We start from the raw sequence: 144,179 nt of genomic DNA on the forward strand, positions 1-144,179 counted from the left end.
TACTGGTAGGTTTGATCATCACGCGAGTGTTACGGAAATGCTTCAGGAACTTGGGTGGGAGTCTCTAGAGGAAAGGAGGCGTTCTTTTCGTGAATTGCTACTGAGGAAATTCAGACAACCAGCATTTGAGGCTGACTGCAGCACAATTTTACTGCCGCCAACTTACGTTTCGCGGAAAAACCACAAAGATAAGATAAGAGAGATTAGGGCTCGTACAGAGGCATAAGCCGGTCTCGGTGGCCGAGCGGTTCTAGGCGCTTCAGTCCGGAACCGCGCGACTGCTACGGTCGCAGGTTCGATCCCTCCTCGGGCATGGATGTGTGTGATGTCCTTAGGTTAGTTAGGTTTAATTAGTTCTAAGTTCTAGGCGACTGATGACCTCAGAAGTTAAGTCGCATAGTGCTCAGAGCCATTTGAACCATTTTGAACAGAGGCATATAGGCAGTCATTTTTCCCTCGTTCTGTTTGGGAGTGGAACAGGGAGAGAAGATGCTAGTTGTGGTACGAGGTACCCTCCACCACGCACTGTATGGTGGATTGCGGAGTATGTATGTAGATGCAGATGTATTCACATCCATCTTGGAAGATGTGCAGTGGATGTGTGGTAAGTGGCTTCCCTCAGTGCAACCCACTCTACAAGTGCCAGCAATTTCCGAATGGAAGAATCTACACAGCCTACCAGTAGCACAATCAATAGTGAGAGAAGTTCATCCACTTTCAGGTCTATCATTAATTTACTACAGAGAAACAAACACACAATAGCACGGCATTACAATACGGCATCAACATTAGGCAGCAGCAAGGTGCCACATTTGGCAATTTAATCCCATCCCCCAACACTACAAAAGGTCGCTGACAACATCACTCTTACAGATTATGCACTTCTCAGTCATTGTTTATAGGAACATATTTTACACAAAAACTCACTTAACAACTGCAAATAAGTACTCATTTAATAAACTCGAGATAGCTCCATTATATAACTGCGGGCTCAGTGGAATAATTTTGTCGACTAACTTCAAAAAACGGAACAGGGAATGCTGGGTAGGTATGGCCTGCCTGTAAAATCAAAATCGAGGTGCACTAGTGATAGGGAAATTTGTCTTTCCTGGAAAAACGCTTCAGCTGCCGCATAGGATGATTAAGAAACAATTTCGCCTCTAGCAGTGTAGTACTGTGTGCGCAGTTTTACTTATTTTCTGTCCATATGCATAACTTGCATTAGTATTATTAGGAATAACTCATATCTGTATGCCATGAAGCGTTAATACACTTTCTAGAAAGCTGACAGCCCCCAGGCAGGGTCGGTATTACTTTGTGAAACACCCTGTGACGTAGTTTTGTAGATGGAGTAGGAAAGATCCTGCTCGTTCTTCAGTTTGCAGATCTATCAGGGAGGGAAGTGTGTGAAACTTCCTGGCAGATTAAAACTGTGTGCCGGACCGAGACTCGAACTCGGGACCTTTGCCTTTTGCGGGCAAGTGCTCTGCCAACTGAGCTACCCAAGCACGACTCATGCCTCGTCCTCACAGCTTTACTTCTGCCAGTACCTCGTCTCCTACCTTTGGCAGAAATAAAGCTGTTAGGATGTCGCGCGAGTCGTGCTTGGGTAGCTCAGTTGGTAGAGCACTTGCCCGCAAAAGCCAAAGGTCCCGTGTTCGAGTCTCGGTCCGGCACACTGTTTTAATCTGCCAGGAAGTTTCATATCAGCGCACACTCCGCTGCAGAGTGAAAATCTCATTCTGGAGTTAAGTGTGTGATCACAACCCAGCGACCTACCTTCTCTTGCGCTTATGTACTCTAAGCGCTCCCCCACCATCCATTCGCAGTTCCAGAACACAATATATTCCTTAATAAGGCCCAACTGTGGTAAGATGTGTTACACACATTTAATATTTGTTCTTAACCCACTTCATTTAACAGAAAGCAGCGATTTCATACCATTAAAACACTGCTTTTAATGTAAATTGGAGGAGGAGAGGGGATGTCAGCTGCTTTGGGACTTTATGTGGTATCAGCGGCGACGTGTGAAAATATTTGCGGGACTGGGATTCGAACCCGCGATCTTCTGCTTGGTAGGCAGCTGTATTAACCTATGCGCCACCCGAACACAGTGTTTATCGCAATTGGGTGGACTCTCTCGACACGCATTTATCTTCCGTCCCCCTCTGAAACTGAAATTAAATTATTATGACTGAATAATATGTAGTTACTTGAATGGAACTTTTTAGGCGTGAGAAGTTGCTTCCCCAATATTTTTTACACAACCATCTCCCACTCTTTGAGGTAGAAAGTTTGTTTCTATTTTGAATGCTTAAGACTATAAAACAAAATAATTAGAAGTTACAGTTCATAATTATACTCTGTATGACTCTCGTCGTCGAAGTTAGAACTTAGAATAATATGTGTGTGGCTCTGCAGATTTCCTGCGATTGTTGGCTCTGAAAATTCATAAAATAATCAGAGGCACAATCATACTCTATGGGAAAGCTGTCTTGGGTGCTATGACGTACTCAATCTGTAGCACTGGAATCAGTGTCGAAGTTGTGTATCAGTTTCAATAAAGTCCAGAATTTAATCTCTTGAAATAGAGCATAAACGACCATGGTGCAAGCTTCCAGGGATGGCCAGCACGGAAACAACGATTGCTTACATCGCTACAATATGAAGAATCAGTGTTCTTGATCCCTTCGAAATGGAATGCTGAGACATCTGCTACCCCATCACTGTGGAAGATGAGATTAAAATGCTCCACAATGCCACAAACTCTTCCGTTTTCCATATGTTGCGATATCTTCCACATTTTTGTCATTAAGAATCTCCTTTAATGATTCTTAAACCAAGTGTTAGCTATGATTAAATTATGCTCTGTGAAAAATTCTACGAGATGCTTTGCTCTTTCACTCCTTTTCCCCTGTCAACATTCACCTACTATTTTTGCTTCTCTTCCATTCCTACTGTCGAATTCCAGTCACCCATGACTATTAAATTTTCATTTCCCTTAACTATTCGAATAATTTCTTTTACCTCATCATTCATTTCTTCATCATTTGTGGTGCTAGTTGGCATTTAAATTTGTACTACTGCGGTGGGTGTGGGCTTTCTGTCTATCTTGGCTGCAATAATGCATTCACTGTGCTATTCATAGTAGCTTATCTACATTCCTATTTTTTTAAATTCATTATTAAACCTACTCCTGCATAACACCTATTTGAGCTTGTATTTATAACCCTGTATTCACCTGACCAGAAGTCTTGCTCCTCCTGCAATAAACTTCACTAGTTCCCACTATATCCAACTTTAACCTATCCATTTTCCTTTCAAAATTTTCTAACCTACCTGCCTGATTAAGGGATCTGACATGCCACACTCTGATCCTTAGAACGGCAGTTCAGGGTACAGATTGAATAACATTGGGGATAGGCTACAGTCCTGTCTCACTCCCTTCTCAACAACTACTTACCTTTCATGTCCATTGGCTCTTGCAGCTGTCTTCCGGTTTCTGTACAAGCTGCTAATTGTCTTTCGATCCCTGTATTTTTACTGCTGCTACCTTCAGAATTTCAGAGAATTCAAGCCAATATTGACAAAAGCTTTCTCTAAGTCTGCAAATGCTGTAAACATAGGTTTGTCTTCCCTTAACCTATCTTCCAAGAGAAGTCGTAGGCTCAGTATTGCCTCCTGTGCTCCTGCATACATCCACAATCCAAACTGATCTTCCCTGAGGTCCCCTTCTACCAGTTTTTCCATTTTTCTGTAAGGAACTCGTGTTAGTATTTGGCAACCATGACTCATTTATCTGATAGTTTGTAATATTCACACCTGTCAGCGTTTGCTAACTTTGGAATTGGAATTATTACATTCGTTTTGAAGTCTGGTGGTATTTCGCGCGCCTTATACATCTTGTACATCAGATGGAAGAGTCTCGACGCTGTCAGTAGTCGTCTACTCCTGGGTACTTTTTTTAACCGTGAGTCGAATTTAATTGAACCCGGAAGAGTCTATCTGTGATATAATAACTTTGAACGAAGAGGGAGATTGAACATCTTTGCTTTATACGAAGTAATGTTTGGAAAATATCTTTGGTTGTACTTATAACATTGCAGAATGCAGTATCATGTAGATGTGTAATATTCGATCATGGCAACGAGAAGGCGCCCGTTGCACCAAAATGCAGGGTCGAGACTTAACTTCAGGCCTCAGGATAGTTATTCCTTCGAAGCAAGGGGAAGGAAGCCTCTACCAGAGCCGTCGTCGATAGGCAACGTCCTACTGATGATGGTGCTTCATGTTTGCAGGAAGACTTTGTTTGTTGATACAAGCATTAAGGTGGCTGTGTATGGTGGTTGTTTATTTCTCCTTTCACTCATAGCAGATATATTACCTTTTCCACGCTCATACTTTTCGAGTTCTGCGAATGTGTTTAATGTTTATTTCGTGAAACTCGGTTGGGGATGGACGCTCCTCGTAGCTTTTCCATTTCTCATTTTGACAAGTTACACTTATTGCTGTGGTAAGCGAGAGCTTGTCCTGAAACACTTAATGAGACTTGGTATATCCACGTGCTGTTGGTTTTTCTGGGTTAATACTTTCAGTTACATAGAATCAAATTATGGAAGGTGCAATCCAAAGAAACACAGCTCGAAATCAGTATGCCTGGGAGCAGGTGGAAGTTGGTATGGGTTTGATTTATCAGGGCATGCATTTATATTGATTTATAGCAATCTCGTGTTGATTGAAGAAGCGAGAGCTATAATCGGATGGGAAGGAATACGCGACTTGATTCGGAATGAAGAACATGCAAGAAGCAACAGTGATGCGTCTGTCAGCAATAGCCCATTGAGATTGTTGACAGAAGTTGAGTTCCTGCGTTTGAAAGAGTCATACCAAAAATTTACGCCCTATATACGTTCCTTATTTATTGGAATGACTACCTTAAGTGTGTTGTGGGATGTTATGTTGGTGAGCACAATTCTTTATTATCATATAATGATTGAAAAGTTCATCAGTGGTGCTATAGCAATTCTTATGTGGTTTGTGACCTATAGGTATTTATATACTTTAATGCGCAACTTACCTGGTGAAGGACTGTTTAAATACAGAGATTTAAATGTAAACAGAAGTGTTCCATTAAACAAAAGATCATCAACAACAAATGTGAAAAATGATATACCCAGGTTTATGGGGATGCCTTTATATGCAGCAAGAAATGTAGAGGAAGAAAGTCAACAAAATGAAGATCAGTCTTCATCTGTGAAAACTCAGCTCTGACATATGTAGGTGTCCACTTCTGAATGACCTGCTGAACAGTTAGTTACCTGCACAACTTTTCTAACTTACTTGTTAGCATCGGAGGGAGAGCTCTGGAGAAGTAAAAGAATTGATGATCATTGATTATTTCAATGAAGCAGGCATTAAATTTAGGACATTTGTAAAAAATTGAAATGCACACTTGTTTCAGAGTGATTAATTTTCAATGTGATACCTCATTTGCAATGCAATTACTGCTTCACTGTTCTGTTAGAAGTCTTGTATGAAATAGATATTCAGATACGTTTATGAGGCTGCTAATTAAGATTCAAGATGACCTGTGGTAAATATTTGTTTATACAGTATTTATAAGCAATATTCATTAATAACTTTTTTTATTGGTAGAGTGTATAACCCATCAGTGGTAATTCTCAACATAAGATGCCATACATTTCATTTAAGAAGTTGTATTTCCTTGGTAAAGTATCTGTCCTTCAAATTTTTAATATCCTTCTTTTACCTGTATATAATGTTTCTGTTTGGTATACAACAGAAGCAACCAGCGAGTGACATGTTACTCTATATATCTGTGTTTTGGAAGCCTTTTTCTCAGAGCTCTCTGTTTTCACTGAATTTTTTTTTTGGAACTGTAGTCTAATAGTAATGTGTAACTGGATTTTATAATGTGACAGTCACTGAGGAGCAATCAGTTCAGTTTTGATACTGAATGGTACTCATGTACAAAACTTGTATCGTGGTAGTTGATCATGTGTGTTTTGTAAAATCTATGACATTTTTTCCAGAATTTTACTGTAGAAGCTATAATCAGAAGGGAAATAACATAAATACTTCTTTTGAGGTTACTATTCTTATGGTCTGTCTTTAAGGCACCTAATTTTTTCATGCAGGAAACCAATTTTTGGAATGGAATGTTATTTATAATCGTTGAAATGTGAGATGGCTTTTTAAAGATGTTTCCCACTGAAAGTAAGAATTACTTTGTCGTGATTGTTTTGTTTTATTTATTTGGAAGTAAGAGCACAAATATCTCTTTTTCAGTTGATGACTGTTTGACACAAAGAATTTGTGTTGCCATTGGTGTATTCATTCCTTACCTTAGGAGTTCTGTTGCACTGGTGTTCTTTGCTAGGTGATGAAACAGCAAAAAATTGCTCCCATTTCTTTATATATTGAAATTGCACTGCCTCTCAAACAAGCTGACTTTCTGGTTAAATTTTACATATGGTAAGATGAGTTCTGTGATTGTCTGGTGTTGAACACTTCAGTCTAAACAGCCTCTCACAGGCACCAGTTTCCTTCCTTTGTAGAATATTCACTGTATGTCTGTTGCAATTCTACTTGAGTCCAAAAGGTTCATTAGATTTGTCCTGATTTAGAGAAGACTGGCAGCATTGTTGTATTCTAATTAAAATTATTTTGTGTTTGACATTCCAGCGAGTCAAGTGGTAGCGGCCATCCGCCATCCAATAGTAGTTGAGTGCCTAGTGCTTGCTGTGTTGCCTGTAATGCAGTTTTCATATATTGCCTTGTAAAGCATGATTGGCTGCGCACAACCAACACTGCTCCCCACAGCTGCAATCCGTCAGTCCCAAAATCAAGTTTATTTGGAATATAGCCACTGACACAAATTTTGCATTATGACAGCATAATAATCTCCAACTGGAAATGGGGTCAATTCTGTGGGGACCACATATGCCAGTAGCATGAATAGACAGCAGTTTGTATTTGATGGATATGTGCCTCAGAGTTAACATTTTTAATGACAAATCCTTTTTATAAAAATTTTGGTAATGTGTGCTTTTATGATTTGTGTTATCTGATACCTACTCGTGTACAGTCCTTCAGGGAAAACGAGATAATTTTAAGCTGCCTGAACTGTATTTTCAAGTGTTCGATGAGCATAGTCATATTTGCATTGACGTAAATGACCCTCGCATTTGGTATCTTTGAAATGCTGAAGTTGCCTCATATGATCTGTCAGTGTCGATCCATATCATCATCAAAATCCAATGTGTAAAATACTCAATATAAGAAGAATTGTAGTTTATCTCATAAGACCCCATTTGTTGGCTTTTGAACTTCCACTTAAGTTTTACAATTCAACTGAGATGTAAGGGCAGTGTGTGAGAAGTCATGACACCAGAACCTACATTCCAAAAGGTAATATTGAAAGAAAAAAGGTCACTGTAGTGTTTTATTTCTGTCTGCACATATGTCATGCATCACGTCATTATGCTACAGGTCACAGTTTGCATCCAGTACTGATAGGCCTTACTGACCTGGTATGTGGGAACTGTAGCCACACTTCATTTTTCTCATAGCTATCCTTATCGTAATCTGAATTATAGTGTACTTTCCATAAATGTTTTCTCTAATGATTCATAAATTCTGTGTTTGCATATGTATGTTGACAGACCTTACTTTTGAAAATCATTTTGGCTGCTTATAACTTAGAAAGAATATCAGATAGTTGGCCAAATACTTCAGCCTGAGTGTAGTTTCCCTTTGTATGTACACTCTTAAGTTTTCGTAACATTCAAACCTGTCTTCATTGTTTTCTAGATAATGTTTACTTATTGGGAGGGGGATGAATAAATTAACTCAGTTGTATGCAAAGACTTAGGTTTACTGCAAGTTTGGTGTTACTATTATCTTATTGTTATGAAATACCCATTTATTCCTTTAAACAGTGCAATATTGGAGTTTTGCCATTTACATGTAATGTTTTAACAGTAATTCAGATTACAGTATCAGTGGGAATTTGAAAATGTCTGAGAGTGAGAGCCAGAGAAACTTTTTGTGCTCTTATGTGTTTTGTTTTTGAGGGATGTTCAAATCCTTTTCCAGCCAATATGCTGTTGAAAAATTGTATTAAATGTCTTTCAGAATTGCAATTGAACTTTGGCCAATGTCTTCAATTTATTTTTTTTATTTATTTCTATTGAATGTATTTCTGTTTCTTTTACCTGTGAATCTGACTTTGGTTTTCCATTTTTAATGTATGTTTGAAAAATGCTGTGGTGGTAAGATGAAGTTAGAGAATTCAGATGAAATGTGTTTTTTTACCAGGCAGCTGAACTAAAAGTTTTAAATTTTCTCACAGTATATTTATGAAATAAAGCAAAATTTTGTGTACTGTAGGCTCTCTATCTCAATTTGAAATTTATTTTATTCCATTATGTGAAGGCTGTGAACATTTTATTAAGGCAGTACAAATTATTAAACTTCGTACCAGTGGTAATGTTGCCCAGATAGAAGCCAGGAAACAAATAGCAAAATGTGAAATACATAAAATGTATATCTGTGATGTGTTTTTCTTAACAAATATGTATTTTAAGGATTGTTAAAATATATACTTTTCTATATTAACTGTGTCCATTACATCTGTAATTTGTGTCCATTTGTTTATATTTGCCTAAACTGAAATGAACTGCTCTTCTACTACAGAGCACACACACACCTGAACTCACACTACATATTCAAAGCTTTGTATCCGAACAAATAGAATTGGTTTTGAGATAGAGAGAAACTATTATGTTTCCCTTTGAGACTTCAAAAAAGTGTGTGGACTAGTGCTGCAAACATACATCTGTATGTGTGAAGAATGGGTCAATTTTCTGAATCACTGTTAACTGAAGTTTTGGACTCAGACTTAACACAAAGTAGCCAAATCAAATGAGAATAAGAAACGGTTGTGGGAAAAATCTATCCACAAATAAAGAGTGATACCTGCGTTGCTTGTTAACAATGCTGAGGGAGATTCTTCAAAGTAACTCGATAGCATTAAGTTTGTCGTGTAAATTGATGATGCGCAATTGCTTTAAAGTACCAAGATAAGAGCTTGGCAATTTGTTCCAGTTTTCTGGGATAGATTTCCTCCTTACGGAGAACGATCCTTGTGCACGTCCTGTATGACCAGATGTTTTATTTACAAGTTGTTGCCATTGTTTTAATTTTTGATGCCAGTGTCTGTCTTATCATGCTGTAGCTGACTTTATGCAAAAACTTATCCAGCTTCATCAACAAACAGTTGTCCCAGTTCAGTGTGCACATTTTAATATCATTAAACATAATTTCTCTTGATTCTGATGATCATTGACCTAGAGTATAGCTTCATTTGGATTTATGCACGCGTTTCAGTATTTAAACTGGTGATTCATTTGTATTTGAGGGTCAAGTGAATGAAGGTAGGTAGCTCATAATTGACAGTGGTACTTCTGAACATTAGTGTTTTATCATTTACTTTTTAGTACAGAATTTGAATAAACATTCTTATCTTCCACTGAGTTATGCCATGCATTCATCCTGATGTATAACTGCAAGACATTCTTTCACTCAATGCATACACTAGCTTTATATACCTTGTTCGAGGTTACTAAGTGAGGTGAGTTGTTCAGGCACTGCACTTGCATTAAAGGGAGTAGTTAATGTTCCATAGAACATGTGTACAATTCAGTTCAAATACCTAATCAGTCTTCCAGATTTATACTTTCTTTACTTTCATGTCACTTAATGCATGTACCAAGATGGTTTCTATGAAATAGACAGTTTAATTTGCTTGCCACCATCTTCGTCCATTTTCTCTTCATTACCATGTTGTCTTCAGATTCTCAGTGTATTGTTTATGATAATCTTACTGTTTTTCACAATGAGTCAGCTGTACTTGCAGTATTTGTAAAACTTGCTTTGAAAGAGCAGGATACTTTGAATAAAAAAAATAGTTCTTTAACTATAGCCATGTAGAACTAGAGAAATATTTACTTAAACACACAAACTGTAGGTACAAATGAACAGACACCATTTGTCAACACACAGCACTTTCTCACAAATCAACGTCCAGCACAGGTGGTGTTTGTTGTCACACTAGTACCTCAGCATTTTACAGGTTGTAACTTACTGTATGGCATAGCCATTTAAGGTGATTGGCAAATTGCTGTTATAGTTGCAGTACACACAAATTGTAGTTCATTTTTGTTTGAGAATAGCATATCTAAATATGATCTGCAACAACCACTACAGGTGTGACAATAGTATTGGCATGACCTTCAGTTGTAAGTGCAAAAAGTAATTTAAAAAAGTTACTGCTGGAACAGAATGGTGGACTCAGTTCAGTTACAGTGTGAAAGCATATTTATTGCAATTCTGACAAGTTGTATTGAAGCACAAAATGAAAGGAAAATTGTGTGTGCCGTTGAAAACAGAGGCCAGTAAGCCCACTCAGATGTCACTGCAACTTTTTGTGAGTAGCCAGCTTTGATTGTTCTGGGTAGTTTCACTCGTCCCCAAACTTTTTTTACACCTCAGTATCTGGCATCATCCTCTATAATATAGATTTATTTAGCACCCTCCCCTCCCCCTCATTGTTTTATTTGGCTTCGAGTTTGTGCTGTTTGGCCATCAAGGACACAAGTGTACGTAGAATAATTTTTCTGCAACAAATGTTTATCAAATACTTGTAGAATAATAAGTAAATTGGACATATTTATGTAATAAATTCACATCACTTCTTCAATATAGTAAGTAGTACAGATAAATGAAATTGTATGTCCTGCAGATTTTGCCCTCTACTCTTTAAGAAAACTGATAGTCACTTTATACAGGCAACTCGAGTTTTCTAATCTCATAAACTGACATTTTGTTGGTTTCCTCCCCCATTCCATCTTGCTAATATGTCTTCATTGGTGAAGGATCCTGGATGACTTTCCTGTCTGATAGAGAGAGATGTGGGAGGGAACTGGATTTAAACTCTCTTCCCCCTCCCCCCCCCTCTCTGGTTCAGTAGTGATGTTGGTCTACTGAAAGAGGTGTATCTGACAACTTTAGCATACACTGTTCATGGTGAATGAATGTCTTGCCACAAAAGCCATCATAGGCTGTTAGATAACTTTTCCTTATGTAAATGACATTAAACTGTTACAGAAATAAGTTACTGCAGAGATTGTCCTTTTGTTATTATTTGGGCAATACCTTCCTATGGGGCTTAGTTTACCTTCAAATCATTATAAATTTCAAGTACTGTGATCTTTGTTAAGTGTAGTTCTATTGAGTTTATAGTTTTCTTTCTTCTAGTCTTTCTGGGATTTAGTGTGAAATGAATGGGTGGCTGGGTATGAGATCAAAGATGCAGTGACACCAGTATAAACAGTTCAGAGATTTTGAACCAGCAATGTAGTGTATGTGTAACAACTGAAAATTTGCATCAAGTTAGGACTTGAACCTGATTTATTGCTTGTTCTGAGGAGTCCCCTTAACCAGTAGGTCACTGTTTTTTTCCCAACTATATTACTTCGTCAGTGTTTAGCAAGGTTTCTATTGAGCCCACATTTCCTCTTTAATTTACAAGACTGAAAGAGTTTCTCATAAACTGGTGACAGAAGCATATTAATGACTTGCCCCCGTCATACTCGACGATCAGAGCAATAAGCAAGTTTTCCTATTTTTTAAAACATTACACACAATTTATCATATTAAAATAATTTTATTGACGTTGTGCAATGCTGCTGTTGCTCTTCTACACAGTCGCCTGGTTATGGTGGTGTGCCAAGTTTTCCAAACCAGTGTTGTACCAGGTCAGGCTGTGTGCTCTCAACCAGCTGTTCACTGTTGATGTGATTTCACCATCGGTGCTGAAGTGCGTACCTTCAAGATGATCTTCGAGTTGACTTATAAAAACCACTTTGGGCAAGATCTGGTCAATGCAGAGGAAGTAGAAACAGTTCCAAGTTGAATCTTCAGAGCTCCGCCCACGCATTGTCGTGAAGGAAGAGAACTTTGCGAGACTAAAGTCCACGACTTTTCTTTTGATTGCAGCTTGCATATTACTCAAAACATTACAGTACCCTTTGAGTTTACTGTGGTGTTGCGAGACAGGAAGCGAATGAGCAAAACCTGCTGACAGTTCCATAGTTTTCCTTACTAAATGTGTGGTTTTTTTCCGGGGAAAGGGGGGGGCAGTGGCAGGGTCGGCACTTTAACCATGTTTCGTCCCCACAGTGCCCTAAGGTTTTATCTCAGGTGTTAAATGATGGAGTGAGGTTTCATCCCCAGTGACAAGCTGTTTGAAGAGCACATTTCCACCTCTGTATTTCTACAAAAAATTCTGCCCTAAACTATCCACTGCTGCTTGTGGACATCATTCAACAAACATGGCACAGCAAAGATAGTCTGTCAGGATCTTTGCAACAGATAAGCATTCAATTGCAGCCCTAGGAGGTCTGACATCACAGTGCTTTAATGGGCCTCCTTTTGCGCTGTTTGTCGCACACATTTTGTGGGCCTTTCCGTAACTGTACATGCCAACACTGAACCATTTGAATGCTCATATTGCCTTCACCATTAGTGCCCAATGGATATCAACAGTAGATGGTTGTTTTGCTGTGGCAAAATCAATGACAAGCCACAGCTCACAATTGGACACACTATGTAGTGGCAACTTCACACTAGCTGTCAGGATACGGGCAACATACTGCAGTATACATTGTAAGTTGGTTTAAGCGTTGTCAGCACGGGCCAGCCCTCATCTCACTTGCACAGCTTATTCTGCAGGGAACTTACCTATTAGACACTCCTCACATTTATCTAACAATAGTTATAGTACACGATTTTGAACATATTACATATGTAACTAATTTTATATACTTTGTCCATATTTTCCTGAGAATTTATCTTCTGAGATAAATCAGTAATGTATTTATTTTGCAAAAGCAAGCAATAAAAATGTTGACCAAAGTAGAAACTGGGCATACTGTGGAAACCTTTTTCAACACGGAAGTCTCATTTAATTCCCAATAAATATACTGTATTCAGGGCTGGTTTAAAGCACTAACAGTCACCTTGGGCACCAAGCTCAGAGGGGCACCAGAACAGCCCATGTGCAAAATTTCTACACAGGGTGTATCATAAGTAGTGCAAAGTAAACAGGTGAGAGAAAAAGAAAAGGGGGGTGGAGTTATCAAACCAGTGTATGTGATTAATGACAACAAAAATCAGGTGGACTACTTTGTACACAACCACAACATAAGGAAAAAAAAAAAAGTAATTTACTTCTCGACTTCACCTCTTCTTTGAGGATTCCGCAGGGTTCAGCATTCTGGTGCAAAAACAAGTTTTCTGCAGTTACAAGATAAGATGTTGAGGAATTCTACCAAATCGGAAGAAATTTAATATATCTTACTGGCTGCTCTACAAATTACTTCATAAACAACGGTATGAAAAAGAGAGATTGCTACTCGCCACAGAGCAGGCACTGAGCAGCAGACGGGCACAATGAAAAAGACTGCAAGACTGTCGCTTTTGGACAAGGCCCTCCTTCCAAAATAGAAAACGCACACATTCACCCATGGCCATTGTCTCTGGTTGCTGGAGCCCAACTGTTTCCATATTTGCAGGTTGGTGAGGTACAGTAAGGTAGGTGTTGGGAAAGATGTTGTGGTGCCTGTGGGAGAGTGTAAGCATGTGTTGAGCAGCCTGGGTGGCACCACCTGCGAAAGCAGCCATGCCATATATGAACTACTGCAGTGGACCACCCAGAGGCACAACAGGCTCAAGTTCAGTGAGTGCTTCACAACCTGTGCCATCTGGATCATCCTCTCAAACACCAGCTTTTCTGAACTATGTAGAAGGGCGTTATCCTTGTAAACACGTGCTTCACACCCATATAACCATCCTGGCCCAATCTCCACTACCAAGCCCTCTATCCAATGATTTCCCTTCCCCTGTCCTGTCACACCCTCCCAAGCATTTCCAAGTTATTTTCGTTGTGTGCTGCACCTCAATGGCTCAGGTACCCGTGCCTGTCGAGTTGGTGATCTGCTGTCTGGTCAGTGGTCTCTTTACACCCCAAGATGATTTGTGGGTTTATTCTATGAGACTGACTGAACATAAACTTGGACTTCATTAACTTCCGACATATTCTTAGGAAAGCAGTGGTGTGTGTGCCTTCATAGCTGAGAAATCAATGGAGCTGACTTATGTGCAGAGGACCAGGGTTCAGTTCCCGGTACAGCCAGTGATTTTTCCTTGGTAGGAGAACTGGAATATGGTGCACTCAGCCTCATGATACCAATTGAGGAACTACTTGACTAAGTAGTAGCAGCTCCAGATCACAAAAACTGACAAGCGATGTCCCTCCATATCGCATCCAATGACGGCACTGGCACAGGATGATGGGGCAGTCAGTCAATATTGATGGGCCTGCCAGGACCAGTGAATGGAGTTTACATTTATAGCACTGGTGTGAAATGATCCCGTAGTGCTGCAAAGGCAAACTATTGTTGTTTCAAAATTTGACTGTTGAATAGTGAGATACAATTTGTACGCAGAACAATGACTTATGATTAATTCTATTTCAGCAGTTCAAAAATGGTTCAAATGCCTCTGAGCACTAGGGGACTTAACTTCTGAGGTCATCAATCCCCTAGAATTTGGAACTACTTAAACCTAACTAACCTAAGGACATCACATACATCCATGCCCGAGGCAGGATTCAAACCTGCGACCTTAGCGGTCACGCGGTTCCAGACTGTAGCCCCTAGAACCACTCGGCCAGCTTCATCAGCAGTACTCTGATATGCTCACTGCTCTGCCCCCATTCTTGTGCTCGTCAAGGACTTTTGCTCTGCTTACTTCTTTTTCTTTTCGACAAATGAAAATTATTAACACTACTTTGCAATTTGTCTTCATGATGCATACTTCACCTGTCACAAAAAAGACAACTCAGCACACATTTACTGAAACCTTTTATTAACAAACATTAAGGCACTTTTACAAGAAAATCTTTTGAGATTCACATTTGAGCAAAGGCACACTATGAAAATAGCTACACAATCACATTAATGGAATGTGTATTTTCTGTTGAATTGTATTTACATGGTCTGTCACCAGCTGAAGTTTGAGATCTGGCTAAAATTGTGCCACATGTCATTCTAAGCAGCAATCCATTGAAACCAAAATACTTTATCTATATAAATAACAGAAGATGGATTACAATAACATGACAAATTTCAACATGATGCAGAAATGCACAAAAAATCTGTTTTAAACCATTTTTTAAATATTGCCAATGACAGTTATTAAAGCATTTCCATTCTTTATGAGACACTGCTCGACTTAAAATTTTATATTTATCAATCTGGATGCATCCATATGCAACTACTCAGCAGATTTACACTCACTAAATTACGATATGGCATGCTTGTTTGGCACATCAGTTCTGACAATTTGATGACTGCTCTTGGAATATATATCTATCTTATTTCAAAACTGATTATGATTGAACTTCATGTATTATAAATACTGAGAGTGACTTGCAAATTTCTTATGTTTCTGTTTCCAGCAGCAAGTTGGAAGAAATGTTGAAGTCCACAATTTCATCATGGGAAGTTAATCACAATACCTGGGGGGGGGGGGGGGGGGGGGGGGGGGGGGGGGGGGGGCAAAAATTCATTGTAATAATGCAACACATACTATTTTCAAGGAAATAAATTGCAAATTCAAGGTGCAAGCTCGACACAGAATGTTAAATGCAGACTAGCCTTGTTAGAAAATTGCAAATTATTTAGTTTTTGTTACATAATATTAAAATCAATACAAATTTGTGCATTTCTGCCAAAATCACAGAACAGGTACTGTATTTGTTTATGAAGGAGGAATGTGCTGCTTTACATACATAGGATTGCTTGTTTCTTGTGTATTATCTTTCTATGCATTGCAGGAAACAGATCATGTTTGAATAACAAGAAAAGCACAAACTAACTGCCATCATAATATTAATCTCTTAAGTAAGTATTATCACAAGTTGATGTCACTGAATTAACTGGTCACTTGCAAGTGCTCAGTGTGTGTTCACACTTTGACTGAATAACATATTCCACTCTACAACTGCATAACGTGGCAGTATTGAAAAGACCTGTCAACGATGTGCACGAACATTTACCTCTGTATCATTACTCCCCTCAAAACATCCACATTAAATAATGATGAACACAACCTTTTCTGAAAATTGCAATACAATGTTCTTCTTTGTACAAACTTTGAATGTAGGTGACCAAAATATCTTAAGAATGACTGTCTTGAGTTTAAAAAATATTCATACAATCAAAATGGAGAAACGAAGACATCCAACATTAAAGAAGGTAGATAAAAAGTGTAGTTGGGTACTAGGTATCTTACTGCATTACCCATTTTCATTCAGCTTCAATGATGCATTAAAAGCAACTCTGGCAGACATTTCAGAACTTTTCTTTGGGTGAAATTGAATTTTTGCTTTACGTGCAATAAATAACCACAGCCACATCTAATCTCAAAATATGTATATACACAAACATTTCTAGATTATTCATGTGTCACTGCTCTGCATTCTCTGTGGAAGACATTAACACACAACAAGTACTCCGTAACTAGTAAGACCGACACACAAATTTAATTAAGTATCCAACCGACTTCTACAAGATTAACATTCAACTTGTAACATTTCTGAGTCAGGAATGATCTGTAACATACACGTAAAGACATACAAAATATATATCCTGTCTGAAATTACTAGAAAATTTATACACTATACAGTCTTCCTGAAAAATAAGATACCACCAATGACAATTGCCACAGCAGTAACAACACCAATACCAATGAAAGTTGGTGCTTGCATTGTCAACAACATCTTCAAATGAAACAACAATGAAGGCACTGTTTTCCTAAATGATTCTCGCTTTTGGACACGTTCATAATACTTAGAAATGTGCGACTTTTTACCATTTGCCCAGAAATACTCCTCCAGGCCAAGCCTATACAGTCGGTCCAGTAATACTGAGAGTGTGATGTCTGCCACAGTAAACTGAGCACAGCACAACCACCATTCTTCTTTACCTGTGACAAAAAAACTGCACTTATTATCTATGTACTGCAAACCACTTCCTTAGAAGACAACAAATTCCACTAATACATGATGTGTTGTTCTTCATAGACACTGGCAAGTAAAAAAAAATGTAGCTGTAATAACAAAGATGCAGATGATCTTACAATGTTGTCTTTATCAATCAGGACTGAAAAAACAAATTTCCTTCAGACAGAAAAGATTCTATTTGCAAAGAAAGCATGACTCATATGCAATTCAGTTTGCCCTTTTCTTGCATATCTTGCACACTGTGGGTGAAAGGCAACAGGCAGATAACATATTCGTAGATTTGTGGAAAGCATTCAACACAGTGCCCCACTGCAGACTGTTAAAGGTCTGTGCTATGTAATAGGTTCCCAGATGTGTAAGTGGCTCAAAGACTTGTCAAGTAATAGAACCCAATCTGTTGTCTTGGACTGTGAGTGTTTATCGGAGACAAGGATATTGTCAGAAGTATGATAGGGAGCTGTAATGTAACTCTGGTGCAGCCTTTCATGTGGGCATGACTGTCAATCAACCGACCCCCTGCATCCTCATCCAAATGAATGAACGCTGCAAAGCTGCAGCCTAGACGAAGCGTTTACTGTACAGTTGCAGTATATGTTGCCAAGTCCAACACATTCAACTTCTCTGGATGCTTCACAGCCTGTGTCATATGAGTCCTCCCTCCCAAAGCCAGCTTCTCTGAACTATATAGCTGAAAACTGTCCTTACAACATGTCCTCCACCCCCCACAATCCTCCTGGTCTCATTCTCTGCTGGTGGCTATCTCCAACCATGTCCCATGCTTTACTCATTTTACACTAACGCCTTCCTCTTACACTGTCTCCTCCTCCCATTACAACGCCTTACCAGATTGAGCTATAGCGGAGGAGCAGTGTAGTCAGCCAAGACAATGTAGTTAGGATGTAATATGTGTTTTTGTGTGAGGATATTATTTTGTATTAGTTGGCTCTGAAAGACACTTTCTGAAGGCTTAGCAATATTTCCAGTCATATTTATATGCCTGTTGAGTACTCAATGCTTCAACTATACAGTGAGTTGCTACCTTTAGCTCTACCATTATTTATACTCATATCTTTCTTAACTAACAATGTGATCCATGTCAAACAACTTTGAGAAGTCTACAATTATAAAATCTTACCTAGCAGGCTGTGTGTATAATTTGTGAAGATGGTGCGTATTGATTTCATACAGAAACAATGATGTTGCTAACTGATACTATCAAAAATAAGTTTCACTTTCTTGAAGAAAATGGGGTAAGAAAGAGATGAGAACACTGGATCATCCAGCACTGCCAATGAAGTGGAAATTTTGGATCTACAGACGAGACAAATTACGCATACATAAATTGTATTCTGTACACTCATTGTGTTGACTAACTGCTTACAAAGTAATATAAATTGTATTCTGTACACTCATTGTGTTGACTAACTGCTTACAAAGTAATAGATTAACAACAAAATAGCAAATGTATGAAATAATGAGAATAAGAAGTACAACCTAGCGCCATCTTCAGATGACATCAGTAAAACTGAGGATGCATGGGGTATGGAGAGACAAGGGGGAGGGGGAGGGAGTATTCCAACTGATCAATTCGGTATCTTCCAATTGACTGACTGGGTGTTTATAGGAAGTCTGCGTTTTCAGTTGTTCATTCCAAGGTGACAGAGCAGACTTATTACTGTTGTTTTTATCCTTCTGGGAACATTGTTTCCACATGCTATTATCAAATTCAAGACATCATGCAAAAGTTGTTTACTGACTCTCTATTAATGTTCACCACGTCTATGATCATTATATGTTCAAATGTCAACCATGCACAAGGTTTATGAGTGTCTGGATTATTTTATTAATTCCTGTCATCAAAGGTCAAGTAGGACATTTATCATCCCTTTCCTGATCTTCTGTAAACTATTTGTGTTGTTCCAATTCTGGCAGGTGTTACATTGCATAGTTACCAAGCAACTCAGCAAACAAGTAAAAGCATTCCAATCAGAATTTTTTTCCATTTTGAAATGCATTACCAGAACTTACCTCCTGTGCTAACTATGATTTTAATGTGACTATTAACAGTTCAAGAGTTGGTTATCTGAATAAAATGGGAAGTTCAGTTCAAATTTTTTTTTTTAATTTATTTATCACATCAAACTGGCTGGTTTTAATCTTCAGGAGATGCAGATGTCCTTCCATCCACATCCACCATGAGGTGCATGGTGGAGGGTATGTCCCATTATACCATTAGGGTTTCTTCCTGTTCCATTCATGTATGGAGCATGGGAAGAATGATTGATTGAATGCCTCTGTGTGTGCAGTAATTATTCGAATCTTATCGTCATGATCCCTGTGTGAATGATACGTAGAGAGTTGTAGTATATCCCTAGAGGAATCATTTAAAGCTGGTTCCTGAAACTTTGTTAACAGATTTTCTTGGGATTGTTTAAGTTTGTCTTCAAGAGTCTACCACTTCAGTTCCTTCAGTATCTCTCTGACATTCTTCCATGAATTAAATAAACCTGTGACCATTCATGCTCCCCTTCTCGGTATAATTTCAATATCCTTTGATGGTCATATCTGGTACGGATCACACACACTTGGACAGTATGCTAGGATGGATCGCATGAGTGATTTGTAAGCAATTTCTTTAGTGGACTGATTGCACTTCCCCAATATTCTACCAATAAACCAAAGTCTACAACCTGCTTTACCCATGACTGAACCTATGTGATCATTCCATTTCATATCCCTTCAAAGTGATACATTCAGGTATCTGTAGCAGTTGGCTGATTCCAACTGTGATTAACTGATGTTATATTCATAGGCTACTATGTTTTTTAATTTTGTGAAGTGTAAAATTTTACATTTCTGGACATTTAGAGCAAGTTGCCAATCTCTGTACCACGTTGAAACATTATCACGATCTGACTAAATCTGTGGCTTGGTTCTAAATGGGCCAATGTCAATATTTGTCAAAACTGGTTTTATTGGTGTACGCCATATAGTTTCACATGCTCTTCATAATGTTAAAACAGCCAATGTCTAAGCCACAGCGGATGAGATACTGGGGTTTTAAGATGTAAGATACAAAAAAAAGTGTTTTATCAAGTTCCCAATCAGCATAAAAGGGTCAATCTTGACATTGGTCCTCCCTCTTATTTTACATTTGTTGTAAGAAGGGCCAATGTTGACATTGGCCTTTTTTGCTGACAGATGGTTTCAACAATTTATACAATGCTGTGACATTGGACTTAAATCTGGCGGGAATACACAACAATAAGAGTTGTTCCTTTAACAATTCCCCTAACCATTCGACACGTTGTTAGTGAGGAGTCTACACAGTCTAGGTGGGCACAAACATCATGTTCCACAGAGGTGATCCCTAATTTTTCCAACACAAGACCATAAATTGACTGGTCTCTCTACTTAATGCCAATATAAAATATTATCAACCACCTATTCAATTTATTTCACTTTTATTTTCCTGAAGGTTATCCCAGTACCAGCACAGAAGGAAATGCATGTTCGTCATTATTGGCAGATGTGATTTCAAGTTCTGATGAAGATGTATTTGAAGATTCTGATAAATATGTTCCAACTGGTGGTGAAAGTAATGATGAAAGCAATGACGAAGGGAATATAACTGTACGAAAGACAGTTAAAAGATCTTCAAGAATTGAAGAAATTGATCTAATTCAATAGTAGCCTGGCAATGAAACAACAAAGTTCAGTAGAAGGGGGAGGAACAAATGTGATCCACAGGATTCATCCAGGAAAAGAAAGCAAAATGAAAATTTATGCAAAAAAAAAAAAAAAAAAAAAATCGGAGGAAAGAACTGAAAACTGCAGGAAAGGAATATGTGACGTAGAAAGGAAAAGTTATACCTGCTAAAGTTCTAAAATCATTGTGAAAGTGCAGGAAAAACTGCGGAGGAAAAGTAAATGACGGTGAGAGAGAGAAAATGTTAATAGAATATTACAAATTGTCCCCAGAAGCTCAAAATCAGTTCATAGCTAATCATGTGTCTGAGGAAATGAAACATGCGAAGCATTTAAGGCACAAACCTGAAGGAACTGCAAGCAGGCGAAAATATTCCAGGAAATACTTTCTTTAGTCCTTCTTTGGAGACTAATATAGAAGTTACGTCAGAATATATTCCTTAGTACATTTTCTTTAACACAAAAGAAGGTAAGAATAATTGTGGCCAAAAGATGGGGCACTGGAGGAGGAGTGTGTTCTGAAGATGGACGTTGTAAACATTCTAATCATCCGAAAGTTCCATCTGACGACAATGATTTAATAAAGGAACAAATTAATGTGGTTCCTTCTTATGAAAGCCATTATTCTCGATCTCATTCTTCTAAAAGATATTGAAAGAGATCCGAAATGTGAAATAATTTGGGTGAAGGTCAAGGTTAAAGCAGGCTCAAGCATGGTAATTGGATGTCTCTATAGGCCCCCTGCTCAGCAGCTGTCGTGGCAGAGCAGCTGAAGGAAAATTTGGAAAATATTCCGAGTAGATTTCCCGACCATGTTATAGTTCTGGGTGGAGATTTTAATTTGCCGGATATAGACTGGGAGACTCAAACGTTTATAACGGGGGGCAGGGACAAAGAATCCAGTGAAATTTTTTAAAGTGCATTATCTGAAAACTACCTTGAGCAGTTAAACAGAGAACCGACTTGTGGCGATAACATATTAGACCTTCTGGTGACAAACAGACCCGAACTATTTGAAACAGTTAACGCAGAACAGGGAATCAGCGATCATAAAGTGGTTACTGCATCGATGATTTCAGACGTAAATAGAGATATTAAGAAAGGTAGGAAGATTTTTCTGTTTAGCATAAGTGACAAAAAGCAGATTACAGAGTACCTGATGGCTCAATACAAAAGTTTTGTCTCAAGTACAGATAGTGTCGAGGATCAGTGGACAAAGTTCAAAACCATCGTACAATATGCGTTAGATGAGTATGTGCCAAGCAAGATGGTAAGAGATGGAAAAGAGCCACCGTGGTACAACAACCGAGTTAGAAAACTGCTGCGGAAGCAAAGGGAACTTCACACCAAACATAAACATAGCCAAAGGCTTGCAGACAACCAAAAATTATGCGAAGCGAAATGTAGTGTGAGGAGGTCTATGCGAGAGGCGTTCAATGAATTCGAAAGTAAAGTTCTATGTACTAACTTGGCAGAAAATCCTAAGAAATTTTGGTCTTATGTCAAAGTGGTAGGTGGATCAAAACAAAATGTCTAGACACTCTGTGACAAAAATGGTACTGAAACAGTGGATGACGGACTAAAGGCCGAAATACTAACTGTCTTTTTCCAAAGCAGTTTCACAGAGGAAGACTGCACTGTAGTTCCCTCTCTAGATTGCCGCACAGATGACAAAATGGTAGATATCGAAATAGACGACGGAGGGATAGAGAAACAATTAAAATCGCTCAAAAGAGGAAAGGCCGCTGGACCCGATGGGATACCAGTTCGATTTTACACAGAGTACGCGAAGGAGCTTTCCCCCTTCTTGCAGCGGTGTACTGTGGGTCTCTAGAAGAGCGTGGCGTTCCAAAGGATTGGAGAAGGGCACAGGTCATCCCCATTTTCAAGAAGGGACGTCGAACAGATGTACAGAACTATAGACCTATATCTCTAATGTAGATCAGTTGTAGAATTTTGGAACATGTATTATGTTCGAGTATAATGACTTTTCTGGACACTAGAAATCTACTCTGTAAGAATCAGCATGGGTTTCGAAAAAGACGATCGTGTGAAACCCAGCTCGCGCTATTCGTCCACGAGACTCAGAAGGCCATAGACATGGGTTCCCAAGTAGATGCCGTGTTTCTTGACTTCTGCAAGACATTCGATACAGTTCCCCACAGTCGTTTAATGAACAAAGTAAGAGCATATGGACTATCAGACCAATTGTGTGATTGGATTGAAGAGTTCCTAGATAACAGAACACAGCATGTCATTCTCAATGGAGAGAAGTCTTCCGAAGTAAGAGTGATTTCAGGTGTGCCACAGGGGAGTGTCATAGGACCATTGCTACTCACAATATACATAAACGACCTTGTGGATAACATCGGAAGTTCACCGAGGCTTTTTGCGGATGATGCTATAGTATATTGAGAGGTTGTAACAATAGAAAATTGTACTGAAATGCACGAGGACCTGCAACGAATTTATGCATGGTGCAGGGAATGGCAAGTGTAATTTGCTGCGAATAAATAGAAAGAAAGATCCTTTATCATTTAGCTACAATTTAGCAGGTTAGCAACTGGAAGCAGTTAATTCCATAAATTATCTGGGAGTAGGCATTAGGAGTGATTTAAAATGGAATGATCATATAAAGTTGATCGTCGGTAAAGCAGATACCAGACTGAGATTCATTCGAAGAATCCTAAGGAAATGCAATCCGGAAACATAGGAAGTAGGTTACAGTACACTTGTTCGCCCACTGCTCGAATATTGCTCACCAGTGTGGGATCCGTACCAGACAGGGTTGATAGAAGAGATAGAGAAGATCCAGCGGAGAGCAGCGCGCTTCATTACAGGATCATTTAGTAATCGCGAAAGCCTTACGGAGATGATCGATAAACTCCAGTGGAAGACTTTGCAGGAGAGACGCTCAGTAGCTTGGTACAGGCTTTTGTTGAAGTTTCAAGAACATACGTTCACCGAGGAGTCAAGCAGTATATTGTTCCCTCCTACGATTAGAGCCCACACAGAATGCAAAATGTGACAAATACATCATTGTCTATATGGTTATTTGAATATACTGGCCAGTGAAATTGTTGAGATACACCTGTACAGCGATTCGTGTACCGGACAAGACAGAAATATTTTTATTGCCTTCATGTTTCTGAGAGTAGTGGAAGAATTCATGATTCAGTGAAGACATTTGAAATCAACCACAAGTTTCTTGAAGTTGGACATCCTCACTTGGAAGCTGACTCAGTTCACACAACCATTGAGAAGACAAAGAAAACAACAACTGTTGAAGTACAACTGCCAAGAGACTGGGCCTAATTAATATGTGTGGTTCCCCGAAAGCCACCCATAACTGCAATAGAGCTAGAACAAAAAGACTTCTACAACTTTAAAGACTTATATGAGAGGTCATTATCTGCACAAAAAAATTAACCCAAAGTTAGGTCTACATCTGATGATGACTCTCCAGCAAAGATAACATGCTGTGTCCTTCCCACTAAAAAGTTCTCATTCCAGTCACAAATTTCACTCGATACCCTACATGATTATACTTTTGACAATAAGTGTAGGTGTGGTACTGGGTCAAATGATTTTTGGAAATCAAGAAACACTACATCTACCTGGTTGCCTTGACCCAAAGCTTTCAATATGTCATGTGAGAAACGTGAGAGTCGGGTATCACATGGTCAGTGTTTTTTAAATCCATGCTGGTTGGCATTGAAGAGGTCATTCTGCTCACGATAACTCATTATGTTTAAGCTCTGAATATGTTCTAAGATTCTACAACAAATTGATGTCAACGATATTGGACAGCAGTTTTGTGGATCACTTCTATTAACCTTCTTGTAGACAGGTGTGACCTACATCTTTTTCGAATAACTTGGCACAGTTTTCTGTTTGAGGGATCTACAATAGATTATAGTTAGAAGAGGGGCTAACTGAGCTACAAATTCAGTATAAATTCTGACAGGGATCCTATCAGGGCCTGGAGCTTTGTTCAGTTCTAACAACTTCAGATGTTTCTCAACACCACTGACACTTATTTCATTCATCTTTTCACAATTGTGTCATAGTCACTGACACCAGTTTCGATGTAGACATCCTCAAAGAGGATTTATTGGCATTAGGTACAATACATTTCCCTCATGAGCAGGGTTCCGAGTAATATGTTCTAGGTAGGTTTCAGACAAAGCCTTTAGTAAAGTTTCATACGTTGTCTTGTAGTGCCCACCACTAACAAATCTGTAATTTTCCCAATTAACTGTTGGATGATTAAAGTCTCCACTGATGAACTGAGGTTTTCTCTCAAGTTTTCAGCTACATCAGGATAGGAGTCTGATGGGTGATAGAAGGACTCAATTATCATTTTATGCCCAGCCCATACACATTTAAATTTCCCCCGAAGATCTCACTGCTACCAATTTCATGTTTAGCTCTGAGTACTATGGGACTTAACACCAGAGCTCATCAGTCCCCTAGTCTTAGAACTACTTAAACCTAACTAACCTAAGGACATCACACACATCCATGCCCGAGCAGGATTCGAACCTGCAACCATAGCGGTAGCATCCAGACTGAAGCGCCTAGAACCGCTCGGCCACACCAGCCGGCAATTTCAGGTTTCAACCAGCTTTCTGTACCTAGTATTATGTACTCTGGCACTTCGTTGCGAATGCTTCAGCAGCTTACCATTAGGATTTTAATACTCTCATTTGTGAGAGGCATTTCTTTCGATCTTACACTGATACTTCTGGGTTCCCTACAGCTAACGTTATCTGGATTGGATGGAGAGGGCGACCCCTGATGTGTAGTGCACACCTGACCTATATAGGGGGACCCTACAGTTCTCAACCCTATGGCGCAAGTCCAGGAAGTTGCAGCCTAGCTTTTCACAGAACCTTCGAAGTCTCTGGTTCAGTCCTTCCACTTGACTCAGAACCAAAGGGCCACAATCAGTTCTAGGGATAATGCTGTAAATTGAAAGGTTCATGGAAACACCAAATGCAAGGCTTGTCTTCTCAACCTTCTCTGCCAGTCACTGGAATGACCCAAAAATGACCTCGTAGTTTAGGCGACAGGCATCATTTGCTCCAACGTGCGCTGCAATCTGCAGCTGGTTGCACCATGTTCCCTCAATGGCTGCTGGAATAGCCTCTTCAACAAGCTGAATGAGGCCCCTAGTGCAACTGGTGCCCTTTTCTATCCCTTGCTGCCATTTCCCTAAGAGCTACCATCATTCACCAAATGTCTGATAGACCCCCACCCTTTTGTGTTTGCTTCCTCCTGACACCAAAGAAAGCAGGTTTCCCCAAAACAGGTGAAGTGAGCCCCACTAGCTCAGTTTCAGTGACAGACAGCTCCTCAAACTTGTTGGTTAGGGGGATCGGTATAACACCCTGTGTCCTGCCTGGTCACTGTCCGCCTTGTACAGAACACCTATATCTGCTATTGACATGCCACCTACAGTCAAGTGGATAGGTAATGACAGATCCTCTACTTTCTGCGGAGGAGACAGGATCCATGGGAGAGAATAGTACTTGAGGTACCTCTGCTATAGGTACTACAGGTACACAATTCTCAGGAGCTATTCCAACATATCTATCACAGCACTCACAGCTTACAGAACAATAGATTGCTTCATTAGGGGGGAAAGAAATTTTATGGGAATGCAAATGGGGGAGCGGCAGTAAGGAGGGGACTGTACGACACACTACATCTACATCCATACTCCGCAAGCCACCTCACAGTGTGTGGCGGAGGGTACCTCGAGTACCTCTATTGGTTCTCGCTTCTATTCCAGTCTCGTATTGTTCATGGAAAGAAGGATTGTCAGTATGCCTCTGTGTGGGCTCTAATCTCTCTGATTTTACCCTCATGGTCTCTTTGCGAGATATTCGTAGGAGGGAGCAATATACTGCTCGACTCCTTGGTGAAGGTATGTTCTCGAAACTTCAACAAAAGTCCGTACCGAGTGTGGTTTGAAGCTCTGACCTCAGGTTATGAGGGACCAACCATTTATGATGACAAAGGGAAACAAAGGTGCAGGAAAAAACGTGCAGAGAGCAGGACATCAAAGATATGTCCACAAGTAAGCAGGTGACTTGAGTTTGATGACTACAGAAGTGAAAGGGTAAAAAATAAAGATTGATTAAATTACAACGAAAAATGGAAAGGTGAAATGCATAATGAAGTTAAAGAGAAAAATTAAAAAGTAGGGGTTGCACAAGGGGGAAGGATTAAATTAGTAAATAACAAAAATAAGACAGAGTTCGAACAAACACTAATATAGGTAAGGACTAATGGACATTGGGCCAAGGAGGCTGAGGGGTGAGGCAATATGTTGGGAAGACTTTGAGGAACTGTTAAGAATATGAGAAGTCTCCTGGTGGTGGGTGGATAACACGGCCCACATGGTATAGTAGGCATTCAGGCTCTTGAATTATACTGCAGTGCACACTAGATACTGGATATCCTCAAGCAGAAAAGTTATTTTGAGAATTATTCCTGCGTTCTGCAAGTTTGAAGCTGGTCATCTCTGTATAAAAAGTACTGCAGAAAACAACATCAGCTCACAAAACATGAACAGTTTCATTTGTTAGTCTGCCTTTATTGACAAGGATACTATGAATTTTGGATAAAGACTTCAACTTCTAGGAATGTGGCTTGGGATCTGGAGTAGATAAAGTGAATTTCAGTTGAAACACAGATTGAATGTGGCTTGGGATCTGGAGTAGATAAAGTGAATTTCAGTTGAAACACAGATTTAAATTGATGCAGAAGTGGAGCTGGTTACATTTTGTAGGATTTTCAATAATTGGCTGGATAAATGGTCATAATGTAAAACTTCCTGGCAGATTAAAACTGTGTGCAGGACCGAGACTCTAACTCGGGATCTTTGCCTTTTGCGGGCATGTGCTCTACCAACTGAGCTACAAGCACGACTCACGCCCCGTCCTTGAAACATCCCCAGGGCTGTGGCTAAGCCATGTCTCCGCAATATCCTTTCTTTCAGGAGTGCTAGTTCTGCAAGGTTCGCAGGAGAACTTCTGTAAAGTTTGGAAGGTAGGAGACGAGGTACTGGCAGAACTAAAGCTGTGAGGACGGGGCGTGGGTCGTGCTTGGGTAGCTCAGTTGGTAGAGCACATGCCCGCGAAAGGCAAAGGTCCCGAGTTCGAGTCTCGGTCCGGCACACAGTTTTAATCTGCCAGGAAGTTTCATATCAGCGCACACTCCGCTGCAGAGTGGATATCTCTTTCTGGTCATAATGTATTTCAACAACGAATTATGACAAGCTGTATAAGTAGTCAATGATAATTCTGCAATACCTAATCAACTACTTTGCGGATTTCAGTAACATAAGTATCCTTTATTGATGGCCTATACAAGTCAAAATGTGTTTAGAAAAGAAATCTAGTAATGGGAGACTCTGTGTTTTCAAAAACAAACAAAAAACCAGGCCTATAACTTACTCTGCATACATCTATGCCATTTCAGACCATCAGAAGCCAATGTACGATTATTTTGACTAAATCTTTTCTCAGAATTAGGGCTAGAAGGTGAAGTAAATAACTTATTGCTACCTCACTTATAAGTTCCGTATTCAAATGTAATATACAACCAAACAGCATGATGATATTATTAAGAACCACCGTAGCTATACTAACGTAGATTTAATACATGATAACCAATTTCATTTAATGTCAACAGTCTTCTTAACAAATTCTCACACAATTGCACCCATTATCATGACTGAATAAAGTCTAATTGTCTTACGTAACACTGAAAGCACACAAATGCTCTGTCGATTGCAAACAGAAGCACAGCAAACAGTTAACTTCTACCAGGTGGTCGTCAAGAGTGTTTTGTGTTTGTCATACTCAAAATGTACCTCCAGTGTTACATAAGACTTTTTGAGTCATGTATGAGAACTCAGTAAGAAGAGTGTTGGCAGCTTCATCTGATGGTATTCACTGAACAAAACTAATTGTGACAAAATAAACATGCCTTAATACGGCTGTGGTGGTTCTTATTAATATTAACATGAAATGGCTGTTGAGCACAAGGTGATCAAAATTATTTGCAAACCACATGACACTGGCAGTGTTTGTTCTGTGGTGCACCATTTTCAGAGGACAAAATAATGGATGATATGAAAGACAACATGGGGTCCACAAAAGACCCTCAGTATGGTGGTTCAAGTTAGTTCCGTGTATCATTTGCACAATAAATCGTAACAATTTGGAGCGAGTCATCTCACATTCTCATTGCAAATTAATTTGTAAATATGGCTACATGTCGAACATTTGTATGTTTTTGTATTTATTATTATTACTATTATTTTTATTAAATATACAGATGTGAGTTGGTAGCTTATACCCACCAATTTTTACACATTACAATAATAGAAATTCTATGAAACAGAAGAAGCTGCCACCACGAAACATTTTCAGTTTGTTGTAGAATTTTACTTTGCTCTCTGTCAGACATTTTATATCACTGGGTAAGTTGTAAAAAATTTTCCTCTGTCAAAGACAACCTAAATGTGGAGAAATGTATGAGATTTTTCCTTTTGGTATTGTAATTATGTACACTATTGTTCCTTTCGGGCTGCAATGGATTATTTAAAACAAACTTCAAGAGGGAATAAATATACTGTGAAACTGTAGTCAGAATGCCCAGCTCCTTAAATACATGACAATCATGAGCGAGCACCATGTATTATTCTTACAGTACATTTATGAGCAATGAAGACGTTCATTCTTAAAGATGAGTTATGCCAGAACATTATCCCACATGACATTATTAAATGAAAATATGTCAACTTACTGATTTGTCTCTCCCCAAGATTTGCAATGATTCGAAGTGCAAACATTGCTGAACTAAGTTGTTTTAGGAGTTCAAAAATGTGTGTTTTCCACTTTAAATTATCGTAAATATGACCACCTAAGAAATTTGAAGTTTCCACTCTATTTATTATTTCATCGCCATGTATAGTAGGTCCACATGTGCAAAACCTAATAAGCTGTGTCTTTTTAAAATTGAGGGTGAGTGTATTCTTAGAAGACCAGTCAATTACACTTTCAAGAAAACTGTTTACCATTTCTTCTGCTGCTGCTGCTGTACATAAGCTTGGATTGATTACAATACTAGTGTCATCTGCAAAAAGAAGTACTTCCGCTTTTTGTATATTAGATGGATGATCTTTTACATATACGATGAAAAATAATGGACCTAACACAGAGCCTTGGTGAACTCCATATGTGCTTTCTCCCCAATCAGAATTACATCCTGGGACTACATTGACTGAACTGCTAAGTACAACTTTCTGCATTCCTTTGGCTACACCATCAAGCTTGTAAAACTTCAACTTCTCTACGAGAATACTGTGATTCACACAGTCAGATGCCTTCAATAGGTCGCAGAAAATACCAACTGGTTCTATTTTATTATTTATTACTTGTAAAATTTGTTGCGTGGACATATCAATAATATTCTCAGTTGGACAACTTTTCTGAAATCCAAACTTTGATTTGCTGAGGGTATTATTGTTGCTAAGGTGAGATACTAGGCTAGAATACATCATCATTTCAAAAATTTTGGAAATTATTTCAGCAGTGAAATGGATCGATAGTTATTGACATCTGTCTTATTACCTTTCTCAAAGAGGGGTTTAACAATTATATATATCAGCCTCTCCAGAAAAATGCCACAAGTTAGTGGTGCATTACATACTTCAAATAAGATCAGATCAGATCAGATAAGCTTTCTCTAAGTCTACAAATGCTAGAAATGTAGGTTTGCCTTTCCTTAACCTATCTTCTAAGATAAGTCATAGAGTCAGTTTTGTCTCACGTGTTCCAGCATGTCTATGGAAACCAAACTGATCTTCCCCGAGGTCAGCTTCTACCAGTTTTTCCATTCGTCTGTAAAGAATTCATGTTAGTATTTTGCAGGTGTGACTTACCAAACTGATAGTTCCATAAGTTTCACACCTGTCAATATCTGCTTTCTTTGGGATTGGAATTATTATATTCTTCTTGAAGTCTGAGGATATTTCACCTGTCTCATACAGCTTGCTCACCGGATGATAAGAGTTTTGTCATGACCCTTTTTCAACTTACGTCTTTCTGTGCTCTGTCAAACTCTTCACACAGTATCGTATCTCCGGTTTCATCTACATCCTCTTCCATCTCCATAATAGTGCTCGCATGAACATCGCCCTTGTACAAACCCTCTATATACTCCTTCCACCTTTCTGCCTTCCCTATTTGGCTTAGAACTGGTTTTCCATCTGAGCTCTTGCCATACAAGTGGCTCTCTTTTCTCCAAAGGTCTCTCTAAGTTTCCTATAGGCAGTGTCTATCTTACCCCTACTGAAATATGCCTCTATATCTTTACATTTGTTGTCTAGCCATCCCTGCTTAGCCATTTTTCACTTCCTGATGATCTCATTTTTGAGACATTTGTATTCCTTTTTGCCTGCATTTTTATATTTTCTCCTTTCATCAATTAAATTCAATATTTCTTCCGTTATCCAAGGATTTCTATTAGCCCTTGTGTTTTTACCTACTTGATTCTCTGCTGCCTTCACTGATTCATCTCTCAAAGCTACCCATTCTTCTTCTACTGTATTTCTTTCCCATGTTCTTGTCAATCATTGCCTATTGCTCTCTCTGAAACTCTCCACAACCTCTGGTTCTTTCAGTTTATCCAGGTCCCATCTCTTTAAATTCCCACCTTTTTGCAGTTTCTTCAGTTTTAATCTACAGTTGACAACCAATAGATTGTGGTCAGAGTCCACATCTGCCCCTGGAAATGTCTTACATTTTAAAACCTGGTTCCCAAATCTGCCTACCCATTATATAATCTATCTGAAACCTTCCACTGTCTCCAGTCCTCTTCCACGTTTACGACCTTCTTTCATGGTTCTTACACCAATATATCCCCCCCCCCATTTCATGGTTCTTACACCAATATATCCCCCCCCCCCATGAACCACGGACCTTGCCGTTGGTGGGGAGGCTTGTGTGCCTCAGCGATACAGATAGCCGTACCGTAGGTACAACCACAACGGAGGGGTATCTGTTGAGAGGCCAGACAAACGTGTGGTTCCTGAAGAGGGGCAGCAGCCTTTTCAGTAGTTGCAAGGGCAACAGTCTGGATGATTGACTGATATGGCCTTGTAACAATAACCAAAACGGCCTTGCTGTGCTGGTACTGCGAACGGCTGAAAGCAAGGGGAAACTAGGGCCGTAATTTTTCCCGAGAGCATGCAGCTTTACTGTATGATTAAATGATGGTGGCGTCCTCTTGGGTAAAATATTCCGGAGGTAAAATAGTCCCCCATTCGGATCTCCGGGCGGGGACTACTCAAGAGGACGTCGTTATCAGGAGAAAGAAAACTGGCGTTCTCCGGATCGGAGCGTGGAATGTCAGATCACTTAATCGGGCAGGCAGGTTAGAAAATTTAAAAAGGGAAATGGATAGGTTAAAGTTAGATATAGTGGGAATTAGTGAAGTTCGGTGGCAGGAGGAACAAGACTTCTGGTCAGGTGACTACAGGGTTATAAACACAAAGTCAAACAGGGGTAATGCAGGAGTAGGTTTAATAATGAATAGGAAAATAGGAATGCAGGTAAGCTACTACAAACAGCATAGTGAACGCATTATTGTGGCCAAGATAGATACGAAGCCCACACCTACTACAGTAGTACAAGTTTATATGCCAACTAGCTCTGCAGATGACGAAGAAATTGAAGAAATGTATGATGAAATAAAAGAAATTATTCAGATAGTGAAGGGAGACGAAAATTTAATAGTCATGGGTGACTGGAATTCAAGTGTAGGAAAAGGGAGAGAAGGAAACGTAGTAGGTGAATATGGATTGGGGCTAAGAAATGAAAGAGGAAGCCGCCTGGTAGAATTTTGCACAGAGCACAACCTAATCATAGCTAACACGTGGTTTAAGAATCATGATAGAAGGTTGTATACATGGAAGAACCCTGGAGATACTAAAAGGTATCAGACAGATTATATAATGGTAAGACAGAGATTTAGGAACCAGGTTTTAAATTGTAAGACATTTCCAGGGGCAGATGTGGACTCTGACCACAATCTATTGGTTATGACCTGTAGATTAAAACTGAAGAAACTGCAAAAAGGTGGGAATTTGAGGAGATGGGACCTGGATAAACTGAAAGAACCAGAGGTTGTACAGAGTTTCAGGAAGAGCATAAGGGAACAATTGACAGGAACGGGGGAAAGAAATACAGTAGAAGAAGAATGGGTAGCTTTGAGGGATGAAGTAGTGAAGGCAGCAGAGGATCAAGTAGGTAAAAAGACGAGGGCTAATAGAAATCCTTGGGTAACAGAAGAAATATTGAATTTAATTGATGAAAGGAGAAAATATTAAAAATGCAGTAAATGAAGCAGGCAAAAAGGAATACAAACGTCTCAAAAATGAGATCGACAGGAAGTGCAAAATGGCTAAGCAGGGATGGCTAGAGGACAACTGTAAGGATGTAGAGGCTTATCTCAATAGGGGTAAGATAGATACTGCCAACAGGAAAATTAAAGAGACCTTTGGAGATAAGAGAACCACTTGTATGAACATCAAGAGCTCAGATGGAAACCCAGTTCTAAGCAAAGAAGGGAAGGCAGAAAGGTGGAAGGAGTATAGAGAGGGTCTATACAAGAGCGATGTACTTGAGGACAATATTATGGAAATGGAAGAGGATGTAGATGAAGATGAAATGGGAGATACGATACTGCGTGAAGAGTTTGACAGAGCACTGAAAGACCTGAGTCGAAACAAGGCCCCCGGAGTAGACAACATTCCATTAGAGCTACAGACGGGCTTGGGAGAGCCAGTCCTGACAAAACTCTACCATCTGGTGAGCAAGATGTATGAGACAGGTGAAATACCCTCAGACTTCAAGAAGAATATAATAATTCCAATCCCAAAGAAAGCAGCTGTTGACAGATGTGAAAATTACCGAACAATCAGTTTAATAAGCCACAGCTGCAAAATACTAACACGAATTCTTTACAGACGAATGGAAAAAACTAGTAGAAGCCGACCTCGGGGAAGATCAGTTTGGATTCCGTAGAAATACTGGAACACGTGAGGCAATACTGACCTTACGACTTATTTTAGAAGAAAGATTAAAGAAAGGCAAACCTACGTTTCTAGCATTTGTAGACTTAGAGAAAGCTTTTGACAATGTTGACTGGAATATTCTCTTTCAAATTCTAAAGGTGGCAGGGGTAAAATACAGGGAGCGAAAGGCTATTTACAATTTGCACAGAAACCAGATGGCAGTTATAAGAGTCGAGGGACATGAAAGGGAAGCAGTGGTTGGGAAGGGAGTAAGGCAGGGTTGTAGCCTCTCCCTGATTTTATTCAATCTGTATATTGAGCAAGCAGTAAAGGAAACAAAAGAAAAATTCAGAGTAGGTATTAAAATCCATGGAGAAGAAATAAAAACTTTGAGGTTCGCCGATGACATTGTAATTCTGTCAGAGACAGCAAAGGACTTGGAAGAGCAGTTGAACGGAATGGACAGTGTCTTGAAAGGAGGATATAAGATGAACATCAACAAAAGCAAAACGAGGATAATGGAATGTAGTCGAATTAAGTCGGGTGATGTTGAGGGTATTAGGTTAGGAAATGAGACACTTAAAGTAGTAAAGGAGTTTTGCTATTTGGGGAGCAAAATAACTGATGATGGTCGAAGTAGAGAGGATATAAAATGTAGACTGGAAATGGCAAGGAAAGCGTTTCTGAAGAAGAGAAATTTGTTAACATCGAGTATAAATTTAAGTGCCAGGAAGTCATTTCTGAAAGTATTTGTATGGAGTGTAGCCATGTATGGAAGCGAAACATGGACGGTAAATAGTTTGGACAAGAAGAGAATAGAAGCTTTCGAAATGTGGTGCTACAGAAGAATGCTGAAGATTAGATGGGTAGATCACGTAACTAATGGTTGGTTGGTTGGTTTGGGGAAGGAGACCAGACAGCGTGGTCATTGGTCTCATCGGATTAGGGAAGGATTGGGAAGGAAGTCGGCCGTGCCCTTTCAGAGGAACCATCCCGGCATTTGCCTCGAGTGATTTAGGGAAATCACGGAAAACTAAAATCAGGATGGCCAGACGCGGGATTGAACCGTCGTCCTCCCGAATGCGAGTCCAGTGTCTAACCACTGCGCCACCCCGCTCGGTACGTAACTAATGAGGAAGTATTGAATAGGATTGGGGAGAAGAGAAGTTTGTGGCACAACTTGACTAAAAGAAGGGATCGGTTGGTAGGACATGTTCTGAGGCATCAAGGGATCACCAGTTTAGTATTGGAGGGCAGCGTGGAGGGTAAAAATCGTAGGGGGGGACAAAGAGATGAATACACTAAGCAGATTCAGAAGGATGTAGGTTGCAGTAGGTACTGGGAGATGAAGAAGCTTGCACAGGATAGAGTAGCATGGAGAGCTGCATCAAACCAGTCTGAGGACTGAAGACCACAACGACAACAACAACACCAATATACTGTATTTATCTACCATATTTAAGAAATGAATATTAAGTACATTTGCTACCTGTGACTCATCATTTATAGCCCTTCCTTTCAGTTCAATGGCAATGTCATCGTGTTCTGTGACTTGTTGTCCTGTCTCTCATTTAACTACATACCATACAGCCTTAAACTGCTTTTGGAATTACTGATTTCTGGCATTATTTCCAAGTTCCCTGATTTTTTAAAAATAATTTTTCCTAACAAGTCTGAGTAGTTTTTGTAGTGTGCTACTACTGCAGGATCTCTACTAGTTCTTGCAAACAGGTAAATTTTCCTTTTCATTTCACAAGATACTTTAATCTCCCTAGTCACCCATATTTTCTTTTTTTCTTTAACACATGACCATTTGTTGTCGTTTCTGGTTAGTGTACGCAGAAAGCTGTCTTCAAATAATGCTGTGAATTTACCATGGAACAGAGTAAATTTGATGTTAGTATTTGGTTCATTATCTATTAGGATCTACTGCCTTTATCCACCCGTGATTTAAAGTTAATTAGTGAGATCAAATTGTAGGATCCAAATAAGGTTTCCAGATTACTTTTCCCTATCAGAATCCTTTAGAAAATCTACACTGAAGTCACTGCAGTCTATTAACTGCTTGCTGCCAACTGACAGATAGCACAGTAATGCATCCAGATTCCTCGTGAAGAGTTCACAATTTCCTAGTGAGGATCTAAATACAGTCACAATTGAATTTTAAGAACTAATTTTCATTATTAATTCACAAGTATGCACTTCTACATGCTGATCACTACAAAATCTACTTGTCTCTACACTTCTGAACTTGTATTTTGTCTTAATATATGTAACAACTCCTCCTTTTCCCATATCAGTTTTGCATGAGTAAGATGCTTTTTATCCCTGTGGTGATTATGTGGTGCTCAGATGGGCACAGGATGTCTCTTTTCAGAGCTCTCTAAATTTTCCAAACAGACAAGGAGCTCTTCTACCTTATTACTCAGTCCTCTAATATTTTGATGAAATAAGCTAACCTTACTTTTCCGTGCATTCTTAAACATTCTGTGGGGCTCTTCTGTTACTCTGACTTCTTTCACAACAGAGTGCTTGAATCATGATTCTGACCTAAAAAAGCTTCCTCTCTGAGACTGTAGTCCCATCCACGAATGACAGCAGTTCAGGTAAGTCAAAGCACGGTCGAGGATTGCATTGTTGACAATTCCAAGTAACAGTTGCGGTACACGTATGCACTTGCTTTCCACTTGAAGAAAGTGTATATCCTGCAAATTGTGTCTCTCGCTTGGTTATGCAGAATTTATCACTTACCACCACAGTCAGTGATGACAATTCACAACAAGTGGAGTCGAAATTCACTACACAACTCACTATGATCATGTTTAATGCTTTCATTAGCTATGGCATGCACAGCAGAGCACTCAGAACACTACTGAATGTTCATTGGCTGTTGGAGAATACGTGACATAGGTGCGCAGAACAAGCCTAAACTCAACCACTGTCATTCTTGACTCTAACTATATGTGGAGCTTGCTTTGCGTGATGGTGTGCCCCTCCTCCCCATATGTTATCTGCAGAAAGGTCAGCCAGTCTATCTTTCCCTTTCCTATTCGTGTGTAGACCATATATCCACATCTCTCAATTGTAGCAACAGGCACTGCACTCATGTGATATTTCATTTCAGTCAGCATCAGACTGTTTAATTCTGTGTTCACACAGTTCACAACAATGTTAACCCATGGTTGGTCATGACACTATTACGTCCGCATAATCATAATGTCCTAAAATAATCTGATACTCTTTGCCAAAATATCTGTACAAATTCCTCATTTCCTCTGTCACCTGGCTAAGACTAGCACTTGACCTCACAATACTTGTGAACTGGTACCCTTTTCCTAATTTGTCCTGTACCATCTTGGTTACACCCCTCCCATGGCTGCTACCTATCAGCAAGACTCTTTTCTTCCTACTCTCTTTTGGTACTGACATACACTTAGTTTCTTTGCTACAAGTGTGCTGCACCCTAATGTGTCCTACAGATGGATGATGCTCTTCCCCTGCCTGTTTCAGATAACACATTAATTTTTTTTTGATACTGTAAGCTAAGATGTAAATGAAGAAGTTGAACAGCTGTTCCCCTTTTGCTCTTTGTTTGTTACCTTTACCCAGTTCCCACAATCATTTTCCCTCTCAAACTATCTAGTTCAAATTTTAATGTTCTAATTCAGTGTGAAGGGCACAAATCTTTGCCTTCTGTTCAGTGACTCTCTTGTTTGCAGAACCTACATTTCCATGGGAGAGCTCCATTAAGTTCCCCATTACAGTCACCCAAGTGAAATCCCAACCCACAATCAACACATACTGTTCCCTCTCTGACTGTCCTATGGCAACAGCCATGCATTGGAACACCAATTACACATTTAAACATAGAATTAAATCACTTAACACATATCACACTACATGAACTTTCGTTATTTACCAGCCGCAAAAATTAGGCCTACTGATTAGCACTTCAGGTTATGATATAATGTAAAAAGTTAATAATTTCCACTTACAACAAGAACTAAGCACTCTCTTAACTGCAGTGTCTGTTAATTAACTTATTCACAATTGGATGTAACTTTAATGTTCACAAACTGTATGAAAACAAACTACTAGTGCAGAAGTTTCTAAATCAAACAACTTGGGATTTACATAACAGTTGTGGCTACTGCGCAAAAGATTGTAAAACAGAAATTTATATTCTCTACCACAAGTATTCAGCACTTATTAATAACAAGACACAGGTGAGATTATTTTCTTATTATTTCAAGGGGTTCCATAAACTTTGATCTGAAGAGAATGATTACCATGTGGTATTTTCTTTACAAATGAAGTGTGATTATATGCAGACAATCTCAACTGAATACGAAGTCTACAAAGTACTGTTGCTGCAACACACACAGCTGTGCTTGATAAAAATTACCTATTGGACCCACCTCGCAATTTTCAATGTGGTGCGGATGTAAACATTAAGCTTAGCTACCAGTCAAATTTTTACCACAACCAGATTTTCTGCTTTCACATTCATTGGCTTCGTCAACTCTTAACCAAATTGTCAACTTCCAACCTAACCTACACCTTGAGCTGTTATATAGATCAGTCTATAATCGTAACCATGATTTCAGGAGGTGAGGGGAGAGGGTAACCAACATTGCCATTGTAAGCACTGCACAAAAAGCAAACAGTTTTCTTGCAAGCATATGCAAATATTAACTTCTTTAACATTAAAAGTAATGTAACTTTTGTGCAATGTGATTTCCATTACCATGTAGAACAATGCACAAAAGTATGTATATTTCAGAGTGATGACATGCTGTGACAGCCACAAAGACTGCTACTTTGCCTAAGTGGGTACAAAGAACTCATAATGCTAAAATATTCTACAAACCTACTGTGTTCTTATATCCCATAAAGAAGTAGCCTGTCAGAGAGCAGAACAAGGTGAAGTATACATTAACAATGTGAAACACTTACTATCAGCATGCGATGCGAGTTCGTTTTCCACTTCAGACAACACTGAGTCTACTTGTTCGAGGAGCTTCTGGTACTCATCCTTGACAAGTAATTTCTCGTGTTTAATTTCTTGAGCCTTTGCTTTCTGCAAGAGGACATCACGAGACTCAGGATTCTTCTCTGCGTGATATCTAAGAGTCATGCAGCTGTTCTTCTCTGCAGCTGAAATGTCAGTAATACAATGACAATTACTGTGGTTCTTCTCATTTGTCTTGTTTCAATTTAACTTAATGACTATCTTACATTGTAACATTCTTCTTACTGGCTGTATGAATGGTAGTTTTGGTTTCTGAGAATACTGAGGATGAAAAAATGATCCCAAGGTAATTGCCCCTGATGGTAATTGGTCTATAACTGACCTAAAATGAATAACCTTCTGACGAACTTCTGCTCCTTGATCCAATGGTATAAGTCGTCGTGTATCACCTAGAAATGAAAATGAAAGTTACGAAAACTGGTGATTTTGTGTTCGTTGTAGTTTTCTTGTCGTACAAACTTGCCGTTACTAAAGTTATCCTCCAAATAGTCTAATATTCTTCCTGAATCAGGAATTATTTTCACGCCGTCCTGCAATACTGGTATTTCCCCTCTTGGATTTATGTGCAAAAACCATGGCTCGAACTGTTCTCCTTTGGTAATGTTGACGATGCTGGATTTGAACGGTAATTTCTTCTCATACAATGCCATTAGAACCTATATTCATAGTAACATTAAAAAACCGAGACACACAAATCAGATATCTTTTACGTATGATACATGGCAGGCAAACAAAGTTACAGAAACCTATCTCATTTAAACATCAACATCAGACTATTGTTATTAACGGAAAATAAGAACATACCTTTTGGGAATAAAATGAGTAATGGTGATAGTACAACAAAAGTCCATTTCCTTTTCCATTTGTTTTAGAACCACTACTTTGTTCTTCATCGATGGTCATTGCTTTCATGTTCGCGGAATTAACACCTCTCTTCAGAGTTCAGACACCTTATTGTGACGTAATAAGCACATGAACTACTGTTTCTCGGTATATGTAAACAAATTTTAGCTCCCGGCTTCAAAACACATCATGGGTAACAAAGTTCTCTGCTTTATCTGTCTACTCTGCAGCAGTACCAACAAATTGGTGATAGACGTGAAGTTGATCCATGGACCCTACACGGAATTATCGCGTAGGTAACCTAATCTGAATGAAAGTGTGAAGTAATGTGGAGGTCGGCAATTCGTAGCTGTAATTCCCTCCGAAAGGTATACAGTCCGACTATACATTTCAACCGTACCGCAGCAATGGGCCATTATGATGGTAAATTAAAGGGAAAAGTTGCAGTTGTTACGGCCTCGACAGACGGGTAAGAAATTTCATACCATTACGAGGAACTATCTGTTTCTTTCGGTTCACATACAGTGAGAGACGCTTGTCACGAAAAATTTCTTATAAAATTTTGTTTGTTACGAAATCATTTAATTACACGATGTCATATCACTATAGCGTTAGTAACCCAACTTCTTCCTTCATTCAGCCTTTGACAATTTCTTTATCGATTTTAGCATTGGATTTGCCATCGCCAAGCGTCTGGCAAGAGAGGGAGCCAAAGTGGTTGTAAGCAGTAGAAAGCAAGACAATGTTGACAATGCAGTTGCGAAACTCAAAGCTGAGGGACATACAGTTACAGGTGTTACTTGCCATGTCGCGAAAGCAAGTGACAGGCAAAACTTGCTGAAAGTGGCAGATTCAAATTTTGGTGGAATTGATATAATCGTCTCAAATGCAGCTGTAAATCCAACTGTGAGCCAAGTTCTAGAGGTAAAGAAATTTCAGACATTGTGTAATATACAAGTATAGTTTACTACACATATATGCTAAAAATTAAATAAATGAACAATGTTCTTTTTCAGTTTTTGTGTTTGCAGTAAGAGAATACCTCTAGAGCTGACACTGAAAACACTGTTGCTATAATGATTCACGCATGATGTGCCAAATCTAACTGTGTGTAGTAGACCCTACCACTTTATTGCCACATTACTTTTATTTCAGATTTAATTATGTATGACTGATACTTGTTATATCTGTGAGTGCTATCTGAGATTGTCATAAAAAAAGGAATGCTATGATACTCACTTGTTTCTATATGCTCATGTTCCATTCTGATTACAGTTATCATTAAAATGTAAAGCTAGTAGTAATTATAATGACAAAAGTTAAAAGCCTCTGTAATAAAATTGGGATGGATATAATGTGTATACCTGAAAAGAGTGAGCTATTTTCATATTTGGTTCTTCATCCAAAATGGTACTGGGCAGATGTTACGAAGGGGGGTGGGATGGTCGAAGTCAAGGCACTCACAACAGGTTTTGATCTGTTAACAACTAAGGCCAATTACTCAGATGAACATGTTCACAAGAAGAAAGCAAACTCAAAAAAATTGCAGTGATTGAATTCAGGAATCAAAGGCTAACAATCTTGATGCTTTGAGAATAATCAAACCATGTGCAGCAACAGTATCAGTGCCATAAATTCACAAAATACCATTAGATGACATTGGCCACTCACACCAACAAATATTTGTTTATTAACATGGAGAGACAGTCACATACAAATTATTTTTTGAGACATACATTTGTGAATTACCTTTCTTCGTTTCTGTCTTACATATTGGCAGAAAGCACAAGAACATCAGCAGCTCTAGCCACAGAGGTTGTAGCTCATTTGTATAGGTCAGTACAAGTTTGCATATCTCACTTGATTTGTGAGTCATAAGAAGGCACATGAAGATAAAACTGTCTAGCTTTGAAATGATAGCATTGAAAAATAACACCAATTCAAACAGCTAATGCTTAGTATAATATCTCTGCTCATTCATATATGATCATTTGTAATGATACCTAAACTACCAGTATGTCAATTAAAATTTGTGACTATTACTGCCATATAATAATATTACTTTCATCATTTATGAGTTGCATTCTTTGATGATAATGACAATGACAAAAACATTTATATATCATCTTTGAAGGTTTAAGTACAGAATCTCTAGTTTTTAAGACATTTATGTTTTAGCTAGATCTCAATACCACAATGCAAAATTATACATACAGTAACTGTACTTCAGTGATTGTTGTTGTTGTCTTCAGTCCTGAGACTGGTTTGATGCAGCTATCCTGTGCAAGCTTCTTCATCTCCCAGTACTTACTGCAACCTACATCCTTCTGAATCTGCTTAGGGTATTCATCTCTTGGTCTCCCTCTATGATTTTTACCCTCCACGCTGCCCTCAGTGATTAAAGGAATATTATTCTGCCCTACATGAAAAAAGCAGTTGGAGGATGGTAAGATATTTCTGTTTCCATTTGAAATTTGTACAGTAGTTTTGTTCCAAATATCCCTGTTGTGACTCTACAACTACACCCATACTTTGCAAACAATTAAGAAGTGTATGTCAGAAGGTATTACCCATTGTATCAGTCTTCTTCTTAGCATATCGATGACATACCTTACTGGTTGTCATTGTGGTGAGAAGCTCAGCCAGACCAATGACACGATTACCAGGGGATGATGGCTATTGTATGGGTTATTAGAGCAGCTTCTCATTCCATTCTCATATGGAGCACAAAAGGGATGACTGAAACTTCCTGATATATTAAATCTGTGTGACAGACTGGGGCTTGAACTTGGTAACTTTGCTTTTCGTTGGTAAGTGCTTCCTGATACAGAGTGAAAAAGTCATTCTAGGAGAATGAATGCTCTGTGCAAACTGTAATTAGTCCTAAATTGGATTTTTTATATTCCAACCACCAGGCAATGGAAGATATGCCGACAGATCTGCCCTCTATTTTAGATAACGTTCAAACGAATGTAGTTAGCATTTTAAAGTTTTGTGAATTGTCCAACATTTTCCCAAGATTTTAAGGAGATGGTTTTAATGCGTTAACTGGGTGAGTGGCTCACCCATGCATTTTGTAAGTGGTCAATCAGTGATATTTCCCTGCCTTTCTTTCTGCTCCTTTGTCGTCGTACTTGTGTTTTAATCTCATGTATAGCACCTTTTACTTTTTCACTGTCGTCTTAGCACATCTGAGATAGAGTGATTGTGTGGTCAATTTGAGTGAGGTGGGAGTGAGTGCACAAGTGCCATTTTATAGATTTCCTCCTTACTGTGTGCAACAATTTTAGAGATTTTCCTCCACATTTGTTTTAACGAGTGTAAGGACACTGATAACCTCGCAATTAAGCACCTGTAAACTCGAACACACACACACACACACACACACACACACACACACACACACACACACACACACACCAATAATCTAAACTTTTCTTTCGTATCCCTATGAGAGCAGTACGTAGGGGGTTGTAGTATATTCCTGGATTAATCTCACTTAAAGTTGGTTCTTGAAGCTTTGTATGCAGGTTTTACAGGATGGTTTGCATCTGTCTTAAAACACCTGCCAGTTCAGGTTTTTCAGGATCTCCATGAGACCCTTTGATGGGTCAAACTGTGACATCCTTTCCCTCCTTAAGAGAAGTGACTCGTAACGAGTTTCTTCCCCATCGGTGTGACTTGGAATAGCACCTGTAACTCTCATAAGAACACAACTCCTCATGTGGTTTAAAAATATTGTGTTATCTGTCCGCAACAATCTTCTCAGTTTGTGCGAACTGGTGAACTGCAATTTTTTATTTTTATTTTTATACCCGCTTAGTTCCGTGATGAATTAAAATCTTGATTCTTGATTTCATCATTACGGTCATTTTTCACATCATACTTAGCGAGAATGTAAATTTGTGGCCAGCTATTCCATTGCTATGTCCAGTTATTAACAACGGTCCAACGTAACTCCAGAGATAACTTATGTTGGAGTAAATGTTTTTTTAAATATGCCGTAATACTGGTTTAAACTAATCACTCTTCACTGTTCATTATTGATGTACTCACTTAGTGACTTAAAATGTTTAAAGAGTTAGGCGACACTTAAGATTTACCTTTTAACTCAGTTTTTATTGTTCTTCCTGTAATTAATTGTTTGTCCCTACAACACATGCACGGCGATATGTCATTCAAGATTAACTTCTGTTCAGTTCAGTAATCGTGATGCTGACGACAACTTTTGACTAATCGGCACACTTGTCTTTCTTCGTGTTTTCGTTTTATTGTGTCCTACTCGAGACTACAAATTGTATTTCTGTTGTTGATCCATTGCTCTCAAGGTCTGTAACTGTTCATCAGTACAAAGGCTAAGTCCAATACACCAATATCACTCAATTGAAGTCTTAACACTCGTCTTACTAAACCATTGTGTTGAGAACGGTAAAGATTAACTTTCATCAGTTGAATAATCTGTCTCTACCACACAAATTATGATACTTCCAAAACTGAAACAATCTAATAGCGTTTGCGTCCAGACAACTATCGCAAAAGTACTGTAGAGCGACTCAAGAGCAACTAACTAACCGAACATTTCCATATCTGAGTTGCATTGTAGTCGCATTGAATTTCATTTTCGATGCGGCTACAACTCTCTTTCATGAAAAATGTTATCTTTGACTGAATTTCTTTCTTGGATTTAACCTTCATTCCTATGATTTTGAATTTATTCTATAGATGTTTGATAAAGAATCTACGATAGTCCTTTCCTTTTATCTCCCCGTTTTGTATGCTATTCTCAGTATTTGAATAATATAGGTGTTAATCAAAATATTACCAGTGTAGATTTTATTGTCAATAGTTGCCCTCACTGTCAAGATGACTCACTTCCCTACTTTAAGTTTCCACAGAGTTTGTTAATTGGGGTTTCTGCCCTTGGGGAATTACAAAACAAACTCATGACCATTTGTACTGGTCTTCTTTGTATATGTCCAATCCCCTGTTAGTCCCGTGTGGTATATGTTACACACACTTTACCAGCACTCTAGGGTGGGTTGTGAGAGTATTTTGTTAGCAATCTCTTTTGTAAACTGATTACACAGCAGTAGTATTCTACCAATGAATCAACTTTTGCCACCTGCTGGGCCTATGTGATTGTTCATTTCATATACCTACAAATTGCTACACCCAAATATTTGTATGAATTGATCAGTTCCAGTGTGACTCATTTATGTTGTAGTCATAGGATGATATTTTATTTTTCATTTTGTGAAGTGCACAATTTTACATTTTTGAACACTGAAAGCAAAATTCCACTCTTTGCATCACTTTGAATTTGTATCGAAATCCAATAGAATGTTTGTGGAACTTTTTTCAGATGTTAGTCCATTGTATGTAATCACATATTCTGCAAAAATGCTAAGGCTGCTGTAAATATTGTCTGCCGGGTCATTCATATACAACTTGTACAGCGAGGGTCCCAATAGCCTTCCCTGGGTTACATTTGAAGTTACTTCAAAATCTTTCAATGACTCTTCATTCAAGATAATGTACTGCTCCCTGCCCCCCCCCCCCCCCCCCCAAAAAAAAAAAAAAAACAAATCTTCAGTCCAGTTACAAGTTTCACTTGACACCCCATATGATCCTAATTCTCATAATAAGTGTAGATTTGGAACTCATCAAATGGTAATTGGACTCAAGAAATACTGCATCTGTCTAATGCCTTAGTCTGTGGCTTTCAGAATGTCACTGAGAAAACTGAGAGTTGACTTTCATGTAATCGATGTTTCTGAATCCATACTGGTTGGCATGGAGGTCATTCTATTTGAGATACCTCGTTCCAATAGAGCTCAGAGTATGTTACAAGATTCTGCAACAAATAGGTTTCAAGGGTACTGAATGGTAATTTTATGGATCACTCATACCACCCTCTTTATAGACTAGTGTGAACTGTGCTTTCTTCCAACAACTGGACGTGGCTTTTTGTTTGAAGGATCATTGGAACGGGAGCACAGAGCAAAGTCTCACAGTTCATGATTTTCAATTTTTGAAGAGGCAGTGTTTATAGTTTATCTTGGTATCATTAGTGTATCCTTGGCTGTAATTTCGTACTCGAGGCTATAGCAACATTTAATATTTCACAAAAAAACAGTTCTCTCGAAGTAAATTTTTGTGACAGCCTGCCCAGACTCCAAGTTGGTTGCCACAGATGTTGAATTTGGTTACCATGTGTTATTTGGATGGGCAAAACCAAATTATTTATTTAAGAAAAATTATATGAAGAATAGAAAAGTCAAACAGTGTTAGTCATAAAGCACTAAAACGTAATTGAGACCATTGTAGACACCAAAATAATAATTTAAATAAATACTTAAGAAAATGACTTACATGGTAAGTCTAGTCACTTTCAAGTGCATTCCCATTATTTTCACTTGCATTAAGGATGTGTGGTCATGGGGTACATAATTCATAAACCCACATTTTGCATTCTATACAATGGAATCATTTATCCTTAGCTTTGCTGTTAGCAGCTGCTCTAAGTGGCCTCTACATTGATGTGAAACCCATTTTGTCCATATTGTAAATTTTGTGAGATTGAAACTATGTTGCCTAAGAACTGTTGTCAAATTACTGAAAAAAGGATTTGAAATTTGTTTAGCTGAAACTAGAAGCTCGTGTTGAGCTAGTAATCTTTATTGGAGTGCCATGTTCAAAAGTCAGTGAACTATTCGTCTCCAGCAAACCCATTAACCTACCAAGATTTAGGAAATTTAATAGAATTTACCGTGGACAGATCGTAATACAGAGTTTTGATTTATTTTGGAGTTAATCTTTAGTAAACTTTGGCTGATTGAAAAACATGTTGGTTCTTTCTTGTTAGCATTGGAAAAAACTTTCTCTGTTTGGAAATAAGCAAATGGTGATTCAAGGCTGACCCATCTTTTCATTGACAATCTCATTTTGAGGAATCTTGTTAAATTTTGATAATTAATTTGATTAGCTGCTGCTTTTTAAGTTGATAATCCCTCCCCTTTTACCTTTGTCACTGTTGCAAGCATGGTGAATGGAAGAAACTCTCCTTAGTCTGTCCATTTTTATTGATTTATCAACATCTTCACCTAAAACAGCTGAAAAAAGTAATAAAAAGGCCTGCCTGGATTGTCACACTTGGCAGCCAACCACAAATTTTTCTAACAACCAAACCCGAACAGACAGTTCAGACAAAAAATGAGCTGAGAAAACAGGCCTCAATGTTAATACAGAATAATGTTGTGCAAACTTTATACAGTAATGGAATGTAATCGGTATATATACTTCATTGAATACATAGTGAATAATGAGAGTTAATTATATAAAAAATGAATATCTACAGTTTCAAAAACAGAAAAAAATCCAGGAAACTGTCAGCAGAAACTAGAAACTGTGTCCTCTTTGCTCAAAATATTGTGATCATACTGTGATTTGAGTTTAGACTGCTAGGAAGCAGCAGCTACTGAGACTGATGAAACCAACCTGTGTAACAGCCTGCTCCAATCTTCCTTATTTATGGTTAAAAGAGGGGCTAACTCTGCCATAAATTCAGTATAGAATCAGATAGGGATTCCATCATGCCCTGGAGCTTTGTTTAATTTTAGCAGTTTCAGCTGTTTCTCAATGCCTATAACACTGATATCTAGTTGGCCCAGCTTCATGGTGCTGGGAGAATTAAACAAGGACAATATTCCTGACTTTTCCTGTGCAAAGGAACATTTAAAAATGGAGCTCAGAGTTTGCGATTTTGCTGTGGTACCTACAATTTCAGTTCCCATCTTGTCAACGAGTCATTGGACACTAATTTTGATGCCACTTACACTATTTGTATATGAGCAGAATTCCTTCAAGCTTTATGAGAGTTCTTTTGATTTTTTGCCGTGGTAGTCATTGAAGGCGTCACCCATTGCCCACTTGATACCAAACTAGTATAATTTAGCATCTCTTATCTCTAGATCTATGCTTTGTTCTACACCTATTATATGGTGGTCCCTATTTCTTCATGGTGATTGTATGACATGAAGGTTCCCCCATATCATGAACTTCTTGTACATGTCTTTGATGTGCCTGGTAAACCACTCATTTAAAGCTGAACCACAGTTCTTCTACTTGCTCTTCTATAGAGCTCTTATAAGTAGGTGTTAATAACTTTTCACTGACTCTCTAACAATTTTTGTCCTGGGCGATGGAGGAATGATTGATTTGGAGTTTTTTCTTTGTCACTTTATTGACACACTGCAGTGGGTTACAAATTTATCCTGTGTAGATGTTTCTTAAAACATGTGTGCATGAACTTAAGCATTACGACTGAGGTAGGGAATTTTTTTGGAGCCCTTTGTGTTTTGTATTAGGTTGATGCTTAAGTTCATATCATTTTTCCCTAAATTTAATAAACACAACAGATACCCATAACAGAAAGTACATATTCTCCTTCACAATTTACAACAGGCTGCCAACAGTGGGTTAACTATCCGAAATCGCATTGTTTTTAGGTGAAGAACTTGTCAAGCCATGTTTGGAGTGCATTTTCATCTGTGAAGAAAGTTCTTTGAAGGTTGTTCAGTGGAAGGTGGAAAAGGTGAAAATCTGAGGCAGGGATGAGGCGAATAAGGTGGATGTAGAATGACGTCCCAACCCCAACTCCGGTCATTGTTCTTGGATTGCTTGTGCAAGACATCTGCGTTGTTAACGGTAAACGTCAGCAGTGATGGTTACAAGCAATTTATGGTACTGTTCCAACGGATGCACAACATTATCTTTTGTGGATGTGAGGTCTTTGTACAGGGAGTTAACTGCTTTATTATGGCTCAACCATTTCTTTCTTTTCCTTATTTTAGGTTAAAGACACCATTTCTCATCACCATTAAGAATCCAGTCGATGACAAGCAAACAGAGGTGCACATATGGCCACATGCCGATTTCCATGATTTTTGACTTAGAGCATGCGGTACCCATACACTCAATTTTTGAACCTTCCCCATTGCGCACAAATGCTGCATGATGGTGGAATGATCACAGTTCATCACATTTGCCAGTTTTTGAGTACACTGTTGTGGATTAATGCGTTTAAATAATCTTCATCAAACCCTGAAAGTCTTCCTGAATGTGGAGAGTTACTAATGTGAAAACAATCCTCCTTCAAATGAGAATATCATTTTCTTGACTTGCTCTGTCCAATGGCATTATCCCCGTATGCAGGGAAAATGTTAATAAAAGAGAAGAATGTGTCAGAAATGCTCCAATTGCTTCACTTGGCACTTCATTTTTTAGCAACCATAGCTCCATTCACTATCCACAAATGACAGTATGTGAACTCACATGACAGAAGTGAACTACAAATAAAAAATGACAATCGATAAATAAACCCATAGTAACTGGAATAGCGACATGCGAAGCAAAAGTGCTATGAACATATGCACCAACATAATATGAGATATTTTGATTAACTGTTAGTTATATCTGGGCATAATGTCCATCTCTTGTTTGTGGTCACTGAATTAGACTTTGGGGATTAAAACATACAGATGGTGGGTGATTTTAATGCCAGGATTGGAAATCGAACAGAAGTGTATGAAAAGGTTATGGGTAAATTTGGAGAGGATATGGAGGCCAACAGGAACGGAAAACAACTCTTGGATTTCTGTGCCAGTATGGGCTTAGTAATCACAAACTCATTTTTTAAACATAAGAACATTCACCGGTATACTTGGGAAGGCAGGAGAACCAGATCTGTCATTGACTATATAATAACACGTCAGGAATTCAGGAAGGCTGCGAGGGACACACGTGTATTCAGGGGATTCTTTGATGACACTGATCACTATTTAATCTGCAGTGAAATTGGTAATGTGAGGCCGAAAGTGCAGCAGATCAGATCCATATGTAGGAGGATAAGAGTGGAGAAACTTCAGGATAAGGAAATCAGGCACAAGTACATAACAGTGATCTCAGAAAGGTACCAGTTAGTTGAATGTAGGCAATTACAGTCATTGGAAAAGGAATGGACAAGGTACAGGGACACAGTACTAGAAGTGGCTAAAGAATGTCTTGGAACAGTAGTGTGTAAAGGTAGGATGAAGCAAACAGCTTGGTGGAATGACAGTCAAGGCAGCCTGTAAAAGGAAAAAGATGGCATATCAAAAATGGCTACATACTAGAACTCAGGTAGACAGAGAAAGGTATATTGAAGAAAGAAACATAGCCAAACAGATAATTGCAGCATCCAAGAAGAAATCTTGGGAAGACTTTGGAAACAGGTTGGAGACTTTGGTTCCAGCTGCTGGAAAAACATTCTGGAGTGTAATTAGCAGTCTTCGAAAGGGAGGTAAGAAGGAAATGACAAGTATTATGGACAGGTCAGGAAAACTGCTGATGAATCCTGTTGATGCCTTGGACAGATGGAGGGAATATTTTGAAGAGTTGCTCAATGTAGGTGAAAATACAATGAGTAATGTTTCAGATTTCGATGTACAATGGGATAGGAATGATGATGGAAATAGGATCACATTTGAGGAAGGGGAGAAAATGGTCAATATATTGCAGTGCAATAAAGCGGCTGGGGTGGATGAAATTAAGTCGGAATTCATCAAATACAGTGGAATGTCAGGTCTTAAATGGCTACACAGGATAATTGAAATGGCGTGGAAGTCGGGACAGGTTCCATCAGACTGGACAAAAGCAGTAACCACACCAATCTTTAAACATGGAAACAGAAAAGATTGTAACAACTACAGAGGTATCTCTTTAATCAGCGTTGTGGGTAAAATCTTCTCAGGTATTGTTGAAAGGAAAGTGCGAGTATTAGTTGAGGACAAATTGGATGAAAATCAGTGTGGGTTTAGGCCTCTTAGAGGTTGTCAGGACCAGATCTTTAGCTTACGGCAGATAATGGAGAAGTGTTACGAGTGGAACAGGGAATTGTATCTATGCTTTATAGATCTAGAAAAGGCATATGACCGGGTTCCTAGAAGGAAGTTATTGTCTGTTCTACGAGATTATGGAATAGGAGGCAAACTTTTGCAAGCAATTAAAGATATTTACATAGATAGTCAGACAGCAGTTAGAGTTGACAGTAAATTGAGTTCATGGTTCAGAGTAGTTTCAGGGGTAAGACAAGGCTGCAACCTGTCTCCATTGTTGTTCATATTATTTATGGATCATATGTTGAAAACAATAAACTGCCTGGGCGAGATTAAGATATGTGAACACAAAATAAGCAGTCTCACATATGCAGATGACTTAGTTGTGATGGCAGATTCGATTGAAAGTTTGCAAAGTAATATTTCAGAGCTAGATCTGAAATGTAAGGACTATGGTATGAAGATTAACATCTCCAAAACGAAAGTAATGGCAGTGGGAAAGAGATATAAACGAACTGAGTGCCAAATAGGAGGAACAAAGTTAGAACAGGTGGACGGTTTCAGGTACTTAGGATGCATATTCTCACAGGATGGCAACATAGTGAAAGAACTGGAAGCGAGGCGTAGCAAAGCTAATGCAGTGAGCGCTCAGCTACGATCTACTCTCTTCTGCAAGAAGGAAGTCAGTACCAAGACTAAGTTATCTGTGCACCGTTCAATCTTTCGACCAACTTTGTTGTGTGGGAGCGAAGGCTGGGTGGATTCAGGTTACCTTATCAATAAGGTTGAGGTTACGGATATGAAAGTAGCTAGGATGATTGCAGGTACTAGTAGATGGGAACAATGGCAGGAGGGTGTCCACAATGAGGAAATCAAAGAAAAACTGGGAATGAACTCTATAGATGTAGCAGTCAGGGCGAACAGGCTTAGATGGTGGGGTCATGTTACACGCATGGGAGAAGCAAGGTTACCCAAGAGACTCATGGGTTCAGCAGTAGAGGGTAGGAGGAGGTGGGGTAGACCAAGGAGAAGATACCTGGATTCGGTTGAGAATGATTTTGAAGTAATAGGCTTAACATCAGAAGAGGCATCAATGTTAGCACTGAATAGGGGATCATGGAGGAATTTTATAAGAGGGGACTATGCTCCAGACTGAACACTGAAAGGCATAATCAGTCTTAAATGATGATGGTGGTGGTGGTGGTGGTGGTGGTGGTGGTGGTGGTGGTGGAAATACCAACAAAATGTAAAGAAAAGAGTTGACACTACTAAATAAGTATCACCTCATGGAGAAGTAATGATTGTAGTAGAGAAAGCTGTCATTTTTATAGTCATCTTTACAATCTGCAGTTATAGAAAGGGAGACAGAGTAGTTAAAGTTATCAAAATGTTATTGGAAAAACAAACAATGATTATATATGATGGTGGTTTTCCACCAAATGTACAAAGAATATCAAAAACACTGTCAGTAATAGACGTAATCATGGCTAACCAACTAATTGTATTGAAGCAAGACAGAAAGAAATTGTACGTACCCCAGGCTTAGACTACATGCCTGCATTAAATACTGTAGGAACACTGTCACCTTAGATACAAATGATAATTCCAAGGCAAAGATGAAATACAGAGAAGACAGACAGGTGAAAGTCTATGTGAGAAATTACACAGAAAGTGAACAACTTAACAGACAAATAATGACACTGTAAAAGGCTATGACAACTTGATGAATTGTATAAATGAAGCTGCAGAAAATAATATTCACTGACATAAGACATTCCACCAGTCTATGAGAATGTCACAGAAGTAGCGTGACAATGAATGTGCAGAAGTTGTACAGCAATGTAAAGGAGCATTATGGATACATAAAACATGATCACAGATTATGTCTTCCTCATGAAGGCACAAACAAGGATGAAAAGAGTGCTGAAGGGAAGAAAAGAGAGAAATGGAGAGAATTCTGCGTCTCCATCAACAAGGATAACCCACAAAATAATATTTGGGATAAGATAAGGTGGTTCGAGGAAAGTTTGAGTATTAACTATTAATGCCCAAATAAAGATGCAGAATTCATTGACATCTGCCTGGTACAAATTGCTCTTACTGAAGCACCGCAGAAAGTGAAGAGAAACCAAGATAATGATCATCTTAATCAACTGTTCTTTCTGAAGGAATTAGAAAAAAAACAGTTTTTTTAGAAAGCACAGCCCATGGCCGAGATAGTAGTCTGAGGGAAAAAATGAGTTTGACTTTATGTAAGAATTTTCAGTTTTTTTGTATTCATCACTTGCTGATGCTATAGCATAAGAATTATGATGATTAATGAAATTATTATTTGTATGTAATGTTTTTTTTTCCTTCGCAGCTTCTATGCATAGTAATGTGTATATGACTTTGTACTATTATGGTTTTATGTAACTGTTATTTAAAAATTCTCTACCATTATTTCAGTGCCCTGAGGAAGTATGGGACAAAATATTTGAAGTTAATGTGAAAGCTGCATTTCTGCTATCAAAAGAAGCATTACCTTACTTAAGAAAGAGAGGTGGAGGATCAATAATTTATATATCATCCATTGCTGGATATCAACCTCTAGGTGTAAGTAAAAGAAGTTCAGTAACTGAATAGTGATTGTTAAGGTCTGTATATTCAGAAGTTCACATTCTCACTTCATCATGCTTTGTATTTGCTGTATAATACTGTATAATACTCATATTAAAGTTATGTTCAGTCTTTTGCACGCAAGCCAAAACAGTTAACACCAAATAATTATAAGAATGCAAAAATTCAACCTGTTTTTTAAGCACTGTGTATACAGTCGAACGATAAAATTGACTTCAGGTTTGAGGTTGACTTTAGTACACAAACAATAACGACCTGTGTAAAATGTAGGAAAATTTAAATTTTACTTACTTACTGAGAATGTAACTTTAACTGGTGATGTAACTAAAAAATTTTGATCTGTTTTAATTTTGTCTGAAATTATAAAACGATAAATGTGGCTTGTGCTGGGTTACGAATTGCATTTCATTTCAGTTGCTGGGAGCATACTCTGTTAGCAAAACTGCTCTTCTGGGTCTGACAAAGGCTGCTTCAGTAGATCTGGCAAAAGATAATATCAGAGTGAATTGTGTTGCACCAGGAATTGTTAAAACAAGATTTTCAAGTGCTGTAAGTATTTATGAAAGGTCTATGTGCAAATATGACAGTTGTCATTATCTGAAAATGTATCTTTTTTTAAGTTATGTATCTTAATAATAAAAAGATTCCTTATAAATGCATTTCTTAATAATATAAAACTTCCATGTAAGTGCAATATTATGAAAAGGATGTCTGCTACGCACCATATAGAACAGAAGTTGATTTACAGACAGGCACAAGAAGAAGACCACTATACATTTGAACATTCAGCTGAAAGGTGTTCCTCTAAAAGTGGCGCGCGCGCGCGCGCGCACACACACACACACACACACACACACACACACACACACACACACACACACACACACAACACAACCATAGTCTTTGGCCATATACAGTTTTACCTGGTGGAAAACAATCTATGGGTGGTAGGGTTAAGGAGGAGAGCCTGACAGAGAGGGGGAGGGATAGCAGAGTAAGCATGGGAGAATGTGTACTGCTGCTTGTGGGAACATGTAGGGACATGGTAGAGAAACGATACCGCTGCTCGGTGCAGTCGGGAGTTTTAAGATGGGTGGGGATGAGAGGGGGGGGCACAGAGGAGCAGATAGAGAGAGGAGAGGAGGGGAAAAAGACTGGTGGGTGCATTGTTGGAATAGAAGGCTGTGTGGGGCTGGAGTGGGAGCAGGGAAGGGGATAGGTGGGTGAAAGACAGAGTCTAATGAAGGTTGGAGCCAGAGAGGGTTACAGGAAAATAGGATATATTGCAGCACTACGACTTCCCCCACCCCATTTCTGCTATCCTTTCCTCATTGTGCCCCAGCATCCTCCTTACCCCCACAACCCTCTAATTGCTTTTCCACGAGGCAGAGTTGGTATATGCAGTCCAGCCCCAGTGTCCAGGAACAGTGGTTTGTGTGTGTGTGTGTGTGTGTGTTTTCTGCATTAGAAGAAGGCTTTTTTAGCCAGAACCTTAAATGTATAGCAGTATTTTTGTTGTGCCTGCCTGCAGCTCAGTGTCTCCAGTGGTGAACAGCAATGTATGCTTTTCATAACATTGTCGTTATTCCATCCTGGTTTTTCCAGGATGTGTAACATTCATGTTATTCTTACTCCATTCATATCATGTGCACTCTCTACTTTAAATAACATTGATATGATTGGTCCGTTTCTTGTTTATAATATTGTAGGTCTTACGCAAAGTAGTATCAATAGCTGAACAAATAAATGTCATGTTTATGTATCCAGGATGTTGGAAGTTTTAAATTATTTTATGACTCTAATGCTGTAAATATAGCCAAATAAAATCAGTTTAGGATAAACTAACAGAGAGGGGAAGTTTCAGGTAAATATAATAAGAACCTGGGAAGTGAAAGGCATTCCTTTATCATAGCTGTTTTCAACTACAGCCATTTATGATGCATTTCTGTACGTTCCCAATACCACAATAGCCTGCAAACCGGAAATCATGCATTCGCTAGGTGTTGTGCTAGCTGTGTGGTGGGAGAAAGTTAAGTACTAAGGATTTTTGTTATGTGCTGTACCTCTATGAAAATAATTGTATGTCAGTGAAGCAAAGTTATATCAGTTTCCAAAAGTAGTTTTTTTAAATGAGACATCATTAATGTATTTAATTTGTGATATGAGGTAACAATGAAGAGGCAAAAAATAAATTCCACGAAGAAAGCAAAGGTTGCACAATATGAGAAAAAACATATGTTGTCAATTCATAAAGTGCATAACAGCAGGTGACCATGTAAAATCCAAACTTTTCAGATATACAATTGAGACCCACCAAAGACAACACATAGTGGATAAAACGTGTATAAGCAGACAATAAGAAAAAGGAAAAGTTATGTTTTGCAGTATGAGATTTTTTAAGATCCATAATATGTGATTTTAACTTTTTTTCCCCCCTATCTTACAGTCTGACACCCCACCTTGATAATGATATGTTGTTTTCTCAACATTGGGCATATTTTTCTGTGATGCTTCAATATTAAGTAACCTTTCTAGAAGTATGTGGTGAAAATTGTAATTATTGTGTACTTATATTGTTGAATTTAAGGTTATTCTTCACTGCATACTAAATGCATCTAACAAAGCAAAATTCTTTTTGTAGCTGGATGGAGAGAGTGTGAAATTACACTCTTTATCGAGGGATTCATTTTTATCTTTTTTTTTTTTTATTTCGTCTACAGTGTATACATTTGTTCTGAGTAGACATTTTACTTACGTTGCTTGTTGATGGTGTGAGTGAGTGAGTTCTTGAAGTCCAAAAATCTGATATGTTTGAAACAAAGGCTAAGCATAATGATAATACAGTATTTTGATCATGAGAAACACATATGTTACCAGCTTAATATGAAAATATAAGTATTAAAAGCTTGGAAACAAAGTAAGTCTTAAAATGCGTTATGCTTAGCACGACAAAACAGCGGTTAAAATTGACTGGTAGTGAAAAATGTGGAGCCATCGTGAAACATAAACATATTCATACAGTCATGGGCTTTCCAATAATTGTGAGGCTCGCAACTGTTTAAGAGTATGTGTGTGACGATTATGGACCGCAAGCCATTGCAGTACATCGTCCTTTACTCTCTCACTATTTATTTTCTCAGACTTACTGTCTAGGATACATATTCTGATGACAACCTAGCTTGCTCATAGGACATTGATTGTGGCTTCTCCTGCTGTGTTCTCTTATTTTACCCCACATATTTTGATTACCGTGTGGGCTGTGCAGAAAACATCACCTAATACCCACAAGCAGCCTGTCCGGCGGGGGGGGGGGGGGGGGGGGGGTTCAGTGTCATACAGTTGTTAACAACTTGATGACACACCTGTTCCCATAATGCCCCAAAATAACCTCAACATGATACAGGGATTAACTTTCCTCCGAGATCTAATGCTGCAGATCGACAAACAACTATGAAACACTTGGAGAAGTGAGGGACCCGCTTCAAGGTCCGACAGATAACAGGGTAAATACCGACACATTGACCTTCACTTTTGAGTGGAATTTGCTTCAAGGAAATGTCAAAATCATGTGTGACTGCTGCAATGTGAAGCAGTATTTCTTACCCCCAATCCGTATTTTAAATGACAGCATTTCAGGCATTTGTCTTTAAAGTGTACATACGACCCACTTTGTAACTTTATGATCTTATCCCCCAAATCTCATTGCTTCGCTACAGTGGTGATCCTTGTGACTGTGATCGCTTTCTGGTGATTATATCACTTCCTTGTCAGTGCACACTGGACCATTTGCCATGTTGGGCTCTTTGAGAAACAATTGGCAGTTGTAAATCCCTGCTGTCACCTGCACTCCCTCTGTCAGATTGCATCAGTAAGGTAGTGGGATACACCTCTGATGCGATCATCTGTGGTGCTGGAACAGCTGTTCCTCTTCCTACAGGTCTGCTCAATCACTGGCTGGTGCCATGGTGGACTAAAAACATTACAGCAGGCATTCAGGATTGTCAAATGGCCTCTATGCACAACCTCCTCCTCACTTTTAAGTGGCTTCGTGTAAGGCTTGCTGTCTAATTATACATGGTAAGAAGCAATTCTGGGAGTCCTATGTTTCCTCCAAGGAAACATATGCCTCTTCATCCCAGGTACGGGCCAAACTCCATAGTATTTTGGGCCACCAAAAATCAACACCTGTTCTGGATCTCTTTCTTCATGGTAGTATTTGAACCAATGCATCGGTTCTTGCTGAACACTCAGCAACCCACTTTGTGACAATGTCAGTGTCCTTTTGTTACCTGTCTACCTTTCAAACACAGTTGAAGAAATCTCTCTATCCTTCACCCCCGTTATGCAAAATTATATAATGAACTTCTCACTGAAATTGGACCTGCTTCAGGCTCTTGACCTGTCATACTATAGGGCCTCAGGCTCTGGTACAATTCATAATCAGATGATTCAACAACTGTGTATTATTCAAAGTCATCTACTCATGGTCTTCTACTGTATTAGGATAAAAAGTGCTTTCCATTCACAATAGTGAAATAGTACTCGTCCCAGTCCATAAACCAGTAAAAAACCCTACGTTCATTGACAGCTTCCAACCGCATCCGTTTAACCTCACCATTGTATTCTGCAAAGTGCTTGAAAGGATGGTTAGGCTGTTTTTCAAATCACAGGGGCATTTTGGTTTCAGGAAGGGATGATGTACAGTTGGCCGTTTGATTAGGTTGGAGACATCGCTCTGAGATGCTCTTTCTAAGCGCCAAGTTGCTGTCGTCTTTAATGTACTTGAGGCATACTATGTTGCCTGGCACTATCAAATTTTACTTACCCTTCATGACGAGCTTTCAAGGGTCCATACTGATTTTTATTCATCAGCCTTTATCCCACCAGTTGTTTCAGGTTAGTGTTGGTACATCACTCAGCTCCCCATGGGACCGAGACAACAGCATCATGTACGGTGCCATGGTATGTGTCACACTCTTCCTCATTGTCATTAATGGGCTAGTGACATCCATAGGACTGCTGGTCACACCCGCTCTATGTGTCAATGACTTTTGTATTTAGTATAGCTTTCACTCTGTAGCCTTGGCTTAACACCAGCTCTAAGGTACCACCTAAGGGCTTTCCCTTGGAACCATTACCATGGCTTTCAGTTCTTCCTCACAAAAACATAATTCTTGCATTACTTTTGTCACACCACAGTCCATCCTGACCCAGAACTTACTTGGGTACCCAGTGGTTAGACATTGTTGAACTGTCTTGATTTTTGCAGCACCTCTCTGATGAAAAGCTGCTGTGGATGCTGCCTGTTCATCATCTAAGGACTAACTGTATGTGAAGGCTTACCACTCTCTGTTTCATGCAACTCTTGTTCATATTTACAAGGCACTGGTCTCATCCTGATTGTACCTAGTTAGCCAAGTTTATTGCTCAGTGAAATCTTCAACTTTGAAATTGTTGGACTCAATCAGTCATCATAGAGTAAGGCTGCCCACTAGCACTTTCTGGACTAGGCCCATAGATGGTCTCCTTGTCAAAGTAGGGATCTTCCTTCTTCATTTCCAATAGTACCAACTTTTGTTCACTTACGCACTCACCAAGCAATTTCCTAATCATCCAACTTCTCAAATTATTTTTGCATACAAGGTGCATCGAAACCCTGACCCACACTATTGGGTGTCACTACCTGCTGTAGTGTGCCTCAATGCCCTCCGCCACAACCTCTGCCTAATGTCCTTAGAATGTGCATACCATTTTCCAACGTGAGATTATTACTGCGTCTTGCGCTACTCTTTCAGTTACAGTATATGAAGTCAGTTACATTCACAGTTTAAGTTTGCATCACATTAATAGTTGTATTTATTTTATTTAGGAGTCTGTCATCGACAGTCTAATTTCGTTACTGTTAAAATTGTGTTAAGTCCTATATAGAAAAGCTAATTTAATAAATTTTAATATGAGGTCTGATCAAAAAATTCTGGAGTATTTGTAATGTAGAGCCAATGGTGTTTTGGAGCGAAACGCAGTTGGCACCACTACACAAGCCTGTGTTTAATGTGTAACTGCCGGAAGTCTCATTGTTGTATGTCTGTTAGTTATTGTCCAGTGTAGTATTGAGTAGAATGTTGTGTCGTACAGTTTGCGAATTTCGAGATGGCAGATATCTAATGCGTCTGCATTAAATTTGGCATGAAACTCAAGAAAACCTTTACAGAGGCACACCAAATGATGCAGGAAGCCTGCGGTGATGAGTGCTTAAGGTGTACTTGGCATTACGAATGGTTCACAAGGTTTAGAAATGGCTGGACGGAAGTTAAAGATGACTGTAGTTCAGGACGCCCTTCGACACTTGCATCAGGAACGTCAGTGAAATTGTGCGTGCCAATCAAAGACTGACTGACTGGAAGATTGCACAATAATGTGACATTTCAGTTGGATCATGTCATGAAATCCTGACACAATGTCTTGAAATGTATCTTGTTGCTGCCAGTTTTGCCCCATGGCTCATGAGTCAAGACCAGAAAGGCCTTCACCTTGCAATCTGTGAAGAGCTTTTGGATCATACAAATGAATATGAGATGTTCCTTAAGAGAATTCTAACTGGTGACAAGAGTTGGGTCTATGGTTAGGATGTTGAGACCAAGGTTCAATCGTCACATGGCCTGGGAAAGGTTCTACAAGACCAAAAAGAAGCTCATCAGGTCAGGTCAAATGTCAAAGCCATGCTGATAGTTTTCTTTGACTTTGAAGGATTAGTTCTTCATGAATTTGTGCCACAGTGACAAACTATTAATTGGTGGTACTAACGGGACATGTTTGTGATGCCTATGAGAAAATGTGAGAAGGAAATGACCTGAAATGTGGCGATACAATTCATGGCTCTTGCATCAGAATAATGCACCTGCACATTCATCCTAATTGGTGTGAGACTATTGCACAAGCCATGAAATCACTGTGCAGCCTCATCCCCCATACTCTTCTGATTGGTCCCTGTGGACATTGTAAATAAAAAAAAGTTGAAAACCCCGTTAAAAAAAGGACTAAGATTTGCAACGTTAGACGAGATAAAACAAAATTCGCAGATGGCACTTCCCGCGATCCAGGAGGAGACGTACCAAGACTGCTTCCTTAAGTGGAAACAGTGTTGGGAGCAGTGTATCAATTGTGGAGGAAAGTATTGCAAAGGGAACCATGCACAAGTAAGCGTAGAAAATTTTTGTGGACAATGTACCGGAATTTTTTGAACAGCCATCATACACCTATTGCTAAAGCTTAAATAAAGGCGTGAACAAGCTGAATTTTCTTTCTTTTTTGATACTGAAAAACAGAAGCCATTTGTAACTTCTTGTATTGACATCATTTACTTTAAAGTAGTTTAGTTTATAGTTTAATTACAGAATAGGAAATAATACAAAACTAAGCAACAAATACATACTTGTCACTGGCAGAGATTTTTCAAACAATATAGGGTACCACTATAGCTTTATTTTTTCAGTGTATGAAAACTGTAGTATCAGGAAGAAATTACATACTTATTTTTATACCAACAAGAACTATTTTCACAAGTTTTAATCTGTTTTGTCATGATTTGTTTGTTTAACAGTACACTGGGTTACAAATTCCATTGGAACGACAATAGAATTATTATGTTTTCAAGATAAAAGTTGGATAAATTATTTTGCTGTATTGTGGGAAAAGCACAAACATGTGATATACTACAGTGCAGCCAAGGAAGGAAAATCAGCAAAATATTCATGTAATTGCAAGTTTTTGTACAGTGGTAGCGGGGAGGGTGTTATGAACAAAATACTAAAAATCCCCTCCTGTGGGGTGTGGGTGTTGGGGTGGGGGAGGTGGCATTTAAAGGCACTTTTATATATTCGTCCGAAATAACTCAAAGACCAAAGTTTCTAGCAAAAATGTTTCCCAGTACAGAATTAAACTACATGAAGTTTCCTACAAAAAAAGGCCCTGTTTGTTTTTTGTCTAAGACTAATAGTTTCTGTGTTGCATGAGATAGAAAAATCACAGATTATTAAAAATAGTGTCTTAATTATATAAAATTAATGTTTATTATTAAATGAAGTGGTTTAAGAACAAATATCAAATGATTTACCACATCTAAGTGCTGTGAGCCAAATCCCTTAAATTGTCATCTTCGTGTGAAAAAGGTGGAGGGTAGGAGTGCAGGGGAAGGCAGTCCACCTGAATGTGGTCATGCAGTTCCCGCCTTCATAGGTCTGCTGACTGGAGAGAGAACAGATGATTCCCCCCTCATTACATTGTACCACATCACAAGAAGCAACTGCAGGGTTTTCATAAACTTCCACCAACTCTCCGCATTGTGCCTTATGAATCACTGGCGACACAGTGCACAGACATTCCAGGGGGGTGTTTACTTTCCACAAAAAGGATTAACACTGCATTTAATACAATTATGAATTAATATTGCAAGAAATGCACATGCATAGAAGCTAAGTAAATCTCTACACATTGCTATAGGGCAGGGCTTCCCAACCTTTTCAGCTGGTGGACCCCTTCTTCAGTTGAAAATCCATGGCGGACCACTAGTCTGTTCCCAATGACCCCCCACCCCCTACCCCCCGAAGTATCAATAGTCTTTGGTTTAGAGACGAATGAAAACAACTTGAAGGTCAAAAATCAACTTATGAAATAGGTAGTGCACTGACAAAGCAAGTTTAACATTTAATGGTGCCTGGGGCCGCATAAGTGCCAGCGAGTGCTGTGATTGGTCAACAAAGCTTGCTCCGTGCATGCGTGAAAGGTTTCAGCGCATCTACCGCCATGAGCCGGCGCACAAACGACCCCCGTATTGTTGCGAAACAGTCGATCAGAGAAGCCGCATTCACCAGCACTAAACTGTGTATGCATTCTCACTTAGGAACCGCAAAGGCTGCTTGGGAATACGACCTGAAGTAAAAGTACACATTTTTTTCACATGAAAAAAAGTGATGAATGTCATTTTCACATTTTTATTCAATAATTTTACTCATTATTTTACACGATTTGGTGAAGGGTGGCCACGGACCCCCTAGAAAGAGCCGGCGGACCCCTAAGGGGTCCGCAGACCACACGTTGGGAAGCCGTGCTATAGGGGAAACTGATTCCTAGTCATCCTGTCGGCATCTGTAGTGTTCTTCAGGGAAAGGCTACCTTCTCCAGCATGAGTGCTGCTTGCTTTTCAGGTTACAGACAGACTATACCTACCCAGCATTTCCTGCCCTGTTCTCTTATGTGAGCAGACCAAATTACTTCACTGAGCTCATGTTTATACATTGGAGTTATTTTCAGTTTATTAAGTGAGTACTTATTTGAAGCTGTTGTGTGAGCTTTATGTAAAAATGTTCAGCATCTGGAGCTGTCAACTGCTTACCACACTGTGGAGGCTGTCCCAAATGTAACACTGACTGGAATACGTTTCACAGCATGAGATGGCTCAAATGCCTTAGCTCACCCGACCTCTGAAGAGGTCCAGAGGATTGAATTGTCTTCCATTGCAATATAAGAAGATCAAGTAGGAGTTATGGGCCTTCAAATATTTCAACATCAGTCAAGAAAATCATTACAGCAAATTACTGTTCATCAGACATATTTACTCAACCACAGTAAGAGATACATTTATGATGTGTGGTATGTGTGCAAACAAGGAACACAATGAAACACAGCATCAACAAGAATCCAGTGAAAGTATTTTGCACATCTCAAACCCATTTAACAACTGAGGGTCTGGAGGCCTGAGGATGCTCTTATAGAACGCACTATCCACATCAGGTGTCACTGGTGTGCTGCTGCTTGTGCATTGAAAAGCTGACAACAGCAGTTGGTGAGCAGACACCTTTGCAGTTTTAATCTTGTCATGCACTGCGCTTGACATAGTCACCCGATTTATGTCTGCTGCAGGCAGTAATCAGTGGGTTACTATACTCCTTTCTTGCAGGGGGAAAGACTATGCATTGCTGTACACAATACTGTGACTGAAGAGATGTCTGTAACATCCTTGACTGTGCCAGGAAATGCAACCAAAAGTATGAGAAGTTCCTGATCCACCTGGACTGCTGCATACAGGCAAAATTGAGTGGATCAAGGCCACGCATGCAGACCCCAGGGCATCTGGTGGACAGGGCCACTGGCAGGTGAGAGTTATCCGGACAACAGAGTCCATGACAAGGAGCATCGTTACGGGCAGTGATGACACCAGACTGGAGAGGAGCTCTGGCGATGAAGATCTGATTCTGTCCCCACTGACAGCAGCACCTGCTGAGCACAGTAGGAGGTGCCAGCACCGGCTGCAGGAAGCAAACTTACCATTGGTGTTGACAGAACCCTAACCACTGGGTAGGTGGGCACAATCCGGCCTGCTTGACCCCTCAGAGTGGTCAGGGCCAATGAAAAATGAGACATTGGGCCGAGAGCGTAATGGAGGAGCTCTGCACTCATTCTGGGATGCAACTGGTTTTGGTGAAGTGCCACTAGTTGAGCTTTGGTGTGAACCATGAAGACGTGGCCACCAGGGGATCACACTGCCTGCAGACTATATTTGGAATCCAGTGACAGTGCCATCCAAGTGCCCTGGCTCAGCCTGCCATGCTGGGCCTGAATGTCGACAAAACCGGCACTGTTGGTGGCACCTGCCTGGCAGCAAGAAGTTGAGCAGCATCCACAGCTAATGGTGTGCAGGAGCTCAGTGGGACTCTTGGCCCCAGTTGGCAGCATTCTGTAACAGCTTAAAAAAAAATGTGAGAGCCTTCTCGGCTAGGAAATCTACATACTTGCACATTTGTGTCTCAAACATTTGAACAAGCCAGTCCACCTTGCCGTTCAATTGTGGATGTAAGTAGGCATCGTGGTATGGTGAATGCCATTGTCTGCAGAGAAGTCCTTAAAAAATTGTGCTACGCACTGAGGACCATTTGTCCAAAACCAGAGCGCAAGGCAAGCCTTCTATGGAGAATTTCTTTGACAGGGCCTAGACAGTCATGTCAGCTGTCGCAGATGGACAACAAATGACATAACGAAAATTAGAAAGATCATCAGTTGCCAACAAGTAGAAAGTACCTAAAAAAGGATCAGTGAAATCAGTGTGGACTCTTTCTCAAGAGTGTGTAGGGGCTGGCCATGGCAAAAAATCAGTGCACAGTGCTTCCTGCAGGCCTGAACACTTGTGTTTCACCTCCTGATTGATGCCTGGCCAAAGCACATGGCTGCACACCCAACAGTTTTGTGCGAGAGATCCTTCAGTGACCCTGATGTAAGTGGAGGACCTCCTGCTGCAAAGCTGCTGTAAATATAATGCGGCGAGTAAACCTGTCTGTTGGTAGGAGAATGATGCCATCCAAGAGGCAGAGGGCAGTGGCCCATTGCGTAAAAATTCCTAGTGGGTCTGATGCCAGGCCTGACGGATGATCGGGCCTCCAGTGTTTTATCATGTGCATGATCTCTTACGGTGGGTGATCAAATAAAATTTTGCGCCATACAAGAACACGTAAAAATTTTTAAGACATCGACAATAGCAAGAGTTTGTTTTTCCTCTGGAGAATAAGGTTTCCAAGCCAAGATGAGTGTCTTTGATACAAAGACATAAGGCTGTCCCCACTGCATACTGAGACACATACATAGCGAGAAGCAGATGCTTGCCAGGTTGAAATGTTGCAAGACATGACACGGAGCAAAGGCTATCACTAAGTCACATAAATGCATGCTCACAGGCTGCAGACCAAACAAAAGGAGCACTTTCTGAAGCAACAGGTACAAGGGATAGATGATAGTAGGCGATCTGGAATTAAACTTGTGATAGTACACCACTTTGCTGAGATTCTCATAGATTAGACATATCGGGAAAACCTATAATGGCAGTGACATGCTCTATTAGTCACGTGCCCTGCTGGGAAATTTCATGATCCAGAAAAATGCAGGAAGGCTGGAAAAAGTGTGACGGTGAGATTGCATTTGAGACACATGGCCTGTAGAATAGTAAACAAAGTACGGAGGTTGTGTACTTGATCCAGCATGTTAGTTGAACAGTAAACAGAGAATGGAGGTTACGTAGGTGATCATCCATGGTAGCATTTGTCACAATGATATCTTGAATATAGATAATGCAATGAAGGACAATTGTCATCGCTTGTTCTAAAAAAATGTAGAATATGGCAGGCACACTAGGGACCCCAAACATTAGCCATTGATACTGATGGAGGAGGAACAAGACTTTTGGTCAGGTGATTACAGGGTTATAAATACAAAATCAAATAGGGGTAATGCAGGAGTAGGTTTAATAATGAATAAAAAAATAGGAGTGCGGGTTAGCTACTACAAACAGCATAGTGAACGCATTATTGTGGCCAAGATAGACACAAAGCCCATGCCTACTACAGTAGTACAAGTTTATATGCCAACTACTTCTGCAGATGATGAAGAAATAGATGAAATGTATGACGAGATAAAAGAAATTATTCAGTTAGTGAAGGGAGACGAAAATTTAATAGTCATGGGTGACTGGAATTCGTCAGTAGGAAAAGGGAGAGAAGGAAACATAGTAGGTGAATATGGATTGGGGGGAAGGAATGAAAGAGGAAGCCGCCTTGTAGAATTTCGCACAGAGCATAACTTAATCATAGCCAACACCTGGTTCAAGAATCATAAAAGAAGGTTGTATACCTGGAAGAATCCTGGAGATACTAAAAGGTATCAGATAGATTATATAATGGTAAAACAGAGATTTAGGAACCAGGTTTTAAATTGTAAGACATTTCCTGGGGCAGATGTGGATTCTGACCACAATTTATTGGTTATGAACTGCAGATTGAAACTGAAGAAACTGCAAAAAGGTGGGAATTTAAGGAGATGGGACCTGGATAAACTGAAAGAACCAGAGGTTGTAGAGAGTTTCAGGGAGAGCATAAGGGAACAATTGACAGGAATGGGGGAAAGAAATACAGTAGAAGAAGAATGGGTAGCTCTGAGGGATGAAGTAGTGAAGGCAGCAGAGGATCAAGTAGGTAAAAAGACGAGGGCTAATAGAAATCCTTGGGTAACAGAAGAAATATTGAATTTAATTGATGAAAGGAGAAAATATAAAACTGCAGTAAATGAAGCAGGCAAAAAGGAATACAAATGTCTCAAAAATGATATCGACAGGAAGTGCAAAATGGCTAAGCAGGGATGGCTAGAGGACAAATGTAAGGATGTAGAGGCTTGTCTTACTAGGGGTAAGATAGATACTGCCTACAGGAAAATTAAAGAGACCTTTGGAGAGAAGAGAACCACTTGTATGAATATCAAGAGCTCAGATGGCAACCCAGTTGTAAGCAAAGAAGGGAAGGCAGAAAGGTGGAAGGAGTATATAGAGGGTTTATACAAGGGCGATGTACTTGAGGACAATATTATGGAAATGGAAGAGGATGTAGATGAAGACGAAATGGGAGATAAGATACTGCGTGAAGAGTTTGACAGAGCACTGAAAGACCTGAGTCGAAACAAGGCCCCGGGAGTAGACAACATTCCATTTGAACTACTGATGGCCTCGGGAGAGCCAGTCATGACAAAACTCTACCATCTGGTGAGCACGATGTATGAGACAGGCGAAATACCCTCAGACTTCAAGAAGAATATAATAATTCCAATCCCAAAGAAAGCAGCTGTTGACAGATGTGAAAATTACTGAACTATCAGTTTAATAAGTCACAGCTGCAAAATACTAACGCGAATTCTTTACAGACGAATGGAAAAACTGGTAGAAGCCGACCTCGGGGAAGATTAGTTTGGATTCCGTAGAAATGTTGGAACACGTGAGGCAATACTGACCTTACGACTTATCTTAGAAGAAAGATTAAGGAAAGGCAAACCTACGTTTCTAGCATTTGTAGACTGAGAGAAAGCTTTTGACAATGTTAACTGGAATACTCTCTTTCAAATTCTGAAGGTGGCAGGGGTAAAATACAGGGAGCGAAAGGCTATTTACAATTTGTACAGAAACCAGATGGCAGTTATAAGAGTCGAGGGGCATGAAAGGGAAGCAGTGGTTGGGAAAGGAGTAAGACAGGGTTGTAGCCTCTCCCCGATGTTATTCAATCTGTATATTGAGCAAGCAGTAAAGGAAACAAAAGAAAAATTCGGAGTAGGTATTAAAATCCATGGAGAAGAAATAAAAACTTTGAGGTTCACCGATGACATTGTAATTCTGTCAGAGACAGCAAAGGACTTGGAAGAGCAGTTGAACGGAATGGACAGTGTCTTGAAAGGAGGATATAAGATGAACATCAACAAAAGCAAAACGAGGATAATGGAATGTAGTCGAATTAAGTCGGGTGATGTTGAGGGTATTAGGTTAGGAAATGAGACACTTAAAGTAGTAAAGGAGTTTTGCTATTTAGGGAGTAAAATAACCGATGATGGTCGAAGTAGAGAGGATATAAAATGTAGACTGGCAATGGCAAGGAAAGCGTTTCTCAAGAAGAGGAATTTGTTAACATCGAGTATAGATTTAAGTGTCAGGAAGTCATTTCTGAAAGTATTTGTATGGAGTGTAGCCATGTATGGAATCGAAACATGGACGATAACTAGTTTGGACAAGAAGAGAATAGAAGCTTTCGAAATGTGGTGCTACAGAAGAATGCTGAAGATAAGGTGGGTAGATCACGTAACTAATGAGGAGGTATTGAGTAGGATTGGGGAGAAGAGAAGTTTGTGGCACAACTTGACTAGAAGAAGGGATCGGTTGGTAGGACATGTTTTGAGGCATCAAGGGATCACAAATTTAGCATTGGAGGGCAGTGTGGAGGGTAAAAATCGTAGAGGGAGACCAAGAGATGAATACACTAAGCAGATTCAGAAGGATGTAGGTTGCAGTAGATACTGGGAGATGAAGAAGCTTGCACAGGATAGAGTAGCATGGAGAGCTGCATCAAACCAGTCTCAGGACTGAAGACCACAACAACACTGATGGAGGCTGAAAGGCATGTTAGCCACAAGCAACTGTTTTGATGCTTCATCCAACAGAATCTGAATGAGGTTTTCGGCCATGTCGATTTTTGAAAAGAATTGACCCCCAGCCAGCTTAGCTTGTTTATGATCACTAAGGTGTGGCCACTCACTTGAGGAAATTGGTCTGATCACTCCAAATGATATGAAGCAATTCAGCTCCATCTTAAACTGGTCACATAAAGCTACTGGTCACCAGCTGGGGGGGGGGGGGGGGGGGGGAATTGAGGATGGGTCGTGGGCTTGAGGATCATGTATGCTGTTGTGAAATTGTTTGCACAGCCTAGCCCTGGGGAAAACAGATCCGAAAACTCAGCATGTAAGGAATCCAGTTCATAAGGCACTTGATGTGACACCAGATGTGCTGCATCCACAATAAGAAACCAAAATATGCAAAGGCATCTGACCCAAATTAATTTTCAGTACTTGCATCATTAACCACCTGATATGTAACAGAATGGACAACTGATTTTTAAACTAAGTCAACAGTAAATCATGAATTAATAGAGATATTGAAGTCATAACAGAACTGAAACTCACAGAACAGCTTCTTTATGATCAGTTGAGGAAATCAGTCTGATCACTCCCTATGATATCAGCCATTTATGGCTTGTAGGATTAATGGCTTATCCATCCCCAGTATTTCAGTGAAAAATTGTTCTGGCCTGCCGACAACAACGAACACATTGATGAAACAGTGTGCATGTGAGTCAGTGAAGATTAGGAATCTGCTGTTTGTTATAGCTTACCAAGTGTTGCTTGAGGTATACCAATGATGGGAACCCTAGCCTGGCTTACGTCTATGAGTTGAACAGGGACACAGTGGCCCCCATGTTGCCTTGTAGGATTAGTAGCTTATCCATCACTCTCATTTGAGTGAAAAGTTTGTTCTGGTCTGCAGACAACAATGAACATGATGGCGAAACAGCTGAGTGTCGATGTCCATAGATTCTTGCAGTGGGAAAGGAGGGGGGGGTTAAGATTGAAATAATGCTGCTATGTGACCTCTCCTTTTACATTCATGGCAAGATGCCCAGTGCTTGTGGTGGACCCTCCGCTTATGCTGTACGAAACAAGAGGGCCACAAAGGAAGTGGCATTTGCTGTTCCCATTACCGAAAAATGCCTCTAATTGGTGACCTGCGGCATGGGGGCATATAACAAACGTGGAATATTTGAAACCTGATTCAATGTAAGGTCTTTAAACTGAAAGGCATGTTGGCACACCTTCTTATCTGGGGGCTGAACAAATAATTGCATGTCTGACCGTAGGTTCTGCATAAGACTCCTGAGAATTAGCCATGTCCCCGTAAGACTGAGACCGTGAAGCTTGGCCTCCCAATTCAGCATGTTCAGTGGCCATGTGCGTATGCTTGTATTGACAGGAGGACAGCAAGTGACACATATCATCAAAAGAAAGTGACTCTGGCTCTTGCAGAGGAACTAACTCGCACAGTAAGTGATACATACTAAGTGGTCTCCACGATGAAGAAAGAGCCTTACAGGTCTTTGTGTCCACCACCTGGAATGCCATGGAATGTTGGTAAAACTGCTTGTTGTAAGTGTTCCAATCTTCTGTGGATTCATTATTTGGGGGGGGGGGGGGGGGGTACAGCAGTAGATGAACAACCAGCAGCTGAACCTGGGTGAACTAGTCAACAATCATTCCACCACAGCTGTATGTGCATGTCATTGTTGCAGAAATGACCAGTGTAAAGCCTCCAATGAGAGCCAAGTGGCAAAGAAATTACAAAAGCTGGATGCGCATTGTCACCACCTGTGTTCTAACTGGTAACACAAGGAAACCCACAGTGGTAAAAGAGGTACAATTTATTGGTTCACGGAGAAATATCAACAAGAATACTGATTCATTCCACATCATTTCAATAAAATAATTGTTCAATGATCTATGGACCAGGTAACTAAGTAAATAACATCTAGTTAGCTAACAGTGAAAGTAGTTTACATGTCTCAAACACATTTAACAACCAAGGGCCCTGGAGCCAGTGAATGTCCTTATGAGGACACTATCCACGTGAGATGTCACTGGTGTGGTGCAGCACATGCACAGCAGACCTTGTGGCAGTGGTGGGTGACCAGGCTGCATCTGGCGGTTGCCTTGGTAGTTGTGGGTGCACCATTTGAATGTCGGCATGCACTACACTTGTAGTCATCCAACTTAGGTCTGCTGTGGGTGTTAGGTGTAGTAACCAGCAGGTTACTACAGTGGCACTACTAAAATTAAGTCTTATAGTATGAATGATCGGGAGACCCCAAAAGGCAGGCTCAGCCACCTAACTGGAAAGGTTTTTCCTATCTTCGCACCCACACCTACCTTTCCTTTGTGATGTATGAGACCTGTGTGTGATAAGTGTGTCTGTTAAGTGTAGATGACTGTAAATGATGTGTAGTGAAATGTCATGTTCGTATTGGAGCACCAAGGGGCTTACCGAGTTTTGATGTCACCATCCAACAGATTTATCACCATCAATAGAGTTGCATGCCCTCACTTCATGAGATACTGCAGAGAGGTTTGGAATAAAATCCAAGACATTGATACAAAGACTGTAGATCCAGGACTTTCGGCCACCACATCCTGTCCCTTCTTCTGTAAAGGCAAAGGGAAAATGGCCAGCATCGTGTAGCATTCCTGGACTGTCACCATCCAAGGACTGGCCATGCCCAGTGGTTCTTAACTTCTGTGTCTTAATGGGAACCAGTGTATCCACCCCACCACTGCCATTGAAAGTGGATCCACTCATTGTCATTGCAGCCCACTCTACAAGTGCCAGCAATTGCTGAGTGGAAGAGGTTTTTACAATCTGTGAATAACAGAATTAATGATGAGCAAAGTGCATGTAACGAAATTAATGGTGAGCAAAGTGCAGTAATTTTCTGGACATTTATTAATTCACCACCAAGTGACTACAACACAATTACATGTCTTTACAGTATGCTATTACAGGATGTACACGACCTGGGACAGCCGGGAGATTTGGGAGAAAACCGGGAAAAACCCGGGAATTGTTTAAAATTCTGGGAAGTTTTCATTGTTTTAGTTTTCAGTTAAATTTTTGTGATTTTGACTGGTAATAGCCAATACTCTTAACAGAGGATATTACTGTATCCCACTACTGCAGAATAATACTGCAGCAACAAAACATGGAAATTGCCTCCAATGAGTGTGGCGTGACAACTGTTTAAATTAGATTCGTTTCAGCAGTTGCGACCGGGCTCTTCCGCATGCGTGGTTGAGTCGCGTAGTACCTTCTCCCGCTTCTGGTTACAGAAGTGTGGCTGGGGCACCACTACTTAATATTGCCCCGGTTCGGAAAAAGTAAATCTGGGGCTGATGCACAGAGCAGTCTGACTTGTGGTTGGGAGGTGGGTCGTCTCTACGTGACCTGTGTTTACGTTTAGTGATTTTGTTGTTTTGTCTTTGTTTATTGCTCTCATGTTAAATGATAACAAAACGGATTTTTGTGGCCAGGAGCTATCAAACTGAATTAAAATACGTTCACGTTATTATGGAAGACTAAAATATGTTATTAGTTTTAGATTTTATTTCCACCTTTCTGACAGTCAAACATTAATCGCCTTACAGAACAATGAAGTTATTTTTGCCGGTTTGCTAAAGAGATTTGGCTTTTTATTAATCTTTTCTGTTGAGGCAGTCAATTTATTTGAAACTAAGTTTTTAATTTCACACTATTGGCTAGTTTCAACTGTTCACTGCATTTGAAGTGCACGTATGGCATTATGCCATAATAAAGAACCAAAATGAGATAATGCAGTACTGGTACTCCAGGAAAATTTACATACGAATGTGCATTTTAAGCCGACTTATGCGTTTTAGTATGGTTCACAAAATTCCGACACTCTTGAAGTATCCTCTGGTGTCTTGTTTCTTTTATGACATAATGTAAGATCTTTTAATGTTTTAACACGTACGAACATATGAGCTTCCTGCGTCATCGTAGGTGCGCAAGTGCGGTGACGGCTTGTTATCTGGTGCTCTCTTGCAACTGCAGAAACGAACCTATTTCTAACAGGTCGTGAGAAAAATATTACGAATGGTGGTTTGAAAAGCATTACATTCAAAGCAGATTTCCTTTTACTTAAGATGAGCTATGTGCGAAAATGTAAGATGAATTTCTTAAATCACAAAGTGTTTGACTCTCATTTAAAAATCAACTCTGAGAGGTGTTTGGTAAATTCGAATTTATACCTTCGTAATACAAAAAAATGTAGCGTACATGTTGCTGCACATCAAAGGTCTTTCAAAACGTGTTCCTCCCCCCTGAGTTTCGTTTTATAAAGTGCCAGGAAATTCTACTCCGGTATATAAAACCACAAACATTCAAAGGATTGATGAGTTTTACAGTGCCGATTAAGATTATACTGTCACTTAACACAGAAAAAAGTGTATCTTCACGCGGGAGAAAGTGATTTTTAACCGGGAAATCCGGGAAAAATCCGAGAATTTTTTTTCCTTGTCCACGTATACACCCTGTATTAACAATAGACAGCAACAAGCTTGTACATTACCAGTCCAATCCCAATCCCACTAACACTACAAAGTTTACTGGAACATCACACCTATAAATTAACAATGTAGGAAAAGATAGATTGCTACTCACCGTAAAGAAGACATGTTAAGTTGTAGGTTGTCATGATTAAAAGACACTCGCATATAGCTTTTGGCCACAGCCTTTATCAGTAAACACAACACACACACACACACACACACACACACACACACACACCACATGTACACATGACCACCAAACTTCAGCATCTCGGGGCCAGAATGCATGCTGGGCAGTATAGTCTGTCTCTAACCTGAGAAGCGAGCAGCATTTTTGGTGGGGAAGGTAGCTTTTCCCAAAATAACACTCTTCAGTCTGCAGACCTACGATGCAGGAAGCTGCATGCCAACACATGCTTCTATCCCCCCCCCCCCCCCACCTCCTCCTCCTCTTCTTCCTTTTACACCCAAACCCCCAGAACACAATTTATCCCTTAATATGACTCTACTGCACTTATATGTGGTACAAACATGTCATGCTTTTTCTTATAAACTTCATTTAACAATTGACATTTGATGCAATTAAGACACTACTATTAATAATCTGCGATTTTTTCCATCCCTTGCAGCACAGAAACCATTAGTCCTAGAGAAAAACTGAATAGGACTTTTTTTTGTATGAAATTTAACAAAGTTTAATTTTGCAACTTGGGAAACATTTTCACTAGAATCCACAGTTTTCGAGTTATTCAAGAAGAAACAGAAAAGTGACTTTTTAACACACACCCCCCCCCCCCCCCCCCCCCAGCTACATACACACATGCACACACACCAATGCTCACACTGCACAAGTTGGGATTTCTTAGTATGTTGTTCATAAGAATTTTCCCTACCACTGTACAAAAATTGGCGACTACACGAATTTTCACGCCTACTTCACATTTTTGGTCCTCGTTGACTGGGCTACTACAATGAGAGAAATTTAAGCTTTGTTCAAAACTCATTGTTGATGATGCTCCTCTGATGAGAGGGAGAGAAATGCATTGTTAGTGTGGAGAAAATAAATGGCAATTGTCTACTTATTCCAGTGGAATCCTACAGCATAATAAGTTGTTGATAAGGAAATCCATGCCTATAAACTTTTTTGCATTTAATATGTTCTGTGACCATTTGGAAACAATGCACAGCAAATGTCATCCCATACCATTATTTTCTTCTTCTTACCTTTGATTTCTTTAATCGTTATGTCTCAACAACAAAAGACTTTCCCAAACTTCCATATTGTATCAGTTTTTTAGTGTATTTATCTTTAACATTATACATAATTTGAAATTACTTGTAGGTATGAATATTCTGCTACAAACAACTGCAAGTAGAGCAGTAACTGCTGTCACCTGATATTTGCTACACAAATGCCACGCTTCCAGTTGAAACTGCATATTATGAGCTTTCACATTGCCTCTATAACTGCAGGTGTCGCTTTGCAATTTCCGTTTCACTAAGGGCATTGCAGATGGAAAAAAAAAGTAACTTTTCATGACTTTAAACTTCTTGGTAGGAACTGCTTAATTTAGTCCATGCACCATAGCATTCTATCCACTCACCACACAACTACCATTATGTTGACATTATACTCAAGTGAACTGAATCTTAGTGTTTTCTTCAAACCTAGAAGTAGATGCAGTGGTACTTAAACATTCATATATAGTAAGACTGTTAAATGTTTAAAAATGTACACTGATGTGTCACTGCTGAGTAAAGACTTGTGTCCAATATAAGTAAACTTTTTGCAAGTCACTTGCAGAAGCTACTTCTGAAATTTGTTTGACATGAAAAATATCACCAGCAAGTCAACTGCTGCAAGTTGATGAAACTTACAGAAGTAGGTTAAGTTAGAGGAAACAGTTTTCTTGCCTCTTGCTGTAAGTATCTGTTGAACTTGCCAGTTGCTGGAAGTTTTTAACTTGCAGAAATTTGTGTGTTCATTTCGAATATGAAAATATCAGTGTTGGGAAGGATAATGGAGCAAAGACAGATGATCCAAAACAAATGTACCCTTGGAAACCCCTAAACATATATAATTGGCCACCACAGCCAACAAGTACAAAATTAATTTACAGATACTTTGTTTTGCCAGAAGGAGAAGTAGAATAGCAGCTCAGATAGCTAAAATTAAAGACTTTGTTTTATATTACCTTAAACATAAATACATTACTTTTGTAATAAAATTAATAAATACAGGGTTATTATAAATGATTGAAGCGATTTCACAGCTCTACAATAACTTTATTATTTTGAGATATTTTCACAATGCTTTGCACACACATACAAAAACTCAAAAGTTTTTTTAGGCATTCACAAATGTTCGATATGTGCCCCTTTAGTGATTCGGCAGACATCAAGCCGATAATCACACACTCGGCGCAGCATATCCCCATCAATGAGATCGAAAGCATCGTTGATGCGAGCTCGCAGTTCTGGCACGTTTCTTGGTAGAGGAGGTTTAAACACTGAATCTTTCACATAACCCCACAGAAAGAAATCGCATGGGGTTAAGTCGGGAGAGCGTGGAGGCCATGACATGAATTGCTGATCATGATCTCCACCACGACCGATCCATCGGGTTTTCCAATCTCCTGTTTAAGAAATGCCGAACATCATGATGGAAGTGCGGTGGAGCACCATCCTGTCGAAAGATGAAGTCGGCACTGTCGGTCTCCAGTTGTGGCATGAGCCAATTTTCCAGTATGTCCAGATACATGTGTCCTGTAACGTTTTTTTCGCAGAAGAAAAAGGGGCCGTAAACTTTAAACCGTGAGATTGCACAAAACACATTAACTTTTGGTGAATTGCAAAATTGCTGCACGAATGCGTGAGGATTCTCTACCGCCCAGATTCGCACATTGTGTCTGTTCACTTCACCATTAAGAAAAAATGTTGCTTCATCACTGAAAACAAGTTTCGCACTGAACGCATCCTCTTCCATGAGCTGTTGCAACCGCGCCGAAAATTCAAAGCGTTTGACTTTGTCATCGGGTGTCAGGGCTTGTAGCAATTGTAAACGGTAAGGCTTCTGCTTTAGCCTTTTGCGTAAGATTTTCCAAACCGTCGCCTGTGGTACATTTAGCTCCCTGCTTGCTTTATTCGTCGATTTCCGCGGGCTACGCGTGAAACTTGCCCGCACGCGTTCAACCGTTTCTTCGCTCACTGCAGGCCGACCCGTTGATTTCCCCTTACAGAGGCATCCAGAAGCTTTAAACTGCGCATACCATCGCCGAATGGAGTTAGCAGTTGGTGGATCTTTGTTGAACTTCGTCCTGAAGTGTCGTTGCACTGTTATGACTGAGTGATGTGAGTGCATTTCAAGCACGATATACGCTTTCTCGGCTCCTGTCGCCATTTTGTCTCACTGGGCTCTCGAGCGCTGTGGCTGCAGAAACCTGAAGTGCGGCTGCAGCCGAACAAAACTTTGAGTTTTTCTACGTATCTGTAGTGTGTCGTGACCATATGTCAATGAATGGAGCTACAGTGAATTTATGCAATCGCTTCAATCATTTGTAATAGCCCTGTAATGTTTGAGAAAAGAGTAATTAAAGGCCATCTCTTGGTTGTACAGCTTGCCACATTTTTGTAGCCAGCTTTCAAATATTTAATTGTAAAGTAGACAAGGGATGCCCGAAACTAGCGTATGACATTCTCAGAAAGTTGATAATCTGAGCAAAGTCATCTGATTTTATTTCATTCGACAGTGTTTCTTAATAAATTAAATATGTATGCCTCTGTATAAATTTCTTTACCCAAATATGTATTTTGTTTCTTAATTATGTTTTTCATAATGATTTTTCTTCAATAATAATAATAATAATAATAATAATAATAAACAACAATGGGGGCAGCTGCTTCGTTTTTGACCTCAACCCTGTAGACTTCTACTTGCCAAGCTCGCAATGCAACTCTACTGGAAACACTTCTGGTTGTACTTGCAGCAAGTTCCTGTAACTAACTTGCCAAAGCAACTTGCAGAAGTAAACTTGAGTAAGTTTTTGTTCTAATGTAAACACATCACCAGCTGCTTGCGGACGTTAATTGCAGAAGTTTCTTGCTAGTGTACACACATCTTCACATACCTTGATGACACTTGCTGCAGCATACTGCAGAAGGTGATTGAAAGAAACATGCAGTGAGATGAACAGAAATGACACTTTTATTAAAAAATGATAATTACATAGAACTCACTGCGATTCATGGCGGTCCCCTGGACATTACAAAAGATGGGACATAACTTGTAATAGGGTGTATGATCACCACAGTCTACAATGTATGCCCTGCAACATGCTCCCATGCTGGTCACAAGGTTGACGAGTTCTTGTGGTAGGGTATTCCATTCCTCCACCAGTGTGGTTGACAACTGCTAGATGGTCATTGCTACATGTGGATGTGCTTTTGCTAAATGAAAGTACATTCAGCATTGTCAAACATGAGCAGTTTCATGGCCCAGGTGTTACGGTGTGAGAAGGCATAATGTTTCCAGAATGAGATTTTCACTCTTCAGCGAAGTATGCACTGATATGAAACTTCTTGGCCGATTAAAATATGTGCTGGACCGAGACTCAAACTCGGGACCTTTGCCTTCAGTGGGCAAGTGCTCTACCGACTGAGCTACCCAAGCATGAGTCATGACCCGGCCTCACAGCTTTATTTCCACCAGTACCTCGTCACCTACCTTCCAAACTTCACAGAAGCTCTTCTGTAGAGCACTTGTCCACGAAAGGCAAAGGTCCCGATTTCAAGTCTCGGTCTGGCACACAGTTGCAGAGCATGCACTGCAGTATGCGGTGATCAAGCACCCTATTGAGAGTGATGCCCCACCATCATGGACCGCCGTGAGTTCAGCATAATTATTGTCTTTCAATATAAATGTCATTTCTGTTCATCTTTTGTGTACTGCATTCAGTTACCTTTTGTACTGTACTGTAGCAATTCTTTTTCTGTATGGTCCAAGTTTCCTCAAGGTATGTTACTTGGCAGTGAAACATCATTCAAAAGGTACTTTTGACCTTAAATTTTGCACACAAGTGTAGTAGTGTATTTTAAATGTATGTTTTATATGTTCTTGGTTGTATTTACTTTCATTGCTTTGTATCATATTCTAGAATTTATGTAATGTAACAAGAACAATGACTTTGATAATTGTTTTGTGAATTTGTTACAGCTTTATGAAAGTGAAGAAACCAATGAAATTACACTTTCACAGATCCCAATGAGGAGGTATGTTTGACAATACTACAATTTTGGAATCTAGATATATTAGTATATAATGCCTGACAAGAAAGATGTACCCAGTAGGGTAGGAGGAAATGGAGTGATACTTCATGGGTAGAGAGAATTTGAGTTATTCCAGCAATTACAAAATCAAGTCAAATTTACAAACAATTTGGCAGTATGAGCTCACTTTCTCAATGTGACGTTGCACCCTCTCTGGCCTGAACGCATGGATTGATTTGGGTGGGTAGGGTGTTGTGAAGCTGCAGCATGTTTTTGTGACGAAAGCTGGCCCACAACTGGTTGTAACTGTCTCTTGATGCCCTTGATATTTGCACTGGGGCAGAGTTGACATTTGAGCTGGTCCCCTGTATGTGCTATTGGGGACAGATCTGGAGATGTTGATGGTCATAGGGAGTTGGTTTAGCTTTCTGTTTGCTAGCTGTTAGAATGTCAACTAGACAACACAGAAGGGACAAAAAATTGATCATTCAGCTGATATGAAGATGAAAGAATTGTATTCAATAGAATGAATACTTTCATAGGTGATAGCTAGTGTCATTAATTATTCAGAGACTAGATTTGGTTCCCAGTAATGAAAGCATGGGAAATTGTATTGTTCAATGAGGGACATGTCATTAGTTTAGGAGCAGCTTGAGAAAATAAGTGTCAAAATGTATACTAAAGCTGCCAATGTGGCAACCAATGTTAGGGCTGAACCAAACTGGGAACCATTCTTAATTTGGTTATTTTTGTTGAATGCAACACTTTTAGTGTGTGTTTAGGACCACCAATAGGGAATTGTAGACCTTGAAATTTCATGAATGTCTTGCAACTTCATGAATGTCTGAGAAAGTAAACAATGTGACAAACTTGACAACAACTTATTCTTCATTTTACATACAAAAAATTGGAACTACAGATGTACTAATTTAATATTTATCTTTTTCCTTTTTTAAAATTATAGAAACAAAGTTTTTGTCAAGCACAAAATAAATAATAGAACAGTGCTAAGGAAAAATAACACAGAACTTTATTAAATGTAAATTATTCAGTTTGCTTCTGAACATCACCTAACCTGGCCTCTGTTTTGACTCATCCCTATTTTAAATGTGCAAGTTTGTCATACAAAATTATTTCTAAAACAGTTGAGTGCTATCAGTGGATAATGGAGTCATTTAAAACATCCCAATTGCTGCATTATTGAGACAGCAGTCATAACAAGAACCGGGAATTGTTATTTGCAAGGGCACTACACAGTGAACTGTATAAATTATTGCATTCACTGGAAAAAATCATTAAGCCATATTCACCTTTGTAAGACTGTTTCGAAACATAAATTACAAAACAGATTTTGATCTTTTGTTTCAGACTTGCACATCCTGATGAGATATCTGGAATTGTATCATTTCTGTGTTCTGAGGATGCCTCTTACATAACAGGAGAAACTATAATTGCTTCTGGTGGAATGCCATCAAGATTATAACATACAATGTGAAAAACTATACTTTACAACTGTGTGATATTATTGAGGGTGAATGGTACATTAAAATCTCCATTTTTTGAGGATATAAAGGAGTTTGTGTCAGTCAGGGTTAATGTTTATAAAAATGTCTCAGTGCAATATTTTTTTTTTTAATTGTGAGTGTGTGTGAAGCAGTGATTATTTTGTAAATTTTAGAAACTGGGTGTATGGAATTGGGATATATGTATTGGTAATGTATATATGTAACCATGACAGTATAGTGAAACATTGAATTAAATAAACAAATCTTGCCATTATAATTGTATTAAAGACTAATTTTCAACTAAAACATTTATGGCAGTACTATCCTTAACTTGAAAACTGGTGGAAAATTGACACACACATGAGATCTGAATGTAATGAATTACCTATTAGGTCCTGTAATTTTGTTTGGTATGTACATACATCAGTATTTCTTCTTGATATCAAAAAGTTTTAGTCTTTTTCTGCTCTTCCAGGGATCTACCTTATGTAAAAGAAAAGTGGACTTAAAATAGCGGAAAATCCAGGATGTAATATAAAAAAGATAGATTGGTACTCACCACACAGAGGAGATGTAGAATAAATTTCTTTGATTTCCGATTATCACAAAACTTTTTGGTCCTCAGACTATTGGTTTCAGTCAGCAGTGACCATCTTCAGATTTGCAGCAAAACATGAGAAAAGAAATACAACTAGTGGACCGTTTATATCTCAAAATAATAAAATGTGCCATAATGAAATGTGTTATTTTCGTAGACTGGAAACGTGCTTAAAGTATGATAAGGTAACGTGTTCTAATATGAATAAGTCATAGTGACATCATCATGAAATAAATACAGAATCGTGTGAGCTTCATCACACATATTTAAAATGTGGAGTGAACTAGGCCACAGTGCCAGCAGAGTTATCCTGTTAACAGTGCTACTGTTGAAATTAACTGAGGTACAGTAACCACAAAATACATTTGTGTCATAGTCATGTTAGATGTCACTATTATAAGCTTAATCATATTTGTTACTTTTACAATTGTGCAAAATGCAATAAAATAAAAATACAATAGGTTAAATCTGAAGTGGGCTCATGAGGTTCCTACCATGACAAAACGTAAAAAATTAAAACATGAATGAATTAAATTTTAAAATTGTTATAATGGAAAAGTGACACTATGATTCTGAGATACTTTTGCAGTGATTTTAGATAAAAAATATAATTCAGACAAGAACAAGCTAACCAAATATCAGGAGTCATAAAATAACTGGAAAGAAGCCAAATAAATAAACAAAAGTAAGTCACCAGCTCCCTCTGTCGGTGTAGTCACCAGAATGCAGCATATGCGAGTAGTAGTCAGAGGCCCTCCTATAACCACGATATGCAGACCAACAAAAGGATAATAATTCACTCTCTGGCTTGTTAACTTGTCAGCCAACTTTGCATTGTTGACCACTGGCAACCATCTTTTTAAATAGCGGGCCACACATTTTTCTGTGTCATCAGTTTAATAGTGGCTTTTGCTCTGGGATGGGAGAAATTGTGAACCGTGTGAAAAATTGCTGTTTGTAGTGTTTTGGGCATGAATGGTCTATGTGGGGGTCCAGACATATCACACCAAACCAGGTCCATGCCTAGCAACCACATTTGTTTGAACTTATGTTTGTCGTGAATTGGCCAATAAACTGTAGATGGCAGAACTGCTGGGGTGAAGGGAAAGTGATTGGCTTATGAACCGTGTAGACTGTAAATGGTATAGCTTCAAGATAAAGGTGAAAGTTTCTTACAACTTCATAAATCAGCAGTAGCCCTTGATCATGTGCACACCAATTAGTCTGGGCGCATGTCAGCTTCTGTCTTTAGTCTTCTAATTGGTTTGATGTGGTCCACCATGAATTACTCTCCTGCACTAACCTCTTCATGTCAGAGTAGCACTAGCACCTTATGTCCTCAATTATTTGCTGGATGTATTGAAATCTCTGCCTTTCCCTACGTTTTTACCCTCCACCTCCTTTTACCTTCTGAAAGTCTCCCTCTAGTACCATGGAGGTTATTCCCTGATGCCTCACAACCTGTGCGATCATACTGCCCCTTCTTCTTGTCAGTGTTTTCCCTATGCTTCTTCCATTGCAAATTCTGCAGAGAACCTGTCCATCTGATATTTAACATTCTCCTGATCCACTACCATGCAATGCTGTGCTCCAACTGCACATTCTCAGAAACTTCATTCTCAAATTATTATTTAATGTTTGAGATCAGTAGACGTTTTGATGTTAAGCTTCTCACTATTCTCATATCTGCTACATAATATCAACTTTGCCTTTTGCAGTTTACTCTCAATCCATATTTTGTTCTCATTAGATTGTTCCTTCTATCCAACAGATCCTGTAATTCTTCAAATTATCTGAGGATAGTAATGTCATCAGCGAATCTTACTTTTGAAATCCTTTCATCCTGAATTTTAATCCCGCTCTTGTACCTCTCATTTATTTCTGTCATTGCTTCTTTGGTGTATAAATTGAACAGTAGGGGTGAAAGACTGCATCTCTGTCTTACACCCTTTCCAATCTGAAGCACTTCATTGTTTGTCCTCCAACCTTATTGTTGCCTCTTGGTTCTTGTACATAGACCGTCTTGATTTTTCTTCAACCTTGCTTTTATTATGAAGCACCATGTGAGAACTGCCTCTCTGGTGCCTTTATCTTTCTTAAAGCCAAACTGACTGTCATCTAACAAATCCTCAATTTTCTCTCTCATTCTTCTCTAAATTATTGTTGTCAGCAGCTTGGATACATGAGCTGTTAACTTGATTGTGTGATAGTTTTCACTCTTTTCTGCCCTTGCTATCTTTGGAATTGTGTAGATGATACTTTTCCAAAAGTCTGATGGTACATCGCCAGTCTCATAGGTACTGCACACCAACCTGAAACGTTGTTTGGTTGCTACTTTCAGCCATGATTTTAGATCTTCCAATGGAATCTTATCTTATCTATCCTTTTTGCCTCATTTGAACTCAAGTCATCCAGAGCTCTTTTAAATTCTGACTCTAGTACTTGATTCCCAATGTCATCCCCACCATCTCCAATTTCTTCTTCAAATACATCATCAGAGAAGTCCTCCCCCTAATAGAGGTCTTCAGTCTACTCTTTCCACCTAACTGTTTAACTGTGGAATTCCTTTGGAACTCTTAATGTTACTAGCCTTGCTGTTAATTTCACCGAAACTTGTTTTGACCTTTCTATATGCTGAGTCAGTCTCCTGAGGATCATTTCCTTTTTGATTACTTCACACTTTCCCGCAGCCATTTTGCCTTGGCTGAACAGAGTTTGCTATTTATTTCATTCCTAAGGGATTCACATTGCTTTATTCCTGTTTTTTCCTTAACATTTTGTATTTCCTTCTTTTGTTGATTAAATGATGTGTTTCATCTGTTACCCAAGGTTTCCTCAGATTTACTTTCCTTGTACCCATGTCTGTCTATCCAACATCTGTGATTGGCCTCTTTAGAACTGTCCAATCATCTTCAACTGAGCTGTCTACTCTATTGTTCTGTATCGCACTATCCACATCCACAGTGAATTTCGACTATGTCTTGTCATTCCTCAATACTTCAGTATGCCACTTCCTTCCACACTGATTGTTTCAGACAATTCTATTGAACTTCAGTCTACTCTTCATCATTACTAAATCGTATCTGAATCTGTACCTGCCCTTGGGTATGCCTTACGACCCAATATCTGATTTTGGAATCTTTGTGTGACAATGATGTAATCCAGTTGGAACCTTCCCCGTACCACCCTGTCTTTTGGAAATATATCACCTTTTCTTGTTATTAATGAACAGAATATTCACTATTACCACATGAAATTTATTGCAGAACTCAATTAGTCTTTCACCTTTCTCATTCCTACTGCCAAACCAATATTCTCCAGTAACTCTTTCTCCCATTCTTTCCCCTTCAACTGCCTTGCAGCCCTCCATGACTATTAAGTTTTCATTTCCCTTTACATTCTGAATTAAGTGTTCTATACTCGTATGTAATCTCTGTAGTCTTTTACATGCTGCTGTGACACTGACATGTACAACTTTACTATTATTGTCATTGTTGCTCAATGAAATGTTCACAGTGGCTCACTCTCTGCCCTACTTTCCTATTCATAACAAGTCCTACTCCCATCGTATCATTTTCTGCTGATGATGATATTATCATATATTTGTCTGGTTGTAAATTCTTATCTTCATTCCATTTCACTTCACCAACCCCCACTACATCTATATTGAGCTTTTGCTATTTCTACTATGTTAAGAGTTCTGACGTTCTGTACTCTAAATCATAGAATGTTATGCCCATCATTGGTTGTTCAATCTTTTTCTCATGGTCACCTCCACCTTGGCATTCACTTCTCAGAGATTCAAGTAGGGGCTAATCTGGAATCTCTTGCCAATGGAAAGATCATTGACACTTCTTCAATTACAGGCTGCATGTCCTGTGGATACAAGTTGTGTGTCTGTAATGCAGTGGTTTCCATTGCCTTCTGCATCCTCACACCATTGATCATTGCTGATTCTTTTGCCTTTTAGGGGCAGTTTCCAACCCTAGTGGCAAGAGAGTGCCCTGAAGCTCTGTCAGTTCCTCTTTGACAAAGCTTGTGATGAAGCAAGCTGGGATAATTTTACTTTCCCTCTTGTTTTGCCATCTACCTCCTTAAATTTCATTTTTTCACTTTTAACTAATTAGCATTAACATGTGTATGTAATGGTCTTCAGTCCTGAGACTGGTTTGATGCAGCTCTCCATGCTACTCTATCCTGTGCAAGCTTCTTCATCTCCCAGTATCTACTGCAACCTACATCCTTCTGAATCTGCTTAGTGTATTCATCTCTTGGTCTCCCTCTACGATTTTTACCCTCCACACTGCCCTCCAATGCTAAATTTGTGATCCCTTGATGCCTCAAAACATGTCCTACCAACCGATCCCTTCTTCTAGTCAAGTTGTGCCACAAACTTCTCTTCTCCCCAGTCCTATTCAATACCTCCTCATTAGTTACGTGATCTACCCACCTTATCTTCAGCATTCTTCTGTAGCACCACATTTCGAAAGCTTCTATTCTCTTCTTGTCCAAACTAGTTATCGTCCATGTTTCACTTCCACACATGGCTACACTCCATACAAATACTTTCAGAAACGACTTCCTGACACTTAAATCTATACTCGATGTTAACAAATTCCTCTTCTTGAGAAACGCTTTCCTTGCCATTGCCAGTCTACATTTTATATCCTCTCTACTTCGACCATCATCGGTTATTTTACTCCCTAAATAGCAAAACTCCTTTACTACTTTAAGTGTCTCATTTCCTCATCTAATTCCCTCAGCATCACCCGACTTAATTTGACTACATTCCATTATCCTCGTTTTGCTTTTGTTGATGTTCATCTTATATCCTCCTTTCAAGACACTGTCCATTCCGTTCAACTGCTCTTCTAAGTCCTTTGCTGTCTCTGACAGAATTACAATGTCATCGGCGAACCTCAAAGTTTTTATTTCTTCTCCATGAATTTTAATACCTACTCCGAATTTTTCTTTTGTTTCCTTTACTGCTTGCTCAATATACAGATTGAATAACATCGGTGAGAGGCTACAACCCTGTCTTACTCCTTTCCCCTACTACTGCTTCCCTTTCATGCCCCTCGACTCTTATAACTGCCATCTGGTTTCTGTACAAACTGTAAATAGCCTTTCGCTCCCTGTATTTTACCCCTGCCACCTTCAGAATTTGAAAGAGAGTATTCCAGTTAACATTGTCAAAAGCTTTCTCTAAGTCTACAAATGCTAGAAACGTAGGTTTGCCTTTTCTTAATCTTTCTTCTAAGATAAGTCGTAAGGTCAGTATTGCCTCACGTGTTCCAACATTTCTACGGAATCCAAACTAATCTTCCCCGAGGTCGGCTTCTACCAGTTTTTCCATTCGTCTGTAAAGAATTCGCGTTAGTATTTTGCAGCTGTGACTTATTAAACTGATTGTTCGGTAATTTTCACATCTGTCAACAGCTGCTTTCTTTGGGATTGGAATTATTATATTCTTCTTGAAGTCTGAGGGTATTTCGCCTGTCTCATACATCGTGCTCACCAGATGGTAGAGTTTTGTCATGACTGGCTCTCCCGAGGCCATCAGTAGTTCAAATGGAATGTTGTCTACTCCCGGGGCCTTGTTTCGACTCAGGTCTTTCAGTGCTCTGTCAAACTCTTCACGCAGTATCTTATCTCCCATTTCGTCTTCATCTACATCCTCTTCCATTTCCATAATATTGTCCTCAAGTACATCGCCCTTGTATAAACCCTCTATATACTCCTTCCACCTTTCTGCCTTCCCTTCTTTGCTTACAACTGGGTTGCCATCTGAGCTCTTGATATTCATACAAGTGGTTCTCTTCTCTCCAAAGGTCTCTTTAATTTTCCTGTAGGCAGTATCTATCTTACCCCTAGTAAGACAAGCCTCTACATCCTTACATTTGTCCTCTAGCCATCCCTGCTTAGCCATTTTGCACTTCCTGTCGATATCATTTTTGAGACGTTTGTATTCCTTTTTGCCTGCTTCATTTACTGCATTTTTATATTTTCTCCTTTCATCAATTAAATTCAATATTTCTTCTGTTACCCAGGGATTTCTATTAGCCCTCGTCTTTTTACCTACTTGATCCTCTGCTGCCTTCACTATTTCATCCCTCAGAGCTACCCATTCTTCTTCTACTGTATTTCTTTCCCCCATTCCTGTCAATTGTTCCCTTATGCTCTCCCTGAAACTCTCTACAACCTCTGCTTCTTTCAGTTTTTCCAGGTCCCATCTCCTTAAATTCCCACCTTTTTGCAGTTTCTTCAGTTTCAATCTGCAATTCATAACCAATAGATTGTGGTCAGAATCCACATCTGCCCCAGGAAATGTCTTACAATTTAAAACCTGGTTCCTAAATCTCTGTCTTACCATTATATAATCTATCTGATACCTTTTAGTATCTCCAGGATTCTTCCAGGTATACAACCTTCTTTTATGATTCTTGAACCAGGTGTTGGCTATGATTAAGTTATGCTCTGTGCAAAATTCTACAAGGCGGCTTCCTCTTTCATTCCTTCCCCCCAATCCATATTCACCTACTATGTTTCCTTCTCTCCCTTTTCCTACTGACGAATTCCAGTCACCCATGACTATTAAATTTTCGTCTCCCTTCACTACCTGAATAATTTCTTTTATCTCGTCATACATTTCATCTATTTCTTCATCATCTGCAGAGGTAGTTGGTATATAAACTTGTACTACTGTAGTAGGCATGGGCTTTGTGTCTATCTTGGCATATATGAGTATAATCTGGATTTTCTGAAAAGGGAGAGGTTAGCTCTCAGTTTTAAAGAATATAACACCAGATCTGATTTGTGCTCAGTTTTATGTATGTAAATGATTTTCCAATTTATTTTGACTGTTCCTCGTTAGTATCTGCCATTATAGGGTGAAATTGGTAATTGTTTCATAACTTAAATTCTATTGTTGACTTATAAACAAATGTAAATTCTGTACTAAATATAAACATTTGGAGGAACAACTAATAGTATTCTTAAAGGATCTATTTGGCTCTGTTCAAAAACATGTTAGCAAAGCCAGTCCTTAATTAATTCCAAAGTAATTAATAGTTTTGTCAAAAATATTGTTTGCATAATGAAATTTGTTAATTTCATTATTTAAACAAATAATTTGGCCTAACTCTTGCAGTAGAAGAAGCTATTATTAAGAACCACTTTTTTCAATGTATACAGTTAATCGATTGAGTTAAGTTTTAATTGCAATTTCTGTAAATTTAACTTCAAACGATGTGTAGTTTCAGTACCTATTATTGTGAGGATATATAAGGGCCCAATTTTTGGTCACAAGATAGTCAGTCCACAGCTGAGTTTCAGATGAGAAACCTGTGTTGGATAGAACAACAACAATGCTTCGCCTTAACTGTGAAGTAAGTGTTACACAATTAGTCCATGTGTGAAGACAATGACAGTGTCTGCTCCATACATACCTGATTATTCTGAAAGAACTCTAAATTATGTGGTTATGTTTCTACTGCTCATGGATATTCAACAGGAAACTATTGTAGCAGTATGTGGATGTTCACCTGAAAACTATTAAAGAGGCTTATCAAAAGTTAAACAATAGTGCACTGGCCACATTAAATGTGTATCTGGGGGGTCGTGAAAAGTGGAAGTAAAAGACTGTGAAACACAAATGTGCATCTATCGGCTACATCATTTACAGTAGACAGTACTGCACTACTACTACCCCCCCCCCCCCCCTATTTTTTCAGCCAGTAAGTCGACACCGAGAACAACAAATGAAGAAACAAAGCATGTGACGTCGTCACAAGCTGTTACCAGAATGAGAGTGACTTCTTAGCTGAAAGTGTTCAGTATCCATTGCTGATGACATTTATTCAAAATTTAAGCAGTGGATGGGTTCAAACCTGGAACCGAGGATATTTTGATTGATAGTCAGAAACACTACCCCTAAATCAACTATTTGTGACGTACTCATGGAGAGCTGCCCCAAAAGCCTGTTGCATGGGATTTACCATTGTTTGTAATGGTGCATTATGGACTGGGTGGGGCAAGAGGATTGTTTTCACAAACTAAGCCTTACCTTTTCAAAGCGGTGTAGCGTTGTAGTCATCATGGCAGTCGTTATCTGCCAGTGCTTCTGTCAGCGGCAGCTGCATCTCTGCTGCTCCAGGTAGGTACCATCAGTAAGAGTTGACCATTCCTAGGAATCTTCTTCATTGCTGAGAATCTGTCAGCCAAGGAATATTCATAATGAGCTCTACCTTTTCTTTAAGGGGAGAAATACAGGCAGGTGAGACTGTATGATTGAGAACTGTCACCTGTTTCTGATGCAGAACATGTTTTTCCTCATTTATCACCATACCATATTTATGTATCCTGTTGGACACTGCCTTAAGGTGTTTCTCGTGTAATTCAGTTGTTGCTGAAAATATGAATAAATCGCCAAGGTGGGCGAAGCAGGCGTCCAAGCCCCTTAGTACTTTGTCTGCAAACTCTGTCATGTCTGAGAGAGACCGATTGCCTACGTGTCACCTTAAGGTGAAGCACTGTGATATGCAATACTTTCTGTAATTGGCCGACAACCTCTTGTCTAGCTTCTGGACTAATCAAACTCGGGTGAGATGATAGCATTGTTAGCACTTCTGCATATAGTACTTCTTACCACTTCATTATCCATCTTAATTCATGCCATACTTAGCTTTATTTCCAGTCCCTGGTGGTGTATGAAGTGTGCATCTAATATTGGTTCACTAAGATCTGCCAGTATGAACCTCCACTTGAACATTTTACTCAAGCCAATGTCCACTGTTGCTTCACACACAGCATAAGTTTGAGGGCTGCCATAAGGCTGAGAGTTGTGTTTTGGCACAAAGTCAAGTGCCGGCACACCAGTCAGGACCGATAGAGCAGAGAGGGCTGTGAGAAGACGTCGTCCAATTGTACGCTGACCGACCCCTCTCCAAGATGACAACATGACAGCAGCAGCCCCTATGCAAAGAGGAAGTAAGTGCCATGCCCAACTGCTTGCGGCCCAGTTCTACAGCAGATTCAAGAGTAGCAACTTGGACAGAAGCATCGACTGTAACCACTCGCTTGTAGTGTCTATGTAACACGGGCTTAGGGAATTGTTATACTGAAGAGATTTCATATTTTTTCTGTTGCTCTTTGCCTGTGAGACAGCTGTATAACGCAGATTTAAGTATTGTATTTTTTTCATTTTATAATAAAACTCATTAATACAATTTGTTTGAACGTTGTCTAGCAATCCGAGAAAGCAGGTTTCCTAGACACCCCACATTTGGTGACTAGGCAGGATTTAACAACATGCACCTGTCGCTGTGGACTTACTTTACTCAATGGCAGCACACTTACACCTCAACCCGAATCAATAAAGTAGCAACAGTGTGCCTCCATGTCTTTCCCATACAAATGATGTGATAATGTGAGAAGGCGTGCTTTCTTCACTGTTTGTGTGGATGCAGTCAATTTGTCACGAATAATTTGGACCAATCTTGAGTGCTGGGTCTTGGCTACTTCTGATTAAATCACCAACTGTATCTGGGAAAGCAGTGGCAGCTCTGGCATATACATTTTGGTGCTCTCGTAGAATTGTGAGATCTACTGCAGGCCACTGAGACCGTTCAAGAATGTGCAGCATGATGTGCATCTTGGGCCTGATCGCTAAAACACCAAAACACTTGTGATACCAACCAATCTGGTGATTTTGTCCTCCTTGTACAATGTGGCTGTCTGATTCTGCTGACCAGATGCATACCCCTCTTCTTTACCTTTTCTTGTGCACATCCCCTTATTTATTGCGAGTGCCGACAACTGTTTCTGAATTGCATCCATTTGGTATTTCATACTTCGAAGCTACTCATTGATGTCCACCTGTTGCTCGTGCCATGTAGCTGCGGCCTCCCCAGTGTTGAAGTTGCTAACTACCTCTCACTGCCGAGTGATTTTCCTGGCTTATTATAGAGCACATTTTGTCTCCGTGAGTAAGCACAGAATTAATCTCGGTCTCCCCACATATCAACACCATCATTTTCACTGAAAGCAAAAGTTGTGTCAGCCATACTTGCTGTGGTGTTTCATCTAACATTGCTTCCTCTTCCACAATGCTCCTCAGATGTCACCAAATTCATATGGCATTCTGTCACCGATCTGCCCAAATGAAGCACTGGTTGCATTCACCGTTCCTATGATTGACATATCTGTTTGGCCATAGTGTCCTTCAATTGGAGGAACCATTGTTATGAGGGTGGTTTCAAGGTAAAGTCCCACAGTTTTGAGGACCTAGGCACCAAGCTGTTAAGTCCCACAGATAACTCAGTATAATTGCTAGTAATACTGTTTTGCATAAATGCCGAATCTAGCATTATGAACCACATTTCAGGCTTCTCCAGCAGGAACTTGGGTATTTGTGTGTGTGTGTGTGTGTTTTTTTTTCTCTGAAGTGGAAACCATGTTAGACTCAAATTGAGCAAACTGTCTGTCATATTCAACATATGTTGGTATAAACTCATGTTGTCTCATGTCAAAATTCGATATTGCAGATCCCTTGTCTGCTTTTGTAGGTCTCTTTTAGGTGTAAAAGCTGTCCTTAAGTCAGTGTTTCACTCTGTGCGTAGCTTGAGGCTTCTGCTTTTTCTTGTAATTTTTGGGCCACTAATATGTATGGAGCTTCCTTAATTTCAGCCATAAATATACAGAGACATGCATAAACTTCAGTTAACAAGATTTATTCACTTGATTAATCAGAATGCAGCTGAACAACCAACAGCAAATAGAGAACTGTCAAACTGGAAATAAGAGTAAATGTAACAAGACAAACCCAGCCAGTCACTAAAAGAATAATATATGCATTCTTGATCACTGTCCAAAATCAGCACTTCCTACAATATCAATGGAATTTTGCTGTGTAGCAATATATGACTAGTGCAAACTTAATGTGTGGAATAATTTTTTATGCTGCCTTTAAAGTAGTCTAGTTGTATGTGATAAACACAAGAGTACCATACCAATGTGGGTCTTCCACTACCCTCCCCCCCCCCCCCTCCCTCCAGCAAGAAGCAACAGAACAATATAGTTTAGGGTAATAAAATGAAAGAACAGTGATGACGTGATATCTTTAATAGTCATTCGTTCTGGTTTTGTATGACTTTGATAGCAGATGCTCATGTGTATATTGGCTAGACATAAGTACACTCCTGGAAATTGAAATAAGAACACCGTGAATTCATTGTCCCAGGAAGGGGAAACTTTATTGACACATTCCTGGGGTCAGATACATCACATGATCACACTGACAGAACCACAGGCACATAGACACAGGCAACAGAGCATGCACAATGTCGGCACTAGTACAGTGTATATCCACCTTTCGCAGCAATGCAGGCTGCTATTCTCCCATGGAGACGATCGTAGAGATGCTGCATGTAGTCCTGTGGAACGGCTTGCCATGCCATTTCCACCTGGCGCCTCAGTTGGACCAGCGTTCATGCTGGACGTGCAGACCGCGTGAGACGACGCTTCATCCAGTCCCAAACATGCTCAATGGGGGACAGATCCGGAGATCTTGCTGGCCAGGGTAGTTGACTTACACCTTCTAGAGCACGTTGGGTGGCACGGGATACATGCGGACGTGCATTGTCCTGTTGGAACAGCAAGTTCCCTTGCCGGTCTAGGAATGGTAGAACGATGGGTTCGATGACGGTTTGGATGTACCGTGCACTATTCAGTGTCCCCTCGACGATCACCAGTGGTGTACGGCCAGTGTAGGAGATCGCTCCCCACACCATGATGCCGGGTGTTGGCCCTGTGTGCCTCGATCGTATGCAGTCCTGATTGTGGCGCTCACCTGCACGGCGCCAAACACGCATATGACCATCATTGGCACCAAGGCAGAAGCGACTCTCATCGCTGAAGACGACACGTCTCCATTCGTCCCTCCATTCACGCCTGTCGCGACACCACTGGAGGCGGGCTGCACGATGTTGGGGTGTCAGCGGAAGACGGCCTAACGGTGTGCGGGACTGTAGCCCAGCTTCATGGAGACGGTTGCGAATGGTCCTCGCCGATACCCCAGGAGCAACAGTGTCCCTAATTTGCTGGGAAGTGGCGGTGCGGTCCCCTACAGCACTGCGTAGGATCCTACGGTCTTGGCGTGCATCCGTGCGTCGCTGCGGTCCGGTCCCAGGTCGACGGGCATGTGCACCTTCCGCCGACCACTGGCGACAACATCGATGTACTGTGGAGACCTCACGCCCCACGTGTTGAGCAATTCGGCGGTACGTCCACCCGGCCTCCCGCATGCCCACTATAAGCCCTCACTCAAAGTCCGTCAACTGCACATACGGTTCACGTCCACGCTGTCGCGGCATGCTACCAGTGTTAAAGACTGCGATGGAGCTCCGTATGCCACGGCAAACTGGCTGACACTGACGGCGGCGGTGCACAAATGCTGCGCAGCTAGCGCCATTCGACGGCCAACACCGCGGTTCCTGGTGTGCCCGCTGTGCCGTGCGTGTGATCATTGCTTGTACAGCCCTCTCGCAGTGTCCGGAGCAAGTATGGTGGGTCTGACACACCGGTGTCAATGTGTTCTTTTTTCCATTTCCAGGAGTGTACAATAAAATCATTATTTACTGTTTATAACAGCTAGCACTTCATTGATTGGCGACTCCATGTTGTCCTGTGCACTACGACCAGATAACAGGTATACTTGAAAAAAGAGACAGCATTGGTCGTATATTTTTTACTATTGCAAAATCGATTTTCTGTCACTGAGTGACCATCTTCAGTGCTGTATTGTATAACTTAAATTAGGATGCACTGTTGTCAATAAGCTTACGGCAATCACATAGACTATGTGATTGCCGTAAGCTTATTGACAACAGTGCATCCTAATTTAAGTTATACAATATAGCACTGAAGATGGTCACTCAGTGACAGAAAATCGATTTTGCGATAGTTAAAAAATACACGACCAATGCTGTCTCTTTTTTCAAGCTAGCACTTCATTCAGTACAAGTCCTATAATGGGTTATGTGCATTTGTGACCCCTTAGTGCAGCAATTTGTTCTTCCCATTTGGAGTTGTACACCACTCAAGTGCTACCGCAACAATGGTGACCATTCCTGACCACCCATTTTTTTCAGCAACTTATGTAAAAACATGCACTGAGTGTTGCTTTGCTGGACATTCTCCTGCCTGGCGATCACAATCAAATGGAACTAAAACACAATAGTGGCATCACAATGCAAGGTACAGACTATGCCAATAATGGCAGTTGTGTGTGAGAACTATACATGCTCAGAAAACCTCACCCAACAACCGCTACTACACTGGAGTGAGTGCTGTGGACCATCGGAGTTTTACTCCGACAACATATCATGATCTGTACAACTATTGCGTAAGTGTATCTCCGTGTAAGTGTCATTGCAGATGGACCTGTTCATGCCACAAGCCTGGCTAAACCCCGTGTTGCAAACGCCGGGCTCCCTTCCGTGCTGTAAATGTGTCAATGAGTCATTAACCATCATGGCTGGACAGAATTTACACATACAGAATGGGTGCAGTTTCTGTGCTCGTTGTTCCATCTGGGACATACTGTTAAACCTCCTGATTTTCAATAAGGTCACCCATAGGCTTGGTTTCAGACAGTTGAACTCACAATGTAGTGTTATGCTATTGAAGACAATGTGCAGAAATTTGTAATCCTGCTGTGTAACCTCTCCAGTCATGCTCACATCATCAGTAACAGTCTACAGACACCATCTGACTACTGGAAAATTTCAACAGCAAAGACTGCACTGCTACAACACTTAACGAAGACACCAGAACAACAATCTGACAAGTCTTATTTGATGAGAAAATTGATACCAACATGCCCTCACAACTATGGCGTCAATTATGAGAATCTGTCTTGTGGGACAGTATGTTGGACAACACGTTGTGGGCAATTCGGAGGCTTAAACTTCCACCGCTCAGTCAGTCACCATTACTTGTGTGAGAAAATGACAATGCAGAGAAGAGGTCATTTTTGGCTGGTAGGGTACACAGAATACCACAGTATAGCCAGAGTGCTACATTCATTTCGCACAATGTTTCAACACTTGTTGCTCCCAGATAATAGGGGGCTACTGCAGCACCACACGGACCTCCTGCTGTCAGGACAGCCACAAACACTTCCAAGGACACATGAAGCAGAACACTGAACTTCAGCCTAAATCACCTGCTCCCTAAGATGACTGCAGCACTTCACGTGACATGGCTTCAACACAACCCCAATTGTGCATATACCACACACACGTTGGAAATAATGCATGCAGTTGCTCACGTCCTTGTTATTACCAGACTGAGGAGGCAGCTTGCACTAGGCACATCAGGCTCCACTCCAGCTACAAGTTGCCTACTTGGTTGAATTAGTAAATGCCATGTGACAAGTGACACTACTGAAAAGAGTGAACATATGACCAAATGCAGTGTGAATGATGAGACAGTGCATCATGATGATGCTGGGTTCCTCTGTTCATTATAAGGCTTGACGCAAGCAAAGAAAATTGTGGACAAATTACCCAGTGCAGAGATTGTGACACCATCAAATGGTACATGGGTTTTGCCCATATGTTTGGTTCTTAAAAAGGACAGATCTCATGGAATGTGTGTGGACTATTGTTCACTAAATGCACAAATGGTTTCAGACAGGCACCCTATTCTGAACATTCTGAATTTTCAGTGCGTTGGCAGGAGCGTGTGTCTTCAGTATAATCAGTTGCAAGAAGGTTTACCAGAGAACGTGCCTGAGATACTTGTTATTTTGCACCCTATGGACTCAAAACTGCCGCACAAACATGGCTGTGTTTTATTGATAGAATTTTAAGACATTTTGCTTTTAGTTATTCATACTTTGATGACGTTTTGCTTTTTCGTCAAATCCAGCAGATCACAAGGTACACCTGCTTTCCATGTTAGATAGCCTGGATCACCACAGTATGAACAAATGCCAGCTACACCAGGACAAGATCACATTCCTAGAGCACACAGTCATTGCATCAGGGATTTGCCCAACATCAGAGATAACAGCACTGTTTCAATCTCTTCTCCAGCCACAAACGTACAAAGAATTGAGTCAGTTCTTGGGAACCATCAGCTTCTATGGGCAACACTTGTTGCAGGCAGGTATCAAAGTACCACTGACGGACACACTGGTGGGAGAAACTAACATGGTAGGAAACTGCTGATGTGGGCTTCGGAAATGCTTAAGCCCTTCAATAACATCAAACTGTCCCTCCGACAAGCTGTGACTTTAGTGCACCCTGTAACTGATGCCCCATTATCTGTTACCACCAATGTGAGTGAGTCAGTCATAGGCATGGTGTTGCAATAGCTAGCAGATAGGGTCCAACAATCATTATGGTTTTCTTTTCAGAAACTGGAAGAGTCACAGCAGAAATGGTCCGTATTTAACAGAGAGCTTTTAGCAGTGAATGAGGCAGTACATCATTTCAAATCTGAAGTGGGAGGTAGGCCCCTCATTATTTTCACAGATCACTAACAGAGACCATACAGAATCCTGGGAAAGGCTGCCCACCACATGATTTTCTCAATTTTGACTATGCAAGTCAATTTACAATAGATGTGCACAATATTTAAGAGGCCAACAACAAAGTGGCAGACTTTTTCTTGAAAATCAACTCTCTTTTAGTGTTTATTGATTACAATGAACTTGCTTCAGCACAGGAGATGCATGCTCAAATCAAAGACCTTCTGCAGGTCTCCTTGACAAACCTGAAGTCTGAGCACCGTCTCCTTTCCAGTTCACTCAAAGAAGTTTGGTGCAACATATCAACAGGAAAAGTCTGGCTATTCTTTCTGCCTCAAATGAGAAGACTTGTATTTGATAATCCTCACAGTTTGTCTCATCTTGGTATCCCCCGCCCCACAAAAATAAACAAACAGACTGTTTTGTTTGGATAGACATTAAACATTATTGTAAGTGCTGAACTTGCATGTAGACTGCATGCCAACACTGCAAACTGGGTAGCATGCTAGCCTGGAGATTAGCCATTACAATGTTCTGGCAGGTAGATTGCAGCATGTATATTTGGAATCAGTAGGACCCCTTCCAGATTCTGGCAGTTACAATTACATTCTGTCAACTGTTGACAGACTCACACGAAGGGTTAAGATAATGCCAGTAGTGGACATCACAGCTGATATAAAAGCTATGACTTTTGTGCAGTTACAGATCACACGATTCGGTTGCCCTGCAACAGTAAAGATGGACTAAGGCAAGCAACTTTGGGCAGCACTATTCAAGGAATTGTGCATCCTCTGTGAAATTAAACACTTTCGTACCATCGCTTGCTAACCACAGAGCAATGGTTTGGTGGAGCAGTGGCACCGCACACTCAAAGCATTGCTGATTTGTCATGGCAGACAGAGGTCAGAGGCCCTTCCATAGGTACTTCTTGGTGTCCATAGTGCCTTTAAGAAAGATCTGCAAGCTTCACTGGCAGAGATCCTATATGTTGAAAAATTGATACTTCCATTGGTCTTTATTGACCCTTGGCTTTACCTAGTACAACTAAACTCCAGAAATGGCCCAACAAGTCACACAGCACATCTGTTACACTGAAAGGCTGTCTCCACAGTGTCATGGAATACTGAAAGATTTTGTACACAAGGACATATTGATGCGCAAGTATGTAATGTTACGAGACAACACTATAAGAGGGTCACTTCAACCATGTACATTCGATATACTTCTCCACAACAAATACGCTACAGCTTAAATAAACAAAATCAAACCTGCAGGAGTGTTGCATTTAGAGCTTGACTGTTTCAACAATATCCTGCCTTGCAGCACTGCTGATCCACAGCTGAACCTGTGCTCCAGCCCGACACAACATATGGAGACAACCGAGGCAGCCACCCAACCCTCTTCCAGGCCAGACTCCCTGTCTACATTCCCGCTGTCACATATCAGCTGGCCACTCTGCCTTACTTCCACAATTCAAAGATTTCTTCACAGATGAGGCAGTGTTTTTCGCATTTTTCACATAATTTTTTTAGCATTGCTTACAGTATATGCAGTGTTTTTATTTTCTTATAATGACAGTTTTAATGGTAACAAAATTGTGAAAAGTAAAGTTGCCACTCTCCATATAGCAGAGGTGCTGAGTTGCAGATAGGCACAATAAAAAGACTCAGTGTATGATGGGAGCGGCCACTGGGTGGGGGTAAAATGGAGGCTGGGGTGGGGAGGGGGAGAGATAGTAGTGTAGGGGTAATGGACAGTGAAGTGCTGCAGGTTAGGTGGAGGGCAGGGGAGAGATGGGGAGGGGGGAGTAGCGGAAAAGGAGAGAAGTAGAAAGACTGGGTGCGACGGTGGAATGAGGGCTGTGTAGTGCTGGAATGGGAACAGGGAAGGGGTGAGGACTGTAACTAACAAAGGCTGAGACCAGGAGGGTTATGAGAACGTAGGATGTATTGCAGGGAAAGTTCCCACCTGCGCAATTCAGAAAAGCTGGTGTTGGTGGGAAGCATCCATATGGCACAGGCTGTAAAGCAGTCATTGAAATGAAGGATGTCATGTTTGGCAGCATGCTCACAAGAGGGTGGTCCACCTGCTTCTTGGCCACAGTTTGTCAGTGGCCATTCATGAGGACAAGAAACTTGTTAATTGTCATGCCCACATAGAATGCAGCACAGTGGTTGCAGCTTACCGTATTTACTCGAATCTAAGCCGCACTTTTTTTTTCCAGTTTTTGTAATCCAAAAAACCGCCTGTGGCTTAGAATCGAGTGCAAAGTAAGCGGAAGTTCTGAAAAATGTTGGTAGGTGCCGCCACAACTAACTTATGCCGTCGAATATATGTAGCGCTATGCAGGCATGCTTTGCAGGCACAAAGATAAATACTGGCGCCAAAACCTCTGCGTCAGTAAATAAATTAAAAAAAAAAAAAAAAGTTGGAAGACGAGCTTTTTTTCTCCGCCACGAGTTTCGACCACTGCATTTTCATACATTATGCAACGAAGTAAATACAAATTCCGTTTTGTTCCTATCCGAATGCAGCAGCATTTCAATGTACTACGAAAATCTGACTGGCAAAACTGTTTGGGATGTTTGTCAATATGGCCAACTCTACATTCTGATTTCTGAATTTTTTTCCTACCTGTGAGAAGAGATGGTTGCTAATAGGAACTATTATGAATTGTGAATCACATGCAGTATTCTCTTTACCATAAGAATAATACAATATAAACATTTTGCCATGTATTCTTTCGTGTTTGCTGCTATCTCATTTAAATCCTGTCTGCCTAATAAACTACAAAACTAGAGTGAGACAACAGCAAAGGCGGAAGAATATACATATCATGTCATGTTTATATTCGTATTATTCTTATGCCTAATAGTCATACAGTCAGAAATGAAGCACGGCAATTGACTAGATTTTTAAATCTAAGATGACTCTAAATTCTATGCAGAATTTAATGTACTAAAGAGGCGTCTGCAAAGATTTTCAAATGGAGAAAAATTTCCGCTAAACTCTCGTTCAGAACATCTTCTATTATACGCAGTCTATTATTCGGTTCTTGTTGATCATTATCAAAGAAAGCAGTATTGTAAGTAACAGCAAATAGCAGTCTCTTGCCATTGTTTCTCCAATAAGACGATTCTTTTTTTTTTTTTTTCGAGTGCGGCTTAGATTCGAGTAAATACGGTAGCTTGTAGATCACATGTCTGGTTTCACAGGTAGTCCTCCCTTTGATGGGATAGGTGATGTTTGTGACTGGACTGGAGTAGGTGGTGGTGGGCGGATGTATGGGACATGTCTTGCATCTAGGTCTATTACAAGGGTATAAGCTATGAGGTAAGAGGTTGGGAGCAGGGTCGTATAGGGATGGAGGAGTATATTGTGTAGATTCGGTGGACAGAGAAATACCACTGTGGGAGGGGTGGGGAGGATATTGGGCAGGACATTTCTCATTTCAGGGCACAATGAGAGGTAGTTGAAACCCTGGCAGAGAATGTAATTCAGTTGCTCCAGTCCTGGGTGGTACTGCGGTATGAAAAAATGCTCCTCTGTGGCCAGACAATGGGACTTCGGGAGGTGGTGGGAGACTGGAAAGATAAGGCACAGGAGATTTGTTTTTGTAGAATGTTGGGAGGATAATTATGGTCTATAAAGGCTTCAGTGAGACTCTTGGTATATTTCAAGAGGGTCCGCTCATCACTGCATATGTGATGACCACGGGTGGCTAGGCTGTAGGGGTCTCCTTGGTATGGGACGGGTGGCAGCTATCGAAGTGGAGGTATAGCTGGTGGTTAGCAGGTTTGATATGAATGGAGGTACTGATGTAGCCATCTTTGAGGTGGAGATCAACGTCTAGGAAGGTGGCTTGTTGGATTGAGTAGGACCAGGTGAAGCAAATGGGGGAGAAGTTGTTGAGGTTCTGGAGGAATGTGGATAGGTTGTCCTCATCCAGATCGCAAAAGATTTTATCTGCGAATTGGAACCCAGTGAGGGGATTAGAATTTTGGATGTTCAGAAAAGATTCCTCTAGATGGTCCATGAATAGGTTGGCATAGGATGGTCCCATGTGTGTGTGCATAGCCATACCCCGGATTTGTTTGTAGGTAATGCCTTCGAAGGAGAAGTAATTGTGGGTTTTCCAGTGGATTGTCCAGTGTTAATTGTAACATATTGGCTTCTGGTTAACTTCAATCCTTAAAATTTTGACCACTAGCTGTAATGTTCAGTTTAATGTTACTCATCGTGCAATATTTCTTTCATGCAGATTAGCATAAGCACCTGTGATGAGTCTAAGACATATAATGTTCTTTCCTACCAAATGTGATGGTCCTGTTCTTCAGTTAATCTTCCTTTTTTCACATGTAACTTAATTATTTGCTTTACAGTCCAACCGTTTCTCATGCGTGCTGCCACATATGCAGTTAGTACTTGTGAGAACTACGTACATATCCTACAGCATTCTATACAGGGCATCCCATTTATCTTAACCCGCCTAAATAACTGTTTGTCCAGATGCAAATTACAAAATGTTTCAAACAAATTTTCTTTAGCTGTCAGGGGGACATCAATCAGCATGATTGCCTTCACTGTAGCTTTGTTTTTTTACAAAGATATGAACATTGGTATGACTTTTTCAAATGGTACCCTGTATTTTTTATTTGGTAATTCATTTCCTCTTCTAAAGACCCGTTCAAAAATGTATCACAGTGTACCATTCAATGAAACACACCATTATTAATTACATAACACAACATTGACTTCAAGCCCGGGATCACAAACTCATTAACTTGCTGGAGTTGTCACAAAACAAATGAAAACCAAGTAAAAACATAACACAAAATTGACTTTGACTCTCCAGGAGTAGAACATTCAAAGGTGCTCAAAGTCATAAGCCTGGACACTGATACACTGGTACACACACTGAATGAAAGAATTATTTACTGCTTCCAGTGTTGCCTGCTGAAGAGAATTACAAGCAAGCACAATACATTCCTGCATGTCCTCTGGAGTTGTTGGAGTATCGTGAAAGACAACGTCTTTAATGTATCCCCAAAGAAAAAAGTCCAGAGGATTTAAATCAGGAAGCCTAGCAGGCCAAGTAACTGTTCCTCCTCGACTAATCCATCTGGCAGGATACCTTCGGTTCAGGACATGATGTGCACACAAGCTAGAATTCATCTGAGGAAGTTGGCATACACTGTGCTGCTTAGACTACCATTGATGAAATAAGGGCCAATAATTGTAGTATCAAACATCCCACACCAAACGTTAACCCTCCACTGATGCTGATGTTCCACCTATGCCATCGTGGGTTGTTGCTGGACCAATAATGCATGTTCCTTGTATCCCAGCTAGCACTCAAGCTTATTTCAAGGTGGATATTGAGTTTAGGTTCAGTTGAAAATTCAAGATTGAAAAATCAACCTGATACACAGCTTATTTCAAGGTGGATATTGAGTTTAGGTTCAGTTGAAAATTCAAGATTGAAAAATCAACCTGTTACACAGTTTACATCAAGCTGTAAAAATTTAGCTTGAATTAAAATAATTTTCCCAAGCTTGAAATAAACTGTAATTTCCCGGGAAGGCTGTACAGCAGATGCGCGCGCAGCATAGCTTCCATAGACGTCCACGGGAAGCGCCACAATTGTTTATAAGCCTTGCACTGACTCTGCTAGGTTTACGGCCATCTTATTTTTGTGACGTGCGTTAATGATTGTTGACTGTTGTGAAGTTTGTTTTATACTGGAAAATAGTTCGGAAAGTGTGTGGCGTCCCCTGCCTTACACTATATATTTTCTTCAGACCCGGTATAGCAGTATTACAGGTACGCTGGTGCATTTTTCTCTAGTGGTACATTAATATTACAAATGTTAAATATTATTACGTAATGTAAAGAAATATCATATTCTTTTACGTAGAAAAATTTAACCTGGATGAAAGTGAAATGGATTACCAGCTAAGAAAACATATTACAAGTTGTTCAGCAAAAAGAGGTCATTTTAAACTAGCTCTCTAGTACATGGGACCAATAAATTAAAACTTAATGTTATTTTACCTTTTTAAAATCTCGCCTTTTTATATATACTGTCCTATTACATTTGTTTACTTGTAAATACTCGTGTGTGTCACACCATGAATGAATAATCGTGAAGTGTGAAAAGTTTCTTTGCGAATACAAATAGAAATGACATGGTGAATGGGAAAAAGTGCATCAAGAACCAGTCACTACATAGGTGTCAGTCTTTTTTATTTACGTAGCTTTGACTGGTCTTCAATTGCTCTTAATTTTGTTGTTCCCTAGGTGAAATAATACTGCAAGGCCTACTGGTACTTCTTACTTTTATTGTTATTTGTAATGTGGCTAAAATATAATAAAAGGCAATATTAAAATATGACAAGGAGAACATTTTTTGTTCTTTTACATTTCAGTTCCACTGAACTGGTAATTTCTTAAATTTATTTCGATTTCATCTTTTATTTCATTTTGATTCAGTTTTACTCACCAAAATATAATTGTGGATAGAATAAAAGTCTACATTTTTCTAAACGGTAGTTTCCTCATAAGCTTACAGTACGAGGTGTAAATGATTTCAAGTAATTGTTTCTTTATAATTCAGATTAAATAGCCCTGAAACTGTTAGAAATAGTGATGTGTGGCTTCTTCATGAAGTCATCGCAAAATTACCCAAATGTCGTCTTTACTTTAAACATTTCAAACAAAAAGTTATTTCAAATTACTTTAAAAACTCTTTGGAATGAAGTCACCAGAAGCAGCTGCTTACTCAGTGACGTTTATACTAGTTAATGATTTTTACTACATCAGTGAGTTTGAAGGTATTTTGCTAATCTGGGGCATAAATTATATTTAGGTTGATCGGTTTCAACTTTTTACATTTTTTATGTTTAGGTATGGCTAACATTTTCTTTTACCTGTTACAGGATCATTATACCAGCAGAAGTCAGCGATATTTGATCCTGCTCTGGTCTGTGTGCTGGGGCCGGAGGGGCTTCAGAATAATTAAATTTTAAAATTAAACAATTTTAAACACTTTGAAAATAAAAAATTTTAAACATACATGTCTTGATAATTTTTTTCACACCATTTCCATTCTGATATTTATTTAATTAATTAGGTTCAATAAATTCAGATTAATAATTTTGTAGCTTAAAACAAGCTGTAAATACCAGGCTGTGTTCCACATGTGTAGATACAGCTGGAGCCAAACTTGATAAGTCAAGCTTGAAATATAGCTTGAACTCTGCCAACTTTGATGTTTGTTTCAAGCTTGAATCCAACTAACAGGCCTGAATATTCCAGCTTTGATCAAGCTTATATACTTGAACTTTACATCTGGAAACAAGTTTGAAACCGGCTTACTGTGCTATCTGGGATTCACCTGTCCTTTGTTTGAGAAGAAACATTCATTGGTAAATAGAACATTGGAGAAGAAGTTTGGGTTGGTGAAGATTTGCTGCTGTGCCCACAGACAGAACTGTACATGATTCTGGAAATCATCCTCATGCAATTCTTGATGTAGGTGTACATGGTAAGGATGGAACCGGTGACGTGTAAGAATATGATGTACACTGGTTTTAGGAATGCCAGTCTCATGTTCAAGCTGTTGTGTGCTCACATGTGGATTCATAGCAACGGAAGTGAGAACAGTAACTTATGCAGTTTCTTCTGTGTGAGGGCTTTGATGATTGCTTTGTCGTGGGTTGAAACTTCCCGTTTCCTGAAGCGTCACAACAATACAGTTCCACTGCCTGCGTAGCATTTTGCCTACTTTCAACAACAACAATAAAAGAAATGTTATATCAATGCAGTTTGTAGGAAGGACAGCCTTTACTTTATGCCTACTCTACACAACAGTATTTAAAAGGACTAAACTACTGTACTAAATGTACCTATACATAAGAAAACAGTATTGCAATTGCTGTTCTGCTAACTTACATTCCCCATAGGGGGGATGAGTAGCATTTCTACATTCTCTTCATTGGTGTACATTCTACTCACGCAACTCTTCAACTGATGATGGTTGAAGGAATGATGTGTGTGCATTCTACTTATGTTTACATTTGTCCTCTGTCAGTGTTGGCACGTGGATGCGTTCCATTACCCCGAGTACCTGCACTAAGCACTGGGAGTGTCAACATCAGTGTTGTATTATGTAATTAATAACATTGTGTTTCAGTGAATGGTACACTGTGATACATTTTTGAATAGGTTTTTAGGGAAGGAAATGAATTAAGAGATAAAAATTCAGGGTGTCATTAAAAAGAGTCATACCACTCATCATATCTTTATAAAAAACAAAGCTACAATGAAAGCAATCATGCTGATAGATGTCCCCGTGATGGCTACAGAACATTTACTTGAAACATTTTGTAATTTGCATCTGGACAAACAATTACTTAGGGTGATCAAGATAAATGGGACACCCTGTATTTTTTTTAAAATTCTGTTTCAATATGTATGAACTGTACTACTTTATGTGTTATGGACATTTTCACCTTTTCAGTTATCATTTTGCTATGTGTTTTCTAGTTCAGCATATGTATTTTTTGCAAGGTACTTCATTTCCTAACACTATTTGCATACCTATCATTGGTGACACCTTTCCCAATGCTCTGCTCTGCAGGAAAAGGGGGGGGGGCTCTGTGGGGACTACCATCCAGCAAGAGGCAATGGAACAATTAATAGTATCAATATAGACAATTTAGGATCGTAAAAGAAAAGAACAGTGATGAATGTGATATCTTTAAGTCACTCATTCTAGTTTTTTATGCCTTTGAGAGCAGATGCTCACTTGTACGAGGGCTGTTCATAAAGTAAGGTGACTTTTCAAACTGCGTGGGCAGTTTACAAGATGGCGCCGATAGAGAAAGTACGTGTAGGTTCAGCTCCCAGTTATGAAGATAAAAGTAATAGTAATTATAAATTGTGTATCAGAAAAGTTCGTAAAAGAATTCAGTGTAGAACCTCCAAGTACTGGTTTCATGAAAATTGCTGCAAGATCAACTTAAAACTCGTAACTGATGACTATTTGTGGACCTGTGAGCCGTGCATAGCAGCCGCGTGTGAAAGTAAATTTTCAAACATTATCAAAAATAAGGACGAAATAATCAGAATGCTACAGACCGATATTCGCGAAACTAAAATATTATTCAGTCTCATTCAACATACGTCACTAATCTCACGAATGCGCGATGAATTCGGAGTAGCAGAAGAGAAATCATGCTGAATGCAATCTTCGTATTGTCTGCAACCATCCATGTTTGACGCGGGCTACCAAAGCGCCTCTCTTATTTGTTTCAAGATACCAGTGACTGTCGGAAGCGGCGAACGCAGTTTTTCCAAACTGAAGTTGATAAAAACGTACTTGCGGTCTACAATGTCTCAAACAAGACTAACCAGTTTGGCCTCACTGTCCATTGAAAATGAAGTTGCAGAAAACCTGGACTTTGCTAATCTGATCAGAGACTTAGCCGACAGAAAAGCGAGAAAAGTAAAATTTTAGTTGTTTATAATTGTTTTTCATTAGGCGTAATATGTTTTGTGTTCAGATGACTGACAGAAAATATAGGTTTATGGCTTACAGTTATATTAAATTCAATAAAAATATGGTACCCAATTCAAAATTAGTGTTTTTTCGTTATACATATTACCTCCTATATATAAAAATCAATTGTTGTGTGTTAGTCTCACCAAAACAAAGAAATGGCTTGACCAATTTGAATAATTTTTGTTTTGTTTTGTTCGCTTTAGTACAGGGGTGCTTCAGAAAAGAAAAGAAATATTTGGGATATACGAGCCTGTTTCAACCACATTTTACGCATCTTTTCTTTGTTTGGAACACGCAAAAACAATTTTCTGGAGTTTTTGTAGATGTACAGTGCAGTACTAAGCAATATTTTTAGACAATTTCCCAAAACGTGAATGCCCAAACAATATATCACTGCTATACTGACTGTTACGGCAGCGACAGCAGCATGCTGGACTGACGTCACAGGCTACACAAGACTCACATGGAGCGTCTTAGCGGGCTTTTAGATTATTTGGATTTCATTTCCATTTAAAAAAGTAAAATACTCAAATTTACGATGGAAAAAACCATGTTATGATCATAAGATGACGCCATTAACCACTTAAGACGATTTCTAGAAAACAGTCAAATACCGTGTTGCAAAGCACTGCCAGGTTCGCTATTTATACAATAAAGAGCGCCAACTGGACGACTCGCCCGGGGCACCTGGGTGGGTATAAGGACGGCCCTGGATATACAGCTCTACAAAACAGTAGTGCTTCGACAGTGTGTGTAGATCGGTGTTATGTACGTCGTGAAAACGTAACCGTCGACGACGCCACATTTATATACAAGAAAGGAAACCCACAAGTGAATAAAGAAGCCTCAACAGTGGACAAAGTTCAGTGCTTGATAAACAGTGATAATTCAAATAACAAAAACAGTGCATCTAAAATTGTAGTAGACGGCAACACGTGTACACAAAACACGCGTGGTTGCGTAAGAAAAACTTCCGATCGCGTACGTAAACAAACACAACGGAAAAATAACGTAAAAATATTTGGAGACAGTCATGCTCGCAATATTTCGACATGCATGTCGAACTCTGCTCAAGATGGTTCGTGTATATCAGCAATTGTTAAACCAGGAGCAAAATTCGTGAATGTGGTAGAAGACATACACACAGAATGTGCTAAATTCACGGAAAAAGACTGTGTTGCGATAATCGCAGGAGCAAACGATGTTTATTGCAACGAGGCCAGCACTTTCATTAAAAAGCTACTCGTATTGCTGCAGTTATTACAGCATACAAACATAATACTAACAACTGTGCCCACAAGATATGACCTGGCAGACTGGTCTTGTGTGAACGGAGAAATTCGCCTAACGAATAGTAAACTGAAACACTTTTGCACTAAGTTTACGAATGTGACACTACTGGATACAGACAGGTATGAGAGACGCTGCTTTACAAAGCATGGACTACATCTAAATCAGTTTGGCAAAAGTAAACTAGCAGCAGACATTGGAAAAGTTTTTCATGAAATATTAGGCCTAAACAATAACGATCATGAAAGCAGACCAATCATAGCCCTAACTAACGAGGGAAACTAGTGAGCTGGGCCAACTCTAGCAGGATTTGGTCCAGTAACAAAAATCTGCAACAAGTAATTAATATACAAACGAAAGTTCACTCAAACAACAATACAATTAAAGACAAACAAAAGTTAACAGTGTTTCATCAGAACATAAGAGGCCTATACTGCAAGCTGGATCAGTTCACAGCAAATATAGAAGACACAAAATGTATAAACAGTGCCCACATTCTGTGTCTAACAGAACACCACATCACTGCTGGTATTGAAGTGGTCCCTATTCCCAACTATGTTTTGGCAACGTCTTATTGCAGGAGCTATATGGACAAAGGAGGAGTAGCTGTATATGTAAAAAAACAATGTCTTGTTCACGGCATTAGATGTACAAAGATTCTGCTTTGAGCTACATTTTGAAGTATGTGCTATAGAGGTGCCAGACACTGTCTCCAGATTAACAGTTGTGGCAGTTTACAGGGCACCATCTGGTAATTTTAAAGTGTTTGTTAAACAATTAGATACTCTTTTGTTGTACTTAAGTAGAAAAAATAGGGGCATGGTAGTTGTTGGGGATTTTAACATAGATTTCTTGGTTAATTCTCCCTGCAAGGTGGAGTTTGAAAATCTCATGTGCACGTACAACCTTGTTCCCGTGGTTAGCTCGCCCACCAGAACCACAACCTCTTCCAGTACTCTCATTGATAACGTTTTTGTTGATCAGAGTAAAGTCAACCATATTAATATTGAAATGGTTATAAATGGTCTGTCTGACCATGACGGACAAGGAGTTACTTTCAACAGCTTGGGAATTCCTCTGCGTGACACCGACCGCACTTAGATGGAAAACAGTAAGGAAAATAAGTGAGGAAGCTATTCAAACGTTCAGATCATGTCTTCAGCATGCTGACTGGACACCTGTTTATCTAGCAGAAACTGCTAATTCAAAATACAATTTATTCACAAATGAGATAGCAGGTACCTTTGAAAGTGTATTTCCAAAAAAGTCATACAGAGTCCAACCTGCTAGGTCTGCAAAAAAGCCATGGCTCACTAAGGGCATCATAGCTTCCTGTCAGAGAAAAAGACAACTCTACATAGCATCAAAGACTTCTAACAACCCTGCTCAGCTAAAACATTATAAACTCTACTGTAAAATTCTTGCCAAAGTAATTAAAAACTCTAAAAATATGTGTATAGCATCTGAAATTACTAATTCTGAAAATAAAATTAAAACAATCTGGAATGTGATAAAGAGAGAAACAGGGACTGTAAACTACACCAAAGACAAAAATATTGTTTTAGCTGTTGACAACTCAGAGATAACTAATAGTGAGGAAATTGCTGAAATCTTTAACCAACCTTTTTTAACTGTCCCAACACAGATAGGTTGCCATGGTTCTGTAGATAAAGCTGCCTGTATAATGAAAAATAATTTTCCAGAACCTTTCAGTCAAATAAGTGTGCTTCCCATTACTGCCAATGAAATCAAAAAAATCATACAGTCTTTGAAAAATAAACATTCTGCTGGTATCGACGATATTTCAAGCAAGCTGTTGAAGGCTTGCTGTAGTGAAGTGAGCGAAGTTTTGTCTCACATCTGCAACACATCCATGCAACAAGGAGTGTTTCCAGACAGAATGAAATACTCTGTTGTCAGGCCCCTGTACAAAGCAGGGGATGTTACAAATGTGTCAAACTATCGCCCTATCTCTCTATTAACAACATTTTCAAAAGTCCTAGAAAAAGCTCTGTACAACAGGATTGTGGCACACCTTGGTGACCTGAACATCATTAACAGTCAGCAGTTTGGTTTTCAAAAGGGAGTTTCAATAGATAACGCAATTTTCTCATTCACAAATGATGTTCTAGAGTCTACAAACAGCAAGAGGCTGCCAATTGGTGTCTTATGCGACCTATCAAAGGCGTTCGACTGTGTAGATCACCAGATACTCTTCAAGAAGGCCTGTCATTATGGAATTACAGGACCTGTAGGGAACTGGTTAAAATCGTACCTCGAAAATAGGAAGCAGAAGATTATTCTAGATGTTTCAGATAGTGTATCACAATATATAGTGGACTCTGAGTGGGGAATTGTGCAGCATGGAGTGCCACAGGGATCAGTGCTTGGGCCCTTGCTGTTCCTCATATATGTTAATGACCTGCCTTTATCCATCAATAAGCAGTGTAAATTTACAATGTTCGCTGATGATACGAGCATTGTGGTGGATAATGTGTCAACTACTGACTTAGAATCCGAGGTCAATGATATCCTTAAAGAAGTTCTGGGTTGGTTTACTATTAACTCCCTTTCAATAAACCTGAAAAAAACCAATTTTATCCAGTTCCAGACAACCCACAAAAACCCAAAAGAAATAGTTATCACACAGAATGATCAGATGATAAAGCAAGTGTACTTATCAAAATTCCTAGGCGTATATGTGGACAGTAGGCTGAACTGGGAACATCACGTTCTACAAACACTAAAACGGCTGATGTTGGCAACATTTGCTTTACGAATTTTGTTACGCTTCAATGACATTACCATCTAAAAGTCAGCTTACTTTGGCTATTTTCATTCAGTCATGTGTTATGGCATCATCTTCTGGGGCAATACACCTGCCGCAAAGAAAATCCTCACAGCACAAAAAAGAGCAATAAGAATCATTTGTGGTGTACCCCCACAAACCTCATGTCGAAATCTTTTTAAACGACTTGAAATACTGACAGCAACATATCAGTACATATATTCACTGATGTGCTTCATAATAAATAACCCAACTCTGTATGAAACGAATTGCCTACATCATGAACATAGCACCAGAAGAAAAGAGGATTTCCACTGTGAGTTAAAGAACTTGACACTTATTCAGAAAGGGGTAAAGTACGCTGGAACGAAAATTTTCAATTCCCTACCCAACAGCATCAAAAGTATAAGGAGTAGTACATCAGTATTTAAACGTAGCTTGAAAAATTATTTACTTGAGACCTCACTTTATTCACTAGAGGAATTCTTTCAGAGAAATAAGTAAAACCCAGATTGGAAAGATGTTTTTAAATATTTTTGACACTGTTTACTGTTAAACTAATGTAATAATGCCCTAATGTAAAAATTCCTGTTTTTCTCATTTCCATTTTTGGGTCACTTTTAAACCCAAAATGGGAAGTTTTGATTACTGTTCAAGGTTAAAATAGATGCAATAATGCCCTAAATATGAAACTGCTATCTTCACATTTATGTTGACTAGTTTTTAAGCTAATAAGTATGACTTTTGTGCACTGTTATTAATACTATAACAATGTCTTTATTCTATGTATTTTATTATGTACATTGACACGTTCCACATCTGAGTGACTTGCTCACATGTACAGATCTATGGAACAAGTATATAAATAAATAAATAAATGTACATTGGTAGAGCACTTGCTCGCAATAGGTAAAGGTCCCGAGTTTGAGTCTCAGTCCGGCACACAGTTTTAATCTGCCAGGAAGTTTCATATCAGTGCACACTCCACTGCAGAGTGAAAATTTCATTCTGGAAACATCTCCTAGGCTGTGGCTAAGCCATGTCTCCACATTATCCTTTCTTCCAGGAGGGCTAGTTCTGCAAGCTATGCAAGAGAGCTTCTGCGAAGTTGGGCAGGTAGGAGACGAGGTACTGGCAGAATTAACACTGTGAGGACGGGGCGTGAGTCGTGCTTGGGTAGCTCAGTTGGTAGAGCACTTGCTCGTGAACAGGCAAAGGTCCTGAGTTTGAGTCTCGGTCTGGCACACAGTTTTAATCTGCCAGGAAGTTTCACATCAGTGCACACTCTGCTGCAGAGTGAAAATTTAATTCTGAAAACGTACATTCAATTATTGATCTTTCTTTTGCTATGTTGGTACATATGTTCACAGTTTCAAGTGTACAGCATACTTCATTTATTTTTGACAGATAGAAAGGTTAGATGTGTTTTACTGTGCTCGGCGATTTCTGATTATTATAAGAAATGGAGCAAAGAATTTGCATAAAATTTTGTGTGACATTCGCATACGGTGATTCTGCTGTAAGTAAATAAAAAAAAAAAAAGTTTACAAGTGATACAAGCTCTTCCAAGACGGCTGAGAAGATGCCAATGATGAACCTCACTCTTAACGCCCCAGCACATCAACAACAGATGATAACATTGAAGCTGTGAAGAAAATTGATTTGGAAAATCATCAAATTACCATAAGAGAATTTACTGAGGATGTTGCCATATCGGTCAGCTCATGTCATGCGATTTTTTTGGATGCTTTTGGCTTGAGACGTGTATCAGCGAAGTTTATACAATTTGTTCAGTATGAGCACTGGAGACATTGACAAGAAACTAAATGCATAAAACAATGTGATCAACAGTTACTTGTGGCAGTTCCAGTGGAAGTTGAGCAACTTCCTGTATACTGCCCTTCAGATCAGGTAGAGACCTAATGTGTGCCTGGTAAATGCGTTCTTTTAGATATCCTCAGAACCAAAAGTCATATGGATTCGTATCAGGTTATCTTGCATCTGGAAAACCTCTAGATAAGACATTAGTGGAAGGTTGCATTAAGCAGATTTTTCACTGGGCGAGCAACATAAGGAGTTGCCCTATCTTGCATGAAAACAGTGGTTTCCACACAGTTGTGCTACTCCAAAGCACATATCACTTGCTGTACAAGGAGGCCTCAATAACATGCAGACATCACAGTTCACCTGACAGGTCCTCTGGGTATATTCTCTTCAAAGAAGAATGGACTGAGAATAAAGGTGGTTGTGAATCCACATCACACAGTCTAATATTGCAAGTGCAATGGCGCATCATACACAACACGCAGTTTAACAGTACCCCAAATTTGGCAGTTCTGTGTGTTCACTGTACCCTGTAGTGTAAAATGCCCCTTTTCACTCCATAGAATATTGCCAGGCCACATGTCATCCACTTAGATCTGTGCGAGAAACCACAATGTTGCTGCAGATTGTGAGGCTTCAATTGCTGCAGCATCTGGACATTGTACTGGTACCAGTGTAAAATAGACTGCAAATCTTGCCATACTGTTGGCCACAGCTGAACAATTCTTGTTGCACTGCACAAGCTCTAGCTGGACTTGGGGCATGTGCTGCATGATCAGTTACACCAACAGCAAACTCATTGATAACTTCCACTGGGACACAATGTGATCCTCTTCCAGGTGCCACACCAAGCTCACCTGTGTTTTCAAACTTCATGACCACCTTCTGTAAAACATTTAATAACATCAGGCCTCACCTCAGACCTTTCAGTTGGTGATAATCTTTCAATGCAGCAATTTAATTGCTTCATTCACATAAGACAGTTTCACTAACATCATATGCTCTCTCTTCTTGATAGCCATGATGTTCAATATCATTATGACTTGTCAAATGACAGCATGGATGTCACACTGTCATACAAATAGCATACAGTGCCAGAGTTTCACCTAGCACAATTAGAACTGATGTTTTTCCCAGTGTAAATCGAATTCTCATTAATGCATTAGCACATCTACCAAGTTTTGTTGCAATACAGTAATTGCAGTCCACACTGGACCTTCGTGAGTAGCTGCACATGGTATTTTCAGCAGCATTGTGAATGCATTACTGTAGCCAAGATAGATAAGAAGCCCACAGTCACCACAGTAGTACCAACTGATATGTCAGCTAGCTCCACAGATGAAAGAATGCATGATAAGATAAAGGAAATGATTTAGATAGTTAAGGATGATGAAAAACTTAATTCTATGGACAATTGGAGTTTGATAGTAAGAAATGGGAGAGAAGGATAAATAGTAGGAGAATATGAATTGGGGAAAGCAATGAAAATGGATACCATCTGGTAGACTTTTGCACAGAGCATAATTTAATCAGTGGTAAGACATGGCTTACGAATCTGAGAGGAGGTTGTAAATGTGGAATACACTGGGAGGCTTCAGATTGGTTATCATAAGAGTGGGATTTTCAAACTAGAATTTAAACTGCAAAACATTTCCAGGGGCAGATGTGGACTCCAAACATAATTTATTGGTTATGAACTGCAACTTAAAACTTAAGAAATTATAAAAAGGTAGGGAATTAAAGGAGATGGGGCATGGACACATTGAAGGAACCAAGAGGTTGCAGGCAGTTTCAGAGGGAGCATTAAGTAGCAATTGTTGAAATGGTAGAATGGATTACAATAGAGGCCAAAATAGGGGGGTTTGAGAAATGAAACAGTAAGGGCATCAGATGATGACATAGGCAAAAAGATAATGCCTAATAGAAATCCCTGGATAAGACAGGAGATATTGAATTTAATTGACGAAAGGAGAAAAAATAAAAATGCACCAAATCAAGCAGATGAAAGGGAACAAAGACTCCTAGAAAATGAATTCAACAGGAAATGAAAATGGCAAAGCAGGAATGGCTCAAGGGTGTAGAAACCGGTATAACTACAGAAAAGATAAATGCCACCTTTAGGAAAATTGAAGAGACCTTTGGAGTTAACAAAAGGAGCTGTATGAATATCAAGAGCTCAGATGGCAAGCCAGTACTAAGCAAAGATGGGAAAGCTGAAAGGAATATGTAGTGTGTCTGTGTAAGATAAACAAAAAACTTGAGGAGAAGATTATAAAAAGAGAAGGGGAAGCAGGTGAAAATGAAATGGAAGATACTACACTACGAGATGAATTTGACAGAGAGATTGGAAACAAGGATCCTGGAGTAGATGACATTCCCTCAGAATTACTGAGATCCCTGGAAGAGCCAGCCATGACAAAATTATTCCGCCTGATGTGGAGATACAATGACTGACAAAAAACTGAAGCACCAAGAAGACATAGTCAGATGTCAATGTAACTTCGTACAAGTGCACACCATCAATGGGTATGTAAATGATTAAGAGCTGCAATTCTCTATGACAGATAGAACAGTCATCGAGTGTTTGGTGTTGTTATCAGGTGTCAAAGGGTATATAAAGACCGTTAACAGTGTCATGTGTTGAATTGCTCACAAATGGTACGTGTCTGTATGAACTCCCCCTGTGATGTTGAGGTACTCTTGTAGACATCAAGATCCACTGATCTACCCTGATAGAACATGTGTGGGACCATTCCAGTACCAGTCTCCAGGATATCGCTGACTGTTACAATAGTTGTGTGCCATTTTGCCTCACGAGAGGATGCAACCATTTTGACATGCTTTCCAAATGAGTTAGCCTGCACCCAGATCAGAGAGTATGCAATGCCATACTGATAAGTGGACTCATTCTGCCAAGTTCTTTGTTAATTTGACTTGATTTTGTAATTGCTCAAATAACTTCACATACCCTCTTGCCCCATGAAGTTTCATTTCATTCCCTCCTCCCCTTCCTGATGATTCACTTTTCTTCTCAGGCAGTGTATATGTTACAGGTAAAATACCATCAGGATTCAGGAAGCATGTGATAACTGCAATTAAAAAAAAAAAGAAAAGAAAAGAAATGTGAATATTACTGAACTATCAGTTTGATTAGTCATGGTTATAAAATATTGGTGTGAATTATTTATAAAAGAATGGAAAACTGGTGGAAGCTGATTATGAGGAAGATCAGTCTCGATTTTGGAGAAATGTAGGAAGATGCAAGGCAATGCTGACCGTAAAACTTATCCTAGAACATAAGTTGAAGAAGGGCAAAACTACATTTTTCACATCTATAGATTTAGAGAAAGCTTCTGACAATGGTGATTGGAATACATTATCTGAAATTCCAAAGATAGAAGGGGTGAAATAATGGACTGAATGGTTATCAACAACTACAGAAACCAAACTGCTTCTACAAGAGTTACTGAAATGAATCGCAAGTAATAGTTAAGAAGGGAATGAGACAGGTTTGTAGCTTATCCTCAATTATGTTCAATATGTACCTTGAGCAAGTGTTAAAGGAAGCTAAGAAGAAATTTGGTAAGGAATTGAAGTTAAGAAAGAAGAAATAAATCTATGAAGTTTGCTGATGACTTTGTTATTCAGTCAGAGACAGGAAAGGACTTAGAAGATCAGTTTAACATCTTGAACAGTGTCGTGAAAGAAGGATCTAAGATGAACATCAACAAAGGCAAAACAAGGGTAGCGGAATGTAGTCAAATTAGTTTGACAGATGCTAAGATTATTGGATTAGGAAATGAGGCACAGAAAGTAGTAGATGAGCTTTTAGATCAGGAACATAATTGACACTGGACAAAGTAGAGAAAATATAAAATTCAGACCGGCAACAACAAGAAAAGTGTTTCTGAAGAAGAGAAATTTGTGAACGTCAAACATAAATTTGATATGAAGTTGTGGCGCCGATGAGGTCGACACCAGCATCGATATGCGTTCGTCTTTGGACTCTGAGCATTGTCTTTGGGCTGTTCCGCCATGTTCAGTTCTTTGTGAGCCTTGCATGTGTTTAAGTGAATAAATGAACTACTGCTAAATGGGTGTTGTTTGGTGTAACTAACCTGAACTTCTCCCTCACTGGTGACCCCGAGTTGTAACGTCTTCCATTTTCACCATTTTACTGTGTCCGCGACCTCCACATTGATTATTTTCACGTGTATTACATCGACACAGCTTTCAAACAATGACTTTGGCCCAGCACCGGATTTTGTGATCGACATGCATCATGTTGCGGGCGATGTACACCCGCCAGGACTGCAATACGATGCCTCTCACTTGATGATTCCACCGATTTCGAGCTTGCAACAATAAGTGAGGTTAGGAGTGCGCACGACTCTGGCTATCAAACGCCATGCAGTGTGGGACCAATGCTGATTTCTGCAAATGCTTCGTTGGACAACCTACTACTGCCAGGACAACGATTTGCCATGCCACAATCCCTGCAGTACCACGCAGATACCTGCCACGTGGCCGGAACTGCTTCGTTCACAGGTCTACCTCCTCCAACCATGCCCACGCCTGCCTCGGTTCAGCATCAGCACATGCCTTCCTACTTTGATACCTCGGCCTGCAACAGGAACAATAACTTGTTATCTGTTCCTGACCTCCACCTCCGTCCCACTCCTATGCCTCAGTGTTTTGTGCCACGACATTCACCTTATCTGCACACCGTTTTGAATGGAGTGACTACGAACAGTGAACATTCACACATTCCGTCCCACGTTCGACATCATTTCCCACAATGTGCTTCTGGACAGCCCGCATCTCTGCAGCCTCCCTGCAACACAGGTGGCCCCGGCTCTGATTGTACGTCGAGCTTTCCGTGGACTAACACGTGTTCTCAACCTTGGAACTTTTTCTCACCTGTCGCCCCCGCGTCTGCTCCAGCTAAGCTTCCGCTGCCGTTCTCAGCATATCTCAGTGCCTCATCCGCTTTGGTCTTCTGCGACGCGTCAATCCGAACACATCCGCAATGTGTTGAGCTTCCGCAACTGCAATCGACACATTACGTGTCTCAACCGCGTCAGCCTTCCGCGTCACAAAGGATCATACTCAACCACATTGTGTCACCTTCATGCTGCCACCCAAACAGCTGTCATTGCCACATCCCCTGGAGGCACACTCTCCTGGAATACTACAGCAAGAACAGCTCAATTCAGGCAGTGCCCCGACGAACTCAACTCAACCTGTTCTCCTGAACATTCTACAACGCTTACCGACATTGTTGCCATGTAATCCCGACAGTGCAACAACCTGGTTCAAAACTGTGGACAAAGTGTTCGACCATTACAAACTCGATGAGTCAACCAGGTTTCTGTGCCTCATCACTCACCTGCACGACCAGGGAGGACTTGATTGCTGACCTCGTCGATGCCCCAGACTCATCTACCCACTACACTCTAGGCAAGAAGACAGTTCTATGTCAGCTTGCACGCTCAACTGAGGCAGCAATACGGCAAGCGCTCCACGTCGAGCAACTAGGCAACAACAAACCTTCCCAGCTCTGGAGATGGCTACATGCCCTGGTCAGCACCGATCTATTCTCTGACACAGTTCTCCTCACCATGTGGTCAGATAAACTATCTCCTCACATCTGCTTTGCTCTGGCTCAAAGGTCTCCTGAACCTGTCGAGCAAAGAATGACAATTGCTGATAAGCTACACGATGCATCACTGCTCTTTTTTGCCAGCCACTGCCTACCTGACAAGTCTCAGGTACAGGCTCATCGCCCTGTGGCCGGACGCAGCTGGGGCAGTACTGTGCCAACCGTTCCGCTCACTCCAGGAAGCAGTATACAAGCAACTGGGACGTCACCGGCTCTGCCCACAGTCACGACCCCTCCTGCAACCAAGCCTGCTGTGGCCACCGAACCTCGGCCACCGCCACTGGCAACGAACTTTCCGCAGGAAATACAACCGCACTGCCCGTACTGTTACTTCCACACATGGTTTGGTGAGGCGGCACGGAATCGCAGACCGCCCTGCTACTTCCAAAACGCCAATCACAGGTAGGTCTGTGTGCTGCCACCTGCGCACGACATGACAGGCACCCCCCAGTGCTCCATTCTGTCCAAGAACGGCCAGATAATTGTGGACGATTCTACATTAAAGACATTTTGTCGGTATACCTTTTCCTAGTGGACGCAGGCGCCGATGTTTCGCTGCTGCCTACATCCTTAGCGTCGTTGTACATCCGCCCTCTTCATACTTCACTGCAAGTCGTGAATTCAACTAAACTACAAAGCTTGGGCTCAACATCCCATGTTGTCTCACTCTCTGCAAACTGCAAACTTGAGTGGACTTTTTTAGTGTGCGAAATTGACAAACCTATACTAGGCATTGACTTCTTGCGAGACCACAAACTATCACTGGACCTAGTGCCGAAACACTGTGTTTCATCATCTGTCCAAGACTCACTTCCCCTGTTCTTCGTCGAGCTATGCCCCCCCCCTCCCCCTCGTGACACATCGGTCCAAGCCCATCTCATCCGTACATACTCGTCTCTGTCGACGACGTTACAAGAAACCATGCACAAGTGCCTTGTCGAGCTTGAACACGTTGCTCGCCTGCGCAAGGAAAACTTCAAGCTTTCCCTCCGGCTTCATAAAACACAGCTCCAGCTCTCCGATGCAGCAAAGGAATTACAGACACTACAACAAGGACAAAGCAAGGTCAGTAAGTGCGCCGAATCTGCTTGCAATCCCAGCAATCGAGTGTCCATGTGTTTACCTCCCACTACCCCTCGCAACTGTGCTATCAAGACTGCCATAACGTGTACTAACAGTTCTGCAGAGCCACACCCTCCTAACATGGCAGCGTATGACACTCGGCCGGACACAAGTACGCATGCGTGACGAGCATCACGTGTTCCCGAACTGACGGCTCCCTACCCCGCTCCCTACGGACAGCACCTCAAACTATGCAACTTTGGCTCCTGCGCGCCGCTGTGTTACCGCCACTGACAACATAAACAGTGCACTCGCGCCAAGCGTTTCCCTGCGACCGTGCTGCCACAGGCCGCGGCCTCATACAATGGGCTCACTAATGGCTCACGAGCTCACCCGACCACAGTGCCACTGCTTCGGGCTGGCAGCCATCTTGTCACATTGACTCCAGGGTCACTTCGCCGCCTCGGCTCCCATTGGATCCACCGAGTGGCTCTGAACACCACGACCACACCTCGCCTGCCCCACACGCCACACATTGTAAACAAACCGTCCCCCATGCCGCTGGCAACATTTCCGTTGTCACCAATGGCACGGTTCACAAGCTTTGCCTCACGCCAGGTCCCCCAATCTCCAGTAAACCATGTCGACTTTGTCCCGAGCGCCTCTCTGACATTAAAAATCAGATTTCTGAACTACTAAGCTCCGGCGTCATTGAACCCTCTGCCAGTAGCTGCTCTACACCCATACATATGACACCCACGAAAGACGGGTCCTGGCGCATGTGCGGAAACTACCATCGACTAAACGCATGAACAATTATGGACACCTACCCTATACCCAACATTGCCAACTTTACCAGTTCCCTCACAAGTATGATCACGTTCTCTGCCATTGATTGCAAACGGGCCTACCACCAGATCCCCATGGCACCTGAAGACATTGAGAAGACAGCAATCACCACCCCGATCGGGTTATTTCAGTTTTGATTGATGCTCTTCGGTCTGAAAAACGCAACCCAGACCTGGAAACACTTCATCAACGAAGTGCTATTCGAACTAAAATTCTGCTTTGCATATCTTGATGACATTCTTGTGTTCAGCTTCTCCATTGAGGACAACATTCGACATGTGCCAACTATTATGAACACTCTCATGGCAGCAGGCATCGAGACCAACCAGGACAAATTACAGCTACATCAACCCGCTGTCACTTTTCTTGGTTTTCAGGTCTCTGCCAACGGCATTTCACCGCCCCCTGAGAAAGTACAAACAATACTAAACCTACCCAGACCTCATTCAAAGAGATCTGGCACTTTCTGGGGACGGTTAATTATTATCGCTGACATCTACCTCGGGCTGCGGAGATTCAGGCTCCACTGACGGACGCCTTGGCAGGCACCAACACTCCTACATCTTGGCCCATTCCATGGACCCCTGTTATGACTGACTCTTTCAGTGCCCTCAAAAATCTTCTTGCCGAGGCCTGCACCATAGTGCATCCTCATCCCAATGTGCAGCTTTTCATCACCACAGATGCGAGCAATACTGCCATCAGAGCTGTCCTCAGCCAGACAATCGATGGCCAAACTTCGCCTCTGTAGTTCTTCTCGCGCAAGCTCACCAGTGCACAACAGAAATATTCCACATTTAACAGGGAGTTGCTCGGGATCTACAAAGCGATCAAGCATTTTAAGACTGACGTTGAGGGATGTCCTTTCTATGTTTTAACGGACCACAAACCCCTGGCTGCAGCCATTACAAACCCGCCAGCTGACCCGCCTCCTTGCCGCTTCAGATACATGGACTTCATATCTCAGTTCACCACCAATGTCAGACACACAAAGGGTGCTGATAATATAGTTGCTGATATCCTTTCACGAGTCGATGCCGTCCATTCGCTGTTAGACTTCTCTGAACTGCCTAACCTCCAACCCGCCGAAGAGGAAATACAAAACCTGATTTCAGACTCTACTTCTTCACTACACTTCATCCACACCACCTTCCCTGGCATTTCTGGTGAGATCTGGTGCGATGACAGTATGGGCATGTTACGCCCCCTCATCCCAACCATGCTCCATCAAGCTGTCCTCAACGCATTACATATTTTAGCCAACCCCGGTGTTCGTGCGTCCGCCCGCCTCGTAGCACAGCACTTTGTTAGGAGAAATGTCAACTAGGACTGCCAGCAATGGGCATGTTCCTGCGTCGTGTGCCAACGCTGCAAAGTACACAAACAAGCACACTTCACCCCTCCTCGGCTCCTTTTTGATCCCTCCTGAGCGTTTCCAGCATATTCATATTGACATTGTTGGCCCTCTCTCCTCCTCTAACGGCTTTCATTATGTTCTCTCATCTATCAACCAAACAACTCGCTGGATTGAGGCTGTCCCCATCCCCAATATTAAGGCAGAAACTGTTGCTCGAGCTTTCGTCGAGTCATGGGTATCGCGTTTTGGATGTCCAGCTATATCACGACTGACCAGGGCGGACAATTTGAGTTGGCCCTGTTCAACGGGATTTGTAACATCTGCGGCATCCAGTTCATCCATACCACAGCATATCATCCGCAAAGTAATGGGCTAGTTAAGTGCTGGCACCGCACTCTCAAGGTCTCTCTTCAATGCTGCGACTCTATGGACAGAGGCCCTTCCCTTTGTGCTACTCGGCATTCGTACGATCCATAAGGAAGACCTCAAAGGCACAATAGCCGAGTTCGTATACGGCCAGAATATTGTTCTCCCTGGCGAACTTGTGAGCCCTTCCGCCTCTCTCCCTCAGTCTGACTTACCTTCCTTCGTTGACTGCGTTAGACACCACTTCATCAACCTCCATATCCCTCCACCCGCCAGCCATTCCCACCCTAAGGTTCACGTACTGAAATCTCTGGACAATTGCGAGTACGTCATGCTCCAAGATGACACTGTCCAGGCTCAACTCCAACCCCCATATACCAGCCTGTACCGAGTTCTCCAGCGCTCAGCCAACACCTATGACATCCAGATGAAAGATTCAGCTGTTACAGTCTCTCTCAACAGACTTAAGCCTGCTCATGTGGAGCCTTCTTCTACCTCCCTTCAGGCCATGACCACGCCACTCACTGTCGTCGCTCACGACACTCCGACCACTCCCTCCACGTCGGACTTACGCACTCGATCGAGTGACTTCCAGCTCCAATTGTTGAGCTCTCCTCTGACCTCGCCCTCTACGTTGGTCTCACACACTCCATCGAGTGACTTCCAATCGTTGAGCTCTCCTCCGACATCGCCCTCTACTCCAGTCTCATGCACTCCGTCGAGTGGCCACATGCTCCCCACATTGAGCTTACCTTCAATCACGCCCTCACCGCCGGGCCCTTCACTGGTCCCTTCAACCTCTTCACCGTCGCCTGCCTCGCACTGTCGAGGTTTCTCACACCCCCCCATCTTGAACGTGCCCTCGCTCGAGGTGTTTGTGCCTGTCCCCCCGGACATAATCCACGACATCTCAATAATACTGTGCGATTATACACTGTTTGTAGTGTGTTCCTCTTCATCCAGTGCTCGTGACACAAGCTCCACCATTCCCTGCCACCTGGTGAAATGTGTTCCCCTCCCACCTGAAGTCGACCTGGACAAACTTCGTGTGTTTGCCACGCCCACCAGAAACATCGTCGTCATCGCTCCATTCCACTTGCAAACCGCCAGCCTACCTGTCCCCACACGACCAGCATGCCCAGTACGACGCCCGACTCGCTTCAATGACTTCCAGGTTCAGTGGCTGAACCTCCCTTCATGACATCTACCCACACAGCTCCCCGACAACGCTGTCAAGCTGACCGTGATCCAACTCCCGCCGACCACCCCTGCTGACGCCTTAGTCCCCCCCACCCCGGGCTCTCTAGAGTACTCCGTACTGCGGGTGGGGGAGGGAGGTTGTAATGGATCTGGGAGATGTAATTTTTTTACCGTATTTGTCGATACCGAATTGTAAATGTTTTCTTATATTTTTGTCAGGATTTATTATAATTTGTCTTATTATATGTTAATTTACTTCTGTTTTTGAGAGTAAAAGCATATTGATTACTATTAGAAAATGTATCGAAGAATAGCAAAGAGACTGATTACAAGTGGAAACTTGTGAATTGTGTAAAATATCTTTGACGTTGGAGTCGTCTTTGACTATAGTCAGTCGGCAGCTAACTCTTGGTGTGTGTTGACGGAAGAACAATGTGAAGGTCGCCGTCATAAATAATTTTGAATTATGTTACTATTATTTTTGTATTAACTAAAAAGAAGAAACTACATTTGAAGAAACTGTATTTGAAACACCAAAATGAGAGAAACACATTGAACCACGTCTTTTCTGCAGCCGACAACGATGCATTGTGGAATCATACTTAGACAACTGAAGCCAAGACTAATATCGCCGTGTAAACGTCTAACGGAAAAGGTACTGTCACGAAATATGGCAAATTTAAGTAAATAAAAAATAGTGAGCATATTTTCAACTTGTGTCGTAGCCGGGAAAACATATTTCAACTGGGGACTGTAGCCGGGATGCCGTATTTCAGGGTCTATGTGGTGCTGATGAGGTCAACACTAGCATCGATATGCGTTCGTCTTTGGACTCTGAGCATCGTCTTTGGGCTGTTCCGCCATGTTCAGTTCTTTGTGAGCCTTGCATGTGTTTAGGTGAATAAATGAACTACTGCTAAATGGGTGTTGTTAGGTGTAACCAACCCGAACTTCGCCCTCAAAGTCTTTTCTGAAGTTATTGTCAAAAGTATAACCTCTTATGACAGTGAAACATGGATGATACACTGTACAGATGAGAACAGAACCTCCTTAAATGTGGTGCTACAGAAGACTGCTGAAGATAAGATGGCTTGTAATAGAGCAAGGTTGAATTATTCTACTGCTGATATCAATATTTCTTTTTTCTTTTCTGGTTTCATCTTCTTGGCCTTCTTGGTTACCCAGGCCTGCCAACCCAAAGTTTGGTACAGATTTATTGATGACATTTTCATGATCTGGACTCACAGTGAAGAAGAACTCCAGAATTTCCTCTCCAACCTCAACTCCTTTGGTTCCATCAGATTCACCTGGTCCTACTCTAAATCCCATGCCACTTTCCTTGACGTTGACCTCCACCTGTCCAATGGCCAGCTTCACACGTCCGTCCACATCAAACCCACCAACAAGCAACAGTACCTCCATTATGACAGCTGCCACCCATTCCACATCAAACGGTCCCTTCCCTACAGCCTAGGTCTTCGTGGCAAACGAATCTGCTCCAGTCCGGAATCCTTGAACCATTACACCAACAACCTGAAAACAGCTTTTGCATCCCGTAACTACCCTCCCGACCTGGTACAGAAGCAAATAACCAGAGCCACTTCCTCATCTCCTCAAACCCGGAACCTTCCACAGAAGAACCCCAAAAGTGCCCCACTTGTGACAGGATACTTTCCGGGACTGGATCAGATTCTGAATGTGGCTCTCCAGCAGGGATACGACTTCCTCAAATCCTGCCCTGAAATGAGATCCATCCTTCATGAAATCCTCCCCACTCCACCAAGAGTGTCTTTCCGCCGTCCACCTAACCTTCGTAACCTCTTAGTTCATCCCTATGAAATCCCCAAACCACCTTCCCTACCCTCTGGCTCCTACCCCTGTAACCGCCCCCGGTGTAAAACCTGTCCCATGCACCCTCCCACCACCACCTATTCCAGTCCTGTAACCCGGAAGGTGTACACGATCAAAGGCAGAGCCACGTGTGAAAGCACCCACGTGATTTACCAACTGACCTGCCTACACTGTGAAGCGTTCTATGTGGGAATGACCAGCAACAAACTGTCCATTCGCATGAACGGACACAGGCAGACAGTGTTTGTTGGTAATGAGGATCACCCTGTGGCTAAACATGCCTTGGTGCACGGCCAGCACATCTTGGCACAGTGTTACACCGTCCGGGTTATCTGGATACTTCCCACTAACACCAACCTGTCAGAACTCCGGAGATGGGAACTTGCCCTTCAGCATATCCTCTCTTCTCGCTATCTGCCAGGCCTCAATCTCCGCTAATTTCTAATTTCAATCTGCCGCCGCTCATACCTCGCCTGTCTTTCAACATCATCTTTGCCTCTGTGCTTCCGTCCCGACTGACATCTCTGCCCAAACTCTTTGCCTTTACAAATGTCTGCTTGTATCTGTGTATATGCGGATGGATATGTGTTTGTGTGCGAGTGTATACCTGTCCTTTTTTCCCCCTAAGGTAAGTCTTTCCGCTCCCAGGATTGGAATGACTCCTTACCCTCTCCCTTAAAACCCATATCCTTTTGTCTTTCCTTCTCCTTCCCTCTTTCCTGACGAGGCAACCGTTGGTTGCGAAAGCTAGAATTTTGTGTGTATGTTTGTGTTTGTTTGTGTGTCTATCGACCTGCCAGCGCTTTTGTTTGGTAAGTCTCATCATCTTTCTTTTTAAATATATTTTTCCCACGTGGAATGTTTCCCTCTACTATATATATATATATATAAAATTTTATATCATTAATATGATAGTTATGTGAAATAACTAATTTCTTATTCAATCGCTATTTCACGAAATTTTATAATTCAGAATATAATTTTTCAGTTGCTGGTGACAATAGTCTATTTAGTTATTACACAAGCATGTTATTTAAATAAATATTTATGGTTAATTATATATGCAAACTGTGCGAATGTCAAGATTCAATAACACAGAAAACTTTGTTCCTAGATTGAAGTAGTTTATTTGAAAACTCTCATTCAGCTACTTCAAGCAAATGTATTCCTTTTGTTGAAACCTCAATATTTCAAACGTTATTTGTTTTTAACATTTTTGTGTTCCATAATATTCCAGTTTTAAAGTGAGTTATGTAGCCCTGATTTTTCTGTTTTAAACAATTTGTACTTCTGTTTAAATAACCTGTTAGTTTGTTAAATATTCAAATGAGAAGACATCATGTTCTTGAAAAATCCTAGTGACATTAAGGAATCCCTGTCCTCATTAAAACTTCACTATTTTGTCAGTTTGTAGTTATGCAGCTTTTAATTAAATAAACTTGCTTCACTGCCTATTGTATCTTTTATTGTTTTTGTCTTTTATGTTAATTATTAAAATGTGATCATCCTATATTTTTACCAATTTGTAATAGAAAGACACTGTGCACATAGCAGTTTGTCTGTACCCAGTAATTTATTAAAATACTGACTTCTGCCTACTACAATAGCACAAGTTTATATGCCAACTAGCTCTGCAGATGATGAAGAAATTGATGAAATGTATGATGAGATAAAAGAAATTATTCAGGTAGTGAAGAGAGACGAAAATTTAATAGTCATGGGTGACTGGAATTCGAGAGTAGGAAAAGGGAGAGAAGGAAACATAGTGGGTGAATATGGATTGGGGGAGAGAAATGAAAGAGGAAGCCGTCTTGTAGAATTTTGCATAGAGCATAACTTAATCATAGCTAACACTTGGTTCAAGAATCATAAAAGAAAGTTGTATACGTGGAAGAATCCTGGAGATACTAGAAGGTATCAGATAGATTATATAATGGTAAGACAGATATTTAGGAACCAGGTTTTAAATTGTAAGACATTTCCAAGGGCAGATGTGGACTCTGATCACAATCTATTGGTTATGAACTGTAGATTAAAACTGAAGGTTGGTTGGTTGGTTTGGGGAAGGAGACCAGACAGCGTAGTCATCGGCCTCATCGGATTAGGGAAGGATTGGGAAGGAAGTCGGCCGTGCCCTTTCAGGCATTTGCCTGGAGTGATTTAGGGAAATCACGGAAAACCTAAATCAGGATGGCCGGACGCAGGATTGAACCGTCGTCCTCCTGAATGCGAGCCCAGTGTCTAACCACTGCGCCACCCCGCTCGGTTTAAAACTGAAGAAACTGCAAAAAGGTGGGAATTTAAGGAGATGGGACCTGGATAAACTGATTAAACCAAAGGTTGTACAGAGTTTCAGGGAGAGCATAAGGGAACAATTGACAGGAATGGGGGAAAGAAATACAGTAGAAGAAGAATGGGTAGCTCTGAGGGATGAAGTAGTGAAGGCAGCAGAGTATCAAGTAGGTAAAAAGATGAGGGCTAGTAGAAATCCTTGGGTAACAGAAGAAATATTGAATTTAATTGATGAAAGGAGAAAATATAAAAATGCAGTAAATGAAGCAGGCAAAAAGGAATACAAATCTCTCAAAAATGAGATTGACAGGAAGTGCAAAATGGCTAAGCGGGGATGGCTAGAGGACAAATGCAAGGATGTGGAGGCTTATCTCACTAGGGGTACGATAGATACTGCCTACAGGAAAATTAAAGAGACCTTTGCAGAAAAGAGAGCCACTTGTATGAATATCAAGAGCTCAGATGGAAACCCAGTTCTAAGCAAAGAAGGGAAAGCAGAAAGGTGGAAGGAGTATATAGAGGGTCTATACAAGGGCGATGTACTTGAGGACAATATTAGGAAATGGAAGAGAATGTAGATGAAGATGAAATGGGAGATACGATACTGCGTGAAGAGTTTGACAGAGCACTGAAAGACCTGAGTCGAAACAAGGCCCCAGGAGTAGACATCATTCCATTGGAACTACTGATGGCCTTGGGAGAGCCAGTCCTGACGAAACTCTACCATCTGGTGAACAAGATGTATGAGACAGGTGAAATACCCTCAGACTTCAAGAAGAATATAATAATTCCAATCCCAAAGAAAGCAGGAGTTGACATATGTGAAAATAACCAAACTATCAGTTTAATTAGTCACAGCTGCAAAATACTAACACGAATTCTTTACAGATGAATGGAAAAACTGGTAGAAGCCAACCTTGGCGAGGATCAGTTTGGATTCCGCAGAAATGTTGGAACACGTGAGGCTATACTGACCATACGACTTGTCTTAGAAGCTAGATTAAGGAAAGGCAAACCTACATTTCTAGCATTTGTAGACTTAGAGAAAGCTTTTGACAATGTTGACTGGAATACTCTCTTTCAAATTCTAAAGGTGGCAGGTGTAAAATACAGGGAGCGAAAGGCTATTTACAATTTGTACAGAAACCAGATGGCAGTTATAAGAGGTAAGGGGCATGAAAGGGAAGCAGTGGTTGGGAAGGGAGTGAGACAGGGTTGTAGCCTGTCCCCGATGTTATTCAATCTGTATATTGAGCAAGCAGTAAAGGAAACAAAAGAAAAATTCGGAGTAGGTATTAAAGTCCATGGAGAAGAAATAAAAACTTTGAGGTTCGCCGATGACATCGTAATTCTGTCAGAGACAGCAAAGGACTTGGAAGAGCAGTTGAACGGAATGGACAGTGTCTTGAAAGGAGGATATAAGATGAACATCAACAAAAGCAAAATGAGGATAATGGAATGTAGTCGAATTAAGTCGGGTGATGCTGAGGGAATTAGATTAGGAAATGAGACACTTAAAGTAGTAAAGGAGTTTTGCTATTTGGGGAGCAAAATAACTGATGATGGTAGAAGTAGAGAAGATATAAAATGTAGACTGGCGATGGCAAGTAAAGCGTTTCTGAAGAAGAGAAATTTGCTAACATCGAGTATAGATTTAAGTGTCAGGAAGTCGTTTCTGAAAGTATTTATATGGAGTATAGCCATGTATGGTAGTGAAACATGGACGATAAATAGTTTAGACAAGAAGAGAATAGAAGCTTTCGAAATGTGGTGCTACAGACGAATGCTGAAGATTAGATGGGTAGATCACATAACTAATGAGGAGGTACTGAATGGAATTGGGGAGAAGCGGAGTTTGTGGCACAACTTGACAAGAAGAAGGGACCGGTTGGTAGGACATGTTCTGAGGCATCAAGGGATCACAAATTTAGCGTTGGAGGGCAGCGTGGAGGGTAAAAATCGTAGAGGGAGACCAAGAGATGAACACACTAAGCAGATTCAGAAGGATGTAGGTTGCAGTAAGTTCTGGGAGATGAAGAAGCTTGCACAGGATAGAGTAGCATGGAGAGCTGCATCAAACCAGTCTCAGGACTGAAGACAACAACAACAACAACAACAACAACAACTGACTTCTGCATGAGTAACCCGTGGTTGGGCAGTCAAAGTGTGTGGCTACAATGTGTCAGTACCTTATCAATAAATTTTAGTTTTACGAAGTCTTTCCTACAAGTACTTGTTAGGAGTATGGCTTATATTGAAGTGAATGTGGGCAACAAACAGGATAGACAACAAACTTTGACAATCTTTTGAGATGTTTTGTTACAGAAGAATGTTGAAGATATGACGAGTAAATCTAATGACTAATAAAGAGGGACTGAACTGAAAAGTGCTTTATGGCACAACTTAACTAAAAGTAAGTTGATAGGACACATCCTGAGGTACCAAGGAATAGTTTGTTAGTTGCTGAAGGTAGTGTGGAAGGAGGAGGGAGATAAAAATTGTAGAGGGAGACTGAAACTTGAAAATAGGAAGCAGGTTGAAATGGAGGTAGGGTGGAGTAGCTGTGCAGACTAGAAAAGTTACACAAAATAGAGTGGAGAGCTGCAGCAAATCATGTCAGACTGATGATGACAATAACAACAACAACACAAACAAGAACTATCTCCCATAAGAAAGACATTTATTTTTATCATTGTTAACAGACAATTTCAAATCAAGATTCATTTCCTCAAGGTGTACTTTATACAAGCTGAACAAGCTCTTAGTAACCTTGGTGTTTGTGGACAATGCAGCTAGTCTGTTACAAAATTGTTAATCTTAGGTTTCAGTGAAATTCACAGGGAAGTACTCTGTTTGGAGCAGAGAGTATCTTGAAGAACTGTAAATATCAAAGAAAACTAAACAAAAATCCCAGAAAGGTGTTTTAAGTTACCTACACGCATCATTACCTTACTGATAGCTGCATGAAATACAAGAGCCTCCAGATGTAAGTGCAACCAATGATGTGCTTTCAGTTGCTGTGTGAAGACGCAGCTTTCATTAAACTCTCCTCCAAAACTGAAATGAATGTGACTGTACAAGGGACAAGTAAAACGAGCAGAAAGATATACATGTTCAGTAAATTAGATGATAAATCAGTAGTGTCGTTTCTCAATGAGGAACTTGAAATTTTCAGCAAAGGGCAGAAGTATGTAGAGGAACTCTGGCTCAGGTTTAAAAGAATGGCTCACCATACACTGGACAGATATGCACACAATAGAACAGTTCACTAGTGGCACCAAAGTTAGTGTCCAGTCCCTAGCGAATGAGACAGGAACTGAAATTGAGGGTAGCAAAGCAAAAGATGAAATGCTTTACTGTTTTCAAACGTTCCTTTACAAAGGAAAACCTAAGAGAATTGCCCCATTTAATCCTAGTACCACTGAAAAATGAATGAAATAAGAATTAATGTCAGTGATGGTGAGGAAACTTGAAATTGTTAAAATTGAACAGAGCTCCAAGCCCTGATGGAATCCCTGTCAGATCCTATACTGAATTTGTGATTGAGTTAGTCCCTCTTCTAACTTTAATCCGTTGTAGATCCCTCTAACGAAAGACTGTGACCAGTCCCTGGAAAAAGACAGAGGTCACACCTGTCTATGGGAAGGGCAGTAGAAGTGACCTACAAAACTAGCATCCAATATCCTTGACATCAATTTGTTGTCAAATCTTAGAACATATTCTGAGCTCAAACATAATGAGGTATCTTGAACAGAATGACCTTCTCAGTGCCAACTAGCATGGATTTCAAAAATGTTGATCAAGTCAAACCCAACTCGCACTTTTCTCACATGACATACTGAAAGCTTTGGATGAAGGCAACTGGCTAGATGCAGTATTTCTTGATTTCAGAAAAGCATTTGACTCAGTACCAAACCTGTGATTTTTGTCAATTGTATGACCATATGGGGTATCAAGTGAAATTTGTGACTGGATTGAGGACTTTTTGGTAGGGAGGATATAGCATGTTATCTTGGATGGAGAGTCCTCGTCAGATGTAGAAGTAACTATACAATATTGATAGTAAAATCAGGCTTTTTCCAGATGATTCAGTTATCTATAATGAAGTACTATCTGAAAGAAGCTGCATAAATATTCAGTCATCACAAAAAAAAGAAACAAGAAAGAAACACACTATCCTATGACTACAACATCAGTGAGTCACTGTTGGAATTGGCCAACTCATACAAATACCTGGGTGTAACACTTTGTTTGGATATGAAATGGAATAATTACATATGTTCAGTCATGGGTAAAGCGGGTGGTAGACTTTGGTTTATTGATGAAATACTGGGGAAGTGCAATCAGTCTGCAAAGGAGATTGCTTACAAATCTCTCGTGTGACCAGTTCTAGAATATTGCTCAAGTATCTGGGATCCGTACCACAAAGGACTAGCAGGGAATATTGAATGTATACAGAGAAGGGCAGCATGAGTGGTTTCAGGTTTGTTTAAGCCATGGGAGAATGTCCCAGTGATACTGAAGGAACTGAACTGGAAGACTCTTGAAGGTAGGCATAAACTATCCCAAGGAAGTCTGTTAACGAAGTTTCAAGAACCGGCTCTAAATGATTACTCTAGGAATATACTACAAACCCCTATGTATTGCTCACATAGGGATTATGAGGATAAGATTAGGATAATTACTGCACACACAGAGGCATTCAAACAATCACTCTTTCCACACTTCATACGTGAATGTAACAGGGTACAATGGGACGTACCCTCTGCCATGAACCCCATGATGGTTTGCAAAGTATAGAAGTAAATGTAGATGAAGAGGTAGATCTCACCTAGCCATAATAGCAACATTCCCATAAATGGAGAAGTATAGAGAGAAAATAAAATCTGTCAACAAATGTTGTTATACCCCATTTAGAAAGATTACTTTAAAAACATATTTAACATGGGGGGAAAACCTGTGTAGATGGGTTTTAACCCCTATATAAATATGGGTTTTAACCCCTGTATAAATAATAAGCAAAGGTGAGACAGAATTTGGGCTGGAGAGTGATTCTTTATCTTTAATTGGTATCATGGTATCTGTCAGACTCTATAAGTTTACTGTTGAATTATACAATATTGTCTTACCTTTTATGTTGTTTACTGAACTCGATATTTACATCTTATATTTTCAAACATATGATAGCAAAAGAATAAACACAGAGTAAAATGTCAATAACTAAGAAAAAATACAGAGAATACACAAGTTCAGCAGAATTTGACTTGACTGCATTTCTGAAAAACCTAGAAATAAGACTTTTAATTACTTATCATATGCTTTGCAATTCATTCATAAACAACCAAGAATGAGAAACAGAAACCAGATTGTTGAAAAAATTCAAGGGTAAATTCACATATTGATGTTAATTTTCAAAAGTTCATTAGAGGCAGCAATTTTCCTTGTCACATAATATACCATTGTTTCTTCCTTAAGTACTTGAATGCTGAGTGAAACGACGATTGCAAAATACAATAATGTGTGATGCACATTACAAATTTATGAAATACACATGTATTATGTTTGTCATTTATTAGCAAAACACTTTCCATAAATTTGTTTTGTGCACTCTAAGCAGATTGGTTTTGGCATGGGTACTTAGTTCTTTTCTTTGGTTAATGGTCACAAAAGTACCACATTTTACTAGTCTCAAAAAACACAGGATGTTCAGGTCTCTAATGTGAATATAACAAATTTTCTTGAGACAGAGAAGCTTATGTCCACATATCAGCATGTTTTTAGAAAGCATCACTTGTGCGAGACACAGCTTGCCCTTTTCTCATATGGTATACTGCAAACTATGGATGAAAGACAAAAGGCAGATTCCATATATCTAGATTTCTGGAAAGAATTTGACACAACTGTTAAAGGTGTGATCATACGGAATATGTTCACAGATATGTGAATGGTTTGGAGACTGTTTAAGTTATAGAACATAGTATATTGTCCTCAATGGTGAATGTTTGTCAGAGACAAGGGTGTTTTCAGGAATGCCCCACGGAAGTGTGATACGACTGCTGTTATTCTCTATATACATAAATGATTTGTCGGATAAAGTGGGCAGCAATGTGCGGTTGTTTGCTGATGAACCTGTGGTGTATGGTAAGGTGTCAAAGGTGAGTGACTATAGGATGATTCAAGATGACTTACACAAAATTTCTAGTTGGTGTGAAGAATAGCAGCTAGCTCTAAATGTAGAAGAATGTAAGTTAATAATGATTTTTGGATACAGCATTAGCAGTGTCGTGCTCAACACAGTCATATCATTTAAATACCTGGGCATAATGTTTCAAAGTGATATAGAATGGAATAAGCATGTGAGGATTGTGGTAGGACAGGCCAATTGTCAACTTCAGTTTCTTGGGAGAATTCTAGGAAAGTGTAGTTCATCTGTAAAGGATACTGCGTATAGAACACTAGTGCGACCTATTCTTAGTACTGCTCGAGTGTTCAGGATCTGTACCAGGTTGGATTAAAGGAAGACATCGAAGCAATTCAGAGGAGGGCTGCTAGATCTATTACTGGTAGGTTCAAACAATATGCAAGTGTTACGGAGAACCTTCGGGAAATCAAATCAGAATCCCTGGAGAAAAGGCAACATTCTTTTTGAGGAACACTATAGAGAAAATTTAGAGAACTGGCATTTGAAGCTGACTGCAAAACAATTATATTGCCTCCAACACACACTGCACACAAGGACCAAGAAGATAAGATACAAGAAATTAGAGCTCATATGGAGACACATAAACAGTTTGTAATAACTTCAAGTTGAACAAATATGTTTCAAGGAAGACGCAATACATGAAAGTCACAGATCAAGTAAACAGAGTAAGACGGGTGTACACTTTAACATTCAAATCATAACTGAGTCCAAGTCTAGCAGCCGCTAGCTGGCTGGCCGCATAGATGGCGCTGCTGCTGCATGGCTGGCAGACAGCGCCGCATGTAGAGGACGCGTGTAACTGAGCAGCGGCACTTTGAATAATCGGCGAGTCACAACACTTTTCCCCCCTTTGAATTTTTTGCACAGGTCTTGATGGAGGTGGCCTGTAGATTGCTAACGTCCATAGGTGTTGTTGGACTGGCCATAAAGTCTCGAGGAGGAGGCTTCCCGTACGGACGGAAGTGTCCCCGATGATAACGGGTTGAGATGACAGGAGATGTGGGGGTTGAATCTGCTGGGGCCCCGTGCACCAATCTGACCGTTGCGGCAAGTCTGGTTGTTATAACAGGAGACATGGGCAACGTGGCCGCGTCCGTAGGAGAAGGAGGCAAGTAGAGTTGCTCCGACAGATGATGGTCATCTGGTTCCTGCATGGGCATGTCTCCTGGTGGCGTCAGTTCTTGTGCTGGCACTGATATGATGGTGAGAGGACTGCATTGTGAGTAATGAGAGATTCCAGTATAGCGAGCATCAGGTAGAGCCGAAGGTGGTGTATCGGCATTGCGTTGCCGACACATGAGGCCAAAGCTGGAACGAATGATGCACTTCAACAGCCGTGTCCGTCTGGATTTCATACAGGCATTGGCCACGGTGTCGTAAGATGCAGCCAGGACTCCATTTTGGCCGCCTGCCATATCCCCGGACCCATACAAGGTCGTCGGCAGTGAACTGGCCAAGCAAAGGCACCCACAGCCGTGAGGTGGAAGGCCGCAGAAGATGAAGTAGCATGTGGGGCTGTCAGCCATGTAAGAGCTCAGCCGGGCTGTGGTCGCCCATGGGGGTGAAACAGTAAGAAGCCAGAAATTGGAGAAGTGCATCATCAGCAGAAGAAGTCAGGAGTTTCCTCATCTGAGCCTTAAATGTGTGGGCCAGTCGTTCATCCTCACCGTTTGACTGTAGATGGAATAGAGGGGCCGTGACCTGCATGACGCCATGATGGGCACAAAAATCCGCAAAATCGGAAGAGGTAAATTGTGGATCATTATCAGTAACAAGAGTAGAGGAAAGGCCTTCCTTCCAAAGAGAAAATGTGAGCTAGAGCATTGGTGGTTGCCGTGATGGTAGGCGACATGCAACGGACAATGAAAGGAAAGTTAGAGTAGGCGTCAATAACGAGAAGCCAATAAGTACTTAAAAAAGGTCCCGCGAAGTCAGCATGAATACGCTCCCAGGGCTTCTCAGGCGAAGGCCACGGTGACAAAGATGACTTTGGGGCGGCAGCCTGTGACGCACAAGGGCCGCAGGCAACGACCGTGTGTGCGATTTCAGAGTCAATGCCGGGCCAGTACACATGACAGCGCACCAGAGATTTTGTGCGAGACACACTCCAGTGCCCTTGGTGAAGGAGGCACAAGACCGAAGCACGCAAAGACGCAGGTACCACAACACGCAGCGAAGCATTTTCGGTGGAAAGGAGGATAACACCATCCCTAGCCGTGAGGCGGTAATGTAAAGCGTAATAGTTCCGCAATGGATCAGAAGTCTTAGCGGACGGACGATCTGGCCAACCCTTCTGAATACAGCACAAAACCAGGGAGAGGGTAGGGTCAGAACCCGTAGCAGCCGCCAGCCGGTCCCTGGTGATGGGGAACCCGTCCACAACCCACTGCTCGGCAACATCCAGGTGGAAACACTAAAGTTCGTCCCTATCAAATGCCAGATCAGGACGCATGGGAAGGCAAGACAGTGCATCAGCATTTGCATGTTGAGCCGTTGGCTGGAAATGAATCTCATAATCGAAACGAGACAACTAAAGAGCCCAACGCTGGAGGCGGTGTGCAGCCTTGTCAGGAAGTGATGGTGATGGATGAAACAAGTGGTTTGTGATCCGTAACAAGATGAGATTTGGATCCATAGAGAAAAACACCAAACTTATGAAGAGCATAAATAATGGCCAAAGCTTCTTTTTCAATTTGAGAATACTTTTGTTGGGCATCCGTGAGCATTTTGGAGGCATAAGCAATGGGTTGTTCAGAACCGTCAGAAAAACGGTGCGCAAGGACTGCACCGACCCCGTATTGAGGGGTATCCGTGGCAAGAACAAGATGTTGGCCAGGTCGATAAGTAGCCAGGCACGGGGCCTGTTTCAGCATAGTCTTCAATTTCTGGAAAGCCGCATCGCATGACACAGACCAGTGAAAACGCACGTTTTTATGCAACAGGCGATGCAATGGCTGAGCCACCGAAGCAGCAGACGGTAAAAACTTGTGATAGTATGCTATTTTCCCCAAGAAAGCCTGCAGTTCCTTAACAGATGTAGGGCGAGGAAGGGCATCGATCGCAGCGACAGTTTGCTGAAGCGGATGAATACCATCCCGAGAGAGTTGAAACCCCAAGTACATGATAGATGCCTGAAAAAATTTTGATTTCTGAAGATTACACTTAAGACTGGCAGTCTGTAAGACATGAAAAAGTGTGCGGAGATTTTGAAGATGTTCGTCAGTGGTGGAGCCATTGACAACAATGTCGTCCTGGTAATTTATACACCCAGAGACAGTGAGCAATAATTGTCCCAAGAATCACTGAAAGAGAGCATGGGTGCTGGCAATCCCGAATGGCAATCTTTGATATTGATAGAGGCCGAAAGGCGTGTTAAGGACCAGAAACTGCCGGGAAGCAGCATCAAGAGGAAGTTGATGATAAGCTTCTGACAGGTCAAGTTTATAAAAATACTAGCCTCCAGGAAATTTAGTGAACAATTCTTCAGGTCGAGGCATAGGGTAAGTGTCGATAAGGCATTGAGCATTTACAGTGGCTTTGAAATCGCCACAGAGACGAATATAACCATTTGGCTTAGCAACGACAATGACAGGAGAGGACCACTCACTGGAAGTGACAGGAAGCAAGACCCCTGAAGCAGTGAGATGATCAAGCTCCCGTTTGACCTGATCACAAAGGGCCACAGGAATGGGCCGAGCCCGAAAAAACTTAGGCCCAGCAGTGGGTTTGAGCATGATATGACCTTCAAAGTCGTTTGCACGGCATACCTCAGGAGAAAAAGGGAAGAAAATGTCATCGACAAGGAATCCAATTGAGCATAAGGAATAGCATCAGAGATGATATTGACAGAGTCATCTATGGAGAACCCAAAAACACGAAAGGCATCGAAACCAAAAAGATTCTCCGTGTTACTATGGTTGACTACAAATATGGGAACAGTGCGAATGACAGATTTGTAAGATACCTCAGCATCAAATTGTCCCAAGAGAGAAATCTTCTGTTTATTGTAAGTCCGTAATTGCCTAGTGACAGGTGACAGGATTGGAGAACCCAACTGAAGATACATCTGAGAATTGATGATAGTGGCAGCAGAACCAGTATCCACCTGCATGCGAACATCTCGACCAAGTATTTGGACAGTGAGGAATAACTTCCCTGAAAGGGAAGAAGTACAATTGACAGACAACACAGAATCAGAATCAGCGTCATGTTCATGAACATCATGCATGCGGTCGGATTTGCAAACGGATGACACATGACCCTTTTTTTGCATTTCTGACACACAGCCCAATGTTGGGGACAATCTTCTCGTGAATGTTTTGTAAAACACTGCGGACATGAAGGAAGTTGCCATGGGCTTTGCTGTAGTTTCTTAGAGGTTTGTTTACGGTTAGGCCGAGGCTGCGCTTGGGAGCATACTGCGGCCACGTCGGCGGGTGGGGACCTGCCACACGCTTCATCAAAATCGCACAGAGGTTGTATTTCCCCGACGTTGCCCCATGCCTCTATTTGCGCTCCAGTGGCGCGAGAAATTTCAAAAGACTGAGCGATGGATAGGACTTCATGTAGAGCCTGATTTGCCAACTGAAGGGCATGTTGCCTAACTCCTTTGGCGGGTGCCGATCGGATAATAGCATCCCGTACCATGGATTTGGCATAGGATTCTTTGTGAACTTCAGTAACAAATTGACACTTTCTACTGAGGCTGTGAAGTTCAGCAGCCCAAGCACGATAAGATTGATTCGGTTGTTTTTGACAACGATAAAAGGCAACACGAGAGGCTACCACACGTGTTTGCTTTTGAAAATAGACAGACAGAAGTGAGCACATTTCAGCAAAGGAGAAAGACGCAGGATCTTTCAAAGGTGGTCCCTCATTCTGTTTGCAAGTGGAACAGGAAAGGAAATGACTAGTAGTGGTACATGGTAACCTCCACCACGTACCGTACAGTGGCTTGTGGGGTGTTGATGTAGGTGTAGATGCCTTTGTGAATACACCACCAACTTTCCAAGGGTTCTCATAAAATAGAGCCCTGTCATCTTCTGAACATGAAAGTAGGCTTTACAAAGAATGAAAGTGCTTACATTGTGTGTGAAATCAACAATGGTTTAAAAAAAAAAAAGGTGTTTAGCCATTTAGAATTTGTTTTGCTGGAAGTGTAGCTTGCACTCTTCAGATCTAACCTGATAACACCACCATTTGTTGAATTACAAAAAGAAATTATCCCTGACTCACAAGTATTTGGATCATCTGTCGTGTAGCAGTGCATGGAAGATGCCAAAATCACTACTTTTGTACGCAAGAAAGTAATGTTATGTTCCCTGTGGAGCCATAAATAGAAGACTTTTCTGCATGCATCTTTCTTGGTTGAAACAGTGACAGCACCTCTCTTTTATTTTCCTAATAGTACCTACATACGTGAGATCTATTCTCTGAAGCTAGTTGACAAGTTCAGGGAGCTGAACCAATTACGTGCAGTGATATTTTGGCATAACTTGTGGACTGGCCTGGTAAGCTTCAGAACATATTGTATGGGGATACTCAATCTCTGTTATTAAGTGGAGAGATTTTGTTCGCGCTGTCTTTCTCTGAAGAAACATAGGCAATATAAATGTGCAGGGTTCTAGTATCTGTCAAATACATAATCTTTAATTGATACCTCACAAATTTTCTTGGCATGTACTTCTGAAATCCGCAGCAACTACAGAAAGGCATAAGCATTTCATCAACAAATTCAGTGCATCCTGGAGAGTAACACTGCCGACAGTTCTCAATAAAGCTGATAAAACATGTTTGGCATTACGATAGTTGCTTCTTCTCTTTTCCTTTCTTTTGTGTCATCTTGGCTGTCAAATTGAGGAACTGCCAATATAAACAAAAACTTTTTGTTAGTCATAGCACTGCAAAAACTGTCATGTCCAGTTCCATCCACTGAGAAAAGATTATCTATCAATTTGTGGGGGAATCTGAAGATTACTGGGAACATAAGTAAGCCTATAAAAGCTTTCAGTTCAAGAACACCAGTATCATGTGTGAAAGATAGGTTCTTTCAAGAGTATTGTAAAATCTCATCTAAAATATCTTGAGCAAAAAGTAGATCCTATATGTGTTGAACCTCTGGATCTGTACCCAGGATATTAGTCCTGCAATGCAGACAGGGAATCTGAAACACAGTGTAACATTGTGAAATTTAAAACTTCACTGCCAAAAAGATTGTTCCACGAAGTTTCGGCCCAACTGCTGGATGTCTGCAACTTGCTGCCATAATGTTTTGGTGCAGAGACTTCTGGCCATGTGCAGGTATTCACCCAATGATGGCCAGAATACTCTGTGCTGAAATATCATGGCAGCAAGTTCAGACATCCAGCACTTAATGCAAAACTTTATGGAACAATGTTATGTTGTCTTGCTCAGACAGTAGTTGGTGGTTATGCTTTTCTCCATTTGAAGCAGTTTCTGCTACCCTAAAAGTAGGAATATGCTGATATAATTGTTCTGTACTTATATCGTCTTCAATTGTTTCTCTGCCTTCCACACCATCATCATCATCACCATGATGACGATAACGATGATCATCATCATCCACTTCCTGTTCTAAGTTTTTGCCATCATCACTTCCTATCTCATAATCTGGATCAGTATCATTCTTGTCCAAAACTCCATTATTCATTTTTTGCAAATGCATTTCAAAGTTTTGTTAATTTACATATATGCAACTCAACATTTCCTCTTTGTGGTGAGTAGCAATGTATCCCTTTCATAATATTGTTGATATTCTGACCTAGACTTTCCAGTATCAGAGTAGTCAACATCAATATTCAGTTCTGAGGACAAATATGTGGAGCACAGTTGCATAAAATTCAAAAGCATAATTCAATATGCCATAGATAAGTATGTTCCATGGGATTTTAAGGTCTGGAACAGAGCTATAAAGGTTTAATAGGAATGTTAGACAGTTGCTATTGAAGCAGATAGAGCTTCATCACAGATTTTAGTGAAGTCAAAATCTAACTGACAAACAAGGACTAAATGAAGTGAAAATGAGCACATGGTAACAATGAAGAAGTATTCAATGAATCAGAAAGTAAAATTTTCATAACTTATCTGAATAACCCCTAACAAGTTTCGGTCTTGTGTAAAATCTTAAGTAGATCAAAATCATCTATTCAGCTGCTCAGTGATTATAGTGGTACCAAAACAAATGGTGACAGTAGGAAGGCAGAAATACTGAATTCAGTCTAAAACTGTTCTACCACAGGAGATCCTAATACAGTTCCTCCTTTCTTATTGCACAAACACAGAAAAAGAAGATATAGAGATAAATGATTACAGAAGACGAAAGCATCTGCAGTCACTTAACAGTGAAAAAGGCATTTGGACCGGATGAAATACCTATAAGATTCTAAATAGATTACATGAAAGAACTTAAACCCTTTCTAGCAGTGGTTTATTGTATGTTGGTGGAGCAAACAGAATACCTAAAATTGTGAAAAAAGCATATATCACTGTCAGACATATGCACATAATTATAGGCATAATCAATGATGTCAATATATTGTAGAATTATGGAACATGCTAATGGTCATGTGTTATGACATTCTTGGAGAACAAAAATCTTCTATACAAAAAATCAAAAAGAATTCCACAAACAGAGATCTTGTGAAACTCAACTCACTCAGTTCCTCCATCAGTACCATAGCGCTGTCAAAAATGGTGCTCAAGTTGATGCCATGTTCATTGATCTTGGGCAGTTAATGTTCCGGAATGTAGTTTAGTGAAGAAAATATGACAATGCACACCCCCATTCTGCTGGTGTCACTCAAAACCTTATTCTACATTTCGGTTTGAAGTAGTTCGATCACCCACCATACATCCTTGAAGTTGCACCTTCTGGCTGCCACTTGTTCTTGAACTAGAAGCATGATTTTGGAGGAAGGTGCTTTGACAGTGATGATTACACAAAAAACTGTGTTCACCAGTGGCTGTTTTCACTGACATCTTTCTATCAAAAAGGTACAGAAAATTGTTTTCCCACTATGACAACTGTTTGAACAATGGGACAAGTATGTAGAAAAATAGTTGAAGAAGTGCTCTTCCTTCTAAAAAATAAATTTAGGTTCAAAAAATGTATTTATAAACTTAATTTACAAAATACTTCTGGTTCTCACCTCAGGTTATATGGAGACAACCTGATGATGTCCTACTCAGGTGAAATGCGTCATTCTTGAGTTATTAAACAACATTGTGCAGCCTATGACTGTTTTTAATATCAAACACAAAGGCTTACTTTGTGCTAGTTGCTTCTGCTCCTTCCCATATACCCTGAATATACCTTAGTTTAGCCGCAGCGCGAGACCTATTTTACCAGCAACAGTTTTTGTTATTCATCTCCCTAATATCTTCCTGTCAAGTTGAGGACACTGTAATGATTAGGAAGATGGTAGACAGACTTTGGGTTCCCTTGAGCAGACTTTACCCTTACTTTCTTTGATGATTAGAGGCACATCTTTGCATGAAAATTTTCATACAGATGCATTCATAGCAGCTTTTGTCGATGGGGCTTGTGTTAAGGAATTTACTCTTCAATTTTTTTTTCTGCACACAAAGGTATTATATATGCCTTATAACATTCCTCAGCTCAAAATACGAAATTCCTTTGTGTTGTTGTTGTGGTCTTCGGTCCTGAGACTGGTTTGATGCAGCTCTCCATGCTACTCTATCCTGTGCAAGCTTCTTCATCTCCCAGTACCTACTGCAACCTACATCCTTCTGAATCTGCTTGGTGTATTCATCTCTTGGTCTCCCTCTACGATTTTTACCCTCTATGCTGCCCTCCAATACTAAATTGGGGATCCCTTGATGCCTCAGAACATGTCCTACCAACCGAGCCCTTCTTCTAGTCAAGTTGTGCCACAAACTTCTCTTCTCCCCAATCCTATTCAACACCTCTTCATTAGTTATGTGATCTACCCATCTAATCTTCAGCATTCTTCTATAGCACCACATTTCGAAAGCTTCTATTCTCTTCTTGTCTAAACTATTTATCGTCCATGTTTCACTTCCATACATGGCTACACTCCATACAAATACTTTCAGAAACGACTTCCTGACACTTAAATTTATACTCGATGTTAACAAATTTCTCTTCTTCAGAAACGCTTTCCTTCCCATTGCCTGTCTACATTTTATATCTTCTCTACTTCCACCATCATCAGTTATTTTGCTCCCCAAATAGCAAAACTCCTTTACTACTTTAAGTGTCTCATTTCCTAATCTAATTCCCTCAGCATCACCCGACTTAATTCAACTACATTCCATTATCCTCGTTTTGCTTTTGTTGATGTTCATCTTATATCCTCCTTTCAAGACACTATCCATTCCGTTCAACTGCTCTTCCAAGTCCTTTGCTGTCTCTGACAGAATTACAATGTCATCAGCGAACCTCAACGATTTTATTTCATCTCCATGGATTTTAATACCTACTCCAAATTTTTCTTTTGTTTCCTTCACTGCTTGCTCAATATACAGATTGAATAACATCGGGGAGAGGCTACATCCCTGTTTCACTCCCTTCCTAACCACTGCTTCCCTTTCATGCCCCTCGACTCTTATAACTGCCATTTGGTTACTATACAAATTGTAAATAGCCTTTCGCTCCCTGTATTTTACACCTGCCACCTTCAGAATTTGAAAGAGAGTATTCCAGTCAACATTGTCAAAAGCTTTCTCTAAGTCTACAAATGCTAGAAAAGTAGGTTTGCCTTTCTTTAATCTTGCTTCTAAGATAAGTCGTAGGGTCAGTATTGCCTCACGTGTTCCAATGTTTCTACAGAGTCCAAACTGATCTTCCCCTAGGTCGGCTTCTACTAGTTTTTCCATTCGTCTGTAAAGAATTCGCGTTAGAATTTTGCAGCCGTGACTTATTAAACTGATAGTTCGGTAATTTTCACATATGTCAACACCTGCTTTCTTTGGGATTGGAATTATTATATTCTTCTTGAAGTCTGAGAGTATTTCGCCTGTCTCATACATCTTGCTCACCAGATGGTAGAGTTTTGTCAGGACTGGCTCTCCCAAGGCCGTCAGTAGTTCTAATGGAATGTTGTCTACTCCCGGGGCCTTGTTTCGACTTAGGTCTTTCAGTGCTCTGTCGAACTCTTCACGCAGTATCATATCTCCCATTTCATCTTTATCTACATCCTCTTCCCTTTCCATAATATTGTCAAGTACATCGCCCGTGTATAGACCCTCTATATACTCCTTCCACCTTTCTGCTTTCCCTTCTTTCTTAGAACTGGGTTTCCATCTGAGCTCTTAATAATCATACAAGTGGTTCTCTTTTCTCCAAAGGTCTCTTTAATTTTCCTGTAGGCAGTATCTATCTTACCCCTAGTGAGATAAGCCTCTACATCCTTACAGTTATCCTCTAGCCATCCCTGCTTAGCCATTTTGCACTTCCTGTCAATCTCATTTTTGAGACATTTGTATTCCTTTTTGCCTGCTTCATTTAACGCGTTTTTATATTTTGTCCTTTCATCAATTAAATTCAATATTTCTTCTGTTACCCAAGGGTTTCTACTAGCCCTCGTCTTTTTACCTATTTGATACTCTGCTGCCTTCACTACTTCATCCCTCAAAGCCACCCATTCTTCTTCTACTGTATTTCTTTCCCCAATTCCTGCCATTTGTTCCCTTACACTCTCCCTGAAACTCTGTACAACCTCTGGTTTAGTCAGTTTATCCAGGTCCCATCTCCTTAAATTCCCACCTTTTTGCAGTTTCTTCAGTTTTAATCTACAGTTCATAACCATAGATTGTGATCAGAGTCCACATATGCCCCTGGAAATGTCTTACAATTTAAAACCTGGTTCCTAAATCTCTGTCTTACCATTATATAATCTATCTGAAATAGCAACTGTATTTTCATTTTTTTAAATTGCTTTACAGTCTAAAATTCACTTTCAATGAAAGCCAGCATTGATTCATTAACATTTTTACCCCACAAGCAGCTTATGATTTGGTGCTCCCTGTTTCCTTATACACTTTCATTACTAATATTGATGCACTCCGCATGCAAATCTCCCACTGGAATGCTTGCACCCTTCTCAGCTTTCAATGAAAGCCAGCATTGATTCATTAACATTTTTCCCCACAAGCAGCTTATGATTTGGTGCTCCCTTTTTCCCTTTACACTTTCATATGCATTTTCACTACTAATATTGATACACTCCGCATACAAATTTCCCACTGGGATGCTTGCACCCTTCTCAGTTTGGTGCCCCAAGTAGCTGCTACTAATTGTGCTTTGCCTTGTATAGAAATCTTACAGTCGTTGCAGTCCTCTCAGCCTTGTGCCCCAAGCAGTAGGTTTGATCTCTTGGGCCTTAAACCACTCCCAAGTTTACACACTTGCTTGGCACAGTACAGAACATTCTTGTCTCATCTGCAGCTTGGCCACACTTACTACATGCAGCCTGTCGCTGCCTGCACCGGTAATGTGTTCATTATGCTGACACTAGCAACAGCACAAGGGAATGGGAATATAAAGCCTAACGAAGGTGTATGAAACCAACCATTAAGTGGTGGGGCAAAGATGGTGAATTGAATGCAACAATATTCTCAAGCTCACTGCTGATCCTCTTACGTGTGTTCCACACCTTCATTATTTTCATTCCACATGAATCTTATATTATTTGATGCCAATGTCCATTAGTTCTCTGCACGGTACAATGACTTTCACTTTTTACTGCAGTTATGAGTTTGGTGAAACATTGTAGCTATGAGATACTCGACAATTATTTTAGCATTTTGTATTTGCCTAGCTTGAAAATTGGTAGCTCTTTCTACTACAAGTGATCCACTTTGAGGACAATTTAATATTTTTATGCCTATAACACACTGGAGACTATAACACACACATACTTTTTAAAATGACCACTCATCTAACAAAAAAAAAAAAAAAAGAAAAAAAATTATTCTGAAACACTTTGTGCTCTATTATAGCCAGAGACTATTTTCCGAGCTGAAGCTCTTGGTGGAATATCGAAAGGACTCCTAGTTGAGTGGATGTTGTTGCTCCTACACAGACACTCGTCTTATCTGTAG

The 144,179-nt window shown here is 40.3% G+C and overlaps 3 protein-coding genes across 3 annotated transcripts; 2 read left to right on the forward strand and 1 right to left on the reverse strand.

Annotated features, from left to right (window-relative positions):
- The first annotated feature begins 4,064 nt into the window (after positions 1–4,064).
- On the forward strand, positions 4,065–8,640 carry LOC126175009 (acyl-coenzyme A diphosphatase FITM2). The gene has a single exon (XM_049921495.1). It carries the CDS (start codon positions 4,141–4,143, stop codon positions 5,269–5,271), a length of 1,131 nt encoding a protein of 376 aa, XP_049777452.1. The 5' UTR covers positions 4,065–4,140; the 3' UTR covers positions 5,272–8,640.
- Positions 8,641–14,995: 6,355 nt separating this feature from the next.
- Positions 14,996–39,941, reverse strand: LOC126175010 (ganglioside-induced differentiation-associated protein 1). The gene is made up of 5 exons (XM_049921496.1): positions 39,811–39,941; positions 39,470–39,662; positions 39,213–39,395; positions 38,931–39,131; positions 14,996–17,133 (listed from the first exon to the last, which is right to left on the reverse strand). Exons 1-5 carry the CDS (start codon positions 39,916–39,918, stop codon positions 16,826–16,828), a joined length of 993 nt encoding a protein of 330 aa, XP_049777453.1. The 5' UTR covers positions 39,919–39,941; the 3' UTR covers positions 14,996–16,825.
- Positions 39,942–40,002: 61 nt separating this feature from the next.
- Positions 40,003–79,910, forward strand: LOC126175011 (dehydrogenase/reductase SDR family member 4). Its single transcript, XM_049921498.1, has 6 exons — positions 40,003–40,318; positions 40,518–40,773; positions 53,172–53,318; positions 53,757–53,891; positions 78,076–78,131; positions 79,497–79,910. The coding sequence occupies exons 1-6, from the start codon at positions 40,176–40,178 to the stop codon at positions 79,609–79,611; spliced, it is 852 nt and encodes a 283-aa protein (XP_049777455.1). The 5' UTR covers positions 40,003–40,175; the 3' UTR covers positions 79,612–79,910.
- The last annotated feature ends 64,269 nt before the right edge of the window (positions 79,911–144,179 follow it).

Source organism: Schistocerca cancellata, chromosome 3 (assembly GCF_023864275.1).
Source record: "Schistocerca cancellata isolate TAMUIC-IGC-003103 chromosome 3, iqSchCanc2.1, whole genome shotgun sequence".
In the NCBI taxonomy this organism is placed as follows: Eukaryota; Metazoa; Arthropoda; class Insecta; order Orthoptera; family Acrididae; genus Schistocerca; species Schistocerca cancellata.

Coding starts and splice junctions, on each gene's coding strand:
- LOC126175010 (XM_049921496.1), bottom strand. CDS start 39,918: ATGAAAGCAATGACCATCGATGAAGAACAAAGTAGTGGTTCTAAAACA. Junction 39,663..39,810: donor ACTCATTTTATTCCCAAAAG/GTATGTTCTTAT, acceptor CTATGAATATAG/GTTCTAATGGCATTGTATGA. Junction 39,396..39,469: donor GGAGGATAACTTTAGTAACG/GCAAGTTTGTAC, acceptor TTTCATTTCTAG/GTGATACACGACGACTTATA.
- LOC126175009 (XM_049921495.1), top strand. CDS start 4,141: ATGGCAACGAGAAGGCGCCCGTTGCACCAAAATGCAGGGTCGAGACTT.
- LOC126175011 (XM_049921498.1), top strand. CDS start 40,176: ATGTGGAGGTCGGCAATTCGTAGCTGTAATTCCCTCCGAAAGGTATAC. Junction 40,319..40,517: donor GTTACGGCCTCGACAGACGG/GTAAGAAATTTC, acceptor TATCGATTTTAG/CATTGGATTTGCCATCGCCA. Junction 78,132..79,496: donor TCACAGATCCCAATGAGGAG/GTATGTTTGACA, acceptor CTTTTGTTTCAG/ACTTGCACATCCTGATGAGA.